The following is a 144179-nucleotide window of genomic DNA, read 5'->3' on the forward strand; positions in this document are numbered from 1 at the left end:
TACACGATACAAGGACACTTGGTCTCAATGGCTTAGGTTCCTCTCCTCTTCCACCTACCGTACTGCAGTGACTTGAGACACAACACCCATCCTTGCCCATGAGACTCCATCTGCGAGAGGACTAAATACAGGTGTGTAGGGGTTTGCTTGCTCCAACCACGTCTCGGCCAGGTGCATAGCTGCTTATTTACCCATGATGATCCGGAACTGGAGTCCAGGTTCACCACAAACTCCCATTATCTCTCCTTTGCCTTGTTTGTATCCCATTCTATCTTTTCCTTCCCTTCTTGTGTCTATTTTGAATGGTCATTTGCTTCCTGTGATTGCGCTTACCTACTATTGCCACTGCATTTTAGGATGTATAGGAAGCTGAAGTATTATAATTTTATTTTATTTTTTAAGCAATGCTCCTTTCCACGATGCTTACTCAGTCTGCTGTCATATTTTGTGCTTTTTATAGGTGGTGATGTTCACCCTTTTGTTGGGGCTGTGCCCTTATTTGTCATGTTCTTTTACTTTGGGGACACATCTTCCCCAACTATTCCTTACGGGGTGTAGCTTGCCAAATGGGGTCACTTTTGGGGAGTTTCCACTGTTTTGGCACCACAAAACCTCTTAAAACCTGCCATGTTGCCTAAAATATATTTAATAAAAAGGAAGCCCCAAAATCCTCTAGGTCCACATTTGCTTCAGAGGCCTGTGCTTCAGTCCATTACCACACTAGGACCACATGTGGGATATTTCTAAAAACTGCAGAATCTGGGCAATAAATATTGAGTTGCGTTTCTCAGGTAAAACAGTCTGTTTTACAGAATTTTTTTTAATAAAAAGGATTTTGACAAAAAAAAGAAACTTGTAAATTTCACCTCTACTTTGCCTTAAATTCCTGTGAAACGCTTAAAGGGTTAAGAAACTTTCTAAATGCTGTTTTTAATACTTCGAGGGGTATAGTTTTCAAAATGGTGTTTATGGGGGTTTCTAATATATAAGGCGCCCAAAGCCCCTTCAGAACTGAACTGGTACCTAAAAAAAAAAAGGCTTTTGAAATTTTAATCAAAATATGAGAAATTGCTGCTTATGTTCTTAACGTAAGTCTTGTAACGTCCTAGAAAAAGAAAAGAATGTTCAAAAAACGATGCAAACATAAAGTAGACATATGGGAAATGTTAACTAGTAACTATGTTGTGTGGTATTACTATCTGTCTTACAAGCAGATACATTTAAATTCCGAAAAATGCAAATTTTTCAAAATTGTCTTTAAATTTTGCTATTTTTCAAATAAACACTGAATATATTGACCAAATTTTACCACTAACATAAAGTCCAATGTGTCACGAGAAAACATTCTCAGAACTGCTTGGATAGGTATGAGAATTCCAGAGTTGTTACCACATAACATGACATGTCAGATTTGAAAAATGGGCTCTGAGCCTTGAAGGGGTATTTCGGTTACAACAAGTTACCCCCTATCCGTAGGGTAAGGGGTAACTTGCTGATCGGTGGGTGTCCGATAGGTCAGACCCCCACCGTTTACGAGAATGGGGACCCCGAAGTTGCCTGAACACCTCGTTTGAACCGAGCGGCAGGTTGCTCATGCGCACTGCCGCTCCATTCATTCTCGCTGGAAAAAAACGAACACTGCACTCGACTATCTCCGGTGCTCCCATAGAGAATGAAAAGAGCGGCAGTGCAAATGAGCGACCTGCTGCTTGGTTCAAACGAGGGGTTTGGGCAAGTTTGGGGTCCCCGTAAACTGTGGGGGTCCGAGCTGTCGGACACCCACCAATCAGCAAGTTACACCTTACCCTAAGGATAGGGGGTAACTTGTAACCAGAATACCCCTCTAAGGCCCAAACTAGGCTGTTTCATTAAGGGGATAACTTTTTTTTTACGGGGGAATTTAAAAAAAACAACACAATTCTGCCTCGGTTTTTTATTTTCGTTTTAAATTTATGCCGGTCACCGTGCGGTGTAAATATTGTTACCTTTGTTCTATGGCTTGGTACGATTACGGCGATACCACATATGTATAGTTTTTTTTTATGTTTAACTACTTTAGCACAATAACATTATTTAATTTTTTTAAATAATTTGTTTTTGCATAGCCTCATTCCAAGCCATAACTTTTGTATTTTTCTGGCCGTGTAGCCACATGTGCGTTTATGGGACAATATGTTGTTTTGATTGGTATTATTTTGGGGTACATGGGACTGTATACCAAAGCAATAATGTTTTAAACTAACAGGCAACTCATCGGGTCACTGATGGATGACAGAGGGAGCCCCCCCTTCCTCTGTCAAAGCACTTAAATGCTGCGGTCGCTATTGACCGCTGCATTTAAGGGGTTTAACGGACAGGTTTTGCGTTTTTTTCCCGATCCCAGCCATTGCAGCGGAAGCCCAACTGTCAGTCACAGCCAGGCTCCCACAATCACTATCACATAAACGCATGTTGGGATGCAGGAAGGGGACCCTTCCTATGAAGTACGTGAAAATGTGGGAAGGAGTTAAAGCTGCGCTCTGCAATGACTTTTTAGAGAGCAACTACAAAGAGCGTCTCTTATGCAAAAAATATGAGCAGTTGCAGTCAGATTAAACCCTTCTTGGATTGGATAATCCCTCCTTTGCCAGAAACATCAACAGTGTGGAATAGCCTGAGACACTCACTTTCAGCAGCTGGAAATGGGCAAACTGCCACCCTGCCCATCTCAGAGTCCAGAACAGAGGGATTGCCTGGCAGCAGCGAAGTGGCAAATGACATGCAGTGGGAAGTCGCAATCCTACATCCACATGGCGTTTAGGGAAGGGCCTACAAGCCACATTTTGTAATGAGCACTTTGTGGTAGCTCAATCCTGTAAGTCCTCGTGCATGATCAACTCTTATGACATAGTGTCGTGTTTATTGTTGTACCAACCAATAAAGATTTTCAGATTATTTTTTTTGGGGATAGGCTCTTCATACTCTTCCCCACATTACTTAATGGGTATTCCAGCCAAAAATAATTATAACCTAACCCCTGTTAGATTGGTGGGGGTCTGCCCATTGGGACCCACATAGATTACTAAAATGGGCTATGCCCTCACCCACGAGAAGTTGTTACAGAAACACCCCCTATCAAGTGGATAGTTGGTAAATGTTTGTGTCTAGAATATCCTATTAATGCAAAACGATGGCAATTACCAATTGGTACCATTCTTATCCTTCAGTGCTGGATATGGGCTTTCTGTCTCTCCTAAATTAGACAGAAACTTTTTTTTTCTCACTGCGCTGACATCATCTTCATGTAGATTTATTTTAAACTTTTTGGGTGCCATAAGGGTTAATTAAGTGTACTGTGTAAACTAACAGGAAAGAAAGTATAGACTACAAGACAAAAGAGTTTCCTTCATCCGTATTCACTGACCTTGGTGCCAGAATACTATTGTCTGCTACAAAGAATATACTTCCCTGCCAGAGGAAACAGAAAGCCCCAGCGAACAATTCACGCACTTGTGTATACCTCATAGGATTAATAGTGGTTTGGTTGCATATTTTTTTTTTTTTATAAATCACACACCTCAAATGTGCCAAGGCAACGGTAGATTAGAGGGAACTGTCCGCACAATGGCCATTGCTCCATCGGCATCAGCTTTACAGGTCTTCAGGAATAGTGCATGCAGTGGTATAAGGGGGCTGGAGCTGCAGGGTGTATACGCACAGAGCACACTGTAGATGGAAATTCATAATTCTTCAGTTTACACACCCCCAGCCCAAATCTTTTAGTTGTCAAACCCCGCACCGCTCACTGCTTACCTTACTAGTCAGAACTTTTTATAGCAAGTAAGATTGTAGGGTCCCCCGAAAATATGCTGATTGCTGGGGGTCTCCAGGGGCTGCATATGGTGGAAGAACCTTTTTAGCAAATGTTCAAATTTATTTCTAGCACCACCACAAGGCAGATAAATAATTAGATGGTCCCCATTGAAATCAATCGGCTGTCCGTTTTTTGGATGGACAAGCCTGTTAGAGCATGAAGAACTCTGTTGCTGCTCTCAGCTCCAGTTTTTCGCTGGAGGTTTTGAGTGAGGGACCTCCGCCATTAATTCAGAATTTTCTATTAGGTTCTGTTCCCTCAGGCAAAGTATGTCACGGAATCTCCGAAACAGAATTCTGAGCTGGAAATTCCACAGCATTTACAGCAGCAGCAAAGTGGATGAGATTTCTGGAAATCTCAGTCACACACTGCGAAGAAGAAAAAAAGTACATAAGTCAAGTGGAAAGTGTTCTGTAGTGAGGCTTTCAAATCCGCAGTATTTATGCTGCGGATTCTGTGCGGAGATGCTGCATATTTGGGCCATGGCCATGAATGGAGAGCATAAATTCAGCACTAAAAACGCACTATTTGCTGCAGATTTCTGTAACTGATTTACCTGCAGATTTATGAGACTCCATTGCGGAAAATCAGCGTACATGACCTGTGGGAACATACCCTTAATGTATTTAGTTTAGAAACCCCTCTTAAAAGGGGTTGTCAAGTCCTAAAAAAAAAATATCTAAATTGATGGCCTATCCTCAGGATAGGCCATTAATATCGGACGAGTGGGGCTCTCCCATTGAAGTAAATGGGAGAAAACTATAATACTGTGAACCGCCGCTACAATTGTATTGGCAATTCAGTGTGAGCACTGCAGCCCCTTCAAAACAGATAATCGGCATGGAGCCAGGAGTCATACCCCACTGACCAGATATCGATGGCCTATTCTGAGGATAGGCCATCAATTTTTTGGGACTGGACAACCCCTTTAAGGTTATATAAAACTTGCAAACTTTTTAATTGTTCCAAAGCACCGGACATAAAAAAGAAAGCAACTTAGGCCTAGTAGAAGAGTTGTAGACAAATAACGATTCCAACGAACCTTACTAAAAATGTCCTGTTTCCATAGTAGCAAACACTCACTTTATGTAGCCTGATCTTGTCTCCTGTTCTTGTTAATCTGCCAAATTTATTTTAGTATGAATTAGGGGAACAATGAAAGGCAACATGACCACAGGATCGGACTACACATGGTTTGTTTGTGGTATGTTACCATATAAATATTTAGGCCTGTACTGTAGACACCAAACAGCTTTTGTAATTGAGGCCCTGTTCACATCTGCATCAGAGTCTCCACTAATGCACAATTTTGTCTGCTAAAACGAGACACCATGACATTAAATGGTTCCCTCGGGTTTAAGTAAATGAAGGAGATATATCAAAACTGGTGCAAAGGAGAAGTGGAATAGTTGCTCATGGCAACCAATCAGATTCCATCTCATTTTTCAGAAGTCTTTTGGAAAATGAAAGCAGCAACCTGATTGGTTGCCATGGGCAACTGCTACTTTCCCTCTGCACCAATTTTGATGGTAGTCCCCTAATAAGTTCCGTCGGGCGCTGTTGTTTTCAGTCACACTACAGATCCAGTGGCTCATTTTTCCACGTTGTTAAGCAGAACAGAAAACCTGAATGCAAATATGAACAAAGCCTAAGACTGCTTGCAAAGCATTGGAAGAAAATTCTGTAAAAAAAAATCCTACAACTATTGGAAAGACATCATTTGCTTCCCACGCCAAAATAAGTTAACAAAAAATAACCCCACAAAAATGTTTGATAAACCTAAAATAATCCAGCGCACAGGCACTGCTGTGTGGTTGATATGTGAACGCTACATGTTGGTACAAGGCTCTGCATTTAGCAGATTAAAAGAGCAATAAGGCTATAATAGAGTATTAGGTACACTTCAATTCCCAAGTGAATACATTTGGATCCAGAGATCAGATAGATTGTCTATAGCAGGAGTCAGCAACCTGTGGAACGGGTTTCATGGCAGGCTCCCCTCTCCCGGTGTCCAGCGCTGTTGTGTTCTTGGTGGCACTTAACACAGGGAGAGAGTGCGGTGCTGCATTATATGCTTGGTGGCGCTGAACCCAATAAGAGAGTATGGCACTACATTGTGTTTGTCAGCACTGAACACTGGCAAGCATACAAAGCAGCACCCCTGCTGGTGTTCTGTGCTGCCAGGGAACCATGCCCCACGTACCAGCTGTGGCCACCCCTTGGTCTAGATGGAGATTGGAGGCAGCTGGACAGGAAGATAGACCAGAATGAGGAATGAAGTTGGAATATAGCCGCTCTCTCTCCTGTGTGTAGCCCTCCATAGCTGGTGTTCAATAGCCGCAGTCACCTGCGTGCAAGAGCCCCTCTCTCATGTTTGCATGGCACACAGATTACTTCAAATTTGATTTATTTTTTCCGCACACCATACAAAAAGCGGTTGCAGGCCCCTGGTCTGTGCACAATTGAAGTTGAGGTTGTATAAGATTAGAGGAAAAAAATATATACGTTCAGCAGAAACAGCGCTACTCTTATCTATAGACCATGTCTGGTATTGCAGTTCATCCACATTTATTTTTCCAGTAAAATAAACAGCAGACCTTTTCCCCCTGATCTCTCACAACTGTTTTAAGAAGTGTGATCACATCGAAGCTTTTATTATTTTAAGCTAAATCAAATATCCATCTGAGACTCTCCAAGTTTCCATTATCTTTACTGGATCCCAAGTTAATAAGTTATTGACACAAAATCCACATCCCCACTTTTAAAATCCACTTTATTTTGCTTTTTCATACAGGACTTAAGGCATCTGCACAAGACACACAATTCTTGCAGAGGTTATAAAATCTTTCAATTTTTTTTTAAATTCATTTTTTTCATCTTTATTTGTTTGTACATGTTGGTCAGGTACCATTCGCTTATTTGTCATTTTTGTTCCCTAAAACTGTGTAGGCGTTTGAGATATGACCGTTAAACCAGTGTTAACTCAATTAAATATTTACATAGCACAACACATTAAGCTTGTAACACTCACAGAGGGGCTTTGGGGAGGGAATAAAATCACATCAAAAATAGGACGAACACCACCAGTATTATGTTCGGAATCAGCTATTTACAGGTCCCCTAATATGAAATGATAATTTATTTATTCTTTTAGGTTTGTAAACTGGCCCCCGCACTGGGGCAGAGAAATGTGTGCACGGACGAGTTTAACCTCTTCATAGCTGGAGGCCTGTAGAACTCTAGCTGCCTCGAAGCACAGAAGAGGTTAAAGCATCATGTTGGAAGCACATTGTCATGCTACCCTGAATCGTGTGCCATTTACATGATCTTCCCAGATGGTTTCAGGTCCTACAAAAGCAGGTATGGCTGATTAAAAAAAATTATAATAATATTAAAAAAACAAAAAAAACAAAACTATGTCTTCAACTGGACACTGTTCAGCTGCCTATTTTAATCTCTAATTTGGACTCTGAAATTCACTCGACCAAGGAACTTATCTCGGTCATCTTCATTCTTCAAGTTGGGGGATCCATGAATCTTGCACTCGAGCACGACTTCTGATGTGCCGGTGGAATTTGAAGGTGTGATTTTCACAGCAACGAGAGGCTGCACATATTTCAACTGTAGAAAGAAGAGACATTTTAATATCCCACATAGAGCTTGATAGACCGCAACAGAGAAACAAGGATACATTTTAGGGATGAGCTCACCCTGTAAGGCTGGATTCACACGAGCATGTTACGTCCGTAATGGACGGAACGTATTTCGTCCGCAAGTCCCGGACCGAACACACTGCAGGGAGCCGGGCTCTTAGCATCATAGTTATGTACGACACTAGGAGTCCCTGCCTCGCTGCGGGACAACTGTCCCGTACTGTAATCATGTTTTCAGTACAGGACAGTAGTTCCACGGAGAGGCAGGGACTCCTAGCGTCGTACATAAGTATGATGCTAGGAGCCCGGCTCCCTGCAGTGTGTTCGGTCCGGGACTTGCGGCCGAAATACATTCCGTCCATTACGGACGTAACATGCTCGTGTGAACCCAGCCTTAGGGTTCATACACACGGCAGGAGCTGTATGGTGGCATAACAAATCCCTGTGGCGGTGTACCCGAAAGCGGATTGAAATTCACGTGCTTAAACACGACGCCGTATTACGGAGATATTCTCCCTCAGAAGCATTGCAAAGTGATACAACTAGGAGATTGTACGGAGCCATAATACATGAGCCAAATTCACACTTGACGGTAGTGATTTGGCACAAAACAGCATTTTTCTGTGTTTTGGTGCAATTTTTTTTTTCTTTTAAGGAAACTATATTTGGAGTTGGACATGTTCAATGGTGACACATTTATGGATGGAATACTATAACCTTTCTTGATGTGTGTTTTCCCCAGCGACAACAAGAAAAAATAAAAACATTTTTGTGGGCATGCTGCAGTCTAAAAAAAAAAAAATACATAAAAAAAATATATTTATAAATATAAAACTGACTGTTAAAACCACTAGAATTATGCCCACATGAGTCAGGGAAGCGGAGATCCATGCGGATTGTGGCGGGAATTTGATATTTTATCTACATAAATCAATATTATATATGAATACATTAACCCATCAGTGACCACCAATACACCTTTTTACAGCAGGCACTAATGGGCCTTAGACTAGCCCACCACCTTCAGATGGCAGCCCAGTATAAGTCCTGCATTGGCGTCTCGTGCAAGCTGGATTGACAGCCAGGCTCCTGCTCTAACGACCATGATTGGAGGAAGCCAGGTCCCCAGGCCTGCCATGGTCGTAGTATTATACAGTAATGCTTTCATTTACTAAAGTATACCAAAGCGTTATATCAGCGATCAGAAGATCGCATTGTGAAGTCCCCTAGTGGAATTAAAACACTTATTTAATAAAGTTTAATATACATATATATATATAGCAACAAAAGAAAACAGCAGCACTCACCAGAGAAGATGCACAGGTGCCAAGCAAGCTATCCAGATCCAAGGACTAGGTAGTATAAAAAATGTGGTGAAAACAAAGTGGTTTATTCAGCCAACAAACAGCGACGTTTCTATTGTTGGACAGAAACGTCGCTGTTTGTTGGCTGAATAAACCACTTTGTTTTCACCACTTTGAGTGCTGCAAGATCTCTATTTTATATATATATATATATATATATATATATATATATATATAAAAAATAAATAAAAGTTTTGTTCTCTCTATGCAACGGTAGGTTTATCAGCAGGATTGATTGTGATTTTCAATGAATGATAAGTGCACTTTAAGTCCGGTCAGACTTGAACTTTCCAGTATGTCTGGAGTTGTCCTTTAAGGTAGCAACATCTTAGTGAACATGGAGAAAACAAATGTTTTTCAGTTTGATCCTAAAAATGACGATGTTTAATACATCTACAGGGTGCAGTCCAGGTAAGTTATTTACAGAAATCTATGGGTGGCTGGTTTTATAAAATAGAATTCTCAAAGTCCGTAGAAGTTGTCATGAAGTAATCCCAAGAGGCATATTTGGCCCTTGAGGCCACAAGTTTAACAGCCATGATCTAAATTCATTTTCTCTACTCCGGTTACATGTTCTTGTATCTGCACTGCAGTGATATTATTTTAATGAGCTGTCATATCCCAAATCTCACTAAGTTTCATGTGAATACAAGTAGTGCAATGGACATTGAATCAAAAGCCAAAGCAAACGTTAAGTACCAAAATATTTCGAACTCGTGTAACAAGTCAAAAGTCATACAAAATACAGTCACTTACGTGGGTTTTCTTGCCGAAATATGGAAAATACATCAAGTCGATCCTCCCATACTCCGGGTAATACTGCAGGCTTACGTTCTCTACCTGAACAAAGAAGTCTGACGTTAGACCTTTTCCAGCAATGACAAGTGTTCCGTAAATTGAGCCACGGTGTAAAAAATTCCTTCCCCTCATGCTCATATCCGATGTACGTAAAAAGCCAACATGCGCGCTCAATCAGAACCTTACCTTTAACAAGAAATGTCAGAATGTCCTCATAAAGGCACTTATAAATTAGTTATGACACAGACCGAAACCAATAAGGTTGTCAGCTGTAGTTGTATTAGAAGGCTAGAACCAAAAGCAGCCTATTTTGGCGAACCCAAGCAACAGCCCCGATTGTGGGTGGACGCCTCAAGACAACCCTCACCAATTGTGAGACTCAAATTACTTTGGTACCTTGATGCCATATCCAAAAGAGTAAGAACCTTAATTCTTCCTATACAGAGTGTATGTATGTATATATATATATATATATATATATATATATATATATATATATATATACATACATACATACATATACACACATATACATACACACTTGGGTTCCGTAGCAGACAGTACAAAGAAGTTAAAAATTATAGGCTAAATCTAACAGCAACTATTCTCTAGACTCTTCTGGATCTCTGCAGCGTTTGACACTGTAGACCATCAACTCCTACTTCGTATGCTCCATTTTATTGGCCTTGAGGACACTGCTCTGTCTTGGGCTTTCTTCCTACCTCTCAGACTGCTAGTTCAGTGTATCATTTGCTAGTTCTCCTCAGGGATCAGTCTTATGTTATCTCCTCTTTTCTATCTACACAGCCCCTATTGTACAAACTAGCAGCAGATTTGGCTTCCAGTACCATCTCTACGCTGATGACACCCAATAGTATACCTCTTCCCGTGACGTCACCCCCTTTCTAATAAAGAACACCAGTGATGGTCTTTCCACGGTCCCTATCGTCATGACTCTCTATCTGAACAGTTCAAAAACTGAGCTCCGAGTGTTTGCACCATCTACTAACCTACCTAAACTGGATGTCTCCAGCTCAGTGTGTGGTACTACCATAACTCTTGGGCAGCACACCCGAGGTCTTGAGGTTATGTTCTACTCTGATTTAATATGAGGAGTCAATGAAAGATCTATCACTTGTATGCTCATGTCACCTGCACCTCAAAAACAATTCCAGAATTCACCCTTTTCTGTGGCGAATTTTGTCTTACTTTTGCTCCGATTCATTCTCATCTTGACTACTGTAACTCGTTACTAATCTGTCTTCCCCACAGCAAACTCTCACCTCTCCAAACTATCCTGAATGAAGCAGCCAGGCTCATCTTTCTGCACAAATGCTACACCAATGCCCCTATCCTGTGCCAGTCACTGCACTGGTTGCCTATTCCCTTTACAAACCAATTAAAACGTATTACTCTCCTCTACAAAGCTCTCCACAGTGCTGCACCGTCTTAAATCTCCTCTTTTATTCCGGTCTACCCTTCCCGTATGCTACGTTCTGCCAACAATCTAATATTAACATCCTCTATAATCGAACCTCACACTCTCTGGAATGCACTACTCCGGGCAATTACATCCAGTTTTAAGCGTTACCTAAAAACACATCTTTTCACAGGCCAATCACATTCCCTAATCCGATTCATTTTTTTGTTTTACCCTCCCCCTACTAAATTATTCCTCAATGCCGAACCCCCTCATTCAACAGTATCCTCCTCATTACTTGCACCCTAATGCACTTCATTCCGGTCATACACAGATACTGTCTGGTGACTGGCTCATGCAGTTTTATGTTTACCACCCCATATGTATAAAAGATGGCTGGACCATTGTACTGTACAAGAACTTTTTACATTTTGTGTTACCCCTTTTTCCTCATAGATTGTAAGCGCTTGCGAGCAGGACCCTCACTTCTCTTTAAGTGTTAATTAATTTTGTCAATATGTAATGTCTGATATTGTCTGTACATGTTCTCTCTGAATTATAAGGTGCTGCCGAATACATTGGCGCTATATAAAGATTATTATTATTAATCTCGTATTAGAACAGATCTATTTTGAAGTCACAAGGACAAGGCATGTATAGCGCATTCTATGGGTAACTACCTAACGGACTTAGTTTGTTCAATGTAAATAATATTTAGAACCACACGGCAAGCCATTCAAAATGCTATCAAAGGGATTAACATTTGCTTTCTTTCATTGTGTGCAACTTTGTAACATGTCTGGTTCCAAGAGGCGTTCTTCACCTTTGGACATTTCCACTCATGTGGCTAAAAGTGAATCTACCTGGTCTCCATTGGATACTTCTAGGTAGGGGAAGTAAAACCATTTGACACTTCCAAATTATCTTTGCATGTGTGGATTTACTTGGACATCCTTACATATGGCAAGTGGAGAGTAAATTTACTTCCAGGTACGTAGGCGAAAGCATATTAAAGTGTAGAGAACAAAACGCATGTTCCCTGATAACAAGGTAAGTACACTATATGGCCAAAAGTATGCAGGCACCTGCCCATCCCACCTATAGGAGCTGGTTGGACATCCCATACCTAAACCATGGGAGTTCATATTAAGTTGGCCCCCTTTTGCGTTTAGAACAGCTAGGACGCCTCTATGAAGGCTTTCCACAAGATTTTGGAGATGGTCTGTGAGCATTTGTGAGGTCAGACACTGATGTTGGACGAGAGGGCCCGGCTCGCAATCGGCATTCCAAATCATCCCAGAGGTGTTCGAAGGGGTTGAGGTCAGGGCTCTGTGCAGGTTCCTCGAGTTCCTCCACAGCAAACCACATCTTTATGAAGCTTGCATTGTGTACAGGACAGTCATGCTTTCCCCAAACTTTTGCCACAAAGTTAGAAGCAAACAATTGTCTAAAATGTCTTTGTATGCTGTAGCATTAACATTTCCTTTTGCTGGAAATAAGGGACTGAGCCCAAACCCTGAAAAACAGCCCCAGACCATTATCCTTTCTCCACCAGATAGTACAGTAGGCACTTGCATTACGGTAGGCAGCGTTCTCCTGGCATCTGCCAAACCCAGATTAATCAATCCCACTGCTCCAGAGTCCAGTGACGACAGGCTTTACACCACTACAGCCGACACTTGGCATTGTGCATAGAGATCTTAGGCTTGTGTGCAGCTGGTCGACCATGGACGCACAGTTCTTGTGTGGCTGTTACTCCCTCAGGTAGTGTGTGTGATGTAACAGTGCATAGGTAAAGTCTACGCGCCACATGCTTTCACACTCCAGGTCACCGCTCTGACGTTTGTGAGGTCTACTGATTTGTGGCTATTATTACTCCTAGTCGCTTCCACTTCACAATAATAGCACTTCAGTTCACCGGAAAAAATCTAGCAGGACAGAAATTTTATAAACTAACTTGTGGGGCAAAGGTGGCACCCCATAACAGTGCCACGTGTACAGTCACTAAGCTCGACCCATACTACCTCCAATATTTGTCTTTGGAGAGATGTGGCTGAAAGATCCGAACTCAATTAGGAGGGGTGTTTATATTCTTTTGGCCACATAATGTATATTAAAAAATATACATATACCAGTTCCATGTATTCAATACCATAAAGATCCTCTTATTTAGGGCCAGCATGAAAGTTTTTATTTCAAAGTTGTATTGTTCATAACAAAGTGCACCCCAAGGCAGCAGAAACTCAATTTGCTTCATGAGCAGATAACCACAAGGCAAAGATGCTACAAGGATTTATGAGCATTTGTTCCGCCGCTTTTGATGAAGACTGTGGCTTTGTGTATTCAGCTGCTTTCACAAACTGAGTGTATGGAGCAAAGTTACAGCTGCCTGAAGAAAAACAAAACACGTGAGGGAAGGAGTATGGGTGTGACTGTATGACAGGGGGTAAAGGGTGCTGGCTTACACCCGCTTACACAGGAACAGGCCCCGCTGTGTCCTGCATTCCCCAGCAGTGTCCTATGGCATCATAGGAAAAGCTCTACATACTCGAAGCAAAAAATGGTGCCACAAGTGATAGCAGTAACATGTATACTTAACATCCGGCATATGGAAAAATCAAAAGCCAATTTATAAATGTTGATGCCTTTTGTTAAGCAGGCGTTTATTATGTGTGTACGGGAGTAAAAAATATTATTTCTCCACGAGGCACATACTAGTTGCGGACCCGGAGCATACAACCAAGCGGATGTAATGTCACAATTACTTTTAATTTATGGGGTAGTCAAAAAATTTATGGAACATGTTCATTAAAAAAAAACAAAAAACGGTACATCTGTGGCGAACTTGCTTGCATTTAATGCAATGCTGTCATTCTTTCACTTTTAGGATGCACATATTAGTGTCTGCAAGGACAGGCCACTTGATATGACAAATCATCAACGCAAGGAAATTAAAGAAGGAGAAAAAATACTCAATAAAAATCATGAGGTTTTCATAGATCGCACTGACCGAGGGGCCTTTTCTCCCTGAACGCTTGCTGTTTAAATCTTCACTAACTTTACAACAAACTTTGCATATATTAATTCAGAGAAAATGCTTCTGTCTCAACTTATCAGGATCCCCCCTAAGGCCCCATACACATGACCGTATCCGTAATCACGCTCTGATTACGGGCACAGCCGGCCCCGGACAGCCACCCGCATTTGCGGGCCGTACTCCCATTTATAGCATGGGAGCACGGTCCGTAAAAAGCAAAAAATAGTACATGTCCTATCTTTTGCGGCTCCTTTCTGGAAATAGCACAGACACCTTCCTGGAAATATACGGGAAGGTGTCCGTGGGCAATAGAAATGAATAGGTCTGTATTTACGGATGAATTCTACGGTCGTGTGCATAGAGCTTAATTGTTCACTCCTACTAAACACCTGTCAAGACAAGAAACTATTAGCTCACTGAGGGATCAGGTTACAACTGCTCATGGAAGTCTATCGAGGAGGAGGGAGCAGGAACAGAGAGAGAGAGGCAGAGAGACACACACAGACGGTGCTGCAGCAGCTTCTATTGAGGGTACGTTCACACGGCTTATTTTCTCCCGTTTTTCGGGCCGTAAACGCCCGAAAAACCGGAAGCAGAAGCCTTCAAACATCTGCCGAATTGATTTCAATCGAAAAAATGGCGTTCTGTTCCGACGAGGTGCTTTCTTTGAAAAAAACGGCTGGGTAATAAAAACACCCGCAAAAAAGAAGTGCATCTCACTTCTAGAGCCGTTTTTCATTAACTATCGAAAAACAGCTCCAAAACGGCCGTAAAAACTACGCGAAAAACTGCTCCGTATTTTCAGAAGTTTTTTGCTAAGCGTGTGAACATATCTTAAGTGTTATATCTCACCCGATTGCTAGATTCTCAACTACACTGGTCTGTACTGCTGTATAATCTCCTCTATGCTGCAGTGATAGAAAGAGATAGGAGAGCACAATTCTCCTCGATGTGTGCAGTATATAGAAGACATTAAAGCAGAGGCTCCAACCACCAGCTCAGCGACCTCTAATTCTCAGTTATCGAGCCTCTAGAGATAGAGGGGAAAACTGCTTAAAAAAAAAAAAAGCAGACTAAAAAGGCATATATTTGCCATAGACAGTTCGCTCATGTTCACACAATACAGCTTATTCTAAAAAGTCACCGGAAAAGTCATACATTTGTATTTTTTTAAAACAAAAAAAGCATTCATCATAAGAACTTGGGAATACATAGAATTCCTATTATAGGACATACTCCTTGCTCTTGATTTATTGAGCCAAAATCACCACTTACCTTAGAAGTACAGTTGATTTTAGGATTTCCAAGGGGTTTGAGTCCAATAATCTAAAAACCAAAAAATAAAGTCATGATTTAGAGAAGTATAGAATTTTATATAAAATGTGAAAGTTAGAATAAAAATAGACAAATCCCACTAGCAAAAATAATTCAAGGAATTGTCTTCTGTAGACAACTTTTATATATATGTGCTGTTATTGCTGTACATAACGTTTCATTAGATGCCCTCTTCGTTTATGCTGGGCTAATAGGCAAGAAGTCCTCTGATTAGGTTCACTTGCTGTCAGTCAACATTGGATTTTGAGAACCTTAGAAGTCCACAATGGAAAAACATTTCTTTACAAGTCATCTGATGAAATCAATGCGATAACGGTTCAGGCTCCCAGCAATAGCATTGACACAGGAGGACCACAATCTGAACTGGGGCTAGCCCTCCACTTTAAAAGGTGTTGTCCAGTATAGAAAACCCATTTTCATATACACCATTAGGGAATTCTGAGTTACTAGAGGGGACTCCCGTGTTAAAGACTCCTCATCTCTTGGCCAGAGTAAAGAGCATTTACATAGAGTGTTTCTCGCTCAAGAGGGCCTGTCCTGTATTATACAGACAACTCATTGATCTGAATGGGCACGGTGTAATGCTTAATTTCCCCTGTGGTGGTGCTGTGGGGAAATTGAACACGGACAACCAGGTTTCCCTATTGATTACAGCTGATCGCTGGGCGTCCCAATAGGGGGACACTTTTATCAGTTAATTGTCAAGGGAACCTTCTAACAAGTAGAGATTGTCCAAAAGTGGATAACTCCTTTAGAAGTGATTGAAAAGGTGGTCATCAGCAATACCTGCCAATTAGCATGTAAAAAAAAACAAAAAACAGGTACACGTTTTTCTGGGGGAAAAAAAAAACTAGCATATCTTCAATATGTGGTGGGACATCCAAAAGGCATAAGCTACAGCGCTCTATTATGTAAAGACCAGGGAACTTCCACTATGGTTTATGAAGTTAAGTTTGCTGCCCCATCTAGAAGATGGTTGGTGATACGCATGTTGTTTTTTTTTGCCATCATATATGTAAGACCAAACAGATAAATACGAAATCATAAAATACACATACCCTGTTCATCTTAACTATTACACATGGACTCCCTTCATTGTACCCAAAGTACTCATTTCCCTCAAGCCCAGCACATGGTCCCAGTGAGGACCTGTTGAACTGGCAAGACTTCTTTTCTTCAACTCCCTCTTGCTCATAGTAGTGGCCTTGCGTGCATGGCACATTAGAGGCTTGTATGGAGTCATTGTATGCTGGAAGACACAAGGACATCTTTACAAATAACTGCTGCAGGTCATCCCGGTACAATCAACATGATTCTTAAATTCATCGCAACACATGTAAACAGAACGCAAGGCTTTAATTTGACCCCAAAGGATTTAAGACCTAGACCAACAATGTTGAAATATCTTGTTATGCGTCCGAGAGTTAAAAATGTTGGAAATCGCCGTCTTTGCAGATATTTTTCTGCCTAAGTTCTAGCAGGACAGAAGGTCACTTTGGCCCTGCTGGGAACTGAACAACTGACCTCCTAATCACAGCATGTCCAAGAACGTCACATGTAACCATTTCACTGCTTGACAGCCGAGCTGTACAGGGCACAGAAAGCAGGAGGAAACATTCAGAAAAAGTTTAACTGCTATAACTTCAAGGGTCTAGGACCACTGGGCTTCCTAAAACAGGATTCCAATAACCTGGAAAAATAATGAGGAAAAAAAAAAAAAAAAAAATGGACAGAATTCCAGAATTCCTCTCACCCGGGACCTCATTGGTAAATTCTGTAGACGTGGAGCTCTTACCTTAACTTTCAGGAATATGCCAGATCAATGAGAGCTCCAGATAATCAAAAGTCTATACGAAAATGTATATATTAATGAGTAGGCAGAAAGGAGAAAAAAGCAGGACAATGGTGGCATGCAAAGTTTGCAATAAGGTCACGCAGGCAGTTTTGAAGCACCAACACCAAGGCTTTGTTCACATCTGCGTCAGGGCACCGTTCTGACGTTCCGTCTGAACGGGCCCCTGATTGACACAAACGGAAACCAGTCGACTACGCTATCGATTCCGTAAAAAAGACGGAACCCCTGCACAACTGAGACAAACAGAAACCAATGGCACCGGATCCATCACCATTGAAATCAATGGTGATGGAAACCTCTGAGATTTCCGTTGGAATGGAGCCCTGACTGACACAAACGGAAACCAGACGGAACGGAGCCCTGACGCAGATGTGAACAAAGCCTTATTTAATACACCCATGCTAACTACACACAATTGTCATGCCCAAGACTATAAATATGCCTATGTTTATTCAAGTCAGATCTCCTATTCAGCATAAAAAAAATATATAAACATTTGCAAATATAAATTATTCATAATTTAGCAATTGTAATATTATCGAACATACTAAAACAAAAAGGACCTTATCAGCAATTCCATAACATACTTCTATCACCAACATAGCATCTATTAAGAGTGGGAGCCATTTAGGGAGTAGTAGAGAGAAGCTGCAAGGCTTAAATCCTCTGCAGCTGTTCTCCTCGTTTACCCAAATCACTTCTGCTAGTAAAAAGAGCACTTTAGGTAATAGCAGTAAAAAAAATAAAAAATAAAATTACTGATAATGCAGACAGAAGGGTAAGCCTGGTCACTCATGTATTAAACAACATATTTACTTACGCCCTAGAAATGAATGAAGAACTTTAGTATAGACCTCATATGATGACTTATCGCTCCTGCTGAACATAATCTCCAACCCAGCAGATTTAGGAGAAATCATAAGACCTATACAAAAGAAAAAAAAAAGAAAAAATAGGGGACAAGTTCATTTTAGGGTTTCACTAATTTGTAATATTACAAAATTATAAATAATCACAAAGTAATCACTTCGAGCCCGCATTCCATTTTATTGAGGTGATGTATTTATCACGATCATGAAACATAACCAAATACCAATGAGTTGAGATCACATAATAAATCAAAACATCTGAATTTTACATTGCAGGGCAATGTTTGGTGTCAAAATCCAGCATGGAAAGAACAAGTTTTCCATGAAATCCATGTAATTATGTATAGATCTGGTGAAAGGTGGAGCGGAGGGTTTATAAATAGGGTGCTTAGAGTGAGCAGTGCCCAGGAGACAGGCGGGTCAGGTCTTACAAAGCAGTATGTGTCCTGCTGGGGGATTGACGATGTCATGTGGAATTTTGGTGTGAAAAGCTTTTGTGCGGCCATAGGGGGAAGGTGCAGGCTGCTGGGGCCTGATGAACATTACATACTGAACTTGTTGTCAGGGGGGCTTTAAAGGACAAAAACCGCATATGCGGTACCTGCGGATTTATAAACCAAATCATGTGACTCAATTCTAACAATACTCATAAGTTTTATCATTTAATAATAACAAAAATAATTGGACCTAGCGTTGGGAGTTAATGCAATTAAGAGATTATGAGCTGCCGTATTTACTGTGGGAAAAATATTCGTGTGCCGAACCTTCAGAAAGCCCATAAAACCGTACGTTATGTGCACACTTGTGTTTAGTATGTGTCAGGACCGATGTGCTTTTTCCGATCAAGGTTAAAACAACCCTGGGACTAAAACCAGTAACGTCAAGGACTTTATTAAACCTCCAGGGGGCAGATGTCTGGTGCACAGCAACATCAGGCATGTGACCCCTGCTACATATTCTCTTTGAGAACGCGAAATTTAGGTGATTTACAATGGCCAGGGAGATCTGTGACAGCAGATGATCACAGGATGTAGATCTGCTGCCGTCACCTAGTTCATTCATGAAACGCTGCTATGCAACAGCCCAGGATAATTCCAGAGAATATCTGATTATACAATAAATCATAAGAAAGAGCCCTGGCTTCAGAAGTCCTGATCATGACAAGTCCTATAGACTGCAATAGAAAGAGGATAGCCAATTCTCTTGATTTCAATGGGAAAAGCTTCTGCTTCAGCCTTTTTAAATGGGCAAATTGGGGGGGGGGGGGGGGGTACCCTTGTTCACCCAATAGGTGGGGCCACCCATCAGGCATTCATGGCACATTATGTGGATAGGAATACCCCTTTCTGGTAAGATTTCCCACTGGAAACTCCCCATAGATTCTCCGTAAGTCAAGCGGAGAAACATCATGGACATCTAGACCATGCTTGTGTATTGTGCCCTGACATCTGGCCAAAAAACAGGCAACAACCCCTAGGTCCTGTTCACACGGCGGAATTTTTACACTGATTCCGACGCATTTTCGGTGTCAAAATCAGCGTGAAAAACATATGTATAGAATCCCTTCCATTGTGTTCAATGAGAAACCGCCCCGTTATTAATATGATGCAGTTTTTTCAACGGGCAAAATTGCAATCCGCCTCGCTGAAAAAATAAAGAGTGACATGTGACTTGTTGAAGTGGCTTCCGCAGCATATTCCGGTGTGAAAACTGCATCGAGTAGCCACACAGATTTGAATGGAACTAATCTGCGTGCGCAAATTGCGGCTGTTCTGCAAAACCGTGGCAGGAATCAGGAGGGTATGCCTCAGGTTTCTTGCCACGGTATCTCAGCAAAATCCACCTCAGATTTTTTTTCCTCAGGACAAAATCCGTGCGCACTGAACACAGGTGTACACGCAGCCTTAAGTTGGTAACTTATAACCTAAAGGATCCTGGGTATCAATGTAAAAAATAAAAATTTGAAAGCCAAGCTATTCATTAAGGCTGTTCCAATTGTCTTCAATAAAATAGAAGTCATATTTCCAGGCTCAAATGTCAGATACACTCAGGTCATCTATAACAGAAGCTGCCTGGGCCCAGGCCATTAGGAAAAAAGAAACGAGACATGTCAGTTCGGTGAATGCACAAGAACGCCTCATGTTTTGCCTAAAGGACGTGCAGAAACGGCAGAAGGAGTTTTTGTTGGCTACACATACAAGAAAGTTTCTTAAATCACGTATTAATGGGATTTAACATATGCCGGAGTATAAAATAATTTGTATTATCCGGCAGGCTAGATGGGGGGGGGGGGGGGGGTTGGAGAAAAAAGAATGATGAAATTGTGATTCTTTTTAAGGCAGAGAGATGTACAGATCACAAAAATTCAGCAGGACATTATGTGGGGGCATAGAAGCGGAGGGAACGCAATTAGACCGTTCTATCAATCCAAGGTGCGATACGTCATGTGGAGTTTTGGCCATTTTGATTAATTCAACCAACCCCTTCATTTATCATCGAGTCATTATCAGACCCCTCAGGTCAGTAGATTACTAATAATCAATTGTGATGACATAACAGACAGGACGGTACATACAAGCCACATGGCTGTAAATATACTGAGTGACTCAAATCCTTGGACTGTGAGCACTGCGGAGAGAAAACAGGTTGCGTAACCTCTATAAGTACATTATAAAGGTCCTTTATTAGGTCTACAAATAGACAAAGCGCTTTACTAAGCTCCTTCAGGAGAACTACAAAATGGATTCCCTGGATTTCTAAAAGCACCGAGATGTTCTTTAAAATGACCGCAAAGCACACAGTGACTTAATAACATTATATAAACCGTACATAAAGCCGTTCATTGCTTCAATTTATCTATACCTAGTATCATTGCAGTTTAATGCAGCCCAATAAATGCCAGACATTAAGGCCAGGAACCATGATCATGGCGGATTTGGTGACCATTTTAAATGGCGGCTGAACCCCAAATCTCATACCGAGAATGTGTGTAGGTGGAGAGACAACTTACCGTTCTCCCCCATATAATATTTTAAAGGCTCCAGAAATCTTCGATTGGTCAAGCTTTGAAATTTGGCTAGAGCGTGGGAATGTGTAAAATGTCACTAAAAACCTTTTTTTATTTTTTATAAACGAAATTTGGCAACAACACGCTTAAATACTCGGTGCCGCACTTTCATGCTTAAATTACCCACACAGATATTGTCAGCGTGTACGTGAGGGAAATTTTAGTCCATTGGTATTGAATCTATTTTCGGTCATTGATTTAATGGCATTGGCATTTCAGGTTCTTAGGCTAGATCAATTTTTCGGCAGTGTTTTTGAAAAAATACGTCTGAAATCGCCTCCCATTCAATGTGAGGCGGAGGTGTTTTTTTCCCCGTGAGCGGGACATGTTCTTTCTTCCTGCGGTTCCATCTCTGACCTCCCATTGAAATCAATGGGAGGAAGAGAAAACATTTTTCGCAGCGTTTTTTTTTGCCCACGGCACAAGGAGCAATGATCGGTTACGTATGGGATCGAGCGATCTTTGGTTTCCATCATGTTGGTAGCACATCTCCCTGTTTACACAGGAAAATGTGCTGCCGACTTGCGACCATTTTATTTATTGGCTGCATAAACAAGCAGGTCAGCCGACGCACGAGCGTTTGCTTGCTCATCAGCTGATCGTTGCCCTGTTTACGCTTGTTTGCCTGATCATTGGCTCGTGTAAAAAAGGCCCTTAGCAGGCAATACATTTATAAATGGGATGTAAATCCATACTAAACACTATACATTTTGAAAGACGCTAATCTGATCAGGACAGTTTGTGCTGATCTAAACATGACTCGGAGGGATAAGCTTCCTGCTGAAGTGTGTGGGAACAAACATACTACGAGACACAGCGAACTTCTCTTCCTTCCCAGATCTAGGACACCAAAATGAGCTCACGTAATACATACCAAAATCCAGAGAATTATATTGATCCACACATCTGCATTGCCCAACTACAATATGGATCCTTTATCAATTTGATGAATATTTCTACAGCGCAATGTTATCGGAGCGAAACCGTGTTTCCCATTGCACTTATTTATTAGGGAGATCCTGAGAAAGCATCAAACCTACTATGCAGCTATACTACAGAATTGCTGGTGGAGAGTATTGCAGACAGGCCTATAAACCCCCCCACCAAAACGATGATGCCTCCAAGTGCTCCTTTATTGGTATATAAATGTTCACATCTTTTACTGCAGATTTGTAACTAGTGCTCCGTGTCTCGCTTAACTAGTAACGGATAAGATCAATAATGGTGTATCCGAATAGGTCTCGTGTGCACCAGGTTAGGTTGAGGCGGGCTAACCCGGGGGTGGGTTCCTCCTAGATCCACCATACAAGTCCAGTATGTAAGAAAGGTCCAAGGCACTGCCAGTTCAAAAAAATAAAAATAAAAAGTTTATGCTTTTGTGCTCCACAATAAAACCTAAAAAACTGTAACTGGCGGTGCCTTGGACCCATCTTCCATATTGGGGGTAAGTCGTGTTGTAACTTAGAAGTTTGTTCTCAAAAGCTGGTTTTACACTTAATGACCCAAGCAATGGACATAAAAAAAAAACTAATATAAATGTGGAAATAAACAGGAAGTCCAACCCCCAATATATTGATGCACCACATACGCTGTCTTGTTCTGGGAAGTTAAACGTTGGTAGTAAGCGTTTCAATCTGGAATTAAAAGTTATATTTTCCTATAAAAGAATGAGGGACAACCCCTTTTCCATAAGCCCCTTCAGGTACATGAAAATAATAGAGGGACCCCCTGCTCAGGACCCCCTCCATGCACCAGAGAACAAGCAGCAAGCAGTGGCCCCAGCCGTCCATTTATTACATTGACAACCATTCATTTGAAGGACTTCATGTACTACTACATTTCCCCAGTAGTGGCCACTGCAGGGAAAACACATTGCGGACGACTCTCATATGACAGGGAACTTGTCACTAGAGTTTCGGCTACTAAACCACCATCATTAAACTACTGGGGAATAGCTTTCTAAACACGACCCCCCTCAGTTTGTTTAACATTGTGTATGAAAAGAACTTCTAATACAGTGTGTGCTTTATGTAAGATACCCCAGAAGATTTACATGGGGGGGGGGGGGGGGGGGGGGAGTTCTGATCCCAAGTACTTACACAAAGAGCGTATAAAAGTGAATTGTGGCCTTGGGGGCAATGACACCCAATAGCCTGACTGAGAAATTAAGCTTTGCTCTTTTTTCTTTAGACTTCTGTTTTTCATCTGGATATTGATGTTGCCCCTTGTTAGATACCCAGACGTTGTGATCCTGAATTGATTATTCCTATACGACATTAGCACAGCGGATGAAGAAAGATCACTCTTCCCGGTTTTTTTGTATAGGCACTTTAATTGAACATATTGTATGCTCTCCGTTATTGCACTAGTCACTATTTTGTTGTCCCTCGGTGTATTGGTCTTTCAACGTTGTGTATAGGGCTGGGCAATTAATCAAATTCATTTAATTAATTCGCCATTTCAAGTTGGCAGGATTCTGGATTTGCCCAGAATCGTGAAATCGTTACAGGCCCCGCCCCATAGCAGAAAAAAAATAAAAATAAAGCTTTAACAACAAGCAGACACGCTGCACAGCACATCTACTTTAATGAATGCCGACAATGAACAGGAGCAGCAGTGAGGGGACTGGGGTTTGCTAACTGTGTAAGGTCCCATGTACATGACCGTAAAAAATCTCCGTAATTGCGGACCGTAACAGGTCAGCAATTACGGACCCGCCCGGTGCTATTGGCCGAGGACACCTTTCCGTATCGCTACGGATAGGTGTCCGTGCCGTAGAACCGTGCTGGGAATTATGGAGCATGTCCTACTTTTTGTTTTTTTATGGGAGCACGGTCCGAAAATGTGATTTTTGCCCTGGTTACAGTTTATTTGCCTTGTGGAAATATTTCTAGTAATCCTGAGGAGTTGTGCAATCCTGGATGATTGACGTTACACAGGCTGGGATACGTCATTACAAGACTGCACCAGCAGCATCCGGCTCATGCGCATTGAAGAGAGGTGTACTGGTTTGGGCTTGATTTGCACCCTGCCCATGACCTGGCTTCTGAAGGCTTGTATCCCGGCCTGTGGAACGGCAATCAAACCAGGACTGCATGATTCCTTAGTAGACTGGGACTGCCCACGTGACGGAGTAATTTACATGCAGCGCACAATGTATTACAAGTTCTTTTTATACATAATGCTAAATCAGACACTTGACAGCGGCATATTTATAAAATTATTCCCCAATAGTATAAGGATATAGTGGTGGTTTAGTAGCCAAAAATCTAGTGACCGGTTCCCTTTATAGGGGTTGTCTGATCAGGTAACTCTTAAATAAGGTTAGAAGCAAATATTGGCAAAGGGGATGAGGACATAACTGCCCTGATGTTCGTGCAGATGTTAAAGCTTTAAATGCTTGTTTGTCTACGATACCAAAAAAAATACATGTAAGTATTACCTGGGGAAGAAACTCTATCCCGATATTTGGGTACAGAGTCATCCAGTGTTTGCAGCATCACCCACATAGTCAGGGTAAAGAGTCCTGCCAGAAAGCCATAGAAGACCAGGTAAAACAGCAGGATCAGAGCTGTGGAAGCAAACAGAGCACAGTTAGTTCACCATTATCCCCATCAAGAAACTATTAAAAGTGATTTATGCAATTTAAAGACAGGCGTAACCCAAACATTTCCATTAATAGACGTCCGGAATGGAAGCTAAAGACACTGTTTAATCTGGTTAACATTACACGGCAGCGCTCAAAATAAAGTTTATTTAAGTATTTCCCCTTTTCTCTATTACATAAACCTCCAACAATAAAAGAAGCACTTCAGGATTTTTTTCCTATATAGTGCATAGGCTAGTATTAAAGAATAACGTAGAGGCTCTTGGATACGCCATGTGCATACCGGTTTTAGTGGATGTGTCATTTATGGGTTGTCTGCCATCTTAGTCCCTTCTTCCCCTTTGATATGGTTCCCCTAGTACAGACTACATTTCCCATGATGCTTCTGGCTTTGCAGAGCCAGAGCGGGTGGAGTCTCATCACTCTGCACTTGCTCTGCATCCTAAGTGCAGCAAGTGATAGATCAGATGAGTGACATAGAGCTGTCCTCTCACTGCAGTGTGTATTCCAACGTGTTGCAGCTTCAGCATGTATCCTCTGCTTTCTGATAGGGATACATTTTTGCAGCTTTTATACAGGAGACAGTGAGAAGCAGCATCTCATAGAAATCCACTGGGGATTTTGCACACAGCACTCACATAGTATGGACAGTTAGTTTAAGACAGGGGAGTTTTATAACTCGGCAGCTAATCATTGTATGGACTTACCTATTACATCACTGCACTACTGCTTCCTTAGAGAAGGGATAGCAGCAATCTTTGCATGGGGGGTGCCTGAGAGCTGCCAGGAGGGATTTGATAGCCGATTATGTAATCCTGTAGTTCACAGGAAGTAAAGGGTCTTTCACACCAGCAGAAACTCGGCCGCTGCAGCGAGTGCCGATCAACGAGACATCGTTGATAGGCGCTCCTTTGCTCCTGTCTCACGGAAATATGGATGGGGACGGGCGGTAGTTACTCCGATCGCTCGTCCCCATACATTATTATATAGAGATGGGCTGCCGACAACGATCATATTTTACTTTAAAACGATACGACCAGCAGATGATCAAGCGGATTGCTGCCCTTTTTACACAGGGCAATTATCGGCAACGAGCGTTATATGAACGCTCGTCTGCACGATAATTGCCCAGTGTAAAACCCCTTAAGTCACACAAGTGAGACTGACCTCCTGTCTACACATGGGGGCATGGTCAACTTTTGTGGTCAGACAGATCACGACACAGCTGCCCATAATGAAAGGGTTCCAAATACACGGGTCGGGTACAACTGAGTTGGGAAGAAACAAAACGATACTGCTAGAATATTGATGGCGAGTTAGCATTTTATATGCAAAAATAAACAACAACAATTGTCGGCATGCTTCTTTGAGCCTAGCCTGCTGTTTTCCCATCTCTAACACAAGGACTTCAGGAACAGCTCGTGTGTAACCGTAAAACTTTATTTGCTGAATAATAGCTCCACTTTTTTTTAACACCGTTTTAGTTTAAATCTATAATAACTATTTCATTATTATATACAATTTTACATTAAATATAATACTGCTAAATCATGTCCTCTTCCCCATTCACACCGATAGTTGCACTTAATATTCGGTCAGCTTTCCATCAGCTGTAAAACTTCAGGGCTAGTCATTGTGGAGAGGATGTTCTGTTATGGTGTACTGTGGAATATGCAGTGCACTCTATAGGAATTAGATTTTTTTTAAAAAAAAAATACTCCTCCCAAGATGCACTGAACCAGACTACAATGTAATGTGGGATCTCAGCTAAGTTGCTAAAACCTATGAACGCCTTTGAAAACGTTGTTTTTTTTTAAATAAAAATGTCTATCAGTGTGATTGGTGCAACTTTCTAAACACTTATTAAAAATAATTTTTACTTTTTGAGATACAGCTGCTTTGTATCATGTATACAGAGCAGCTGCAACTAACACTGAAACCTATATCCATCAGGTCAGCGACACTGACTGGTTTAGTGACAGCGGGTCCTGCGTGCCTCTGAAACGCAGGATCAAGCGGTTACCGATCACATCTAAGTTGCTAACATAGAGGTGATCGATAACAGGTGTATCTGACATACAGGACCTGCTGTCAATGAACCCGTCAGGTCTCAGCACACGATACAGCTGCTCAGTAAACAGGATACAAAGCAGCTGTAGCTCAAAAAGTTAAAATTATTTTTAATAAAAAGCAATTAGAAACTTGCACTAAATAAAAAATAAATATATATATTTATACACATATACATACACACATTTAAAAAAAAAAAAAAGGGGGGGGGGGAATTTAAAAAAAAGCTATACATAGCCTTTAATGGTGCGTCGGAAGGGAACAGGGTTGAAGAAATCAAAATGGCATGCAGCAGAAAGCCCTGAATATTAACGCAGCGTAAGACATGGGGTTTCTGAAGATGAAATCTACGTATAATGTTGATTAACCTTGCAAATACCTAATTTTATTGAATGGTTTATCGTTGAACTTAAGGACCAGACTCCTGAGAAAAAGTTGATCGCTAACTGGTCATAGCAAGGGGTAAACCGAAAATAATAAATTTTCCCTATACCACCACTGAAGAGAAAAATGAAGCATTACACAAACCCATTAAGATCTATGGGTGTCAATGGAAAAAATAAAGTCTTCGCCAACATGTGCCTTTCATGATATTGTAGAACCAGAATATTTACCTACTACATTTACACCAGACTCACGACAGTTTGATCAGATTCCTGACAGGGTAAGACAAGCTCATTAGAAGGAAAAACTCACTTTAGTGGAGTTGATCAGAAACTATAAAACAAATGCGGGTCTACAACGTCTGTCCTTTTGGCATCCGCCGGGCTCATGAATATAGAGGTCAGTATACTTTTTTGGAATAGATGGCTATTAGCAAAGTCAAGAAAACAGCAGATCTCGTTCTTGATTTTTTTTCTTTTTTTTTTTTTGAAACAGCACCACTCAAATCCATGGGATGTGCCTGGTACTGCAATTCAACCCCATAAAATGGAGTATTGTAAATCCACAGCATGGCGTGTATGTTGAAATGCAAAGGGAGGAATGTGGCAAAATCCACATATTAGGCCTTGTTCACACTGAGGTGGTTTTTTTTTTGCAGGCAGAAAAGCAGATTTTGACCTGTCTGCACTCTTTGTAGCGTTTTTCACTTTGTTTTTCGGCTGCGGCCATTGAGCCGAACACTGGCATTTCAAAATCTAACTCAAAAATCATGAACGAATTATGAGGCAGATTTTTTTCTGCCTGACAAAAAACCCTGTGTGAACGAAGTCTTAATTTTTGCAGGGATTTAATTCCTTGGTCTACCATTTAGACAAATGCCTGAGATTCTGTTGATCGACTAGATACATTTACATCAATTGAGAAAGCCATTCCATGCAACTCCGATGTCATTTTTAAAAAAAAATAATAATTTACTATTTACAATAAATAATGCAAATCTAAAAAATAAATTTGAATACACTGCAGCATTCAATGCGCAACTGGAAACCAGTCGTGCCACTTTTTCTGGTCTCTGAGTTCCATCAAGTAATCTCTTGGCTGAAGGACAGCCTCTTGTTACAGCATATCTATCACTTATCCGCTGAAGAGGTTTACAGGGAGCCGTGAAGTGGCAGCAGTCTCACCCTCTATGTCCATTACAAATCCCCATTTTAGGAAACAAATACAAGGGTTACGTCTTACTGGTCACAAAGAAACCCATCCTGCAGAATTAGAGACTGTCACCACATTATAAGTGCCCTATCTCCTACATAATGTGATCGGCGCTATAATGTAGGTGACAGCAGTGCTTTTTATTTAGAAAAACGATCTATTTTTACCACATTGGGAGCGATTTTAGCTTTATGCTGATGACTTTCTTAATGCCCAAGTGGGCGTGTTTTTAATTTAGACCAAGTGGGCGTTGTACAGAGGAGTGTATGACGCTGACCAATCAGCATCATGCACTCCTCTCCATTCATTTAGTCAGCACATAGTGACACTGTGTTGTTCACTATGTGCTGTCATATACTGACACATTAACGTTACTGAAGTGTTTAGACAGTGACTAGACATTCCTTCCAGCCAGGACAGGATGTCTATTCACAATCCCGACACTTCGTTAACCTTTGTTTGGTACTTACAGCAGAGCAAAACTTAATCTCCCTGTAACCTGTCATTTACAGCGTGATCTCACGAGATTACGCTTGCTCTGCTGTAAGTACCACAGAAACGTTACCGAAGTGCTGGGATTGTGAATAGACATCCCGTCCTGGCTGGAAGGAATGTCTATTCACTGTCTAAACACTTCAGTAACGTTAATGTGTCAGTATAAGACAGCACATAGTGAACAACGGAGTGTCACTATGTGCTGACTAAATGAATGGAGAGAAGTGCATGACTGATTGGTCACTGATTGGTCAGCGTCATACACTCCTCTATACAACGCCCATTTGGTCTAAAAGTAAAAACACGCCCGCTTGGGCATTAAGAAACTAATTAGCATAAATCTAAAATCACTCCTAAGGGTATGTGCACACACACTAATTACGTCCGTAATTGACGGACGTATTTCGGCCGCAAGTAGTGGACCGAACACAGTGCAGGGAGCCGGGCTCCTAGCATCATACTTATGTACGATGCTAGGAGTCCCAGCCTCTCCGTGGAACTACTGTCCCGTACTGAAAACATGATTACAGTACGGGACAGTTGTCCCGCAGAGAGGCAGGGACTCCTAGCATCGTATATAACTATGATGCTAGGAGCCCGGCTCCCTGCACTGTGTTCGGTCCGGGACTTGCGGCCGAAATACGTCCGTCAATTACGGACGTAATTAGTGTGTGTGCACATACCCTAACGTGGTAAAAATAGATTGTTTTTCTAAATAAAAAGCACTGCTGTCACCTACATTATAGCGCCGATCTTCTTATGTAGGAGACAGGGCACTTATAATGTGGTGACAGAGCCTCTTTAAGAATCTAAACATGGGACATTGACGTATCAGGCCAACAATCCACTAGATCTAATATAGTAACTAATCATACAAAACGTACTGCACAATAAGAAAAGCATACAACCAGACGAAAACTTAATCATTGTTTCTGCTGCTTATTTTCACAAATGTTTACGGAGTGAGGGAGAGGGGAATAAGCCGCTGCCATTAGATTGTCAGCAGGACAAACAAGTGTCTGCAATTTATAGGCACCCCCAAAATAATTGAGTAGAATAGGTCAAGTTTTATTATGCATTGGACTGTAGATTTAGGGCCTGCTCACTGTACTCCACACACACATCAGGCAGGGGTGGTGGTGTGGATATGGAAACCATCAATACTAAACGAAAATTACCATGCAAATAACCAATCCTCTGTAGGCCTCTTTCACAGGAGCGTATTTGTAAACGTCCGTATAACATGGACGCATTACGGATGATTCTGCATCAGCATTACATATCTGCAATACTGATGGGATGTCTTCTAGGGAGGTAAATTTATTACGTAAGACAGTAGTTTGCAAAACAGATGCAATACGGATCACATACGGACCAAATACAGATGCAACATGGATGTATTCATATTTTATTCAATTTCCATAGACCTCAATTAAATAAGGGTGAAAGTATTGAATGCTGCGTTTTTAAATACGCGCTTATTTTATACACCCATGTGAATAGCCTCATTGATTAACATTACAGAAAAAAACAGATGTAGTACTGATGAAGAATAGGCTTGTGTGTAAGCTCCAGATTACTCGGATGATACACAGGACTAGATCTGCTTTAGTTGGTGTGTGTGAAAGAGAAACCTGCTGTCAAGTTGTTTTTTTTTGTTTAATGGTGCCCAACATATAATGGATTTTTGTCATACCGGAGTGTGGACTGTCTCCAGAGTTTAGTGTCTGTCAGGAATTTATGGTCAACTTCAGGATAATTTAAAGAGGCTCTGTCACCAGATTTTGCAGCCCCTATCTGCTATTGCAGCAGATCGGCGCTGCAATGTAGATTACAGTAAAGTTTTGTTTTTTTAAAAACGAGCATTTTTGGCCAAGTTATGACCATTTTTATATTTATGCAAATGAGCCTTCTTAAGTACAACTGGGCATGTTTAAAGTTATGTCCAAGTGGGCGTGTATTGTGTGTGTACATCTGGGCGTTTTTACTACTTTTACTTGCTGGGCGTTGTGAATGGGAGTGTATGATGCTGACGAATCAGCAACACCCAGCTTCTGGCAGTGCAGACACACAGCGTGTTCTCGAGAGATCCCGCTGTGACGTCACTCACTTCCTGCCCCAGGTCCTGCATCGTGAAGTGGATGATGCTGATTCGTCAGCATCATACACTCCCAAAAAAAAAAAACGTTACTCTTATCTACATTGCAGCGCCGATCTGCTGCAATAGGAGATAGGGGTTGAAAAATCTGGTGACAGAGCCTCTTTAACCCCTTAACGCTCCATGACCTACTATTAGGTCATGCTAACTGTAGCGTTCGCGCTCAGTGACCTAATAGTAGGTCATGGAGTAAACACGGCGCCGTTCGCGCGGGGCGCGTTCATGAGCTGTGATAGCTGCTGTTTCCGACAGCAGACTATCACTGCTCAATGTGCCGGGACCGATCGCGGAGCTCCCCCGCCGATTAACCCCTCAGAAGCCGCGTTCAATAGCGATCGCGGCTTCTTAGGGGTTAATCCGCCATCGCCGGCCTGCTACGCGATAGCGGCCGGCGATGGTGACTATGGCAACCGGACACCAAGCAATGGCGTCCGGCTATGCCATAGACGGAAGCCTAGTGGGTCCTGACAACGTCAGGACCCACTATGCTTGCTGTCAGTGAGTAGCTGACAGCTCTAATACACTGCACTACGCATGTAGTGCAGTGTATTAGATTAGCGATCAGGGCCTCCTGCCCTCAAGTCCCCTAGTGGGACAAAGTAATAAAGTAAAAAAAAAGTTAAAAAAAGTTGTGTAAAAATAAGAAAATAAGAGTTTTAAAAGTAATAAAAGTAAAAGTCCCCATTTTTCCCTGATCAGTCCTTTATTATGAATAAAAATATATAAACAAACAAATAAACTATACATAATTGGTATCGCCGCGTCCGTAACGGCCTGAACTACAAAATTATTTTGTTATGTATCCCGCACGGTGAACGCCGTAAAAAAAATAATTAATAAACCGTACCACAATAACAATTCTTTGGTCACTTCACCTCCCAAAAAATGGAATAAAAAGAGATCAAAAAGTCGCATGTACCGAAAAATGGTCCTGATTGAAACTACAGTTCGTTACGCAAAAAATAAGTCCTCGCACGGCTTTATTGATGGAAAAATAAAAACGTTATGGCTCTTAGAATAAGGTAACACAAAAAGTGAATGATTGTTTACAAAACGTATTTTATTGTGTAAATGCCATAAGACATAAAAAAACTATAAACATCTGGTATCGCTGTAATCGTATCGCCCCGCAGAATAAAGTGAATATGTCATTTATAGCGCACGGTGAACGCTGTAAAAAAAATAGAATAAAAAAACAATAGTAGAATTGCTGTTTTTTAGTCACCACGCCACCTAAAAATAGAATAAAAACTGATCAAAAAGCCGCATGCACCCCATGAAAACTACAATGGATTCCTCAAGGGGTCTAGTTTCCAAATTGGGGTCACTTTTGGGGGGTTTCCAATGTTTTGGCACCACAAGACCTCTTCAAACCGGACATGGTGCCTAATAAAAAGGAGGCCTCAAAATCCACTAGGTGCTCCTTTGCTTCGGAGGCCGTTGCTTCAGTCCATTACCACACTAGGGCCACATGTGGGATATTTCTCTAAACTGCAGAATCTGGGCAATAAGTATTGAGTTGCGTTTCTCTGATAAATCCTTTTGTGTTATAGAAAAAAAATGGTATAAAGAGGATTTTCTGACAAAAAAAAAAAGTTGATTTCACCTCTACTTTGCTCTAAATTTCTGTGAAACACCTAAAGGGTTCATAAACTTTCTAAATGCTGTTGTGAATACTTTGAGGGGTCTAGTTTCTAAAATAGGGTGTTTGATAGGGGTTTCTAATATATGGGCCCCTCAAAGCAACTTCAGAACTGACCTGGAACCTAAAAAAATGAATAAATGAGGCAATACTTCGCTTCTCACATTATACTGATAATGAGCCGTGCCCACCCCGAGATGACCCCAGTTTTGACCGTTTGTATAAACGGAGACCCCTATTAGACCGTTTCAGTGCCCGGTTTTCCCAAGCATACACCCCCGAGAAGTGTATTTCTATTGATGAGTCCCTGGTACATTTTAAAGGGAGGGTTCAATTCCGCCAGTACCTGCCGGGTAAGAGGCCAAGGTATGGCGGGAAGATGTATAAGCTGTGAGAGTGCATCAGGGTATACCTACAGGTTTAGGATATATGAAGGAAAGGCCACCCCCAAACCAGACTGCATCCTGGACTACAATAGGTACATGGGAGGGATGGACTTGTCAAATCAAGTCCTGAAGCCCTACAGCGCCATGCGGTGTGGTATAAGAAGCTGGCCGGGCACATCATACAGATGGCTTTGTACAATGCGTACGTGCTACGTCGATGTGCAGGCCAGACGGGAACTTTCCTGGAATTTCAAGATCTAATCTTTAGGGACCAGGAAGTGGGGGCACCCAGTACTTCTGGAAGCGAGGCCACAAGCATCGTACCAGGGCAACACTTTCCAGGAGAAGTTCCCCAAACCGGTGGAAAGGGAAAGAGTCAAAAGAGGTGCAGAGTCTGCTATAAGAGGGGGATAAGGAAAGTCACAATATACCAATGTGACACGTGTCCCGACAAACCAGGGCTCTGTATAAAAGATTGTTTTAAAATGTATCATACATCCCTTGATTTTTAATTTACCCTGATGCACTCCGCACAGCTTACCCCCCTCATCTTTCCCTTCTGAGCCCTGCCGTATGCCCAGGCAGCTGATAACAGCCACATGTAGGGTATTGCCGTACCCAGGAGAACCCACATTACAATTTAAGGGGTGTATATCTCCGGTGGCGCATGCTGGGCACAATATATTGGACACTGAAATGGCATATATATATATAAAATTGCAAATCTCACACTGCACCATCTGCTGCGCATTATCTTTTACACAGTACCTGTGGTGTCAAATTGCTCACTACACCTCTAGATGAATGTCTTAAGGGGTGTAGTTTTTAAAATGGGGTCACTTCTCGGGGGTTTCACCTGTACTGGTACCTCAGGGGCTTCTGCATACATGACTTAGCACCAGAAAAGCTCCAGTAGGCCAAATGGTGGTCCTTTCCTTCTGAGCCCTCCCATGGGCCCAAACGGCAGTTTATCACCTCAAATGGGGTATTGCCGCACTAAGGACAAATTGGGCAACAAAATGGGGTATGTTGTTCCCTGTGAAAATAAGAAATTTTGATCAAAAATGACATCTTATTGGAAAAAATATCATTTTTTTCATTTCACACCCCAATTCAAATAGGTGCTGTGAAAAAACTGTGCGGTCAAAATCATAACAAAAACCATAAATGAATTCCTTGAGGGGTGTAGTTTCCAAAATGGGGTCACTTCTGGTGGGTTTCCATTGCTTTGATACCTCTGGGGCTCTGCAAATGCGACATGGCACCCGAAAACCAATCCAGCAAAATCTGGACTCCAACAAACACATAGCGCTCCTTTCCTTCTGAGCCCTCCCATGGGCCCAAACGGCAGTTTATCACCACAAATGGGGTATTGCCGCACTAAGGACAAATTGGGCAACAAAATGGGGTATGTTGTTCCCTGTGAAAATAAGAAATTTTGATCAAAAATGACATCTTATTGGAAAAAAATATAATTTTTTTCATTTCACAGCCCAATTCAAATAGGTGCTGTGAAAAAACTGTGCGGTCAAAATCATAACAAAAACCATAAATGAATTCCTTGAGGGGTGTAATTTCCAAAATGGGGTCACTTCTGGTGGGTTTCCATTGTTTTGATACCTCAACGCCTCTTCAAACCTGGCATGCTGCCTAAAATATATTCTAATAAAAAAGAGGCCTCAAAATGCACTAGGTGCTTCTTTGCTGCTGGGGCTTGTGTTTTAGTCCACGAGCGCACTAGAGCCACATGTGGGACATTTCTAAAAACTGCAGAATCTGGACAATACATATTTAGTAGTGTTTCTCTGGTAAAACCTTCAGTGTTACACGAAAAAAATTGAATAAAATTGAAATTCAGCAGAAAAAATGAAATTTGCAAATTTCATTTCCACTTTGCTTTAATTCCTGTGAAATGCCTGAAGGGTTAAAAAACTTTCTATATGCTGTTTTGAATACTTTGAGGGGTCTAGTTTTTAAAATGGGGTGTTTTATGGGGGTTTCTAATACATAGGCGCCTCAAATCCACTTCAGAACTGAACTGGTACCTTCAAAAAAAGGCTTTTGAAATTTTCTTAAGAATATGAGAAATTGCTGTTTATGTTCTAAGCCTTGTAACGTCCAAGAAAAATAAAATAATGTTCAAAAAATGATGCCAATCTAAAGTAGACATATGGGAAATGTGAACTAGTAACTATTTTGGGTGGTATAACCGTCTGTTTTACAAGCAGATGCATTTAAATTCTGAAAAATGCTATTTTTTGTAAATTTTCTCTAAATTTTGCAATTTTTCACAAATAAAGACTGAATATATCGACCAAATTTTACCACGAACATGAAGCCCAAAGTGTCACGAGAAAACAATCTCAGAATCGCTTGGATAGGTTTAAGCATTCCGACGTTATTACCACATAAAGTGAAATATGTCAGATTTGAAAAATGGCCTCTGAGCCTTAAGGCCCAAACTAGGCTGCGTCCTTAAGGGGTTAAGCAGCAATAATGTCATGCCCCAGAAACAATTTGTTACCTGGTCACAGCAGGATTACAACACAAGAAGATTAATAGTGGAACATTGGCGAGAACAAATATGGGAAGGAGGACGGTATGGATGGTCCTAACTAGAGATCAGCAAATAATTTCACCCGATTCACTGTAGGGATGCACGATGCATCGAAACTTCGATACGGTTTCGATACTTTGCGTCCCCAAACGGTTCGATACCGTTATTTCATGTATTTTGATACTTAGCTGTGCGGCCGCACAGCTCAGTATTGTAACACATGAATGTATGAGAGCGGGGCTGCGACTGTGTGATGCAGTCATTGCCGCGCTCCTGAGTCCTGATAACAAGGTGTCAGGATGATGTGATGCGGCCGGCGCTGCACTAATGAGCGGCGGCACTGAAGACAGAACATGGCAGGTATACTGCAAAACACCCCCATGTTCTGTCTTCAGTGCCTGAACCGCCGCTCATTAGGGCAGCGCCGGCCGCATCACCTCATGCTGACCGCGCACGCATTTCCTGTCAGGAGCGGGGCAATGACTTTATTACACAGCTGCAGCCCCGCTGGCGGAGGTCGGTGAAACCTCATCTCCGCCGTTATTCCCGTGAATGCTGCGATCACAGCGGACTGCAGCATTCAGGGGAAAATGAGAAGGGGGGATGCCCCTTGGATCGCGTCACAGGGAATTCCCGTGACGCGATTGAGGGACATACCATATATGGGCAGACAGCCCAGGGTCCATTGAAGGACCCCAGGGCTGTCCTACCATATTTCCTGTTGTTAGGGCATACTTAGGTATGTCCTAACAACTGCCTGTGTACTATCAGTACACAGGCTAATATACTGGCATATAGATATATGCCTGTGTACTATCAGTATATAGATATATGCCAGTACATTAAAGTTTAAAAAAAAGTAAAAACAAAGTAATGTTAAATTTTAAAAAAAATACATACACCTTTTTTACAAACAATAAAATAAAAGTCTCAATACATAAAATATACACACATTCTGTATTGGCGCGGCCGTAATAACCTTCACAACAATTTTTTTGCATCATTTATGATGTGTACGCTGAAAAAAAAATCAAATAAAAACTGCTCTCTTTCACTTCGGACTTATTCAGACGAACGTAAAAATACATCCGTGCAACGCGCGTGATTTTCACGCGCCTCGCACGGACCTATGTTAGTCTATGGGGCCGTGCAGTCAGTGATTTTTGCGCAGCGTGAGTCCGCTGCGTAAAACTCACGACATGTCCTTTCTTTGTGTGTATTTCGCGCATCACGCACCCATCGAAGTCAATGGGTGCGTGAAAACCACGCATGGCACACGGAAGCACTTCCGTGGGACGCGTGTGATTCGCGCAACAGCAGTGAAAAGTATGAATGAAAAACAGAAAAGCACCACGTGCTTTTCTGTTTACAAACATACAGTGTCACAATGATGGCGACTGCGCGAAAAGCACGCAGCTGCGCACCATATGATCATGACACACGGAGCTGAAGTGCTTTTTGCGCACGCAAAACGCCGCGTTTTTTGCGTGCGCAAAACGCACACGCTCGTGTGAATCCGACCTTATTGCGAGGCACGAGGTGTGATGAATTTAACCTCCATGTGCCTCATATTAATAGTAATTAACCCCATCATGAATAGGGGCTATTTAGGTCTAAACTCTATGGTTGAGAGAGCCGGTGTTTTTTTTTTTTGGGGGGGGGGGAGGGCCTTGTCGGATGATTAATTCCGACGTGGCTTGTGGGGTTAGTCGCCCAGTTTATGGGTGGACAAGGTCATGAATTATTGGTATAATATTTATTGGTTTTTAATATTAAAATATTTGGTATTTATTACAAGTTTAATATTTATTCTATTTATTATGTAACCCCTTAATAAATACCGTGGCCATTTTATTCCATCTGCATTGTCTCTTGGTCTTTATTTATTAATTAAGTTTTAGGTATGTGTGTTTCGAAGGTTGGGTGGCGCTTGTGTTACCATGAATAGGGGCTATTAGCCGGTTTACAGCATAGCCCCTCATGGTAACACGGCACCCCCCCTTTTTCCTCCTGTTTTCCTTCAGTTCCTTTTATGGTCATTAATTAAAGGTCATTCGGTTTAACCCTCTTTTTCCCCTATTTTTATTTGGTATGAGGTCAAGTTCAGGTCAGTGGTGCCCCACCCACTTGGTCTTGGCATGCACAGGTTCTGGAAAATTCCTCTGTGGCGGGAAAATCTGGTGTTTTCATTGGTTCCCTTTGGTAAAAAGGCGGGAATTTTGAATATATATTCCCAGGTTTTGGAGTGGTCTGCTGCCCGTCCGAGTTGGATGAAGAAGAGGAACATCATCGCCAGGAGAAACACATCTGCTTCAGAATGGAAGAACTTCTGAGGGAATTAATTCGGAAAGCAGAGGGTTGTGGTGGCGAAGCTTGGCTCCGAAAGTGTCTTGAAGCTGCTCCGGGCGCAATGGAGGAAGTCGGACTTACGTCAGCGGATATGACCACATCAATTGAGCTTCCGCCGGAGCTTGTGACCCTGTTCATGTAAAGGGTGCTGGTGCCAGTGAAGACTCCCCAGGTCCACGGAAGAGGCAGCGCAAGACTAGGCATGTATATTCACCTGCTTGGGAAAGGAGAGGGAGACTTGGGAACACCGGTAAATCATCTCCAGACCGAAGTAACCGAAGACTTGCAGCAGCAGATAAGAAGTCTGAGGAGCAGCTCCAGGCTGGCGTTCCTGTCCAGGAGGGTGAGACTTCATGTAGACTGAGCGCTGCTCAGTCTGCCAACGTTAATGTTGATCCTAATGCGGATATTTTAGTTAATATTTTTAGAACGTTATCAGATTTCACTAGTAAATCTGTGATGAACATTAGTTCCCCAGCAGATGTTTGGACACCTAATGTAGTTCCAATGGTGGATTTGACTAAACCACTATTGGAAAAAGGTGTAGGTGTTTCTGAAGCCTGTGTTAAAGAAGCTATTGCTTGTGAGGTGTCTCCGTTAGGTTATCATTTGCCATGATCTATTAAGGAAAAGATCTGGCGTAATGAATATATTGATTTATTATCTTTGTTACCTTCTTTTAAAGAAGCAGTTTTGAAAGATAAGAAAACTGATGAGGATGAAAGTAGAAAAAGATTTGCTTCTAGGTCTTTTTACAATTACTTGCAGGCTTATTGCATTTATGCTGCTGTATTTGGGGAGAAATTCCCACAAAAGTGTTGCAGTTTATTCCAACACATCGATATTGTTTTGGAAGCGTACCGTAATTTTGGAAGTTTTGCTTGGTTCAATTACGACGACCTCTTTAGACAAACTGTAACACCCCATTTAAGACCTGGATGTACAAAGGCGTAGGCCTCTGGATTAATTTAATGCTTCCTCAGAGAACGGGTGTTAATCCAAGGCAAAATACCCCTAATGCACAGACTACATTGAGAAAAGGAGTTTGCTTTGCTTACAATGAATCTCAATGTAAATGGTTAAACAATTGTAAATATCGTCATAAATGTTCACTTTGTTCCCCAAATTTTCGTTGTTTCAAGAGATCTAACCAAGCAAATCAACATAGTAAGGAATCCGTTCTTAAAGGCACCGATGCCGGTGAACTGGCAAAGAATGGTAATGTGGTTAGAAATGTATCCAGACAGGGAGAAGGCTCTAATGCTCCTGAACGGGTTTAAAGGAGGTTTTTATGCTCCGGAGTACAAGGGTGCAGGTTGCTTATGGGTCGATAACCTTAAAATCAGTAGAGAAGCATAAAGAAATTGTCATTCTAAAATTAAAGAATTAGTTGAAGGAAGAATTGCTGGTCCATTTTCCTCTCCCCCCTTTATTAACTTTAGAATATCTCCTTTGGGGATTGTCCCAAAGAAAGAACCAAATGAATATAGGTTGATTCATCATCTTTCTTTTCCCGATAAGACTTTTCTTAATGATGAAGCCGAGTCAGATTTTGCTTCAGTACAATATTCATCTTTTGATGATGCAGTGGTACTGTTGAGAAAATTCAGCCATAGATCATTATTAGCAAAAGCGGATGTCAAATCCGCTTTTCGGTTATTACCCGTTAATCCCTTAGGTTTTAATTCTTTAGTTATTCAATTTAATAACAAATATTATTTTGACAAATGTTTACCCATGGGCTTTACCTTGTCGTGTTATTATTTTGAGGCTTTTTCCACTTTTATTCATTGGGTTACTTTGAGGGATGGTGATTTGTTGCATTACTTAGATGATTTTTAATTTTTTGGTCCAGCGGATTCACAAGTTTGTTTCAATCTGTTAAATAAGTTTATTGAAGTTTGTGAGTTTTTTTAATATCCCCTTAGCAGGTGAGAAAACAGTTTCTCCATGTTGTGGTCTTGAATTTCTAGGAATCACAATTGATACGTGTTTGATGGAATTCAGACTTCCGGAGGTTAAATTATTAAAATTAATGGATGTATTATCTAAAATGCTAATTAGTAAAACAACTTTGAGGGAGCGTCAATCTTTATTAGGCCTTTTAGTATTTGCCTCAAAAGTTATCCCAATGGGTAGAGTTTTCTCTAGAAGGCTCTACACATCTACAAGAGGTTTGAAATCTCCATTTTCGCACATTCGTCTAACTAAGGTTTTGAAAGATTATCTTAGGGTATGGCAGGAATTCTTACTAAATTTGAATGGTAGAAGTATTTGGCAGGAGGAGTTTGTCGATTCACTTGCTCTGCGCCTTTTTACAGATGCTTCAGGTTCTATGGGATATGGTGAATTTTTGGATGGTCATTGGTCAGCTGAACCTTGGGATGAGTCTTGGGTTCAAGCTGGACTTACAAAAAAATCGGGTTCTATTGGAGTTATTTCCGGTTGCAGTGTCTCTTTATATTTGGGGTGAATCCTTGAAGAACAAACTAATATTTTTACATACGGATAATAAAGGTGTGCTGTTTGCAGTGAATTATTTATCATCTCTTAGTGAATTAGTGATTACGTTATTACGCCATTTGGTTTTATACGGTTTTAAATTAAATATATGGTTGAAGGCTAAATATATTAATACTAAATTGAATAATATAGCCGATTCCCTTTCTCGTGCACAGTGGGAAAGATTTTACCAGCTGGCCCCTCATGCGGAGAGTGGGAAATCGATGTCCGGATCACTTATGGCAATTGATCTGGGATTAATTTCGAAACATATTAAAAATTCTCTTTCCCAGCGTACTTGGTCCAGTTATTGTGTCTCTTGGAGAAAATGGTGCATGTTTTGTGACATTTTGGAGGTAGGGCATTTAAATAATTTTTTAGAGGTAATATTCTCTTTTGTCTGTTCTTTATTTAATTTAGGTTTAAGTTTTTCATTGATTCATAAAACGTTAGCTGGAGTTTCCTTCTTTTTAAAACTAGGTGGTTGTCGTTAGTTTAATGATTATTTTCAGGTGAAACAATTGTTAAAAGGTTATTCTAGATCGTTCTCTTCTGTTGATAAGGAGGCCAATTTCTATTGATATTAAAGAGAAATTATTGGCTATCCTTCCAAAAATTTGTTTTTCAAATTAGGAGTGTATTTTATTTCGGACGTCATTTGTTCTTGCCTTTTTTGCAGCCCTGAGAATTGGTGAATTTACAGCAGTTAATAGGTCATCTAAATCCAGTCTGTTATTCAGTGATGTTCGACTAGAGAATTGTTCGGTATGGATATTGATCCGCAGATCTAAAACTGATCAGCTAGGCAAAGGCAAATTGTTGAAACTTAGAAAGCTGGTGGGTTCTAGTTTATGTTCTGTGTTGGCAATTTAAAATTATTTGGAAGCAAGGCCTACTTTTTTGGGTTCATTTTTACTTCACGCTGGCTCTTCTCCTTTAACAACATTTCAATTTAATGCAGTTCTTAAAAAAATGCTTGAATTTTATTAATTTAGAAGGTTTTGGTTTTTCGTCTCATTCATTCCGCATCGGTGCTGCAACAGAGGCGGACAGGATGGGTCTAGATGATACAATTATGAAAACGTTAGGAAGATGGGATTCCGATTATATGTTAGACCAAATCTTGCTCGTTTTAATTTTTAATTCCTTTTTTCAGGTAAGCCAGTTTCCATTTGGATATGTGGCCATTCTTTCATTTTCTGGGCATGGAAGAGAGCAGCTGAACGAAATATAATTAATTTATTTATGGATCCTAACCTAGTGAGAGTCTTCTGGTTTGGTCATAGGGGTTTAAGCTGGAAATACATGGTACAATATTTAAAGGAGACGAAATTGACTTTTCAGGATCCCGATGCTGTGATTGTTCATGCAGGTGGTAACGACTTGGGCAAAGTTAATACTTTAGATCTTATTTTTGAAATGAAACGAGATTTGTGTTTCATCAAATCCATGTTTCCAAATGCTATCGTTATGGAGCGGTTCGGATTTTTCCTTCATGGAAAAAAAAAAATCAGAAAAAGGATCAATAGAAATATGGAAACATTTTTAACTTCTATTGGAGGTTGGTCATTTAGGCATCAGGATCTTGAGGGTTTTGTTAAAGTCCTGTATAGAAATGACTTGGTTCACTTATCAGATGTTGGTTTGGACATTTTTAATTTAGGTCTAAACTCTATGGTTGAGAGAGCCGCAGTGTTTTTTTTTGGGGGGAGGGGGGGCCTTGTCGGATTAAATCCGACGTGGCTTGTGGGGTTAGTCGCCCAGTTTATGGGTGGACAAGGTCATGAATTATTGGCATCATATTTATTGGTTTTTAATATTTATTAAAATATTTGGTATTTATTACAAGTTCAATATTTATTTATTCTATTTATTATGTAAACCCTTAATAAATACCGCGGCCATTTTATTCCATCTGCATTTTCTCTTGGTCTTTATTTATTAATTACGTTTTTAGTATGTGTGTTTGGAAGGTTGGGTGGCGCTTGTGTTACCATGTAACTCACACATTAACCCATTATGACTGAGAAACATGATGGTTAATTACTATTAATGTGAGGCATATGGAGGTTAAATTCATCATCACACCTCGCGCCTCACATCAGAAAATGGAAGAACTTTTTTTTTTTTTATTACTGTTGGCAAAGTATCGAATTGGTATCGAAATCGCGATACTAAACGAAGTATCGGTTTCGAAGTCCAAATTCTGGTATTGTGACATCCCTAATTCACTGACTCGCATTTTTGATTATTTTGTCGTCACAGGATGACCTACTGCTTATTTTGATCTGCGGAAATCAGCTGTAACCTATAGGGGAACAGGGCCATAAGTTTTCTATTACCTGCAGCGCTGCCACAGGAGAAAAAAAAGCATTAAGTAGTTCCCATTAAAAGCAATGGGCTGTATGTGTATTGCACGGACGTGCTGGGTCCTCCAGAGGGAAAGATGATGGCAAATAGATTCCCCCTATCTTAATGGTCGGCGAATCGCAAACCATTTTGAGTATTGTTAAAACTCCAACAAAACAAGAAATTCACACGTCTTTTTTTAATCAGTCCAATTTTTTATTAACAAGAACAATAAGACATTGACAGTTATAGCATCATCTACAACAGTTCCAGTAGGACAGAAAAAACCCCAACATTGCACCCCCCCCCCTCAACCCCTGCACAGCCCCCATCAGCATCTCTAACAGTTACAAAAAAACAAACAAAAAAAAAAAAAATTTGCAAGACCCATCATTTCCTCCCCCATATGCTCCTAAAGTGACTACAAATGGTCCCTTAGAAGACTTGCGTCTGTATTCTGCTCAGTTCAGAGGACACCACCCCAGGGCAAGCCAACCATCTTCCCCACTGCTTATACTCCATCAGAATGTTATGATTTAGCATTCCCACAATTTCCCTCTGCACTGGGGGTTCCACATCCAGCCAATGTTTAGCGATACACGTCCTAGTCTGATATTGAATTTTTGCAATTGCCAAACATTCCAACCTGTCACCCCCCAGTTCACCTGTCACCCCCCACAAACCCCAACAGCAATACCTTTGGATCTGCCGCCAATTCCATACCATATACCTTTTTGATCAGTTCCAATATCTCCCCCCATAAGGCCCCACATGTCCAGAACATATGATATATGTCCGCCTTCTCCTCCGTACACCTAGGGCATTTAGCATCCGATCTGAGCCCCATCTGTTTTAGCACCCAAGGGGTTCGGTACACTCGATGAATCAAAAAGAGTTGTGATCTCCTCTGCGCCAGACTGAGAGAAAGATGGCACGATAATGCTAAGATCTCCTCCCACTCCTCCGTGGGCAAAGAACCGATATCCCGCTCCCATTTCACTCACCAGCTCCATCGGATCTCCCAAGTGTTTGGATAACAAGCTCTTATAAACCTTCTAGATCAGACCTTTAGACTTGTCCGCCTTAACCACATGTTCTAAGACCCCCATCGCACATACCGTCAGGTCCACCAAAGCCGCATGCGCCTGTAGGGCATGACGTATCTGCAGATATTGATAAAACATACTGTGTTCCAGTCGGAATTGGTCTTTCAACTGCTGAAAGGACCGTAATACGGTATCATCATACAGGTGATGCAGTCGTATAACCCCTGCCATTTCCCATTTTTGCATGCCCTCCAATTGACACATTTCCCACAGAACCAGATTATGCCATATGGGAGTATATTGAGTGCACATTCCTATACCCAAAAGCTGCTTACATTGCTACCAGACTTTATGTATCAAGATAAAGTTGGTTTAGTACTTGCTAATCTCTTGTAGGTATGCGCTTCCAGCCCCTCCAGTGGATTTAGCCCTCCCCCCATATACTACAATAAGCGTGCACTAGACCCCCAGTTCTCTTTGTTCTCCCACCCTTTAAAATGTTGACTGAGCAGCCAAGTAGTATACCCAGGCATTCGGCAAAGCAACACCCCCCTTCATCTTTTGGCAATTGTAATTTCTTTATTTTTATTCTAGGCACCCCCTTTTTCCAGACCAGATCCCGAAAGAGATTATGCAGTCGTCTAAACCAGTGTTTGGGTATCCATACCGGGGAGTTATGTAGCATGTACAGCACCTGGGGCATAAGAATCATCTTTTTTAAAGAGGCTCTGTCACCAGATTCTCAAATCCCTATCTCCTATTGCATGTGATCGGCGCTGCAATGTAGATAACAGTAACGTTTTTTTTGTTTTTTTTAATGTTCATTTTTGGCCAAGTTATGAGCTATTTTATATATATGCAAATGAGGTTTGAAATGGACAACTGGGCGTTTTTTTTCGTTATGTCCAACTGGGCGTGTAAAAACACAATACACGCCCAGTTGGACATAACGAAAAAAAAACGCCCAGTTGTCCATTTCAAACCTCATTTGCATATAAATATATATAAAATAGCTCATAACTTGGCCAAAAATGAACGTTTTTTTAAAAGAAAAAACGTTACTGTTATCTACATTGCAGCGACGATCACATGCAATAGGAATTTGAGAATCTGGTGACAGAGCCTCTTTAGGCTATGTTCACACGGAGTATTTTGCCGAGTTTTTTGACGCGGAAACCGCGTCGCAAAAACGGCCCGAGAACGCCTCCCATTGATTTCAATGGGAGGCGTCGGCGTCTTTTTCCCGCGAGCAGTAAAACTGCCTCGCGGGAAAAAGAAGCGACATGCCCTATCTTCGGGCGCTTCCGCCTCTGACCTCCCATTGACTTCAATGAGAGGCAGAGAAAGCGTATTTCGCGCTGTTTTATTTCGCGAAAATCGCCGCGAAAATCGGCGTGCAGGGAGAGGAAAATCTGCCTCAAAGTTCCAAACGGAATTTTGAGGCAGATATTCCTCCCCCCAAATACTCCGTGTGAACATAGCCTTAAGTTGGTCCCCCCCAGAGCAGAGAGAGGGAGTCTATTCCAGGTCTCCACCTTAGCTTTAACCTTGGGCAGCAGCGGCAAAACATTTAAAGTCATATAGTCTGTAACCTGAGACGTCACCTTGACCCCCAGGTACGTAAACTCTGATACAACCGGAACGCAGGGTCCCACTCCATCGTCCACAATATTGACCGGGTCAAGTGGCATAAGAGCTGACTTGTTCCAGTTAATATTTAAACCTGAGAATATGCCGAATCTAGTGATCGTGTCCAGTACCACCGCCAGTGTGTTCATGTGTTCATTGTCTGTCAGGTATATCGTCCGCATATAGAGATTTTTTCCTCCAATTCCCCATATTTCAAACCCGTATGCGCTCCTCCTGTCGTACGAGACAAACAAATGGTTCCACCGCCAGAGCAAACAGCAATGGTGACAGAGGGCACCCCTGGCGCATTCCCCTTGCCAACGGAAACTTTCCAGACAGTGCTCCATTCACTCGTATTCTGGCCGTAGGAGCCACGTATAGCAACTGCACCCATTTCACAAAGTTCGGACCAAATCCCATCTTGCCCAGAACCTTCCATAAATACCCCCATTCTACACAAACAAACGCTTTTGCAGCATCTAGTGTTAGCATAGCTCTCCCCACAGGGTCATCCGGTACCGCCTGAAGATTGAGGAATAACCACCTAAGATTTACAGCCGTTGATTTGGATGGCATGAACCCCGACTGGTCGTCATGCACAACCTGCTGTACCATCTTATTTAGCTGTAGCGCTAAAACCTTTGCCAGTATTTTAATGTCCGATGTCAGCAAAGATATCGGCCTATAGGATTCTGGTAATTGGCTATCTTTCCCATCCTTAGGTAATACTACTATCGTTGCTTCATATAAAGAATCTGGTAATTTGCCTCTAACAAAACTATCCAGCAGAGTATTTAAGAATTGCGGAGCCAATTCCTTCCCATATTCCTTATAAATTTCCCCAGGCAAACCATCAGGGCCTGGAGCTTTCTCATTTGCCATATCCCCTATCGCCCCTTCCAATTCTTCCAGGTAAATAGTTGCCTCCAAACTGTCTCTGGCCTCAGAACCCAGAGTAGACAATTGAATATGTCCCAGATAATCCTCCAGTTGCTGTGTAGTGTAATGCGCTCTTGAGGTATAAAGGTCAGTATAAAACGGTTTGAACACTTGTAGAACTTGCCACGTGTCAGTCTCCACCCTCCACCCCTCCCCCCTAAGGCCATGAATGAAGTTATTACCCCTTTGTGGCTGTGCCATCCTAGCGAGCAACCTCCCAGCAATCTCCCCTTCATAATATTTCTGCTTAAGAAATAGTCGTTTATTATCCGCCGTCGCCAGTTGGTGATTTTTCAACAGCGTCTGAGCCTCAACCCAATGTCTAAGTGTATCCTCTGAACCCTCTTCCACGGGTCTCCCTTCTGTTTCTGCCACCCGTTCCATCAGACTGTCCCCCAACTGCCGAGACCTGGTTTTGATCCGCTTAATATTCTGAATGAACACTCCTCTAAGCCATGCCTTCATGGCGTCCCATAAAACCCCCTGTGGTACCGAGTCAACATTAAAAGTAAAATATTCCCTTATCAGGTCTCGTATCTCTTTGCCATCCATCAATTTCAACCAGAACGCAATTAGCTGCCAATTTCCAAAACTCCTGACAGGCCATTCACCCACCTCCAACGTCACCGCCACAGGAGAGTGGTCCGATAATGCCCTCTGTAAATATTCTATTTGTGCAACATTATACACAGCCGAAGCTGAACATACGATCAAATCAATACGAGAAAGCGACTGAAACGTGGATGATGCCCACTAGGGATGTCACGATACCAGAATTTGGACTTCGATACCGATACTTCGTTTAGTATTGCGATTTCGATACCAATTTCGATACTTTTGCCAACAGTAATAAAAACATAAATTCTTCCGTTTTCTGATGTGAGGCGCGACGTGTGATGAATTTTGAACGCGCCTCACATTAATAGTAATTAATCCCATCATGTTTCTCAGTCATAATGGGTTAATGTGCGAGGTACATGATGGGGTTAATTACTATTAATGTGAGGAACATGGAGGTTAAATTCATCGCAGCTCGCGCCTCACATTAATAAGTGAATGAAAGCTGTGTTTATTTCATTTTTTTACAGCGTACACATCATAAATGATGCAAAAAAAAAATTGTTGTGCGCGCCATTACTGAATGTGTGAATATTTTATGTATTGAGACTTATTTTAATGTTTATTGTAAAAAAGGTGTATGTGTATTTTTTTTTTAATTTTAACAATACTTTGTTTTTACTTTATTTTTAAACTTTAATGTACTGACATATATCAGATATGTGCCAGTACATTAGCCTGTGGACAGATAGCACACAGGCAGTTGTTAGGACATACTTGGGTATGTCCTAACAACATGAAATATGGTAAGACAGCCCTGGGGTCCGTCAATAGACCCTGGGCTGTCTGCCCATATATGGTATGGCCCTCGATCGCGTCACAGGAATTCCCTGTGACGTGATCCAGGGGCATCCCCCCTGCTCATTTTCTCCTGAATCCTGCAGTCAGCTGTGATGGCAGCATTCAGGGGAATAGCGGCGGAGATGAGAGGTTTCTCTGATCTCCGCCGTTATAGAGCGGGGCTGCGGCTGTGTAATACAGCCATTGCCCCGCTCCTGACAGGAAGTGCGTGCGCGGACAGCATGAGGTGATGCGGCCGGCGCTGCACTAATGAGCGGCAGTTCAGGCACTGAGGACAGAACATGGGGGTGTTTTGTAGTGCGCCCGCCATGTTCGGTCTTCAGTGCCGCCGCTCATTAGTGCAGCGCTGGCCGCATCACATCATCCTGACCCCGCGAACTTATCATGACTCAGGAGCGGGGCTGTGGCTGAAATACACAGCCGCAGCCGCGCTCCCATACATTCATGTATTACTATTCTGAGCTGTGCGGCTGCGCAGCGAAGTATCGAAATACAGGAAATAGTGGTATCGAACCGTTTAGGGATGCACAGTATCGAAGTTTCGATGCACCGTGCATCCCTAATGCCCACGAGTACTGGCGCACCCCTGGGTGTTTATCCCTCCAAATGTCTCGTAATCCCATTTCCACAATTAACCTCCCAAATGCTGTCATATCCACCCCTTGTCCCCCCCCCCCCCACCCCTATGAAATCTATCCAACCCCTCATGCATCACCGCATTAAAGTCCCCCATCAGGAGTAGCGATACCTCCGGCAATGTTGAAAGTTTTTCCATAACTTTTTTAAGGACAGTGCTAGAATAAGGAGGAGGGATGTACAGTACCACTAAAATACATTCCCAATGATATATGGGACAATGCACTCCCACATACCTCCCCTCCCCATCAGAGAAAAAAAGAGTGACACAAACGGAAGACTCCTGTGAATCAGCAGACTCACCCCTCTAGAATAAGTCGTATGGAAGGAGTGAAACCCATGTGCGATCCATACTCTATGCAGTAAAGACACCGAATCCCTAGTCAAATGTGTCTCTTGAAACCCCACAATCAGGGCATTTTGTTGTTTTTATGTCCCAGTATTGCAACCGCTTTTTCTGCACCTCCGCAGAGAAATCCGGGAAAAAGGACACTCTAACACCATTGATGGAGATATCTTGCAGCTCCCTTGCCTTCCGCAGTATCCGATCTCTATCCTTATAATGCAGCAGCTTCACTAATACCGGTCTCGGGGGCCTCCCCGGCGGTCCCGGTCTGGTAGGTACTCTGTGCGCCCTCTCGACAGCAAATAGAGGAGACAATTCTTCTCAGCCAAACTGTTCCAGCAGCCATTTTTCAAAGAACTCGTCTGAGTTAGTGCCCTCCACTTTCTCCGGCACTCCAACCAAGCGCATGTTATTTCTGCGTAGCCAATTCTCGAAATCATCTGCCTTAGCCTGCAGGGCCACCACCGCCAGAGAATGTGATTGTACATCCCGTCGAAGCTCTGGAATAAAATCTTTGACCTCAGACACTCTCCCCTCAATAACTGTTGTACGTTCTGCCATTTTCTGCAAATCATTCCTCAAAAGTAAAATGTCCTCCTTCAGGCCTCCCACCTGACCAGTCAGCATGGAGAGAATCGAGGAGTTCTGCTTCACTGCAGCAAGTATGTCTGTGAGGGACGGCTCTTGCACCTTATCTTTTCTGTGGTGCATTCTGCCACCATCATTATGCCTTTCCCGCCGCTGACCACCCAGCTCTTCCTCTTCACTCACCGTGTCCTCCTCCAGCACAGAGTAGCGTGAGCCATAAGCCGGGCTGCCTGCCTTTCCACTGCTAGCCCCAGGTGTCCTGCCTGCTGCTGAACTGCTCGCACGGGGTGTTCGTGCAAACCTCTCCAGCCGGTCTGCTGCTTCAGAGTGCATGCGTCTGCTCCGGCAGTCTGTCTCGTCAGCGCCACCTTGGATTCCAGGCCCCGGACTCGCCGGCAGCATTTTTTGCTTTTTTGAGCGGGTCATCTCAGCTAAGCTGATCGGTACAGTCACCTCCAGCTTCACAGCACCAAGTTCGGTAAGTATTACACAGGTAGGTAAGGGAGAATCTTGATTTACAGGATGGGCACAGAGGGAGCTCCAGCCACACATGTCCTCTTACATCTGCTGCTAGGCCACGCCTCAAATTCACACATGTCTAGTGCTCACCAGACAATTGGCTATGCAAGAGGATTCTGTTATCGCCCATGGAAAAGGATGGCTAAATTGATAACTAGACATTACTATTACTTTGTCAATGTGGTATGTCCCTACACACAGACACTGTACGTACTATTCCTGGAGGAACAACAGAGGAACAGCACAATGCAGACTTCAAGAAGAGAATCAGAATTGTTATTTTATGGGGATGTAAGTATTTACTAAAACAGACATGTCAGGAAAGATAGGTCCTCTTTAGGAAAATAGTTGATTAGGAGTGGTCAAATTGCAGTACTTCAGCCCATTCATCAAGAAATAAAGTTATACAAGTTAAATTCAGTGAAATTTTGATGCCCTTATTCACAAAACCTGGGGAGATTTATCAAACCAGAAAAATTTGCCTTGTTCCCCATAGCAAAAAAATCAGAGCCCAGTATATAGTAACAGGGACCGCCCAAGTGAAACCTCAGCATTACCGCCCATTTGGCTAGTATAGCCGAATTAGAATAAGAAAATGGCTCATAACATGGAAGGTAAAAACAGTGGGGATACAAATTACAATGATATGAGGTAGGAAATTTGGCTTAATTAAACTGGTGACAGGTCCTCTTTAAACAACAAAGCCCAGCCAAATGCTCGGACAACATACTAAGCATATAAATATATTTACTCAATCAACAACTTTAATTTAACTATAAAACCAATAATCCAGCCATAAGCTTGGACTGACCCAAGAAAATAAAATAAATAACTTCTTCACTCACACAGTCAGCGACTTACCCTTTTTTCTAATAAAGAGGCCACAAGCAGTCCCTGAGTTCAGGAAAAGACTACTTCCATCTATATAAGGAAGGTTCTGGGATTGGAACTCAAGGATCAGTGGATTTTGAATAATCCAACGTTTTTCATGTTAGGCAGAACCCACTGCAAAATTCCACCTCCTTCTCATTTCAATGAAAAAGAATCGCCCTGCCCGATCTTTGCGCGGATTCCGCCCGAACTTCCCATTGAAGTAAATAAGAAAACAAGCAGGAATAATAATGCGGCGGAACTTACCATACAAAATCTGCCGTGTGAACAGACCCTTACTGGGTTAGGAAGGATTTTTACACAGCAGCTCAGTCACATGGGCCAAAAGACCTGACCCAATCAGCTGATGTTGCTACCCTTGGAAAAAACTGCCCACCATTAGGCGGGAAAATACCCTATTCTTGGCAGAAAAACTCCCACCAAAACAACACTTCCATAAGGAAGAATCCACCATGCTGATTACAATCCCATGTAAATCCCTCCTTATGACCCTGGACCCCTTCAGTCTTTAACAAGTGTTTGTAAAGGTAGACTGCATGCCTAAGTGCTTGATTTTATTCATATGTGGCAATGGGACTGAATGAAAACACCTAAATGCAATGTTTAAAGTGGTGTGTCCCATTACTATGAGTGTATGTGTGCGTATGCGTACCTCCCAACCGTCCCAGATTCAGCGAGACAGTCCTGTATTCCAGGCGGTGTCCCGTTATCCCCGGCGGCTGGTGGTATGTCCCTGATTCAACTGTATCTACGTCCTCAGGACGGACACAGATACAGTAGAATCCAATGCTGAAGCAAGGAACAGTCCGCTTCCTGCTTTAGCATTCAATGTGTGAAGTGGCCATGAGCCGTTCGGCATAGACAGGCGCGATACAGTGACGTCTGCACCAAGCCACTTATAGTACAGAGCGGAGGAGCAGAAGGATCTCCTGCCCTCGTCGTGGTAACGGAGCTGGGTAAGTATTTATTTTATTATTTATTTTATTAGGCCCTAGACTGTATGGTGGCAGCTAAGGGGCATTCTACTGGATGGGGGCAGCTTAAGCTTAGGGGGCATTCTACTGGATGGGGCCAGCTGAGGGGCATTATACTGTGTGGGGTGTTCTATGGGGGCATTATACTCAGGGGAGGCACTATGGGAGCATGATACTGTGTGGGCTGAATCGGATGTGTATGGGCAGGGATTGAGCAGGGCTAGAGGCGTGGCTTAACAGGGAAAACAATTGCTATGCACGCCGCATCAGTCGTCCCTCTTTGCGATACTTGAAAGTTGAGAGGTATGATATAGATATAGCAGCACTGGCAATCTGTGGATGCAAGCCCTGGGGAACCGGTCAATGTCCCGTCTATACAGAACAAAAGAATCAGGCAGCACTCCGTAGAATTTCAGTGAACAAAAGTGGGGTACTTTATTACCCTAGTGCAACGTTTCAGCTCCCAAAGTCTTGAGAAAGGCGCACACACACACACACTATATAGCATCAACCTAGTCCTACTCCTTAGAAAAACACCCCCCTTTCTATATAAGTTCTCACAGCTGACAATGAATATCAGAGCAAAAACTAAGCCATGAGGAGGAAAGAACTGCCTGTAGAGCTCAGAGACAGGATTGTGTGGAGGCCCAGATCTGGAGAAGCGTACAAAAAATAAAAAATGTCTGCTACAGTTCCAGAGAGCACAGTGGCCTCCGTAATTCTTAAATGGAAGAAGTTTGGAACAACCAGGACTCTTTAGATCTGGCCACCCCACCAAATTAAGTAAATCAGGGGAGAAGGGCCTTGGTAAGACAGGTGACCAAGAACCCAATGGTTGAGCTCCAAAGGTCCTGTGTGCAGATGGGAGAGAAACTTCCAGAAGGTCAAGCATCACTGAACTCTCCACGATTATGGGCATTATGGCAGAGTGGCCAGAAAGAAGCCTCTCCTCAGTAAAAAATAAAGACATATGAAAGATCGCCTGGAGTTTTTATTTTAAAAAAAACTAAACAAAAAAAAAACACCTAAAGACTCTCAGACTTAAAGAGGCTCTGTCACCAGATTTTGCAGCCCCTATCTGCTAATGCAGCAGATAGGCGCTGCAATGTAGATTACAGTAACGTTTTTATTTTTAAAAAACGAGCATTTTTGGCCAAGTTATGACCATTTTCGTATTTATGCAAATGAGGCTTGCAAGAGTCCAAGTGGGTGTGTTTAAAAGTAAAAGTCCAACTGGGCGTGTTGAAAAGTAAAAGTACAACTGGGCGTGTATTAGGTGCGTACATCGGGCGTGTTTACTACTATTACTAGCTGGGCGTTGTGTATAGAAGTGTCATCCACTTCTCTTCACAACGCCCAGCTTCTGGCAGTGCAGCACTGTGACGTCACTCACAGGTCCTGCATCGTGTCGGCACCAGAGGCTACACTTGATTCTGCAGCAGCATCAGCATTTGCAGGTAAGTAGCTACATCGACTTACCTGCAAACGCCGATGCTGCTGCAGAATCATCTGTAGCCTCTGGTGCCGACACGATGCAGGACCTGTGAGTGACGTCACAGTGCTGCACTGCCAGAAGCTGGGCGTTGTGAAGAGAAGTGGATGACACTTCTATACACAACGCCCAGCTAGTAAAAGTAGTAAACACACCCCGATGTACGCACATAATACACGCCCAGTTGTACTTTTACTTTTCAACACGCCCAGTTGTACTTTTGCAAGCCTCATTTGCATAAATACGAAAATGGTCATAACTTGGCCAAAAATGCTCGTTTTTTAAAAATAAAAACGTTACTGTAATCTACATTGCAGCGCCTATCTGCTGCAATAGCAGATAGGGGTTGCAAAATCTGGTGACAGAGCCTCTTTAAGAAACAAGATTCTGTGGTCTGATAAAACAGAGATTGAACTTCTTGGTCTAGGGGAATCCAGGCATAGCTCATAACCTGCCCAATATCATCCCTACAGTGAAGCATGGTGGTGGCAGCATCATGCTGTGGGGGTGTTTTTCAGAAGCTGGGACAGGGAGACTGGTCAGGGTTGAGGGAAAGACAAATGGAGCAAAGTAGAGAGGTTATTCTTAATGAAAACCTGACCCGGAGTGCTCTGGACCTCAGACTGGGCTGAAGTTTCACCTTCCAACAAGACAATGACCCTAAGCGCACAGCCAAGACCACACAGGAGTGGCTTAGGAACAACTCTGTGAATGTCCTTGAGTGGCCCAGCCAGAGCCCTGACTTGAACTCAATCGAACATCTCTGGAGAGACATGAAAATGGCTGTCCACCGACGGTCTCCATCCAACCTGAGAACATGAGAGGATCTGCAGAGAAGAATGGCAGAAAATCTCCAAATCCAGGTGTGTAAGCCTTATGGCATCATACCCAAGAAGACTGGAGGCTGTTATCACTGCCAAAGGTGCTTCAACTAAGTCCTGAGTAAAGGGTCTGAATACTTATGTCAATGCAATATTCTCTTTTTTCTTTTCCAATAAAATTAGCAAAAATTAACCGTTGCCACCGTTAGGCTATGTTCACACGGAGTATTTTGCCGAGTTTTTTGACGCGGAAATCGCGTCGCAAAACTCGGCAAAAACGGCCCGAGAACGCCTCCCATTGATTTCAATGGGAGGCGTCGGCGTCTTTTTCCCGCAAGCAGTGAAACTGCCTCGCGGGAAAAAGAAGCGACATGCCCTATCTTCGGGCGCTTCCGCCTCTGACCTCCCATTGACTTCAATGGGAGGCAGAGAATGCGTATTTCGCGCTGTTTTATGCCTGCGGCGCTCATTGGCCGCGGGCGAAAAACGGCACGAAAATCGGCGTGCAGGGAGAGGAAAATCTGTCTCAAAGTTCCAAACGGAATTTTGAGGCAGATATTCCTCCCCCAAAATACTCCGTGTGAACATAGCCTTAGGAAGGTTCACAATTCCAGGTTTTGAGATCAATTTTGAGGCAAGCCACCCCAAATTCAATTAAGCTTCAAGACTTATCTTCCAGGGGCAGCGGGAGGGGGGGGGGGGGGGGGGCTCAGGTCACTGTTCCTCTGCCCAGGTGTTTATACCCATTGGATTTAGCTGCAGAATCAACCGCGTTCTTGTAGAAGTGAAGCTTCAGGTTTCTCAGCTCATAAGCTGCACAGATCTGCAAATGCGGTCATCTTGTGATACAGTTACCAGCGCCACGTCTTCCCATCCAGATAGAGATGTTAGGGCGGCTGCACATATCGGCGGGGTAGCATGATGGCATTTGGGACAACACTCCAGGTGTAATAGTCTCAGCCAGTACATAGCGCTACTGAGGGCCCGACTGCTGTACATCACTCACCACATTGCCAACTTGATGTTCTTTTCATTAAGTAATTTAAAAAAATTTATAGTTATTCCTCATCACAGCCTTTTGTTAGAAGGGGGTCAAGTCACAGCAGTTGAGTGGACAGGTTTTAGGCTTGATCCAAACTCACAGTAACACCTTATACACACCAGGATGTCTGATTTGCAACAAGAATAAAATGGATCGTATTTTTATCCATATGAATGTCATCCATCTTTTCTCTTCCATAGGGAACGAATGTCGTCTGTTTTGGGGGTTTTTCCAATCACTCATAAACTTTAATGGGTGAGTTTGGATGGACCAGAATTGGGAAAGCTAAAATTTTCACAACAGAAACACGCTTCGTTGAAGGAAAAAAAAAAAAAAAAAAAGCAGAGGTGTGAAAAGCCCCATTGACTTGTATGGATCAGTGTGCTGTACGCTGTTAAAAATGAACAGCACACGAACAAGAACTAGGTTTGTGTGAATAAGGCTCTGTGCAGATCACGTTATAGCCCTAGGTTTATCGTGTACATCGGGAAAGCAACCCGATGTACGCGCTAAAAGTGTCCATAGGGCTCCATTAACCAGAGAGAAGCCAAAAGTGTCCTTTAGGCTTTCATCAAGCTGGTAAACTTTCTTTTTCTGAGGATTAAATAGCGTAGTAGACTACACTTTTCCATCCCGAGGGATCCTGGAATAGCTATAGACTGCGTGGTATACGTTTTTGGTTTTTCTTAACATGGGAGTCTATGGGTGATGTATGGAATACGTCTAACGTACATCATGGGCTTTTCAATTGCCTTTCATGACGTATATGTTAAAATGGATCCCATTATAGTCTATAGGCAACATATGAATTAAACAGAGGCCTAACCGTGTCATCCGTCACCCATAGACTATAAAGGAATCCGTTTAACATACACTATTAAAGGGAAGGTGTCATTAATAATTTTTTTTTTTATCATATTGCTTTTAATATATTTTCAAACATTTTATTTCATTGTGTTCTCATATTTTACTTTTTAATGTTTTCTGACTTTTACTTCATGGGGGCTGCCATTTTTTTTCGATTAACGACACATACAGAGATGGAATACGGCACATACAACCCCATAGTGAATGCAAATGGGAGCCGTCTGTGTGGGAACGGCGCATGCTCGTTCGTAGAGCGAAAACCGGCGCCATTTTCATGTGGACTGGAAGCTGCTGCCGGACAAGTAAGATGACGACTTCCGGCCGTGGCTTCCGGCCATATTTTCAACTAAGCGAAGGCGCAAGGAAGAGGAGCATAGACCAGCGGAGGCAGGAGCAGGTAAGTTATGTTCGTGTATGTTCATGTGTATTATGTTCGTGTGATACGGTCTGCTGAGCCCTGTATCTAATCCTCCTAGCACTGTGCAGTCGCTCAGAAAATGGCAGCACACCGTGTAGGAGGTTTGAAGACATTCAAACCCCTCCTTCTCCTGACACTAGCCAGAATAAGGGAGGGGGGCTTGTGTGAGGACACTAGAGGAGAGTGTGTCCACCCCAAATTTGCAGCATACATCAATGAGGTTTCTTTACCACAGTGAGCATGCTGCAATTTTGGGAACTGCTCCCTCTAGTGGCCAGCACATGGAAATGTTATAAATTAGAATCTAATTTATAATATTTCCTGACTTGTGAAAAAATTTAAAAAATTAAAACAATGTGTAATCACTTAAATACGAATTGTTTAACTGAAAAAAATAAAAAATAAATTTCTAGCGACACATTCCCTTTAAACTCTATGGTTGACGGATGCCACTGTTAAGGCATCTGTCAACGCTTACATTAAGGCTGGGTTCACACGACCTATTTTCAGACGTAAACGAGGCATATTATGCCTCGATTTACGCCTGAAAATACGGCTCCAATACGTCGGCAAACATCTGCCCATTCATTTGAATGGGTTTGCCGACGTACTGTGCCGACGACCTGTAATTTACGCGTCATCGTTTGACAGCTGTCAAACGACGACGCGTAAAATGACTGCCTCGTCAAAGAAGTGCAGGACACTTCTTTGGACGTTTTTGGAGCCGTTTTCTCATAGACTCCAATGAAAACAGCTCCAAATACGGACGTGAAAAACGTGAGTTGCTCAAAAAACGTCTGAAAATCAGGGGCTGTTTTCCCTTGAAAACAGCTCCGTATTTTCAGACGTAATTGCAGTTATTGTGTGCACATACCCTTAACGTAAAAGTCGGGAGCTTTTCCTGGCATATACGCTTAACATAGGCCAAAAACGTGATATGTACAGAGCCTTAGGCCAAACCAGGAGGAGTACAGGGTATATGGCTTCAGGCCTGTTCCCACAAAGCAATTATTGTTCAGAAATCCATAAAAGGAAATCAATTAAAAGGAGGTTGTCTAGATTAGACTACATCTGTGAAAATTAGAGCACATGTAGGTAAGACTGACTTCAGCCAATCTGAACACTTAGAACTGCAGTGTAAAGCACAGGGGATAAACAGGAGCAGCCTGAGTCCCTAATGAGATAGTTACTTTGTCTGAAGTGCACCTCCTAACATGTAGTCACTGATAATGGTGAATTCTCATTTGAGAAAAACACAGATGGGCATCTAGTTTAATATCTAACAATTTATGTCACGCTTATTCTCATGCCAGCTGACTACTGGGCTCCAGAGCAGAGCTAAACAAAAGACTCAGGAGCAAGTGGCCAATCTTCACAGAAAACTAAGGACATATTTTTACTGGTGATTTTCTATTGCTTCCCAATAGTATATATGGCCTTAAGATTTGGTCTGGTAAGCCGGCCAGCTGTATTGTGGAAGCATGTGAAGACTGGATTGCTGTCCAAGTTTCCCACATATGTAGGAGGCCAGACTATACGATCCAAATGTGAAGTCCTCCAGAAAATGACTGCCCACAAACCAAACAGAACGCCGCATTCATGAATGTACCCATGGGACTGGTGTGCCATAGTAGCTGCCATACTGCTGTGTTTATATCCAACCTCAACACTTCAAAAGAGAATACCACCTAAATTGGGAGTATTTATACCCTGCCTAGCTCCATGTGCAAAATTAGCACTTGGTTCCAAATTCACTCAAGGCTATTATTCCACATCCTATAACTGCCTATGCTAAATAAAGAATACATAAAAATTGCTAAATGGCAATGCCGTGGATTTCTCTCTATACGTGCATTTCAAGTATCTGGCTCTATATACCACAGAGCACCACCTGTTGCCCATGATCAGAGCGGAGCCAAAACGGGAGTAAGTGCACGGCGCTGGGACTTGTGCTTCTCCGAGGGACATACCAATGTTCTTCTTCAAATCCCGAATGTTACAAGAATTCTTATGTCAATTCCTGAGCCTTCATTTACTGTAAACATGTCCATTTTCTACCTTTGACTTCTTGGATTGGAACGCAGGCTAATACAGGAAGCAGATTTAATCCTCAGAACAATCTGTCAGTACAAATCACCAGGACAGCCCTGTGAATAAACTGTAATTTGGCCATCGTTCCTGCACTAGATTAGGTAAACACAGCATGTCCGGTTTAAAAGAACAGCTTCACAAAAACCTGTCCACGGGATGCTTAGTCAGCTGTGCCGCAGCACTGGAGAATGCCCCGAATAGATTTTAAAAGGGGACGCATTTGGGTTTGCAGAACTGTAGGCCGTACTTGCACCTTCTTCTAGCAAACAACAGGTAAGCAAGTCCCACTCTTAGGCCTAATTCACACGAACGTGCGTAAAAAAAACAAAAACCGCAGAGTTTTTCCTGCGTTGCAGTTCCGTGTAACATCAGTGTACGGTGCTTGTCAGCGTTTTTTACGCGCGTATGTCACATGTTTTTTACATCAGCAAAATAAACTGAAGGAGGTGGTATCCTTTTTCGCATCATTTCTTTAGCAACGGTTTCGTGAATCACGCACACCACATGGATGTGTGTCCGTGTGCTGTCCGTGATTTTCATGCACTCATTGACTTCAATGGGTGCGTGTTGCGCAGAAAAAGCACAAGTATAGGACATGCAGTGAGTTTCACGCAGCAGACATGCTGAGTGAAAAACACGGAATGTCTGAATGGCCCCATTGACTTGCACAGGCCCGTGTGACGTACGTTATTTTCATGCACTTAACACGGACGTGAAATACGCTCGTGTGAATTAGGCCTTATAGACATAGTATAGCAGCAAAACATACTGCATGGATAACTCTCTAAAGGCATTTGCAGTAGTTGGCCATAGACATAAAGAGGTTTGCCAATTCCCACACATAGCTCAGCCAAACAAGTCTGTGGAGCAGGGAGAGGATGGGTTACCACACCACTCTGCAGCAGCTTGGGGGAAAAGAAACACATCATGTTCATTCAGGGTATGTTCACACAGGTCAGATACGCTGCGTACAATTACACAGCTTAGTCGACCTAGAACCCACATGGAATTCCAGCCGAAAGACCACACCAAATGATGGTGCAGATCTTCTGTCGGAATCACCGCTACGGAAAACAGAGCTGGGAAAAAAAAAAATATATATTTTTTTTAAAAAAGAACAATACTTACCTTCGAAGACTGGCGTTGCCATAGCGACACATCCATCTGTTCTCCATGCAGCCCAGCCTCCTGTGATCGGATGCAGCAGTCACATGGGATGAAACGTCAAGGAGTGGTCAACGCCGGATAAGTAGCTATAAACTTTTATTCAATTTAAAACAATAAAAAAAATTGCTTTTTTTAAGATTTGCGGCGGAAATCAGTTTTTCCGCTGCAAAAATCGCAACAGTTGCTATTTACTGTGGCTTTCACCTCTCCATTAAACCAAATCAGAGGAAACCGCCACAAAAGTGCAACAATTCCGCAGAATAAATAGACATGCTGCGGACTTTTAAAAAAAAAAAAAGGACAGGGTAGTCAAATTATGCACGTTTCCTCAACTGATTTTTTTTTCCGCAGCGTGCGGATGGGATGAGTTTTGTTCAAATCTCATCCACTTTGCGGCTACTGTAATACACTGCAAATTTTCCGCATTGAAATACGTTGCGTACATATACGTTGCGTACAATCCACAACTAATCCGCGCTGTGCACACTTAGGTCTAATTCACATGACCGTGTTATGTCCGTGATATACAGACCGCATTTCCCTGACCGAACAGTCCAGGGAGCCGGGCTCCTAGCATCAAAGTTATGTATGACGCTGTGAGTCACTGTCCCATATGAAAACATGTCTCAGTACGGGACAGTGTTCCCGCAGGGAGGCAGGGACACCTAGAGTCATACATAACTATCCGTGTGAACTATTATCCTGTTCACACTGAGTTTTTTACCGCGGTTTTTGCCCCGGAAACCGCAGCAAAGAACGGCCGACATTGACTCCCATTGATTTCAATGGGAGGTGGAGGCGTTTTTTTTACCGCGCGAAAAAAAAAACGCTTGCGGTAAAAAGTGACGCGCCCTATCTTGAGGTGTTTTTCCACCTCAAAACCCCATTGAAATCAATGAGATGGCGCTTTTTTCGGCAAAAACGCTCACGGTTATTCCATCTTTCTGTTGAAGAGATAACAAAAAGAAAAAAGAAGCCTAGAAAAAAACGTGGCAAAAAATGCGTGCGGTGCAGAAACTACTTAAAAAAAAAAAAAAAACGGAGCTGATTTTTCCAGGCAGAAATTTCTTCCTGCAAAAAACTGTGTGTGAACATACCCTTATGGTAGGAGCCCGGCTCCCTGAACGGTGATCGGTCCGGGAAAGGTGGCCGACACGCGGTCCGTATATACGCTCATTGAATCCACAGACCTTGTAAGTAGATCTTGCTGGCCATACACATTAAGGAATGTTCAGTGGATTACAACGGAACCAGATGACAATCTATTGTCTATGGGAACAGCTCTACCGTCTCTCCCTTATATCTTCTGTTGGGTGAAACAAGCATCAGTTGCCGCTGGTCTCCCCCCCCCCCCCACTGACATAGCATGCCAACAATACACGTTTATGGGGGGGGGGGGGTGTCAGAGGAACTCTGCTATTGGCAGCACCACAGGTTGGCAGGCTTACTGAAAAGGAACTTTTATCTATTGTTTCCTATTTTAGAATCTTTTTTTACAGTTGTGAGAAACGCCTTCAGAAACCACCAATTAAAGTGACTGCCCCAAAATGCTAATTTGACTACTGGAAAAGCAGAAAAACTGCGGAATTGACGCGTTTTTTCCGGCCGGAAAAAACGCAGCAGAGTACAGTAGCAGTATAGTGGATGAGACTTTACAAATCTCATCCACATGATGCGTAAAAATTGTGAGCAGAAATTGACCTGCGGTGCGTATTTTTCGGACCGCAACATGTCAATTCCTGCTGCGGAAAGTGGACAGAATTGCTGCGTTTTTCAGAGATGTCACCATCTCCTAACTTTGGGAAAAAGGCAGCACTTTACGTACCATTTTCTGCCGTAAAAACCGCAGGAAAATGGTGTGTTTTTGCCGCAGCGGAAAGCCTTTGACTTTCAATTGAATTGTTGCAGAAATTTTCTGCAACAATTCCGTGGTGTGTGGACAAGCCCTGACACAAACCCCAACAGAGAAAAACAGAACATAAAAACACAAGACAACTTTAAATTTGGAAAATATAGGCCGCGATGTTTATTTATTTTTTTTCTTGGGTTTTCAAGATTATACAAAAATAAACAGAATTCTTGAATTGAAATTATTATTTTTTTTTTTTTTGCAAAGTCAATATACATTTGTGTACATTCCAGACGCCCTGGATACAAAAGAGAACAAAGTTATAATACCGGTAATTAATAATGTAACCAGGGTATTGAGATCATTTTACAGCATAAGACAATCTCCAGCATTATAATTTCACCGGATTACAAATATCAAATATTCAAGGCCGCGATGTTTATTAAGGGTTACCAAAGAATAATTAATTAAATACCACATAACCATAAAATCTTTTAAAATTCATGAATCAGTCATCATAAAAATATTGTACCAAGTCCCCCGTAGCATTAGCTGAGAGACTAAACCCCACTAGTAAACATCACGACAAAGAATTTAATGTATTAAAAGGGGGAGGGCGGGGGCTTTTCTTCAAGATCTTCCTCAAATGGCCCAGAGCGCCGGCGAACACCAGAATATAAAGGGGAATTCTTCCCGCCATTGCCACTCAACAGCCAATTAGAAGAAAGCGCGGGCTTCACGAGCACAAGGTGGAAGATTCCAGAACCTGCTCATATATTCCAGACAGTTAACCCCAGCAGGTAAGTACCAACTGCAAATAATAAGAAGGGGAGGAAGGGAGAAACCAAAAGACAAACAAAAAACAGAGCAATTAAATTCTATGTGGGGCTGTGATACCATGTGTCCCCCAAGCTAATTGCTATGGAGCGCCCAGACATTGGTTTTGGGAGTGAGAAATAAGTAATCTCCACATGCAGAATGGAAACCATGTAAAATACGAACATTCTTTCATGTGGAGGACTCCGACTAGTCGCACGCCATAGGTAAGAACAGCTAGAGACACCACTGCAATAGAGAAATAACAGCAAATCGCATTTGTAATACATGCTGATGAACAGCAACGTTACACATAGATATCGCCACTGGAATCTATTCCAATACAGATTCACCAGGAAAAATATAATAATATAATTAAACTGCAAGAAAAACCCTCCTTAGAATTATGAGAATTGTTCTGCAGAGTAATGTCGCAGCCCCCTGAGAACCAGTGAAATCTTCTAATTCCACTTCACCTAATTAATACTGCATGAATAGAGGCCATTTTCTGTGAGGGGAGGGGGTGTAAGTCAAGAGAGGTCCCAGAGCCAAGAAGCATCCACAGAACAGCGCAGTGCAGTACAAGGATCTATACCTTCACTCCGACTCTGCAGTACATTATAAGAGGTGGCGGAGCTGCCTGGGATCTGCACTGCAACACTGCAACGCAAGCAGAACAGCAAGTCAGCAATGAAGAAGCAAAACCTTTACATTTTCAGCAGCACATGCGGAGGTTGACAACTGTCCCGTACTGAAAACATGATTACAGTACGGGACAGTTGTCCTGCAGCGAGGCAGGGACTCCTAGCGTCGTACATCACTATGATGTTAGGAGCCCGGCTCCCTGCACTGTGTTCGGTCCGGGATTAGCGGCCAAAATAAGTTTCGTCCATTACGGACGTAACATTGTTGTGTGAATCCAGCCTAAACCACATGTAGCACGGTGTGACATCACAATATGTTTTGTCAAATTACAAACTAAGCTCTGCTGCATTCGGCAAAGTCAGCCCTGCTACTTAGTGGTGGAAATTTATTTAGGGCGACCATATAAGTTGGATAGCGGTCCTTCTGACTGAACCATTGACATGCATGATTGGCTTGGTGGAGCGTGCATGTTTATTTTAATAGGGAGAGGGGAATAAGCCGCTGCCAAGCCCCTCAGGCAGCAGCTTATTCTCCGTGGGAGCAAAGGATCAGGCATGTTGAAATCCAACATGTCAAATCGATCTTTTCGTGGACATCTGCAAGTCAGGGGAGAGTCGGGAGACTGTGATATGTTAGAAAATAGGTTGATCCTGTCGAAATTGGCGGTTTTGGTCAACTTTCATCTGATGTGTATGGACGCCTTAAGGGTACAAACACACAAGGCGTATTCACGGCGGACACATTGTGTCAAGCTGCGCAGCATATCCGCCCTGAACACTGCAGGGAATGCGGTCCGAAAATCCTTCACCATGCTGTGGCGCGTTTTCTTGGGTGTAAATTCTTCTGCGTTAGTTATCGCACATATTTACCCCCTCCTCTGACGTCCGCTCCCGCCTCCCTGGATGACATTGCAGGCCATGTGACTGCTGCAGCCTGTGATTGGCTGCAACGGTCACATGGCCTGCTACATCATCGAGAGAGGCTGGACTGGAGAAGAAGCAGGGAACTCTGGGTAAGTAAAACTTTTTTTTTTTCTCTTACTTATGATTTTTGCGGCGGAATCGCTGTGATTGTGCCGCAAATTCCGCAAAACACACCACTTGGTTTTGGCTTTAAGCACCCCATTGAATACAAGGGGAAAACCCACAGCAGAAGAGCTGCGAATCTGCAGCTTTAATTGACATGCTGCAGTTAAAGAAACCGCACCGCAGGTCAATATATGTGCGTTTTTTTCGGCTGCATTTGTCCGCAGCGTGGGGACGAGATTTGTTGAAATCTCACCCACACTGCTGCTAACGTAATACACTGCGAATTTTCTGCAATTAATCAGTCGCGGAAAATCTGCAGTGTTTACGCTGTGTGTGTTCGTACCCTAAAACTGGAGTACTGCTCCAGGTGGCGCCAGTTGAAGTTTGCCCTGTGGTGTGCCCCATAATGCACACACCTGTTGGGGAATATGGAGCAGACCACTGGACAACACCAGGCCGTGCCGGCCATTGTTCACCACTACTAAACTTTATTTTAAAAAAATAAACTTAGATTGTAAGCTCCTACGGGCAGCGACGGCTTTCCTTTCTTCTGATTTTTATTGATGTTCATTTTTACGGATTCCGGAGATTGAACAGCGCTGAAAAATATTCTGAAACTATTTAAATAATGGTTATTATTGCAAAATAATTATAGCGCAAGATTAAATCCTCAAAATCTGAGCAGTAAAAAAAAAAAACAGCCGAGTCCGCACAGGACACAGCAGCGACACACCAAGCTCTTGGCAAACAGCAGGTTAACCCAGAAAGGCTGCAGAAGAACCAAGAAAAGAGCCAGCGAATTCATGCGGGTTCTGTAACGGTTACTGTGACACTCACCTATTCATTCGACCTACGCACTGAATGAATAAAAAGAGGGAGGAAGAGAAAAGACAAGAAAAAAAAATGCTGATTGGGTTCTGAAATCACAAGACAGCAGCGGGAGTGGAAATTTCCCTTCCTCTCCCAGTCAGCAGCATTACCAGGGTCTTATTTCCATTTCAATTGTGGGGAGGCGGCACTTCACAAGAGCGGCCTGGAACAGTTATAAAAGGAAGACAGCTACCCCCACCCTCCCCAGCTCTTAAAGCAGCCATGTTCTCCAGTGATTGCGCGCCCATGAGCCCCTCTTTCTTAGCTGGGCATCTCCATTCACTATGTACAAGTGCCACAGAGATACTTGGAAACAGCATAGTTCCAGCATTGTTGGCAGCGGTGAGATTTGCAGGGGGTATCACACTGCGGGGGACATTTGTATCGTCTTGCACAGAGGCACCAAAATAAATCATCAAGTATCTTCAGATGTGAGGTTTTACCTTAGAAGATGGCGGGTTATAACTCACCTGGAGGAAACATCTCAGGGTCACAGCTGTTCAAGTGTGAACACGTTTAACCCTTTGCTGACCAGTCCCGATCTCCAGTTGGGGGGAAAAAAACAAAAAAACATACAAGATGCAATCGTGTGTCACTTACAATGCACCTGTCCGGGGCCTAGTGATGGAAGCCATTTTGTAGGCTGTGCTAGCAATGACATGTCACCATCCATTCATAAGCCAGAAGGCCCATAGTCACAACCATTACATTACTGAAACCAGTCTGTGTTATGGATGAGTAAATCACCGAGGAATCTATTTTGTGGGCAACCAAAGACAACTTCAGACCGAATTGTGCCATATGTTCCTGCTTACAGGACAGCGTACATTCGCTTTTGCTTTTCCTTTTAGGCCACAAAATGTCTGACTACAAAAACAGGCCTTTCTTTTGGGATAAAAAAATTCTCAACATGAAGTATTACTTGGTTTACAAAGCAATTGGTGTCTGATATAAGCAGACAAGCTCTTAAATTGAATGAGCAATGAATACGATGCTTGGCACTGCCATCTATTTGAGCAATCCCCAAATTTGATCTTTAAAAGTGACTTCAGGAGGTGGCGTGCTAGTGAGCATGCTCAAAAATCATTGGCGGACATTTCTCAATAATGCAAAGGAAAAGTGGAGCATGCGTCCATAGCAACCAGATTCCATCTTTTATCTTCCACAAGCCCTTTGGGAAAAGAAAGCGGAAATCTGATTGGTAACTATGGGCAACGGTTACTCCACTTTTCCATAACACTACTTTTGAGAAATGCTCCCCTTGTGTGTGACTATCTTTTCACTAGCGTTCCCCCTTCTTAAAGTTCGACAAACTTCTGACATGTCAGAAGTTTGTATTGGTGGGGGTCCGAGCACTGAGACCCCCACCAATCGCTGGAACGAAGCAGCTGAAGTGCTCGTGTGTGCGCTCAGCTGCTTCGAGTCTGTTCGACTTTTTCCGGAAATAAATGTATCGTGTACGGCCTCAATAGAAAGTCTATGAGCCCGTACTCCGATACATCGGCTTTCTGGAAAAAGCCGAACAGACACGAAGCGGCTGAGCGCTAACACGGGAACTTCAGCTGCTTCATTCTAGCGATTGGTGGGGGTCTCAGTGCTCGGACCCCCACCAATACAAACTTCTGATATGTCTCTATGACATGTCAGAAGTTTGTCGAACGTTTAGCTACACTTTAACATCATTACAATTCTAATACTCTGGCACCTGGAAGTAGAGGAGTGGAAGGTTAATGGTTCTTTATGGATTATGGTAATGATATTCATCAGCATGTTCATTTATGACCAATAAAAATACTTTCTTCTATTATTCTTTTCCGCTGCACATTTGAGGGCATGCTGCAGATTATCAAATCCACAGCACGCCCATTCTGTTGTGGAAATGCCACGGATTTTCACACAGATTTTCACTGCACAAAGTATTGGGGTATGTTCGCATGTAGCGTAAACAATGCAGATTTTATGCAACGGATTTAATTGCGGAAAATCCGCAGCCTATCACCGTAGCAGCAAAGTAGATGAGATTTGAACAAATTTCAGCCACACACACAGCGTAAAAAACCCACCGAAAGACAGTTTATAAATTGACCCAGTGGTTTTTTTTTTTAATCCGCAGCATGTAAATTTATGCTGCAGAATTGATGGTTCTGTTGCGGGTTTTCCCCATTGAATTCGATGGGAGGTCAAACCCGCAACATATAGCAGATGTTGCAATCTTTGCAGTCGAACAGTTGCGATTTCACGGCAAAAATCGCAACTGAGAAAAAAAAAATCCTATACTTACCCAGATATCTATACTCCTGGGATGACGTTTCATCCCATGTGACTGCTGCAGCCAATCACAGGCCGTTCACAGGCTGTAGCAGTCACTTGGGATGAAACGTTATCCCTGGAGGCCGGGCTGCAGGACTTCAGAGGGAAGCGTCGCCATGGCTACAGATAAGTATCCCCGAGGGTACACATAGCAGAGGAAATCTGATGCGGGCGTCCACAGCAAAATCTGCATGTGTTACATGCAGATTTTGATGCAAATTTACAGCAGATTTCACCCCAAATATTGAAGGGTGAAATCCCAGACATAATTGTGGTGTGGGATCCGCAAATGTCTAAACTTGGCCTTAAATTCTCCAGTGACGTTTAAGATTTGTCGGCGTCTTTAGTGTCTAGATTTTATTCTCTAGACCCTGAAAAAAATCCTAGCAATTCCAGAATGAAATGGACTTTAGTATGAATTTTCCCAGTACGGAGCCAAAAGAACCCTTCTAGAAGTCCCTATAAGAATATTACAAGGCCTCTAATAGAGGATAAAACCAGTAATCAATGGGCTAAAAATTACAAAATGTCAGCATTTCTTAAAGGGACTCCTACAATTATGGTCGGTCATAGTCCCATGTGAACGTAACACTGCAAACATCCCATGATCAGATAGCAGTGCTGCCTGCAAGTGATACCAGAGTGGCCCCCTCTACAATGCCTGTAGGCTGCATATAACCAGGCTAATGATTTAAAGGGCCTGGAGTCAGAAAGAAACTCAACCAGTCCTCCTGAGTGGGGGTAGTCCTGGATATAGAGATCTCAATCACTTAGGGTATGTGCACACACACTAATTACGTCCGTAATTGACGGACGTATTTCGGCCGCAAGTACCGGACCGAACACAGTGCAAGGAGCCGGGCTCCTAGCATCATACTTATGAACGATGCTAGGAGTCCCTGCCTCGCTGCAGGACAACTATCCCGTACTGTAATCATGTTTTCAGTACGGGACAGTTGTCCTGCAGCGAGGCAGGGACTCCTAGCATCGTTCATAAGTATGATGCTAGGAGTCCGGCTCCCTGCACTGTGTTCGGTCCGATACTTGCGGCCGAAATACGTCCGTCAATTACGGACGTAATTAGTGTGTGTGCACATACCCTGACAAGGGCTCATCTATCAGTATCTTGCACTACATTGAAAAAAAAAAAGCAAAATAATACATTAAGGGCTTATTCAGACAAGCATGTATCACGTCCGTATGACGCCATTAAAACAACGGCCGTCACATGGACTCATGTATTTCAATGGGGATGTTCACACGACCGTTGTTTCAACAGAGCGTGTGAATGGTCTGTGAAGAAAATAGGACACGTCCTATTTTTACTGTGTCACGCATCCCCCCCCCCCCCCATAAACTGTACTCTATGGGAGATCCGTGACAAACGGGGGCTCCTCGGACGTGAAAGACGGCAGTTTTTCACGTCCGAGGTTGCCGACGCTCGTCTGAACGTAGCCTTGCAGTGACATTCCTTTAATCCAGCAGCAGGCATATTTTATATGCGCCGTATTATCAAGTTTATTGGACTATCAGACAGTCATAGAAACGTAGAGCACTTGGAAGGATAGAAAACCTTCAGAAAGAAATTCCCGAAATTAAAGGTGGACACAAAATTTGCTTCTACAACTTTGTTTTACAATTAAAGGAATGTCCCAGTTGGTTATTTCTGAGTCTTCTGCTTCTGGTCTTGTAAAATTCTACAATACATCGCAGTTCTGCGCTGGAAACAAGTGATGGATCATTAGACGTTCTGGAATATTGGATGCCGGATTAAAGGAATTTTACCATACCCTGCATAAAAAAACAACGGCCTTGTTTTTCCCAATTTTCATCCATTAGTTGGTCGCATCCTTTCATCCAACAAATCGACTCCTCACAATCTTTTGGAAAACTGATCTGCCATGTTTGTTTGTTTTGTTTTCACCCCAGAAAGTTGGTTGTAATTTGAGGTTTATGTTGAAATGTCTGATTTGGGGTGGATTAGACATTTAAAAGAGCACATACATGGATCGGGACTCATTTTTGAATCTGATAAAAAATTTTACGGATGCTTTTATACGTTTGTAGTAACAAAAGTAGGGAACCCATTGAGTTTAATGGGTTCCTTTGGCTTTATCGGTCAGGGCGTCCATTGTTTTACCGGAAACAACGGCACAATATGCTGCGCTATTGTTTCCGGTAATCTCTGCCGGATCTGCGACGGAGCCGCCAACTAAAATGTGAACAGAGCCTTAAACTAGGCCGTAAGGACCAAAAACTATCGCGTGTCTCAATAATATTGTGTCCCCTGATGACAAACTGATCACGTTAGAGAAGCGGTCACACGATTTGTTAGCCGTGCCTAAAACTTGATCTCTGTCCATCATTTCTACTTTCGTAGCGTCTAATATTTTGGCTACGATTAGAAGAATTGTTCATGAGGAAATCTTCTGCTAATGACGGGGTATACATCATTGTGCCAGTCACCAACCCCATACATATCAATTTGTCCCTAATCCAACCAACGCACTGAATTTTTTTACGGTTCGGTCGCTGGTCGGGAAAACACTACCAGATATCTGGAAACTGGTTTAGGTCATGAAATATCATTTATGTGATGTATTCGCTTGTATGATATTTGGTAAATGCCACAATGTTAACGGCCAAGAAAAAAAAGTAGAACAAGATCTGAACCAATTCCAACCGATAAAAGCAGCTTTAGGGGTTCACTCTTGCAGCATACAGTTTCATGAATTCAATAGAAGTCGTACACGATAGGGTTAAACAAGTATCTAGCACTAAACATATCAAAGAAATACAACATATATATATATATATATATATATATATATATATATATATAGATAGATTTTTTTTTTTTATTATTTTTCTTTTTTTTTCCTATTTATTTTTTTCCCAAACCAGCTACATTTGTGTACAGCACCGGCAATGTCTATAGGATTGTACCCTTGCTACTCTATCAGGACGACAAGGAGTTAACGGATTGTGGTCTTCGCAGCAGATCTGCAGTTGTGACTATGACAGACCATCCCCCATCCCCTTCTATCTCCTCCAGAGGCTTGGAGCTTCATTCAAACAAGGAGATGGGGAGAAAACCAAGACAGTCAAAACCGATCACATCAAGGAGCTGCAAGGATCCTCACCCGATGTCTTAATTCTGCAGACCGCTGACCCACCTCTTATAAAAAGTGGATGAGGGCTGAAAATTAAAGAGCAAAGACATGGGGGGGGGGGGTGTAAGATTTCGCTGCCAATGTAGAATAAGATGGCAGCTCCCCTTGCTGTCTCCCACCGACAGCCACACAGAGCGCTATTTTTAGCATCCAATGCGGCTGACTTCAGAAGCGCCCCTCACCTCCTCCCATCCACCATCATGAAATGTGTCACCACCGATGCAGAGACTTCCCCACCACTGCCATTATTATTTAACCTCAACCAACAAACCGTTAATGCCAGGTGTTCTGCAATGTCAGGATTAGACAAATAATGAGGAGGAGGAGGAGGAGGATGATACTGAAGACGATGATCTAAAAGGTGAAGAATACCTATAGGCAAACTACGTCATTAGGAAAGCACCAACCATAGAGCTACATACTGGATATAGGAAATACAATGAATGGATGACATTGGATCAGCGGAGGATCACATAAGAGGAGCCGTCAATACACAACCCAAAAATATATCACGTACCAAAATCATAATAATATCAGGGAAATCCCAACACTAAATAAAAGACGATGTTACCAAACCATCATCACTGCAATATGTCAACTGATCAGGATGCCCTTTATAGAGAGGTCCTTGCGTCGGCTGACAGCCACACCTTGAAGACCGCACTTCCAAGACACAAGCGGTCCCCCAACCAAGAGACCCTGGAGCCATTTTATCGCCTTATTTTACATTAGTAGAAACACTCCGCAGAATACAGTCACCCCATATCTGGCGTCTCCCATCACTGGTAACAGCCACCAATAGATAAGACTCCATTAGTGATCTCATGCTCTCCCTTATCCACCAGGGGTCACCAGTTTATAGAGACGTTATCATTGCACTCATCACCCCCAACATTTTCCCATCCTATCGGATACCAGCACACCTATATATTAACTAGATCTATATACATTTAACTGTAGTGTTGTGGTTTTTTTGTTACTAACAAGAATTTTGCGCCTCGAGTTATATATATTGAAAATCTCTCTAAATGTAACAAAATTATCAGTAGCCATCAAAGCCAGTATACTCCCAATGGACTCACCCCCCCCCCCCCCCTACATACTGCATGACTACCCCCAACATGGCACAGAGCATCCTCTCTATTGGGTGCTATACTCCTTGATAAGACGGCCGAACATCATTTCATTGTGCCGATGGGACCAGGACTGATGATATAATGTGTTATAGGCCGATTACACAAGACATTTCTTATTAACGCTCATAGTGACAGGTGACCAATAATTCACTGTGACGTACGTCAGTCATTCCAGTCGTGAATTTTTCGTATAAGGTCGAATATATGGGATTTTTTTTTTTTTTATCACCAGCTCAGCGACAGCCACATCTGCACCATCACAACACTGCCCGCAGTCAGGACGTACAGCCGCAATACAATAATACATCAGACGCTGCACTTCTATATAATACACATATAAATGAATCACTGGCAGCAGCTGCGAATCAATGAGCATCAATCAGGCGCAGACACACAGTCAGGCTATGTAAGAGGATCTGAAGGATGAGTTATCTCATTACATCTCCCCCACCCCAGATGAATGACGGCTGCTGCGCTCACCCCAGCTGCTGGCTGTACGGCCCAGGATCTCCCCATTTCTCGGATTGTAGATAAATTGCTTCCATTCAGACGGAGCCGGTTCCGCACTTTTGTTCTCCTCCTTGGCCATGATGATGCTGGAGATGGCGGGGTGTTATGCAAAGACTCCCGGAGCTGTGATGCACTCGATAACCTGGACTTCCAGCCTGGACCACTACGTCCCCGCCGGCCGTTCTCCAATCTGAGGCCGCTGCGGCATCAGCGCTCAATTCCCCGGCATAGGAGACTCGGGGCGTTCCGATGCTTAGCCAATTAGAGAACCGTTAGGCGACATAGGGGAGGATACGAATGTTTTGGGCAACCAATCGTAAACAGCTATAGGCGTGACTTTAAAGACTAGTGGAGGGAAGCCCTGCGCAGGAGGGCGGGGTCATAGGGCTGCTGTCCAATTAGAACTATTGCTGCAGAACGGGAATCGCGCCTATCCTGCTAGCGGGGGGGCTTGTGTTGCGGGACGCGGGGACGAGCCTGGTAGAATGAAGCAGTGCGCGTCCCTGTGTGCGCGCGCCCCTGAGACGCGGGAACTTGTGCCCCCCCAGCATCTGCAGCCTGGTCGCATGTGTGCCCCTCATGTCAGGCCACCAGTGTTTGCTATTACGTGTGCTTTCTGATATACATCACTATGATGATGAGGAGGAGATATTGCAGGTGGATGATGCTGTACCTGTGTATATAACGGTTCTGGCCTTTACTAGTTTATGCTATGATCATACTTACCTACTTTTCAGAAATTGCTTCAGGAAGATATTTTCAGAGATATGCCACGCTCCTTATAATATGTAATACCCCTACCCCAACCTAATGCCCTTGAACACAATAGTGCCAGCCACAATTCCCTCAAACTAGTGACAGCCTGTCAGTGGTTCAGTGATGGCAGCAGGGACCAGTGTTTGTCTGTCTGGGCAGTGGTGGAAGCAGTGGCGTAATTAGATGGTGCGGGGCCCCATGCCAGACTTTTGAATAGGGCCCCCCAGTATGGACCCTTTCAAATCAGGCATAATATATATTAAAAGGTCCTGACGTTGTGCCCTTCTATGCCCCGTGGCACTGACATTCTGTGCTGGGACCTGATGTGGCAGCCTGGTAGGTTCCAGGGAGTCGGTCCCCTACCCTTCTGGTCTTAGTCGCACCCCCTGTGACTGCGATCGTTAGACCACTGGGTGGAAGTACACACACACTAATGTGACAGCAGGGACAAATAATTAGCACTGGTAATTAGCACTGGTACCAATCATCAATGTCTCTACGGTGACAAAAAGATGGTTTCTGACCAATTTAAAGCGGTTCTCCAGAAAAACTTGCCTTGTTGCCCATAACAACCAATCACAGTGCAGCTTTCATTTTTCCAGAACAATTTAAGAAATGAAAGCTGAGCTCCGATTGGTTGCTATGAGCAACAAGGCCAGTTTCTCTGTTAGACCGTTTTGGAAAATTAGGGTTTATTCCTTATCATTTTTAAGATCTCTGCTTTCTGTCAGTGATGCACACATTCTTGTTTACAATTCTAGGCATTAAACCCGAAAACGAGGCAACACAAATCTCTTCTGTTTGCTACAGTGTATCAGTGCGGGTAAAGGCCTTATTCACATGCAGAGCCATATGTGCGGAGCCGGTGTAGCAGCACACAGTGCCGGCCGTTACGTACTACAGATGCCCATTAATCCTATTGACTCTGGACCTTGGTAACCTCCAAAATGGAGAAAGGAATATATATAGTATATTGGACTCTTTCATGTGGTGAACTCTGCTCATTGAAGAGGTGAATGGAGAGGGTCAGGGAAACAACAGGTATTGTACACAGCAAATGTGCTGTCTGAAACTGCAAAGAGGGTTAAAGGGGTTGCCTGTTTAGACATCTCGAAGGGCATGTTGGGAGAAGGGGATGCCATGATTGGTCATGCCCAGCTCTCTACTCTCAAAGACCACAAATGTCCATTGTAAACAGTGGGTGCCATTAAGTGCATCACCCTACCATTGGCTTCAACCCAATTGGCCCATGATTTGAAAAGCAGATGTCAACCAAATCCCAAAGGGCTGTCTGAGATATTCACATTTCCCCAAAATGGTAGAAACTTGCAAGAAATAGGAACACTTAATAAAAACGAATATACTTAACATTAATTCCAGGTCCCTGTTGGTCCTCAGTATACACTAGGCCTCGATGACAATGTCTCCATAGTGACATGTTGTCCCACACCAGCAGATTACATGGCCATGTGATATCCCATCACTATGGAGGCAGCGTCCCTGAGGCCTAGTGTATATGCAGGATAAGAAAATTTTAATGGTAATATTTTTGAAATGTGACATTTTCTCCATATCCCTATTTCTTACAGATTTCTTCCATTTTGGGGAAATAGGAAAACCCCCTTAGTGTGCCTTCACACACAGCGCTGTACGAAAAACATCTTGTTGAGAGTTAACTGCACAAAAACGCCAAATAGAAGCTGCAGAATCCTATTCACTGCTGAATGCGTCAAAGAGCTGGCGGGAGAACGAGCCGACAGACCAGAAGCCTGACAAGCTCGACTGTGATCGGGATTCTGCAGCTTCTATGTACTGTAATACATAAAAGCTGCAAAAGCAAAATGTAAAAAAAAAACATTTCTTTTGCAATTGACTATGTTAAAATGCATACAGTTCATTAAAAAAAAAAGCCCCTAAGATGGTGTCCATCTTGTTTGTACTGTTAATATATATGTATATATATATATATATATATATATATATATATATATAATATTTTTTTAATTTACTTTTTTATTTTATAATAAAGTTTATTTTAAATGGATGTATAATAATGGGTCAGCTGGCAGATTTCACTGCAGTTTTTGAAAAATATTTGTTTTGTCATCCGTTCATAATTATTTTTTGTTTCTGTTCTTTTGAACAGCTATTTGTACAAACCAGAGATGCGTAACATAAGACTGACCCCATTTCATCATTTCATACTAAAGCATGATTGGAGCCTCAAAACTTACCAACCACTAACCAAATAATAGAAAAATAATAACGTTATGTATATGGAAGCTGAAACCCCTTCCCCAGAAACAGAGTGGGGGAATCTTGGACTCGCTTACTGTGTTTCAGCTGGCTCCATTATTTGGCTCCCTGCAAGGGAACAGGACACCACTTCATTAATTTCTTGCATTCTGCAGCAGCATCAGCGTTTGCAGGTAAGTAGCTACATCGACTTACCTGCTAACGCTGATGCTGCTGCAGAATCAACTGAAGCCTCTGGTGCCGGTGTCCTCGCTCGTCTGACACGATGCAGGACCTGTGAGTGACGTCACAGCGTGATCTCTCGAGAACACGCTGTGTCTGCACTGCCAGAAGCTGGGCGTTCTGAAGAGAAGTGGATGATACTTCTCATCAGAGCGCCCAGCTAGTAAAAGTATTAAAAACGCCCCGATGTACGCACCTAATACACGCCCACTTGGACTTTTACTTTTAAACACACCCACTTGGACTTTTGCAAGCCTCATTTGCATAACTACAAAAATGGTCATAACTTAGCCAAAAATGCTCGTTTTTTAAAAATAAAAACGTTACTGTAATCTACATTGCAGCGCCTATCTGCTGCAATAGCAGATAGGGGTTGCAAAATCTGGTGACAGAGCCTCTTTAAGGACACAGCCTGTTTTGGCCTTAAGGACAAATCTGACTTGTCACTTTATGTGGTAATAACTTTGGAATGATTTTATGTATCCAAGCGATTCTGAGATTGTTTTCTCGTGACACATTGTACTTTATGTTAGAGGTAACATTTTGTCGATATATTCAGTGTTTATTTGTAAAAAAATCACCAAAATAGCATTTTTCTAAATTTAAATGTATTTGCTTGTAAGACAGATAGTAATACCACACAAAATAGTTACTACTTAACATTTACCACGTGTATACTTTATGTTGGCATAGTTTTTTAAAAGTTCTCAGATTTCTCAAATTTTCAAGAAAATTTCAAAAGGCTATTTTTTCAGAGACCAGTTGTCACAAAGCGGGTTAGTGGACCCACTAAGCCGTACCGCCGCAGCGGGGAGGCAGCTGGCCAAACAACAGGACACCCCAGAAATACAATGTCCCGCACAAGGGTACCTGAATAGTCCAGATGGTGGCCGCAGCTCTGGCACAGATGAGATGGGTGCAGCAGATGGCGCCAAACGTGGCGGATGACACAGGAGCCGCAAGTTGCGCCAGACGTTGCGGATTCCTCCGGATGTGGCAGATAACACAGGACGTGGTGGATTCCTCCGGACGTGGCAGATGACACAGGACGTGGCGGATTCCTCCGGACGTGGCAGATGACACAGGATGTGGCGGATTCCTCCGGGCGTGGCAGATGACACAGAAAGTAGCGGATTCCTCCGGACGTGGCAGATGACACGGGACGTGGCAGATTCCTCTGGACGTGGCAGATGACACAGGACGTGGCACGACTAGATACTAGGGCAAAGCACGGGAAACAGGAAGGGGAACAAGGTACGGGTAACAACAGGAACGGGAAACACTAAGGGACCATTTGCAAGACAGACTGGGAAAACTAACAACGCTCAGGCATCGAACCAGGGGGCTGGACCCCTCTTATAGCCCAGGGTACTCACGGGTCAAAGGTCGTTCAAGATGTCTGGTGCGCGCGCTGCCCCTTTAAGAGTGGGGACGAGCGTGCGTGCGCACCCTGCGGGCTCCGGCGGAGGTGAGTGGATGCAAGCGCTGGCGTCTCCTGAGGAGGAGGCTGGGGCCAGCGCTTGCCGACTTGTGGCTGCGGCTGTCAGCGGGAGGCTGGAGCTGACAGCCCGCAGCCACCCACATTACAGTATCCCCCCTCTTACGCCCCCTTTTCTTGGGACCGGAGCGAGAGAGAAACTTCTTTACAAGAGTAGGGGCATTGAGGTTCTCCTCTGGCTCCCAGGACCTCTCTTCGGGACCAAACCCCCTCCAATCCACCAAATACAAGGTCTTTCCTCTCACTCTCTTGGTGTCCAAGATCTCCTTTACCTCAAAGATGTCCGAGGAGCCGCAGGGAGCAACCGCAGGGCTGGGAGTCTTGGAATAGCGGTTTAGGATCACAGGCTTCAGGAGGGAGACGTGGAAGGAGTTGGGAATCCTGAGGGTAGGAGGCAGTCGAAGCTTGTAGGCGACAGGGTTGATCTGCAGGACCTCGAATGGTCCAAGGAACCTGGGAGCGAACTTGTATGAGGGCATCTTCAAGCGAATGTTCCGAGAGGACAGCCAAACTTTAGTCCCCGGACGATACTGGGGCGGCTCTCTTCTCTTAGTATCTGCCTTTCGCTTCATGCGATCTACTGCCAGCAAAATAGAGGACCGTGTAATGGCAGGAAGGAGGTGAAGGGAAAGTGAGCCCTAATCTACCCACCGCCCTGTCCCTGCCTACTTGCAACGACCCGCCCTAGGCGACGGGGTACAACTGGGCGGCGGTCCCTACGCTGTCTAAGTGCACGGGAGAACAAACAGGGAACACGCAAGGGAAGGGGCAGTAGCCACGGAACGCCGCGAGGAAACGGAGCGGTGAATGAGTCAGTCAGGATCAGGATGTAGTGGAGTATACAAACGTGAGCACGGAGAAAGAAGCAAGCCAGGGGCAAAGCAGGTTAAGCGGAACTGCAGCAAGGCAGAAGCACGGCAGAAGCAGGCTGGAGCACACAGCAGTGAGGCCAGGAATCCAGAAGAATTACAAGCACTGAGGAAGAGAACACGGCAGGTAATAAAGGACAGGGGGCGGAGCTAACTCCGACTGACCAGGCCGCGATAGGCTCTCCCACTCCTGAGCCTGCCACCCTGGTTGGTGGGAGATGGTGTTAGTCAAACAGGTCTGGCCTCAGGTGTGGATTGATTAATCCCAGGAGTATACCTAGACGTAGTACCTGGCAGATCCCTAACAGACCGGGTCTGTTGCCAGATTTGCAGGAAGTCCCCATATGCAGAGTCAGCAGCGGGAACCTGGGATGAAGTCGACACAGGAAGAGGGACTCTGGGATGTTGACTGTAGACGATGTGAAACGGAGAGGAAGTGGTGGACTCACTTGTGTGGTTGTTGTAAGAAAATTCGGCCCATGGTAGAAGCTGTACCCAGTTATCGTGCTGTGAAGAGATGAAATGGCGGAGATAATTTTCCATGATTTGGTTGATCCTCTCAACTTGCCCATTGGACTGGGGGTGATAGGCAGAGGAAAAGTCCAATCTCACATCCAGGAGTTTACAGAGGGCTCTCTAGAACTTAGAGGTAAACTGAACCCCCCGGTCGGACACAATGTGAAGAGGCAAGCCATGCAAGCGGAAGATGTGCTGGATGAAGAGACTTGCCAGACGAGGAGCAGAAGGTAGGCCGGTCAGCGAGATAAAATGAGCCATCTTAGAGAACCGGTCCACCACCACCCAGACAGTGTTACATCCTGCTGAGGGGGGAAGGTCAGTGACGAAGTACATCGCAATGTGCTGCCAGGGGGCATTGGGTACAGGCAGAGGTTGAAGCAGGCCGGCAGGCTTGCTGTGAGTCACTTTGTTAGAGGCACACACTGTGCAAGAAGAGACAAAGTCCAGAACATCCTTATGTAGCGTGGACCACCAAAAGTGACGAGCGATCAGGTCTCGGGTTTTACGGACACCGGCGTGCCCAGCAAGTTTAGAACTATGTCCCCAGCGGAGAATTCTTCTCCTGTCCGCCAACCGAACAAAAGTCCTCCCAGGAGGGATGTCTCTAACCTGCAGAGGATTAGCAGTGACGATGCAGGACGGGTCTATGATGGTCTGGAGGGACTCCACCGTGTCTTCCGTCTCAAACGATCTGGACAGGGCATCTGCCCTCACATTCTTGTCCGCGGGACGGTAGTGGAGCGCAAACAGAAAACGGGTGAAGAACAGCGACCACCTGGCTTGACGAGGATTAAGTCTTTGAGCGGACTGAAAGTAAGTGAGGTTCTTGTGGTCGGTGAAGATCAGGATGGGGTGAGCAGCGCCCTCCAGAAGATGTCTCCACTCCTCCAGAGCCAATTTGATGGCCAGCAGCTCCCGATCTCCAATGGAGTAATTGCGCTCAGCAGAGGAAAACAGTCTAGAGTAGTAGCCACATACTACAGCCTTTCCTTTGGAGCTCCTCTGGAACAGAAGTGCACCTGCACCGACAGAGGAAGCGTCCACTTCCAGTGAGAACTGCCGAGATACGTCAGGGTGATGGAGGATCGAGGCTGAAGTGAAGGCACTCTTCAGGCTATTAAATGCAGACTCTGCCTCTGGAGTCCACACTTTGGCGTTCACACCCTTCTTGGTAAGGGTCGAGATGGGAGACGTCAGAGAAGAGAAGTTAGGAATAAACTGCCGGTAGAAATTGGCGAATCCCAGGAACCGCTGTATGGCCCTTAAGCCTTGGGGACGTGGCCACTCCAGGACAGCCTTCACTTTCTCAGGATCCATCTTGAGGCCTTGATCCGAGATGATGTAGCCCAGGAAGGGCAGAGAACTCTTCTCAAAGACGCACTTCTCCAGCTTGGCGTATAAATGATTTTCCCTCAATCGTAGTAGAACCTGACGAACATGCCTCCGATGAGTCGTCTGATCTGGGGAGAAAATCAAAATATCATCGAGATAAACAAGAACACAGACATAGAGTAGATCTCGGAAGATGTCTTTAACGAACTCCTGAAACACTACTGGAGCGTTACACAGTCCGAAGGGCATCACCAGGTATTCGTAGTGCCCGTCCTGGGTGTTAAATGCCGTCTTCCATTCGTCACCCCGGCGAATCCAGACTAGATTGTAAGCCCCACGCAGGTCTAGCTTAGAAAAAATTTTGGCCCCACGTATGCGATCAAATAGCTCAGAGATGAGTGGCAACGGGTATTTGTTCTTGACTGTGATCAGGTTGAGGCCTCTGTAGTCAATGCAGGGACGAAGGGATCCATCCTTCTTTTTAACGAAGAAGAATCCAGCCCCGGCCGGGGAGGAAGATTTTCGTATAAAACCCCTCTCCAGATTCTCCTTTATATAGGCCGACATGGATAGAGACTCAGGCAAGGAGAGAGGATATACCCGTCCACGGGGAAGAGAGGCATTAGGAACCAGTTCAATGGGGCAGTCATAGGTGCGATGTGGAGGCAGCGTCTCAGCCTCCTTTTTGCTGAAAACATCTGCATACTGAGCAAAATGGGGAGGCAGTCCCGACAGCGACTGAGGCAGAGAAGGCTTGACAGGATGGATCTGCAACAGACAATGACCATGGCACTTGGAGCCCCATTGGAGAACCTCTCCAGAATTCCAGGACTGGGGCATGAAGTCGAAGCCAAGGCAGGCCCAGCAGAACAGGATTGATGGCCTTGGGCAAAACAAGGAACAAAATAAATTCAGAGTGGAGTACTCCAACCTGGAGCTTCAACGGCTTGGTTTTAGAGATAATGGGATCAGGCAGAGGCAGTCCATTAACTGAGGCCACAGCCAAAGATGTCTCCAGGGGAACTGTGGGCAGCTGAAGATGATCCACAAGCTCTTTCTGGATGAAATTTGCAGCAGAGCCAGAGTCAAGATAGGCAGAGACTTGATGCATCCTGTCGCCGGATACCAGGGTCACAGGAATAGTCAGTTTGGAAGCGAATCCTCTGTTAGATTCTGTTCCACCTAGTGTTGTCTCTCCAACCAATCCTAGGCAATGGGGTCTCTCCGGCCTCTGGGGGCACAGACGCACAATATGGCCTCCATGGCCGCAATACAAACAAAGTCCAGAAGTGCGTCTGTGTTGTTTCTCCTGGGTAGACAATTTAACATAATTACTCTGCATCGGGTACTCTCGTGGGACGACTGAGGAGGATTGCGGTACAGCAGAATCCAGCCTAGGAAGTTCTCTCTCCCGGAGAACCTCTTGGGAACGTTCCCGGATCCTCATGTCGACGCGGGAGGCGAGTAGGATAAGATCGTCCAGGGTAGATGGCAGATCGCGAGCAGCCAGCTCGTCCTTGATCCCTGAAGACAGTCCCTGCAAGAATGTAGCCACCAAAGCCTCGTTGTTCCAGGTCAATTCAGCAGCCAGGATACGGAACTGAATGGCATACTCGCCCACGGAGAGGTCTCCCTGGTGTAGGGTTAGCAGGGATGCAGCAGCCGAAGAAACTCTTCCGGGTTCCTCAAAGATCGAGCGGAAGGTCCGTAAGAAGCACTGCAAGTCCCGGGTCTCAGGTCCCTGATGTTCCCACAGAGGATTGGCCCATGCCAGGGCTTTGCCGGTAAGGAGAGAGATGATAAAGGCGATCCGGACGTCATCCGAGCAGAAGGACCTGGCATGTAGTCTGAAATGGATCAGGCACTGATTCAAAAATCCCCTGCAGAACCTCGGATCTCCGTCATAGCGTGGAGGTAGCGGCAAGAAACACAGGGGGTTGGTACCGGTACAGACAGGAGGTGTAGCAGGCGGAACCGCAGGAACGGGTACGGTGATGACTGTGGACGGAGCAAGCAGCTGATGGGCTATGGCGTTCACCGACAGGAGGAGCAGGTCTTGTCGTGACTGGAGATCATCCATCTCAGCCAGCATGGCTTGTGTAGTCAACGTCTCAGGTTGACCAGCGGGGTCCATGGCCTGAGCGTACTGTCACGAAGCGGGTTAGTGGACCCACTAGGCCGTACCGCCGCAGCGGGGAGAGTTTATGCAGGAGAAAAGAGGATCATTCCAAGGGCGCTGCTGTGTGGTGATAATGATATGATCAAAGTACGGAGATAATCGTAATAAAGGGTTTATTCGAATGAGTGGCTACGCGTTTCGACGATGAACAATCGTCTTCATCAGGCCATATGCATAATACATTAAACACGTCTTATATACCATCATGGTTCATAAATGACACGAGTGAAAAAACCGCCAAATCTGCAAAGGTCAAGGTGCGTTCGTGACGTCACACCCGGCTTTTTACCTCTACAACCAATCACAACATGGATCAGTGAAAAGTTATACGTGTTAGGTATATCACTCATACACAGTAAGTTTATTACAAAGGAAGAAATTAAAGATATTCATAAAATAGTGTCGACATATGAGTAATCAGAAACTAAATAAAAACAGGCAAAAAAATAATAAAAGGTTAAAAAAGGCAAAATACGTGGAAGTTAAAAATACTGAGCTACAGACCAGTAGGTTGTTAGGTAGCAACGAAGGACGCCGGGACGCGAATTTGGTAACCAGGGCAACCTGGCCGCGAACAGTGCTACAGAGCATACAAGAATATGTATCTGCTGTGGAAACTTTGCAAAAGTTAGATCTTTATTAAGAATATGTGTACGATATAATGTACTTCGTTGCCAAGATGGATTGTTCGGGATTTTGTGTGACTCTAAACCGAAGTGTTGTCAGGCAACTGAAAAAACAAAGAGGACGGGAACAGAGGACGAACGGACTTATCGGCGCTCACTGTGAATAGACCACAGGAGACCGCTTCGGGACAGGTTTGTTAAATATATGTATAATACTATTAAATATTACGTATATAATTTTCTTAGGACAAAACTAGTTTACAGTATTCGGTACTGTTGTGATTAGAAAGGGAAAACACTGTTATGTATTGCCATAGGATGCACAGCGTGTTTGTCGGCAAAGCGTAATATTGTATCAGCGGAATAGACACTTTACATAAGATGATTTATAAGAGATGTTGGTTATGAGATGTATGAAATTCTGTTACTAGACGAACAGTACGTGGTAAGCGGCATAGAAGGATCAAAAGGATCGGGCACTATATATACTACGTTAGGATTAACGGAAAATAGTTGTATATACAATGATTGGACTAACGGGGGAGGTCACAACTTGATGGACCCAATAAATACAAGAAAAATTGCAAAAAGGGAAGTAAATAGTTATGAACAAGTTCATACACATTTATTTATTATTTCTTATTGTGTAATAATGAGAATTATATGATTTTGGGTAGTTCTTTACATTTGGGAAAAAATAATAAATTAGTCAAGTGTTGATTCAGAGATATTATTTCTTATTGTGTAATGATAAGAATTACATGATTTTGGGTAGTTCTTTACATTTGGGAAAAAATTAATAATAATAATAATAATAAATTAGTCGAGTGTTGATTCAGAGATATCATTCAAGCCCCCTGGGTATAAAGTCTGCAGTTTGAAGATCCAATAGTTTTCCCTCTGTTTAAGTTTAGTGTATCTATTGGGGACATCGTGTTGTATGTCTTCGATGGGTGTAACTATGATTTGTTTAAATTGACATTTGTGTACATAAGTGAAGTGTCGAGACACACTGTGCTTCAGAAAACCTGTCTTCACATTGAATCTATGTTTATTAATTCTAGATCTCAGATGTTGTGTGGTTCGACCAATGTATTGGAGTTGACATGTACACTCCATTAGGTAGATAACGTAGGAACTACTGCAATTTAGGGATGACTTAATTGGGAAGGTTTCTTTTGTAACAGTTGATGTATATGTATATTTTTTGTTGCTGATGTTATTGCAGCATAAGCAGCGTGGGTGGCCACATTTGTATGAACCATTGGGTCTGGATAAAAACGTAGTAGTTGGTGATATTTTAGGTTTTCGAATTCTGCTAGGGGCCAGAATATTTCTCAGAGTTAGGGAACGACGAAAGGTGATGTTCGGATAGGAGGGTATCACATCCTTAAGGTAAGGGTCGTTTTTTAAAATGTGCCAATGTTTTTTCAAAATTGCTCTAACGGTCTTATTCCCTTGGTTGTAAGTGGTTATAAAGTTGGTGTGGTATTTATTTTGTTCTAGTTTTTTCTTCTGTACCTGGTTTAGACAAGAGTTTTGGGTTAATTCCGAGGCTTTAGATCTAGCATCTTGGATTAGTTTTAAAGGAAAATTCTTCTCTCTGAATCTTTTTTCTAAAATGTTGCACTCAAATTTAAAATTTGCGTTAGTACTGCAATTTTTACGGACTCTTCTAAATTGGCCGAAAGGCACATTTGTTAGCCAAGGGCGATAATGGGCACTTCTAAAATCAATATAGCTATTTACATCGACAGATTTAAAGTGGGTTTTTGTGACAAAATGTTTACTCTTGGTGTCATAGCTAATGGTTAGGTCAAGAAAGTCAATAGAGATTTCGGAAAAAGTGTGTGTGAAGGAGATGTCATAGGTGTTGGTATTTAAATGTCTGATAAAATTTGAAGCTTCGTTTGCTGTTCCTGTCCATACGAAAAACAGGTCATCAATATACCTCCTATATAAGAGAATGTTGTTTTTAAATGGGTGGTCCCCAAAAATGTGTTCCTCTTCGAATGCCCCCATGTACAGGTTTGCATAGGCTGGGGCGAATCTCGAGCCCATCGCGCAGCCTCTTGTCTGATTATAAAAGGTATGATTGAAGGTGAATGAATTGTGATGAAGAATAAAATCGATGCAATTAGTCAGAAAGGAAACTTGGTTGTCAGGGATTAAGGTGTTAGATGATAAAAATGATCTTGTTACCTGCATGCCTTTTATATGTGGGATATTACTATACAGAGCGGTCACGTCAGCTGTTAGAAAAAATATGTGTGATGTAGTCTTATCAATTTTGAGATTAAATAAATCCTTTATTAAATGGGTGGAATCTTTGAGATAGGAGGGTAACTTGAGTACAAAAGGTTGCAGGTGTAAATCTACAAAGTGGGAAAGATTGCTGGTTAATGAGCCAATGCCTGATATGATGGGGCGTCCTGGGGGGTCTATGAGTGTTTTGTGTATTTTTGGAAGGTGATAAATAAAGGGTATATTTGGGAAAGGTACATGTAGGAAACGTTTTTCTTTTTTGGTGAGAAGACCTTCATGGAAAGCCTTCTCCATCATAGATGTGTATTCATGTATATGGGTAGGAAGGGGATTAGATGCTAGTTTGCAATAGAAAGTCTTATCATTTAAAATCCTCGACGTTTCTTCCAGATATTTGTCCGTATTCTGGATAACTATGCCACCCCCTTTGTCGGCAGGACGAATGACAATGTCGCCGTTATTTTGAAGAGATTTTATGGCCCTTCTTTCATGCTGGGTCAAATTATCCTGGTAGGGATAAGGGTTCTCTAAAGTCCTAAATTCATTATTCACGAGTGTTGAGAAGGTTTCAATGAGGGGGCCTTGATGATGGACAGGATAGAAATCCGATTTCACAAAAACTTCAACTGGGATGGCCTTAGTATTTATATCAGGTGTATGCGGGTCCTCTATTACAACTGATAATGTGTTAGGTTTCTGTAATGCAAAATGTCTAATTAAAGTAAGTTTTCTGATGAAACGGTTGAGGTCCATAAATAAATCAAAATCATTAGAAGGGGAGGTAGGGCAGAATGACAATCCTTTATTAAGTAAATTCGTCTCATGAATGTTTAATAGGTAAGATGACAAATTAAATATTTTTACTGTTTTACTCGATTCTTCTTTGGGTTCAATCTCTGGCTGTTGCTTAGTGTGTTTTTTGCCTCCTCTCCGTCCTCTGTGTCTGTATTTAATTTTCTTTTTATTGAAATTTTCTGGATTTTCGGAAAAAAATTCGTAATGGTTTGGGCTTTGGGGCTCATTAGGAATGGTAATAAAATGTCGTTGCTGCTGACTGTGGGGGTTAAAGGGGGTCTGGTCAGTTGTGAGGGAAGTCCTAAAAAAGAGGTTGCTGCGTAGGTGGTATCTAGTGAGGATGTGACTAAATCTATTTTGGAATGATTATCATTGAGTTGTAATGATGTGGAGGGGCCCATGGGTGGACTCTCCTGGGTGCCAAGAATGGAAGACTGGGGAGTGCTGTGTACTGATAATTGGAGTAAAGATATCAGGCTATCTTCTATGGAGTCATTGAGTAAGGAAGAAGGAGAATTGATTATAATTGGGACTTCCATTGGTTCGGATATAGAAAAGAACTTGGAGAGATGCAGATCTAAGTCAGAAGCTCTGAAGGCATTCACAGGTACTTCAGTAATTATTTTACTGGGTACAGAAATTGTTTGGGAAGCATTGATAGCTTGATTAGGGTGGTGGATACAAGGTTGCCTTGCTGCTGTGGGGTTGCGTGCAAGGTGTTTCTCAGCCAGATTAATTTCGGGTGTTCTGGTTAGGGAGCTATCAATGATAGATCCATGATGGAATCTTGAACTATTTTTAAAAGACCTACTAAAAGTGTTAACTTCAGCATGAGGGGCACGGGAGTTAGAGGGGGCCCTAAACTTTGAGTGGACATCCAATGGTGCTGCATACGTTTTATATGGAGTATTGTATACGGTTGCAACTTTATCTAATTTGGGAATGTGTGGTAGGGATGGTTTCCAGGCGCCTAAATCATTAAGGGTATAATCATTACGATCCCTTTTCAATTTACTGATCTTTTTTAGAATGATGTCTTTTTCATACACATTCAGTCTATTACTAGTAGAAGTTTCTAATTTCTGGAAATCGTGATGATCAACGAATTTAAGGAGTTTCTCTTTGATTGAAGAGATTTCAAATTTAAGGGTCTCACTGAGTGTGTTACGTTTTTTCAGTAACCTTTCCAGGAGGCCTATATGGCACTGATCCAAAAAGGACTTCAAATCAGCGCTGAAAAGCATGTCTGTAGGGTATGGGTTAGTGAAGGAAAACCTAAGACCCCTCGGGGAGATATTTTCGTTGATATACAATTGTAGGAAAAGGCAGTCTATGCTCTGTAAAGCTTCCTTTTTGAGGGTGTCCTCCAATGTCAGATACAGATCCGTCATTAGTTTGGTTTGTTCAGGGGTAACAACGTTACTCACTGTGGGGTGTAAACCCGTTGTAGAGTCAAATCCAATAAGTTGCATAATCAGGCTTTCTCGCAGGACATTCCGTTCATCAGTAAAATCCAGCATTCCAAACGTTGATTGTAGGGATGTAGGTGAGTCAGAAGAGAAGAGATCCACAGGGTTGGTTCAACAAAGTTAATTCACGGAGATGGTTCAACAAGGTAATTCACGGGGATGGTTCAGCAAAGATGAGGGGTGGATCTGTACACGCGGCTGCCAGTGCAGGAGAACCTAAGGAAGGAGGAGCAGGTCTTGTCGTGACTGGAGATCCTCCATCTCAGCCAGCATGGCTTGTGTAGTCAACGTCTCAGGTTGACCAGCGGGGTCCATGGCCTGAGCGTACTGTCACGAAGCGGGTTAGTGGACCCACTAGGCCGTACCGCCGCAGCGGGGAGGCAGCTGGCCAAACAACAGGACACCCCAGAAATACAATGTCCCGCACAAGGGTACCTGAATAGTCCAGATGGTGGCCGCAGCTCTGGCACAGATGAGATGGGTGCAGCAGATGGCGCCAAACGTGGCGGAAGACACAGGAGCAGCAAGTTGCGCCAGACGTGGCGGATTCCTCCGGATGTGGCAGATAACACAGGACGTGGTGGATTCCTCCGGACGTGGCAGATTCCTCTGGACGTGGCAGATGACACAGGACGTGGCACGACTAGATACTAGGGCAAAGCACGGGAAACAGGAACTGGGAACAAGGTACGGGTAACAACAGGAACGGGAAACACTAAGGGACCATTTGCAAGACAGACTGGGAAAACTAACAACGCTCAGGCATCGAACCAGTGGGCTGGACCCCTCTTATAGCCCAGGGTACTCACGGGTCAAAGGTCGTTCAAGATGTCCGGTGCGCACGCTGCCCCTTTAAGAGCGGGGACGAGCGTGCGCGCGCACCCTGCGGGTTCCGGCGGAAGTGAGTGGATGCAAGCGCTGGCGTCTCCTGAGGAGGAGGCTGGGGCCAGCGCTTGCCGACTCGTGGCTGCGGCTGTGAGCGGGAGGCTGGAGCTGACAGCCCGCAGCCACGGACATTACACCAGTTCAGTTCTGAAGTGGCTTTGAGGGCCTTATATATTAGAAAGTCCCCATTGTTACGTCTATGGCCGGGGGTCTGTCTTGCAAATGGTCTCCCAGTGTTTTCCCGTTCCCAGTGTTACCCGTTCCTGCTGCCTGTATCCTGTATCCTGTGCTATCGTATCTACAAGTGAAAGTCAAGTCGTGCCTTCCGCTGCATCCACGGTGTCACCTGCTGTGAACGTCAAGTCGTGTCTTCCTGCTGCATCCACGGTGTCACCTGCTGTGAAAGTCAACATTGTTTTGTACCTTGTTGGCCAGATGCTACCCCTCTAAGCGGGACGGCCCAGTGGGTCCACACCCCGCGCCATGACAGTACGCTCAGGCCATGGACCCCGCTGGCCAAGTCAAGAGCCTGCCATCCTCCCAAGCCATGCAGGCGGACCTGCAGGATCTGCAAGCACGACAGGATCAACTCTTTGTGACAGTAGACTCCATGGCACAGCATCTAGGTGCGCTAGTTACTTCCGTCACCACTCCTATCCATGCTCCTCCGATCGACCCTCCTGCTACACCTCCTGGCAGCACCAGTTTGGACTCTCGGTTCTTGCTGCCATTGCTACCTCGGTTCCATGGAGACGCAAGTTCGTGCAGGGGGTTTCTGAATCAATGCCAAATCCACTTCACTCTGCACGCCCGAGCTTTTCCGTCGGACGGAGCCAGGATCGCCTTCATTACATCCCTACCTGCCAGCAAGGCCCTGGCGTGGGCGAATCCAATCTGGGAACGACAGGGACCCGAGACTTCAAGGGGTTTGTGCGGTTGTTCCGTTCCGTATTTGAGGAGCCTGGACGAGCCTCATCGGCAGCCACTGCTATCTTTAACCTGCGTCAGGAGGACGCCTCCGTGGGCGAATACACCATCCAGTTCCGGACTCTGGCAGAAGAATTGTCCTGGAACAATGAGGCCTTGGTAGCATCCTTCTGGCATGGCCTATCGCCTGAGATTAAGGACGAACTGGCTGCTCGAGATCTCCCAGCTGCCCTGGATGACCTGATTCTACTGGCTATCCGTGTGGACATAAGGCTCAGAGAGAGATCCCAAGAGATTCTACAGGAGAAACGGCTTCCTAGACTGGCGCCCAACTTCCAACAACCCCTCTTGTCTTGTTCTTCTGCTGCGCCCGAGGTTCGGATGCAGGTGGATTGGCTTAAACTGTCCGATCAAGAAAAACCTCACAGGCGCACCTCTGGACTCTGTCTGTGTTGCGGCCTCGCTGGCCATGTCGTGCATTTGTGTTCCCAGAGGACAAAGAAACCCCAATGCCTGGGATTGGTTGGAGAGACAACCCTGGGCGCTACTGCACTTAATAGAGAACTCTCGTCCAAGCTGTTTATTCCTGTGACCATCGTCGCTGACGAGAGACCTTATCCAGTCTCTGCCTACCTGGACTCTAGCTCTGCATCCAATTTCATCTGTCAAGACCTTGTGGATCTTCTTCAATTGCCTACTGTTTTGCTGGAGAGACCATTGATCGTTGCCTCGGTAGATGGACTGCCTTTGCTTGACCCAGTATTGTCTGTGACCAAGCCATTGAGACTCCAAGTGGGAGCTCTTCATTCTGAGCTCATCTCCCTGTATGTCCTGTCCAAGGCCGTCAACCCCGTGCTGCTAGGTTTGCCTTGGCTCCGTCTTCACGCCCCAGTCCTGGATTGGAACTCTGGAGAGGTACTCCAGTGGGGCCCCAAGTGTCTCGATCGCTGTCTGGTGCATGTCCATCCATCCCAGCCTTCTCCGCATCAGTCATTGACAGGGTTGCCTCCTTGTTACACTCAGTTCGCTGATGTCTTCGACAAAAAGGAGGCAGAGATATTGCCACCACATCGAGAATACGATTGTCCTATCGACTTGGTTCCTGATTCGTCCCCTCCTCGTGGTAGAGTATACCCTCTCTCCTTGCCAGAGACCCAGTCTATGTCGGCCTACATTAAAGAGAATCTGGAGAGGGGCTTCATACGAAAGTCTTCATCCCCGGCCGGAGCCAGGTTTTTCTTTGTCAAAAAGAAGGATGGATCCCTTCGACCCTGCATTGACTACCGAGGCCTCAATCAGATCACGATGAAGAACAGGTACCCTTTGCAGTTCATTTCGGAGCTCTTTGATCGTATACGGGGGGGCGAAATTTTTTTCCAAGCTTGACCTGCGGGGGGCTTAAAATCTAATCTGGATCCGTCAGGGAGACGAGTGGAAGACTGCATTTAATACTCGTGATGGGCACTACGAATACTTAGTTATGCCCTTCGGCCTGTGTAACGCTCCCGCAGTATTTCAAGAATTTGTGAATTACATTTTTCGTGATCTCCTCTATGTCTGTGTTGTGGTGTATCTCGATGATATCTTGATTTTTTCCCCAGATCTTGTGACTCATCAGGGCCATGTCCGCCAGGTGTTGCTTAAATTAAGGGAGAACCATCTTTACGCCAAGTTGGAGAAGTGCGTGTTCCAAGAGAAGTCTCTACCCTTCCTGGGCTATATCATCTCTGATCAGGGTCTCAAGGTGGACCCTGAAAAGGTCAAGGCTGTCCTGGAGTGGCCACGTCCCCAAGGCTTAAGAGCCATACAACGCTTCCTGGGATTCGCCAACTTCTACAGACTGTTTGTAATGACAGGGTAGGGAGACAGACAGGTGAGCCCTAATCTACCCGCCACTCAGTCCCTGCCTACTTGCAACGACCCGTCCTAAGCGACGGGGTACAACTGGGCGATGGTCCCTACGCTCAGTAAGTGCAAGACAGACAAAACAGACAGGGGTACACAGAAGCAGGGAAACTGGGCAGCTGCCCACGGAGACACCGTGAGCAACAAGAGTGGTGAACGAGCCGAGTCAAACCAGGAGAGAGCGAGGTACAAAACGCTGAGCAGGAGAGTGGTCAGAAAGCCAAGATCAATAACAAGCAGAGGATCAGTAGTACAAGCAGCAGCAGCAGCAAGCCAGGAAACAAGCATAGAAGAATCACAGGCAAAGGAGGAACAGGAAAGGCAGGTATAAATAGACAGTGGGCGGGAACTAGCTCCGTCTGGCCAGGCTGTGATAGGCTCTCCCACTCCTAAGCCTGCCATCCTGAATGGTGGAAGATGGAGTCAGTCTCACAGACATAGGAGCAGGTGCAGACTGATTGCCCACGGGCGTCCTTTACAGTACCCCCCCCCTTTTATGAGGGGCCACCGGACCCTTTGTAGGTGGACCTGGTTTATTGGGGAAACGAAGGTGGAACCTCCTGAGCAATACCCCAGCGTGAACATCCCGGGCGGGTACCCAAGTCCTCTCCTCAGGCCCGTATCCTCTCCAATGGACCAGGTACTGGAGGGAGCCTTGGACCATCATGCTGTCAACAATCTTGGCCACCTCGAATTCTACCCACTCAGGGGTGAGAACAGGGACCGGAGGTTTCCTCTAGGGAGCCAAGGACGGGGAGCAGCGTTTAAGGAGGGAGGCATGAAAGACGTCGTGCACTCGAAAAGACGGGGGCAACTCCAGTCGGAAGGAGACAGGGTCAAGGACTTCAATGACCATGTATGGCCCTATAAACCGGGGAGCAAATTTCTTAGACGGGACTTTAAGGCGCAAATTTTTAGAAGATAGCCACACCAGATCCCCGACCACAAACAAGGGGTTAGCAGAACTTCTTCTATCTGCCTGAGTCTTTTGTATGCTCTGGGACGCCTCTAGGTTCTTCTGAACCTGGGCCCAGACTGTGCACACTTCCTGATGAACGACATCTACCTTGGGATTGTTGGAACTACCAGGTGAAACGGAGGAGAACCGTGGATTAAACCCAAAATTACAGAAAAATGGGGAGACCCCTGACGAGTTACTGACCCGGTTATTAAGGGAAAATTCGGCGAGGGGAATGAATGAGACCCAATCATGTTGACAGTCAGAGATAAAACACCTTAAATATTGTTCTAGAGACTGATTAGTCCTCTCCATTTGCCCATTCCCCAGAGACCTTGGACCCATATCTCCATGGATTTTATCACCGATTTGCCTCCATCTCAAGGCAAGTCGGTGGTGTAGGTTGTAGTAGACCGCTTCAGTAAGATGTACTACTTTGTGCCCCTCAAGAAACTACCCAATGCTAAGACGTTAGTTACCTTGTTTATCAAACACATCCTGTGTCTCCATGGGGTTCCTGTCAATATTGTTTCTGACAGAGGGGTACAATTTGTTTCATTGTTTTGGAGAGCCTTCTGTAGAAAGTTGGAGATTGATCTGTCCTTCTCCTCGGCTTTCCATCCTGAAACTAATGGCCAAACGGAGAGGACTAATCAGTCTCTAGAACAATATTTAAGGTGTTTTATCTCTGACTGTCAACATGATTGGGTCTCATTCATTCCCCTCGCCGAATTTTCCCTTAATAACCGGGTCAGTAACTCGTCAGGGGTCTCCCCCTTTTTCTGTAATGACAGGGTAGGGAGACAGACAGGTGAGCCCTAATCTACCCGCCACTCAGTCCCTGCCTACTTGCAACGACCCGTCCTAAGCGACGGGGTACAACTGGGCGACGGTCCCTACGCTCAGTAAGTGCAAGACAGACAAAACAGACAGGGGTACACAGAAGCAGGGAAACGGGGCAGCTGCCCACGGAGACACCGTGAGCAACAAGAGTGGTGAACGAGCCGAGTCAAACCAGGAGAGAGCGAGGTACATAACGCTGAGGAGGAGAGTGGTCAGAAAGCCAAGGTCAATAACAAGCAGAGGATCAGTAGTACAAGCAGCAGCAAGCCAGGAAACAAGCATAGAAGAATCACAGGCAAAGGAGGAACAGGAAAGGCAGGTATAAATAGACAGTGGGCGGGAACTAGCTCCGTCTGGCCAGGCTGTGATAGGCTCTCCCACTCCTAAGCCTGCCATCCTGAGTGGTGGAAGATGGAGTCAGTCTCACAGACATAGGAGCAGGTGCAGACTGATTGCCCACGGGCATCGACACAGAACCTGTGTCTGGCAAATCCTTTACACTGTTCATCCCCAACTTCTCTGCTTTGACAGCCCCCATCTCCACCCTCACTAAGAAGGGTATGAATGTCAAGGTATGGACTCCAAATGCGGAAGTCGCGTTTGAAACCTTATAAAAAGCCTTCACGTCTGCCTCCATTCTGCACCATCCTGATGTATCCCTACAGTTTTCATTAGAGGTGGACGCCTCCTCTGTTGGTGCCGGTACATTATTGTTCCAGAGAGGTTCGAAAGGTAAGACGGTGGTATGTGGTTACTACTCCAAGCTGTTTTCTTCTGCAGAGCGCAACTACTCGATTGGAGATCGGGAGTTACTGGCCATCAAGCTGGCCCTGCAGGAGTGGAGACACCTACTGGAGGGCGCAGTTCATCCTATCCTGGTCTTCACGGACCACAAGAACTTGACCTACCTACAGACGGCTCAACGGCTGAATCCTCGTCAAGCCAGGTGGTCATTGTTTTTTGCATGCTTCCGGTTCGGACTCCACTACCGACCTGCCGACAAGAATGTGAGGGCCAATGCCTTGTCTAGGTCATTTGAGACAGAGGACACTGGGAAGTCCCCACAGAATATTATCAATCCTTCCTGCATCTACTCTGTTAACCCTCTGCAGGTTAGAGCCATTCCTCCGGGAAAAACTTTTGTACGGCTGGCAGACAGAAGAATAATCCTTTGCTGGGGTCACAGTTCCAAGTTGGCAGGACATGCGGGTGCCCGTAAGACCCGAGACCTAATTGCTCGTCAGTACTGGTGGCCCACGCTGCCCAAAGACGTCATGGACTTTATCTCCTCCTGTACGGTGTGTGCAGCAAACAAAGTTGCCAAATCCAGACCAGCCGGTCTGCTCCAACCACTGCCTGTGCCCGATGCCCCTTGGCGGCATATTGCTATGGACTTTGTCACAGATCTGCCTCTCTCTGCGGGATGCAGTGTGATCTGGGTGGATCGTTTTTCTAAAATGGCTCATTTTGTTCCTCTGACTGGCCTGCCTTCTGCCGCTCGACTGGCTGATCTCTTCATGCAACACATCTTCCGCCTGCACGGATTACCCCTGCATATTGTCTCGGATCGAGGGGTCCAGTTCACCTCAAAGTTCTGGAGAGCACTCTGCAGCCTACTCAGTGTAAAGTTGGACCTCTCCTCAGGTTACCACCCTCAGTCCAATGGACAAGTTGAGAGGATTAACCAAATTATGGAGAACTATCTGCGGCACTTTGCAGCTGCTCCCGTGGGCGGAGTTCTCTTATAATAACCATACCAGTGAGTCCACCACCTCCAGTCCGTTCTTCATAGTCTACGGCCAACATCCCCGAATACCCCTGCCTGGCTCTACTATGTCTCAGGTGCCTGCAGCCGACTCTACCTTCATGAACTCTGCAGATATGGCAGCAGACAAGATCTTCTATTCTGCTGGTGGTAGACCGCATGAAGAGAAAGGCAGACACTAGAAGGCGAGAACCTCCCTAGTTTCTTCCAGGTACAAAGGTCTGGCTGTCTTCCAGGAATATCCGGCTGAGGGTGCCATCTTGCTAGTTTGCTCCCAGGTTCCTTGGACCCTTCAAGATTCTACTACAGATCAATCCTGTGTCGTACAAGCTTTGACTGCCTCCTACCCTCAAGATCCTGAACTCCTTCCACGTCTCCTTGCTGAAACCCGTAGTCCTGAACCGCTACTCCAGGACTCCTAGTTCTGCAGTGGCTCCTGGCGGTTCATCCAGAACTTTTGAAGTGAGGGAGATCCTGGCCACCAAGAAAGTAGGAGGCAGGACGTTTTACTTTGGTGGATTGGAGGGGATTTGGCCCAGAGGAGAGGTCTTGGGAGCCAGAGGAGAACATCGATGCTCCTGTCCTCGTGAAGAAATTTCTTTCCCGCTCTGGTCCCAAGAGGAGGGGGCGTAAGAGGGGGGATACTGTTACGTCTATGGCCGGGGGTCGTCGTTCAGACTTATCTCTTGACGATCCCGGCCATGGACATCTCTCTTCACGGCGTCAGCTCCATCCAGGGAGACGCTGGCACTCTCTTCCGGGTCCTCAGACTGATTCCCGCAGGGCACGTGCGCCCGCGCGCGCACGGCCTTAAAGGGCCAGTACGCGTCCAGCTGTCAACCATCAATTATCAGCCCAAATGGCTGCTGGACTATAATAAGGGGCTCTGCCCACTGGTTCCTTGCCTGAGCGTTGTTGTATACCCTAGTCTGTCTTGCAAATGGTCTCCCAGTGTTTTCCAGTTCCCAGTGTTACCTGTTCCTGCTGCCTGTACCCTGTATCCTGTGCTATCGTATCTACAAGTGAAAGTCAAGTCATGCCTTCCGCTGCATCCACGGTGACACCTGCTGTGAAAGTCAAGTCGTGTCTTCCCGCTGCATCCACGGTGTCACCTGCTGTGAAAGTCAAGCCCTGCTTCCACTACTGTCTACATTGCTTCAGGTACCCGTTCTGAACTATAGACATTGTTTTGTACCTTGTTGTCAGGCTGCTACCCCACTACGCGGTACGGCCCAGTGGGTCCACACTCCGCGCCGTGACACCCATAAATCACCATATTTTAAAAACTACACCCCTCAAAGTATTCAAAACAGCATTCAGAAAGTTTCTTAACCCCTTAGGCGTTTCACATGAATTAAAGCAATGTAGAGGTGAAATTTACAATTTTTTTTGCCAAAATTAATTTGTAGTCCATTTTTTTTTGTAACACAGAAGGTTTTACCAGAGAAACGCAACTCGATATTTATTGCCCAGATTCTGCAGTTTTTAGAAATATCCCACATGTGGCCCTATTGTCCTAATGGACTGAAGCACAGGCCTCAGAAGCAAAGGAGCTCGTAGTAGATTTTGGGGCCTCCTTTTTTTAGAATATAATTTGGGCACCATGTCGGGTTTGAAGAGGACTTGTGGTGCCAAACCAGAGGAAACACCCCTCAAGAAATGTATCTAGGAGTGACCCCCCAGTCCTTTTGCTAAACTTATTGGAATTAGTCGGTAAAAATAAAATTTTTTAATTTTGACAATGAATAAAGGAAAAATGGCACCCCAACAATTGTAAAGCAATTTCTCCCGATACGGCAATACCCCATATGTGGCAATAAACTGCTGTATGGACCGACGGCAGGGTTAAGAATGGCAGGAGCACCATTTGGATTTTGGAGTGCAGATTTTGCAGGAATGGTTTTTAGTGCCATGTCGTGTTTGCAACACCCTGGAGGGACCAAAACAGTGGGAACCCCAAAAGAGTGACCCCATTTTGGAAACTACACCCCTCAAGAAATGTATCTTGGGGTATAGTTAGCATTTTGACCCCACAAGTTTTTGCAGAATTTATTGGAATTAAGCCGTGAAATTGAAAATTAAATTTTTTTCTAATAAAATGTAGTTTTAGCTCAGATTTTTTAATATTCACAATAAATAAAGGAGAAAAAGCACCCCAACGTTTATAAAGCAAACTCTTCTGAACACAACAATACCCCATGTGGTAATAAACTGCTGTTTGGAGACAGGGCAGGGCTCAGAAGGGAAGGAGCACCATTTGACTTTTGGAGCTCAAGTTTTGCTGGAATGGTTTGTGGCACCATGTCACATTTGCAAAGCCCAAATCAGTGGAAACCACCCAAAAGTGACCCCATTTTGGAAACTACACCCCCTTAAGGAATTTATCTAGCGGTATAGTGAGCATTTTGACCCACAGTTTGTTTGTTTTTTTGCTGAATTTATTGGAATTAGACAGTGAAAATTAAAATCTACATTTTTTTTAACTAAAATTTTTAATTTTATTCATTTTCACAAGGAATAAAGGAGAAAAAGCACCCCAGCACTTGTAAAGCAATCTCTCCTGAATACGGCAATACCCCATATGTGGTCATAAACTGCTGTTTGAACACACCACAGGGCTCAGAATGGCAGGAGCGCTACTTGACATGCAGATTTTGCTTGATTGGTTTTTGGGCGCCATGTCGCATTTACAGAGCCCCTGTGGTACTAGTACAATAGAAACCCCTGAGAAGTTACTCCATTTTGGAAACTATACCCCTCAGGGCATTCATCTAGGGGTGTAGTGAGCATTTTGATCCCACAGGTGTTTTATAGATTTTATTAGAATTAGGCAGTGAAAATAAAAAATTTAATATTTTCTCAAAATACGTAGTTTTTGCTCCCAATTTTTTATTTTCACAAGGGGTAAAAGGAGAAAAAAACACAAGACAATTTGTTACCCAGTTTCTCCCGAGTCGGCAATACCCCATGTGTGGCCCTAAACTGCTGGTTGGGCACATGGCAGAGCTAAAAATAGAAGGAGCGCCATTTGGCTTTAAAGGTAATGTGTCGCTAGAATTATTTTTTTTTTTTAGTTAAACAGTTAGTGTATAAGTGATTAAACATTGTTCTAATTTTTTTAATTTTTTCACGAGTCAGGAAATATTATAAATTAGATTCTAATTTATAACATTTCCAAGTGCTGGTCACTAGATGGAGCAATTCCCAAAATTGCAGCATTGGCATGTGGTAAAGCAACCACATTGCTTTATGCTGCAAAATTTGAGAATACACACTTGCTCTAGTGAGCTCACAGAATCCCCCCTCCTTTATCCTGGCTAGTGCCAGGAGAAAGGAGGGGATTGAACGGTCAAACCTCCTACACTGTGTGTCGCCATTCTTTGAGCTAACACACAGTCTAGTAGGTTTACATACAGTAGTAAACACACAGTAAAACACGTACATACACAGACCTAACTTACCTGCTCCTGCCGCCGCCGGTCCGTCCGCTCCGTCTGCTACCTCCGCTCCAAGTGCACAAGTCCGGAAGCCGCGACCGGAAGTAGTAATCTTACTGTCCGGCCGCGGCTTCCGGTCCACAAGAAAATGGCGCCGGACGTCGCTCGGCCGAAGACCTTCAATTTGGACTGTGTGGGAGCGGCGCATGCGCCGTTCCCACACAGACGGCGTACAGCATAGTGGATGGAACGGGCCCCGTTCGCATTCACTATGGTGCTGTATGTGCCGTATTCCATGTCTGTATGTGTTGTTAATCGACACATAGAGATGGCAAAAAAAATGGCAGCCCCCATAGACAAGAAAAAGTTAAAAAATAAAAAAAAGTAAAACACAAACACACAATTAAATAAAAAATGTTTTAATAAAACACTAAAAGCAAATTGATCTAAAAAAAATTTTTGGGGCGACACTCGTCCTTTAAGAGCGCAGGTTTTGCTGGACTGGTGTATGGGCGCCATGTCGCATTTGCACAGCTCCCTTAGGCATCAGAGTAGAGTGGAAAACCGTGAGGAGTGACCCCATTTTGTAAATTACACCCCTCAAGGCATTTATCATTTACCTGGACATATGACAGGGCTTAGAAGTGAAAGAGCAAATGCGCATTTGAGGCCTATTTAGGTGATTTTCGCAGCATTGGCCCACAATGGCAGTGCTCTGGGGTCAAATGGTAAAACAAAACCGCCAAGTAGTGACGCCCATTTTGGAAACTGTACCCCTCAAGGCATTTTTTAAGGGGTGTAGTAAGCATTTTCACCCCACAGCTTTTTTTTTAAATTAGAAATGAACACTCAGTGGATGATGCAAAGTGAAAATTGCAATTTTCCACAGGTATAAGGCATTTTAGTGGACAATATATTGTGCCCAGTTCGTGCCACTGAAGACAAATAACTCAAACTGTTGAGCGGGTTCTCCTGTGTATGGCGATGTCATATATGTGGAAGTAAACGGCTTTTTGGGCATTCTACAGGGCTCAGAAGGGAGGGAGTGGCATTTGGCTTTTGGAGCGTAGATTTTGCTTAGCGGTAGTTCTGTTTGGGGTTTTGCTGGTATTTCAGTTTATAATGTGGGGGTATATGTAAGCTGTGCGGAGTACATCAGGGTATATGTAAGCTGTGCAGAGTACATCAGGGTATATGTAATCTGTGCGGAGTACATCAGGGTATATGTAAGCTGTGCAGAGTACATCAGGGTATATGTAATCTGTGCGGAGTACATCAGGGCATAATAAGAGGGTATAATAATGCATTAAATAAGAAATAATTTATAGATATGTGGCCAGTGTCGCACTGATAAATGGTGCCCAATCTTATCCGCTTTTGGAACGCTCTGCACATTTTGCATCACTATATTCTGAGAGCCAGAATTTTTTTTATTTTTTCTCCACCGTAGCTGTGTGAGGGCTTATTTGTTGCGGGACAATCTGTAGTTTTCATTGATACCATTTTGGGGTACATGCGATTTTTTAAATCACTTTTTATTTAATTTTTTGGCAAGCAAGGTGACCAAAAACCAGCAATTCTGAAAATGTTTTTTATTATTTTTTTTACAGCGTTCACCGTGCGCTGTAAATGACAATTTTACTTTATTCTGCGGGTCGATACGATTACGGCGATACCAGATGTATATAGTTTTTTTTATATTTTGCAGCCTCTGCACAATAAAATCACTTTTGTTTCAAATAATTTATTTTTTGTGTCGCCATATTCTGATAGTAATAACTTTTTTATTTTTCCGGCAAAAAAGCTGTGGGAGAGCTTGTTTTTTGCAGGACGGGCTGTAGTATAATTTTGGGGTACATACAACTTTTAGATCACTTTTTTATTCTGTTTTGGGAGGGATAGTGACAAAAAAACAGCGATTCTGGAATTGCGTGTATTTACTTGTATAACATGGCTGCCTTTCGCTATGTGATGTATAACATGGCTGCCTGCCTGCCTCTACGTGATGTTGTCATGTTTTAACTCCTTAATGACCACCCACCGTCTTTTGACAGCAGGTAGTGCATGTCCTAAGTCTACAGCGACGTCTTTTGGCATCGCTGTAGATGAGGCTGATGAGGGCTTGTGTGAGCGTGCATCCTCTAAGCAGGAGCTGTAACTAACAGCTCCTGAACTGAGAGGAGCCTGCTGAATACAGCATGATCAAAGGCAACTTCCCTCTTTGATCGCGTCACTGGAAACCCGGTGACGTGGTCAAACACCGGGGAATCCCTCTGCAGTCAGCCCTGGGGACCTAGAAAGGACCCCAGGGCTGTCTGTTCAGTTATGCTATGTGCTGCCCTAACAGCAGCCTGTGTCATAGTGACACAGTATAATGTATTAGCATACAGGAGTATGCTAATACATTATAAGTAAAAAATAAAGTTATAAATAAAGTTCCCCCTTAATGGGATTTTAAAAAAAAGTAACAAAAATAAATAAATAAAAAACAAAAATCATTATTTTGCATAAAAGATATTTTATTGCCCCTATACTAATTAAAAACAAAAAACCTACACATCTTAGGTATCTAAACGACCGTAATAACCTGAAGAATTAATCTAACAGCTTATTTAGCGTGATACGTGAACGGGATAAAAAATAAACTAGAAAAACTATGCAGATAATAGCTTTTTCTTATATTCACGGCGTAAAAATAAATTTTTTCTACCTCCAAACTATGAAAAAAAAATAAAAAATTTCTCCTGCATAAAACAAGGCCTCATAGAGCAACGTCAATGAAAATATAAAAAAGTTATGGCTGCTGAAATGCAGAGAGGTAAAAATTGAAAAATTTATCTGGTCATTAAAGAGGCTCTGTCACCAGATTTTGCAACCCCTATCTGCTATTGCAGCAGATCGGCACTGCAATGTAGATTACAGTAACGTTTTTATTTTTAAAAAACGAGCATTTTTGGCCAAGTTATGACCATTTTTGTATTTATGCAAATGAGGCTTGCAAAAGTACAACTGGGCGTGTATTATGTGCGTACATCGGGGCGTGTTTACTACTTTTACTAGCTGGGCGTTCTGATGAGAACCGTGTTTTCGAGAGATCACGCTGTGACGTCACTCACAGGTCCTGCATCGTGTCAGACGAGCGAGGACACATCGGCACCAGAGGCTACAGATGATTCTGCAGCAGCATCGGCGTTTGCAGGTAAATCGATGTAGCTACTTACCTGCAAACGCTGATGCTGCTGCAGAATCAACTGTAGCCTCTGGTGCCGATGTGGCCGACACGATGCAGGACCTGTGAGTGACGTCACAGATCTGCACTGCCAGAAGCTGGGCGTTCTGAAGAGAAGTGGATGATACTTCTCATCAGAACGCCCAGCTAGTAAAAGTAGTAAACACGCCCCGATGTACGCACATAATACACGCCCAGTTGTACTTTTACTTTTCAACACGCCCAGTTGTACTTTTGCAAGCCTCATTTGCATAAATACAAAAATGGCCATAACTTGGCCAAAAATGCTCGTTTTTTAAAAATAAAAACGTTACTGTAATCTACATTGCAGCGCCTATCTGCGGGTTAAGCAGAGGTCCCCCTCCTGGTCTTGATCTCCTATTTATCCTCTTATACGCAGGTGTAGGTATACTACTTTACATGTCGTTTTTACTTAGATTGTATCTTATATATATTCTCTATACTTATTTGTGTGTTCATCTGTGCAAAGCGTACCATGCCTAGTACCTGCTTATCAATATGTATGTATGCACTTTAGCTATATATAGGTTTTGTCAGACCATTTTTTCTTCTGGGGGGCTACTCTGCTTTCACGTTCGGATTCCGTTTGTGTTCGAGGGTCCATGGCATTTTATTATGTCTAAGTGTTATATGTTGTCTCCATGTGTCTAATTGACTTTAATAAAGATTATTTGTATTTTTTCAAACACCTGGTCGTGACTTGTTTCTTATTCTGGTTTAATAGCAGATAGGGGTTGCAAAATCTGGTGACAGAGCCTCTTTAAGGCCTTTTCAGGCCCAGGTCATTATGGGGTTAACTTAAAAAAAAATCTATTTTAAATATATGTATATTGAAAACTGTATAATTTCCTATTCTATGAAAAAATAAATTAAACAAACAAAAAATGGAAAACCCCTGAAATATAAGGTGAAAGTGCTTCAGTAGGACAGCTCTTGGAAGGTTCTGGTTCTACCTACAAAGAGCCAGCCGGTGTAGGGAGTCTTAGGCTGGGTTCACACAGTGTTTTTTGCAGGCCGAAAAATAGAACGCCTCCAAACACCTGCCCATTGATTTCAATGGGAAAAACTGAGTTCTGTTCCAATGGGCTGTTTTTTTACGCGGCCGTTTTGAAAAGTCAAGTCATTTCTTGGGGCGTTTTTGGAGCCGTTTTTCATGGACTCTATTGAAAAAAGCTCCAAAAAAACGCTGCGAAAATCGCGAGTGGCTTAAAAAACGTCTAAAAATCAGGAGCTGTTTTCCCTTGAAAACAGCTCCGTATTTTCAGACGTTTTTGAACATACCCTTAGGCTTCGTTCGCATCTGCGTCGGGGTTCCGTTCATGGGTTCCGTTAGGGGAACCCATGAACGGAAACCATTCCTTTTTTTTAGCTTATTCAATAACGTAGTCGATTTCCGTTCATGGGTTCTCCTGATGGAAAGGACTAACGGAACCCCTGAACTGAACCCCGACACAGATGTGAATGAAGCATTAGGCATTCGTTACAGCCTGAGTTTAACGTATACGTCGGGAGCTTTTCCCAATGTAAGCATCAAACTTAGGCAAAATACCATGATGTAAAAATAGCTGTACTGGTATGTTACTTTTTTATTGCATTTAATCTAAGGTGCATTCATATTTGCAACCCTGAATTAAAGCAAAGTTGCCTCATTCCATTATTTTACAGATATTTATGATGCGTCTTTCTGGGTTGTTATTAGGTATATGTATATGCATTAAGTATATTAATAAATTACAATTTAGTTATTTTTCAATACATTGTAATGATGATCATTTAGAAATAGAAATATATCTTTATGTTTAGAGGGGGTGTACTCATTTATGCAGAGTTCTGTAGTATGTCATTGCCATATATGGCAGTGCAGGATTTTTGCAATAGCAGTTATGTCATTGACCCACATACAGAGCTTTTGCAATAGAGAGCCCAGGAGCTTCAAGCTATGTCTCTGGATTCTTTGTGGAACACAAATGAAAGAGCTACTAATACGGCTTTATATGAAGACATATATTACCATGTAAATACACTGTGTCCTTTCCCAATTATATATATTATTGTATTTCCCTATCCATGCATACTGAGTTTCCTGGTTCATGAATATAAATGCTTGGACTACAGGGATGAAAATCTAAATTTATTTTGACATCTGGTCTGGGTTCTGAAATGGCTTTGGGGTCTGGTCTGGAGTCTGAAGTAATTTGGCGGTTTGCTCTGGGGTCAGGAGTAATTTTGGGGTTTGGTGCCTACATTTAGGGGCCCTGAAGTAGTTTGGGGTTCTGGTCTAGGGTCTGAAGTAGTTTAGGAGTTTGGTCAGGGGCCTGAAGTAATTTAGGGGTCTGAAATAATTGAGAGGTCTGGTCGGTGGTCTGAATTTATTTAGGGGTCTGGCCTGAGGTTTGAATTAATGTAGGGGTATGGTCTTGGTTTTGAACTAATTTAGAGGTCTGGTCTGGGGTCTGAATTAATATAGGGGTCTGGTATGAGCTCTGAATTTATTTAGGGGCTGGCGTTAAGTCTGAATTTATTTAGGTGCTTGGTCTGGCATCTGAAGTCATTTAGAGATCTGGTCTGAGGTCTGAAGTAATTTAGGGGTCTGGGGTCAGAATTTATTTAGAGGTCCAGTCTGGGGTCTAAATTAATGTAGCAGTCTGAATTTATTTGAGCATCTGCTCTGGGATCTGAATTTATTTAGGGGTCCAGTCTTAGGTCTGAATTTATATATGGGAGTCCAGTCTAAAATAATTTAGGGGTTATGTGTCTGAATTTATTTATGGGTCTAGTCTGAAGTCTGAATTAATTTAGGGGTCTGAATTTATTTATTGATCTGGTCTGAGGTCTGAATCAATTTAAGGGTCTATTCTAAAGTCTTAATTATTTTATTGGTTTGGGGTTTGAATTTATTTACGGGTCTGGTCTGGGGTTTGAATTTGTGTTGCTATAGAGGGTGGAAATGGACTGCAGAAGTAATGGTCCAAAGATATCTGGGCAGTAAGCTCTGCAGTCATCAGGAAAAGTCATCACATCGGTCTGTGCCAGATGAAGAAGAAAAGAAAAGTGAACAACTACAATCATAGAAGATGTCACCTGTGTGTTCCTGGATTTAAGTGTTTCTGCGTTTCTTTGGACTTGGTCCATATTGATGAGTGGGGCCTACAGTTGGATTCCCATGTCATGGTCCCCAGAGCAGTCTGATTGGTGGCGGGTGCTCTGTTAGGAATGTCTGCAGTGGATGTACAGTAGAAGCCAGTGGTCAATATCAAGAGGGCGGTCAATGGTGCCACAAACCAGAGAAGAAGATGGAGACATAATCAAAGGAGGAGACAGTGATCAATAAGCAGTAGGACGGACAACACGTCCTAGGCGATAGAACCAGAGGGAGCAAGATGATAGCATGAATCCAGAAGCAAAGCGAAGGTCAAGATCAGGGTCTAAATGCAGAATAGACACTACCTAGTAGTAAAGAAATGTACATTAACACACAGGCAGATGGTCCAAAGCAGTATTATCTGCCGCCAAGCATGACATCATCAGAGTGGGCCATTTGTCGTGGAAACCTGATGCACCTGTGAGCATTGAGTGAGCGGTGCTGTATCAAGCAGCGGTGAGTAAGGCTAGGTTCATACCTGCGTTGAAGGCTCCGTCTGAGATCTAGTGAAAAATGCCTGACAAAATAGCGCAGAATGCTGTGCTATTTTGTCCAGCATAACGACAGACGCCAAGACGGAAACCCAAAGAAACCCATTAAAGTCAATGTGTTCATTCGTGCGCCGTTAGTATCCATCATGCGTCTGATCCGGTTCTGTCTTTTTTTTGTTGTTTTGTTCATAAGATGTGAATCTTGCCTAAGGCTGGGTTCACACAGAGTTTTTTGCAGGCAGAAAATCTGCCTCAAAATTCCGTTTGGAATTTTGAGGCAGATTTTGCTCTGCCTGCTCGCCGATTTTCGTAGCGTTTTTCGCCCGTGGCCATTGAGCGCCGCGGGAAAAAAACATTGCAAAATACGCTTTCTCTGCTCGTGGGAAAAAAATGCCTCCGCCTCCCATTGAAATCAATGGGAGGCATTTTCGGACGTTTTCTTGGCGCATTTTCTGACGCGGTTTCTGCGTAAAAAAACGTGTAAAAAAACTCTGTTTGAACTTACCCTAACCCTTTCTATTTCAAATTTAGTTTTTTATTTATTTTTATTTATTTTTTATTCAGAAGAAATGTGCTTTAACGAAATATAAACACAAATTCTTGTACATAGCAGTATTTTAATGGGCTTGAGCCTCTGAACACGTCATTTATCCTACATTTTTTTGCAACTGCTTGAATTGTCTTAATAAAAAGGATACTTGGAAGTGTATGAAAGAGAGGTCAAGCCACTAGACACTGAATGATGTCATATGTCAACAGATAAGACATACTTGACTGTCCCCAGTTGATGGCTTCCTGGTCGCTGTGATATACTTAATCTCTGGCTCCTTATTTACTAGCTGTTAAGCTTCACAAGTATAAACCGCAGGTAAGGCTTCGTTCACATCTGCGCTAGGGCTCCGTTCCGTCTGAGCTTTCCGTCGGAACGGAGCCCTGACAGACACAAACGGACACCATAGGTTTCCGTTTCCATCACCTTTGATTTCAATGGTGACGGATCCGGTGCCAATGGTTTTGGAATAGAGCCCTAGCACAGATGTGAACGAAGCCTTAGGCAGATTTCCACTTTACCTATAGAGTTAACCATGCATCAGTCTCTATTATGATCAATCTATTATGATCAATTCTTCATTCTGTCTAATAAAATAGTTTCCAGATATGTGAGGAAGATGACCATAAACAGAGACCATCTACTGAAAACAGTGAGATCAGTTGTGATGGGATTGTTTTCATGTTTGATGGTATTTTAACTTGTGTGTGCCAATAGTTATTATTTATTTACAGGGGTATTTGCATAGCTTTGTATACACGGATGCAATTTTCAATGTCCTTTGACTTCTATGGGGAAAATCAGCACCCATATGGCTTCAGTGGTGCATGGCACTATATTTCTATACGACAGCACGCAAAGTGCATCCAAAAAACCTTTCATACGAAACCTCCGTAGGATCACATTATTGCCATATTATGGTAACTGCCTTATAGGGGTTTTTGTCTTCCCCTGGATCAACACAGTAGGCTTTTAGGCTGGACTTGATGGACCTGTGTCCTCTTAACCTTATAAACTTTGTAACTCTGGGCATTAAAACTTTCAAAGTCTAGAGCTCCCTGCACAATGTCCCATCACTGTCCCAGCATTTTATCAGTGCATGCAGGTCAGACAGCTACAGTAGATCTGAAAAAGGTTCATTTATTTAGTGTACCATATCTTATGGGGATTGTTTGCACATAATATCAACATTAGAAAACCAAGATAGACTAATCAATGGTAATATCTACAATGTTTGCTATGCACTGTTTTTACAATAGAGCAATAAATAGGTCCAAGCCCTGCCAACTGACTGAATAAATGCTTTTTATATATCTATTATCTTCAGTAGAGCCCCAGTACTATGTACTAACACCTTCTTATTATCGGCTCTTATCTCACCTGTTAAACATACAGTTATATTTACTCACTAAACCTCCCTTTCGTCTAATCCTTCACAATGAAATGATTTGTGTCTTCTTTCCTGACCAACATTTACTTTGCTTCTCCCTTTGTATCATCAAACATCAACAAACCTCTGCATGGTCTCCAAAAATTGTGCATCACATCTTTTCATTGCCTGCAGACAATTAGGATCAGCCTTAATGTGGCCGATCAATCGTACGTCTGATTGAACGATCTGACCATCAACATGCCGGACTACACTGGCAGATCAGGGACATAGTTAAAGAGGCTCTGTCACCAGATTTTCAAACCCCTATCTCCTATTGCAGCTTATCGGCGCTGCAATGTAGATAAGAGTAACGTTTTTTTTTTCAAAAACGAGCATTTTTGGCCAAGTTATGACCATTTTTATATTTATGCAAATGAGGCTTTCTTAAGTACAACTGGGCGTGTTTAAAGTTAAGTCCAAGTGGGCGTGTATTGTGTATGTACATCTGGGCGTTTTTACTTCTTTTACTAGCTGGGCGTTGTGAATGGAAGTGTATGATGCTGACGAATCAGCATCATCCACTTCTCTTTGTTAACCCCCAGCTTCTGGCAGTGCACAGACACACAGCGTGTTCTCGAGAGATCACGCTGTGACGTCACTTCCTGCCCCAGGTCCTGCATCGTGTCGGACGAGCGAGGACACATCGGCACCAGGCGACAGAGGCTACATCGACTTACCTGCAAACGCCGATGCTGCTGCAGAATCAACTGTAGCCTCTGTTGCCTGGTGCCGATGTGTCCTCGCTCGTCCGACACGATGCAGGACCTGGGGCAGGAAGTGACGTCACAGCGTGATCTCTCGAGAACACACTGTGTGTCTGCACTGCCAGAAGCTGGGTGTTAACGAAGAGAAGTGTATGATGCTGATTCGTCAGCATCATACACTTCTATTCACAACGCCCATCTAGTAAAAGAAGTAAAAACGCCCCGATGTACATACACAATACACGCCCACTTGTACATAACTTTAAACACGCCCAATTGTACTTAAGAAAGCCTCATTTGCATAAATATAAAAATGGTCATAACTTGGCCAAAAATGCTAGTTTTTGAAAAAAAAAAACACGTTACTCTTATCTACATTGCAGCGCCGATCTGCTGCAATAGGAGATAGGGGTTGCAAAATCTGGTGACAGAGCCTCTTTAAAAAAAGTGTAAAGGTACTTTTACACTAGCCAGTTTTGGCCGCTGCAATGAGCTCCGATCAACGAGACAGCTCGTTTATAAGCATTCGTTTGCTCTTTTCCCAAGGAGCTAGTATGGGGAAAAGCGCTCGTTACTCCGATCGCTCATCCCCATACATTTCTACCGAGTCGCCAGCACGTCTCCATGGAGATGTGCTGCCGACAACGATAATATTTTGAGCATTTAAAACGATCCGATCAGCTGATGAACCAGCGTTTGCTCATATACTGATCGTTGCCCTTAAGACAACAGAATGTGCTTGCAATGATCGTCTGTAATTGTTCGGTCCTGCCATACACGCCTAGTTTCAGCCCATGATAGCAAAAAAAAACATCACAAATAATTTTTGGGGCAGTCAGTAGTTTGCCATCACCCATCGCAACATTCCATTCCCAAATCATTTTAAAACAATGATCAGCCGAAATGTTGAGAATCAGCCATTTCAGACAACTTTAATTTTATGTGTATGACCAGCTTTATGCCGGCGTTTCTAGTCATAAGCTAAAAGTCGTTCAAACCCACTGATTTTAGCGGGATCGGCAAGGGATCTTATGTGTATGTGGACCTCATGACTCTCCCCTGACGGCAAATATCGGTGAAAAGAAAGATCAGGCATGTTGAATTCCAACATTCCTGACCCTTTGTTCTTGCGGGAGATGGTCTGATTATTTTCCCTATCTTAATCTAAATAAATGGGAATACTCGGGTGAGTGTGCATGTTTATAGTGGAGTTGGGTGAAATAGCTATTCTACTATGTCAACTATAGGTCTACTATGTTCTGTTTTTAGTAAAGTTGGTAAAGTAAAAAGGGCAGGGGGATGCAAATGAACTTTCCTGTGGTACCCGCACGATCAGAGGAGTAGCTAAAGTATATGGACAAACTGTGCATCCATTATAGGAAAATTTTGTGACCAAAACATGCTACCACCTGCCTGTCCATATAGAGAAACTGTAGCAGTAAGCAGCCATTATAATGTATGTATTGTGTATTGTGCTTCTAATCTACATCCACTGTGTATTCAGACAGTAATGACTGTTAAATTAATTACAGTAGTCATATCTGCAACAGCCACATTTTTCATATGGCTTCAAGTTGCCAACCCATAATAAGCATGTTTAGGGTTAGATTTGTAATTTTGGCCGATGCAGCGAGCGTCGATCAACGAGACAGCTTTTTGATTGGCGCTCGTTTGCTCCTGTCACAAGGAGCAATGTATGGGGGCGAGCAGTCGTTACTCAGATCGCTCGTCCCCATATGTTATTATAATGTCAGCGAAGGGGACAGGGAGATGTGCTGCTGACAACGATAATATTTAACTTTTTTTTTAAACGATATGATCGTAGGATCGTTTGCTTGTTTATCTGTTGATCGCTGCCCTGTTTAAGCTGAACCTTGTCCCAGGGCAATATCCATTAAGCTTCAGACACTTGATGACCGGCCCATCAGTGAGGGGAGAAATTAATTTATGTGACCATCAGTCAGTGAGGACCTGTTGGTGCGTGGAGTGGTGTTGGGGGACCCAAGCTAAATTTTTGAGCCAGTCTCCATGTCTTGTATAGGTAGATGGATAGATAGATAGATAGATAGATAGATAGATAGATAGATAGATAGATAGATAGATAGATAGATAGATAGATAGATAGATAGATAGATAGGAGCAAGCACCTTTAGATATCCATCCATCAATCTAGGGAAATCATTATGATTACAATACATTTGTCTACAAATATCCTTGTATTGTATAGATTCTAGTTATTCATTATAACTATCTTATAGATCAATTAAATGTGTATATATGCAAAATTAATTAACCAAAGATAATCAACTTCTTTGCTTCATTTACATAAGAGCATTATCAAACACTTGCCATCATTCACATTAGAACAATAAGCCTTCCATGTAAATGGCCTTATGTGAGCTCCCCAGGTAATGTTCTGATTTAGCAGTCTGGAACAAGTGGAGGCATCTGAATTCATGGATTAATTATTTGTACAGAGTAGTTTAGAATTTATTAAAGGTCATGTGCAATGGCGCAGCACAAAGCTCCTTTTGGTAAGTCAGTTATGGGTAAATGCACTGGTTGGCAGATTAAAAACAAAATCAATCAGTCAATGAATCAATAAAACAAGATAGCAAAAAATATGCACGAGAGGAGACGTTAAAGTGAACCTGTCGTCAAGTTGGTACCGACTATATTTTATCTAGTTTTACTATACAGTGTAATAACGCGACAACTGATCATATACATGAGATATTTGTCTGCGGATCCCACCAGTCTTAATTCTTTATTGTTTGCCTGATGGTCTGCCAATCTCTGCAGTAAGGGAAAAGGAGGATAGAACAGGTTAGCTGTTGACATGCCTGATCCTTTGATTGCTTTAGAGTGGGGTCGGCGATATCGGGCAGTGGCATATGCCCTATTGAAATAAACATGCATGCTTGGCCAATCCAAATGCAGTAAACCTTTATGTTAGGTTGCCTGGTTTGATAAACCAATTTTTTAAAAACCTATTAAGCAATTCTGTGTTAATAAAAAGGGGTCCCCTGTTCAGGATCCTCATCTCTTGGTGAGTGTGGAGAGCAGTTATAAAGAGCGTCTCTCGATCTGGAAGACCTTTCCTGTCCTGCATTACACAGACAACCCATTGATTTGTATAGGCACTATGTAATGCTTAATGTTCCCTGTGGTGACGCTGCAGGGAAATTGAACACTTATTGCCAGGTTTCCCCACAGATAACAACTGCTTGCTGGTGGCCCCTGAAGGGGAACACTTTGTGATGAACTTATTGTCAAGGAAGCCTTCTAACAAGAAGAGATTGTTCAAAGCGGACAACCCCTTTAAAGTTATATTCCTACGCAGCCTCCTGTTCCTCCTTACCAGCATGTCTGCTTAATGCTACGCTATGGGTGATACGGAAACAGCCAAACGCTCTCACTCAGCTGTTTCTGTTTCTCCCATTGAGTAGCATGCAGCAACAGTACATATGCTTGTCCATTTAACTCCTCACCACAACCATGCTAGTGAGGAGGCATGGGGGACTGTAGTCTTCCGTATTTATGATGGATGGGTGTCCCAACAGTGGGCCCCCAGGAATCTAAAAGGGGTTTTACACAGGATGATTATCGGGTAGACGAGCATTAATAAAACGCTCGTTGCCAATAATTGCCCTGTGTAAACAGGGGAACGATCAGCAGATGAACGAGCAAATGCTCGATAATCTGCTGGTCGTATAGTTTAAAAAAAGTAAAAGATTGTCGTTGTCTGCAGCACATCTCCCTGTGTAAACAGACGCGCTGCCGACGTGATAATAATGTATGGGGACGAGCCATCGGAGTAACGGCCGCTTGTCCCCATCCATAGCTCCGTGTGATCGGAGCAAACGAGCGTGGATCAACGATGTCTCGTTGATCGGTGCTCGCTGCAGCGGCCGAGTGTCCGCCGGTGTAAAAGGGCCTTTACATTTAGCACCTGATGAATGTTAATAGTGGGAAAACCCCTTAAGCGCCTCTTAGACTTTGCTGTTTGTTTTTTTTGCTGATAGTACAAACCAAAATTTCTATGCCATGCATTATTTTTTAATCTGACCCTTTATTCCTTATCTCCTCCAGCACTTGCCTTCCAAGCTTAAGCAGTGAATAGGCACAATCTCGCTATCTTGCTCTATATCACGGACCGTACACTGTGTTGCACTGAACTACTACCAGTGACCACAGGTATGGTATCCATTACATGTATAGGCAGTCTAATCACTAATACAGGAAGTAAATCATTGATCGGCGCTCATTTGCTCCTTTCACAAGGAGTTAGTATGGGGACGAGCGCTTGTTACTACGATCGCTCGTCCCCATACATTTCTATGACTTCGGCAGCATGTCTCCCTGTTTACACAGGGAGATGTGCTGCTGACAATGATAATACTTTTGGCATTTAAAATGATGCAATCAGCGTTTGGTCGTTCATCGGCTGATCGTTTCCCTGTTTACATTACACAGGGCAATCATCGGGAACGAGCGTTCTGTGAACGCTTGTTTGCTGGATAATTGGCCAGTGTAAAGGGGCCTTTAGTGACAGGGAACAAAGGATCAAAGATGAAAGATGTTGATCAAGCAGACACCAAAGACACAAGGTCAGGATCTGCCAGCCAAAGTCAGGCAGCCACTTTCTACTGCTAAAACATAAAGGCATGGCGTCTTCCCAGGATTGAGCAAACCTATGATTGCTTGTGAATGAACACCCTTTTTTGCTTTCTGTCTGGTATGGTACGTAGCTTTCAGTAGCTAAGCATGAGCTGTCTAATTCCACCTTTTAACTGAGACCTTGTTCACATAGGGCAGTATTAATGAATTTCAAAGAATTTTTTTTATAGCCAAAACCGGGATTGAATCTAAAAACTAAGAAATGTATGAATATTTCCTATATTCTTTTTCCTTTTTTCTGGCTCCATGTCTGGTTTTGGCTTAACACGACACATCAAACTGCAGAGAAGAGCCTTTGACCTCACGTATCTGTGGAAGAACAATAGAATCAGAATCGCATGACAAAAAATGTTTGGGGAGGATCTGGCAGCCTCTGATGTATAATGTGTATGGACAACTCAACTCATTGATGGAAAAACATTTTGGCCAGTGGGTATTCTATTTATATGGCTAGATTTATCCTCCTGACCATTCATGTATTCTGCTCAATATGTCTACTGGTTTATGACCAATCATCCTTTGGTATGAAAGGGACCAGGCAGTTGTCCTGGGGTTACACAAGAAAACAGCAGCACTTCATAAATGTAGTTGAGGTGCAGTCACGTATTATGTTAATTGAACAGTATAGAACTAGATCACTGTACAATTGATTACTAATTGATTTTAACCTTGAGTGACCACTGCAGTCCACAAGATTGCATGCAACTCCCTGTATTCACTTGGACTGCAGCTGTAGCTCAATATTAAAAAAAAAATCAGTAGCAATACAAAAAGTCTAGGTGTAGCCCTGGCCTACGGTAGTGGGCCCAGGTATAGCTATTGCAATGGGTGCTTAGATTTTCCAGCTGTACTGTTGGGGCCGGAGTATTTTTTATAATAAAACATGTATACACATTACAATGTACCTTATAGGGTATATATATTGTGATTAGAGAGTGGTATTGGTTTGTATCACATTCTCTACTTGGTTCAGGTTTCTGTGTCATAACTAAGCAGGGACGCATATCACAATCACCAGCAATCCTCCCTGCCAAATGTAATATCCTGCAGTCGCAGTTTGTAGCAATTTAAGGCCATCTGCTTCACTGCAAACAGATTCCACTGAACCTTCACAAGATAAATCCCTTGTCTGCATGTGACTTACTTTGCGAGAAAGCTTTTATTTAATTTATAATGCAGGTCCAAGCTCTCAGAAGCCTGCTTACCAGTGCATTGGTGTTATGAGCTGCGAATGGGACGTTATAGCTGCATCTCCCTGCACTACAATCACTGCAGATTTCATTCCTGCCATTTAGCTTTAAAATCTTCCATATTCCATAGGGTATAAAAATCTACGCATCTTTTAACATGGCTACCAACATGTGATCACATTGTCCCTGCAGCTCATCCGTCAATGTATCTGATGTATCATGTGTTCAGTTGTGGTTATATGAAGACATTAGAAGCGTGTTTTTTTTTTTTTTAACCAATATTGCGACTTATAGGATTGAATGGCATTGTTTAATGAAACATCCAATGTGTCTATGTCCAGTTGCATCTTGACTACCATCTCATGGCTGACATCGTTTCCTACTGGGAATAGGTTGAATTCAATGGACAGTCTTTTTTTTCAACCCGCTACTTATTTATGGAAAGAAACAAACTGGTTCCATTACATTGACAATTCTTTATAAGATCCAAGAACAGCATAAACGACTGTCGTAAATAAAAAATAAAAAAATACATTTTCATCGGTGGAGTTTGGTTGTAAGTGTTCTTTTTTGGCCCGGGCCAATATATCCAAAAACAATGTTGTGTTAGAAATATTTTTTGGGGGAAATTTAATAAAGGATTTGATGTGCTTCAAGGTCGTAGCTATATGACGTGCAGAGGTAGCAGTTGCACCCAGACCCTGGTTCCTGATGGGACCCAAAGCCCCCTCCGCCACTTAAAAATACTCCAGTATTATAACTTGCACATGGTCGGTGAGGGTCCCTGTTAGGGCACGGTCAGATGTGGTGGAATTGCTGTGGAATTCCGCTGCGGACAGTTTTTTACAGTTGTTTCAATACATTTTTAGGCAAGTTAGTTCAGACATTGCGGAAAACTTCGCTGCGGACCATAGGCTGCGGTGCAGAATTTTCCCTCTGCAGCATGCACTGACTGTTGCGGAGAAGAAGCGGAATTTCACTGCGGATTTCAGCCTTTGCAATGCAAAAACTGAAATCTGTGGCAAGAAGTCCGCTGTCTTTTCTGCAACGTCTGAATTACCTGTCAAATATGCAAATGTTGGTGCAGATTCGTTGCGTAAATGCCCCAAATCTGCGCCAATATTTGCACCGGAAAAACTCTGCCACGTCTGGCCGTGCCCTTACAGATTATGCACTTGGGCCTCAAGTTACGTCTTTGATGTGCTTGTATATTATTACTCTGCACTAGATATTGTTCTCCTCTGCTGTGACTCTGTTTGGCGAGCGTTGATGCATAACATTATTTTGGTTGACTTTAGTATATATATATATATATTTATATATATATATATATATATATATATATATATATATATATATATATATATAAAAATAAAAATCTTCCAAGCTTAGGGCATAATCATCATTAGTAATAGTGGGCTTGTGTAATCCTATGGTGAGAAAGGCGTCTGGAAGAGGGATGAGGCGTAAATAAACAGATGTCCAGTATTGTGAGAGATGACTCACTGACAACTTATTAACAGATGACAGCACACCTCTGTGTACACAGCACTCAGACATACTAAGCCCACATCAGTGTCTTCCACCACACACACACACACACACACACACACACACACACACACACACACACACGTGTCCCTGCACACTATCATCTACTACAATGACCAGGCTCCTTCATCAATAAACCGACTGCAAGACGGGGGAAAAAACCCTCTCTGTACTGGCAGCCGCATGCAACTTACGAGATTCCATAATTCATTGTATGTAGCATCATCTAATGCAAATTCACTCAAGCGGTTACTGAGAGGAAAGGAAGGCTGTAATGTTCTGTGTGATACTGAGCTCTTAATGAAATGTGCATGTAGGAGTGTGAGGCGAGAATCCCCACAGATTTAGCACTTGTACCGTTGTATATATGACAGAATTTGGTTTATGTAATTGGTTTATTGTGCCTTTCAGTGCTGTGTTTTTGTGCTGTTTTTTTCCCCCTAGGTGGCGTTGGACAAGTAGAGTGGCCTGGCTGGTCTGATACATGTTTATGTGGCCAGCGATCGCGCTTATTTACACTTCTGCTCATTCAATGCACCACCCAAATCATCAATTTTTGGACAATGAACAAAAGAAACTAGTTTATAATGAATTTGAATTTACTATATTTAGATAAATAAAAATGTTGTGTACTCATGAATTTTACAAATGAACTGAGCCTTGACTTCCTTAAATCTTTCTCTCATCAAAGTATCCACCCTTAGCAGCGATTACGGCAGATCAACGCGGGGCATTCTGTTGGTCATCTTGTCTAAAGCTTCAGCTACGATTACAGCCCACTTCTCTTGTAGCAACTCCCAAAAGGGATTTTGGCTCCTAATGTAATGATGGGGGTAGGGAAACAGACAAGTGAGCCCTAATCTACCCGCTACTCAGTCCCTGCCTACTTGCAACGACCCGCCCTAGGCGACGGGGTACAACTGGGCGACGGTCCCTACACTCAATAAGTGCACGACAGACAAACAGACAAGGGAACACAGAACCTAAGGGAAGCGGGGCAGTTGCCCACGGCAACACCGTGAGCAACAAGAGTAGTAAACGAGCCGAGTCAAACCAGGAGAGCACGAGGTACCAAACGCAGAGCAGGAGAGTAGTCAGCAAGCCAGGGTCAATACGAAGCAGGGACAAGTAGTTCAAGAAGCTGCAGCAGGGCCAGGAAACCAACAGAGAAGATTCACAAGCAAGGAGGAACAGGAAAGGCAGGTATAAATAGACAGAGGGTGGGAGCTAGCTCCGTCTGGCCAGGCTGCGATAGGCTCTCCCACTCCTAAGCCTGCCATCCTGAGTGGTGGAAGATGGAGTCAGTCTCACAGACCTAGAAGCAGGTGCAGACTGATTACCTATGGGCGTTGATAAAGAAGATGTGCCTGGCAGATCCTTTACAGTACCCCCCCTTTTATGAGGGGCCACCGGAACCTTTCTAAGTGGACCTGGTTTATTGGGGAAATGAAGGTGGAACCTCCTGACCAATATCCCAGCGTGAACATCCCGGGCGGGTACCCACGTCCTCTCCTCAGGCCCGTATCCTCTCCAATGGACCAGGTACTGGAGGGAGCCTTGGACCATCCTGCTGTCCACAATCTTGGCCACCTCGAATTCTACCCCCTCAGGGGTGAGAACAGGGACCGGAGGTTTCCTCGAGGGAGCCAAGGACGGGGAGCAGCATTTAAGGAGGGAGGCATGAAACACGTTGTGTACTCGAAAAGATGGGGGCAACTCCAGTCGGAAGGAGACAGGATTGAGGACTTCAATGACCTTGTACGGCCCTATAAACCGGGGAGCAAACTTCTTGGACGGGACTTTCAGGCGCAAATTTTTTGACGATAGCCACACCAGATCCCCGACCATAAACAAGGGGTTAGCAGAACGTCTTCTATCTACCTGAGTTTTTTGTATGCTCTGGGACGCCTCTAGGTTCTTCTGAACCTGGGCCCAGACTGTGCACAGTTCCCGATGAACGACTTCTACCTCGGGATTGTTGGAACTACCAGGTGAAACGGAGGAAAACCACGGATTAAACCCAAAATTACAGAAAAAGGGGGAGACCCCTGACGAGTTACTGACCCAGTTATTAAGGGAAAATTCGGCGAGGGGAATGAATGAGACCCAATCATATTGACAGTCAGAGATAAAACACCTTAAATATTGTTCTAGAGACTGATTAGTCCTCTCAGTTTGGCCATTAGTTTCAGGATGGAAGGCAGAGGAGAAGGACAAATCAATCTCCAACTTTTTACAGAAGGCTCTCCAAAACAATGAAACAAATTGTACCCCTCTGTCAGAAACAATATTGACAGGGACCCCATGGAGATGCAGGATGTGTTTGACAAACAAGGTAGCTAACGTCTTAGCATTGGGTCGTTTCTTGAGGGGCACAAAGTGGCACATCTTACTGAAGCGGTCTACTACAACCCACACCACTGACTTGCCTTGAGATGGAGGCAAATCGGTGCTAAAATCCATGGAGATATGGGTCCAAGGTCTCTGGGGAATGGGCAAAGAACGTAGTAAGCCCGCTGGTCGGGACCTGGGAGTCTTGGACCTAGCACAAACTTCACAAGCGGCGACGTAGGCCTTAACGTCTTTAGGCAACCCAGGCCACCAATAGTTTCTGGCAATGAGGTGCTTGGTACCCAGGATGCCTGGATGACCAGATAGTGCGGAGTCATGATTTTCCCTAAGTACCCTTAGCCGGAATTGCAGGGGAACAAACAGCTTGTTCTCAGGAAGGTTCCCGGGAGCTGAACCTTGATCAGCCGCAATCTCAGAGACTAAATCAGAATCAATAGAGGAAATGATTATACTTGGAGGCAAAATACAAGCAGGATCTTCCTCCGAAGGAGGGCTGGCCATGAAGCTACGCGACAGTGCATCAGCCAAAATATTTTTAGACCCAGCCCTATAGGTAACCAAAAAGTTGAATCTGGTAAAAAATAACGCCCATCGAGCTTGTCTCGGGTTTAGCCTCTGGGCAGATTCTAGGAAAACCAGATTCTTGTGGTCGCTAAGGACCGTTACCTGGTGCCTAGCCCCCTCCAGGAAGTGGCGCCACTCTTCAAATGCCCATTTAATGGCTAAGAGTTCGCAGTTGCCAATATCATAGTTACTCTCAGTGGGCGAAAACTTCCTGGAGAAGTAGGCGCAGGGACGGAGATGGGTGAGGGACCTGGTACCCTGGGACAAGACAGCCCCCACTCCCACCTCGGACGCGTCAACCTCCACGATAAACGGCTCCATTTGGTTGGGCTGAACCAGCAACGGGGCCGAGATAAAGCACTTCTTAAGGACCTCAAAAGCCTGGACAGTCTCAGGAGGCCAGTGGAGGAGATCAGCACCTTTGCGAGTGAGATCCGTAAGAGGCTTAGCCATAACCGAGAAGTTAGCAATAAATCTCCTGTAATAATTAGTGAACCCCAGGAAGCACTGTAACGCCTTCAGGGAGGCAGGTTGGACCCATTCCGCCACAGCCTGCACCTTGGCAGGGTACATGCGGAATTCATGAGGAGTGAGGATTTGACCCAAAAATGGTATCTCCTGCACCCCAAACACACATTTTTCGGTCTTCGCAAACAGTTTGTTTTCCCGAAGGACCTGGAGCACCTTCCTGACATGCTCAATGTGGGAGGACCAGTCCTTGGAAAACACAAGTATGTCATCAAGGTACACTACAAGAAATACCCCCAGGTAGTCTCTTAAAATCTCATTTATGAAATTGTGGAAGACCGCGGGAGCATTACACAACCCAAAGGGCATGACGAGGTATTCGAAATGACCTTCGGGCGTGTTAAACACAGTCTTCCACTCATCCCCCTCTTTGATGCGGATAAGGTTATAAGCCCCCCGTAGATCAAACTTAGAGAACCATTGGGCCCCCTGAACCTGATTAAAGAGATCAGGAATCAAAGGAAGGGGATACTGGTTCCTCACAGTGACCTTATTCAAGTTTCGGTAGTCAATGCATGGCCTAAGACCACCATCCTTCTTCCCTACGAAGAAGAAGCCAGCACCTACCGGAGAAGTAGAAGTGCGAATGTAACCCTTGGCCAGGCATTCCTGGATATACTCTCTCATGGCTTCACGTTCGGGACAAGAGAGATTAAATATCCTACCCTTAGGGAGCTTAGCTCCTGGTACCAAATCGATAGCGCAATCGTATTCTCTATGAGGGGGTAACACTTCGGAGGCCTCCTTAGAGAAAACATCAGCGAAGTCCTGAACAAACTCAGGTAGCGTGTTCACCTCCTCAGGGGGAGAAATAGAATTAACAGAAAAATATGACGTCAAGCATTCATTACCCCATTTGGTAATATCCCCAGTATTCCAGTCAAACGTGGGATTATGCAACTGCAACCAGGGAAGGCCTAAAACCAAATCGGACGATAATCCCTGCATTAACAGTACAGAGCACTGCTCCAAATGCATGGAGCCAACAAGGAGTTCAAAAACAGGGGTATGCTGTGTAAAATAACCATTAGCAAGAGGAGTGGAGTCGATACCCACTACCGGGACAGGTTTAGGCAAATCAATCAAAGGCATAGCTAGAGACATAGCAAATTCCACAGACATGATATTAGCAGAAGACCCTGAATCCACGAAGGCACTGCCGGTAGCAGACCTACCACCAAAAGAGACCTGAAAGGGAAGCAAGATTTTATTACGTTTCATATTTACGGGAAATACCTGTGCGCCCAAGTGACCTCCCCGATAATCACTTAGGCGCGGAAGTTCCTCCGGCTGCTTATTCTTACGCCCAGGACAGTTGTTCACTTGATGCTTGTCATCCACACAGTAGAAGCAGAGACCATTCTTCCTGCGGAACTCTCTACGTTGTTGGGGGGACACGGAGGCCCCGAGTTGCATAGGTACCTCCGAGTCTTCCGTGGAAGAACGAAGCAACGGAACCTCGGGAGGCATCATGGGGGAGTCAGAGGAGAAAACACCAAGACGTTCAAGTCGTCGTTCCCTGAGACGTAGGTCAAGTCGTACTGCTAAAGCCATAACCTGGTCTAGGGAGTCAGAAGAGGGGTAGCTAACTAGCAGGTCTTTCAGGGCGTTCGACAGGCCCAACCTAAACTGGCACCTTAAGGCAGGGTCATTCCACCGAGAAGCTACGCACCACTTCCTAAAGTCAGAACAATACTCCTCAACAGGTCTCTTACCCTGACGTAAGGTCACCAGCTGACTCTCGGCAAAGGCAGTCTTGTCAGTCTCGTCATAAATGAGTCCGAGAGCAGAAAAGAAAAGATCAACGGAGGAAAGTTCAGGGGCGTCAGGAGCCAATGAGAAGGCCCATTCTTGGGGCCCCTCCAGGAGCCGGGATATAATTATACCCACCCGCTGGCTCTCAGAACCTGAGGAGTGGGGCTTTAAGCGAAAATAGAGCCTATAACTCTCCCGAAAGGAGAGAAAAGTCTTCCGGTCCCCTGAGAACCGGTCAGGCAACTTGAGGTGGGGTTCAAGAGGTGAGGTGAGGGGCACTACCATGGTAGCATCAGGCTGGTTGACCCTCTGAGCCGGGGCCTGGACCTGTAGGGAGAGACCTTGCATTTGCTGAGCCAGGGTCTCAAGGGGGTCCATAGTAGTGTCAGGGACCAGGGTAGACGAGGTATATGCGCTTGTGAATATGTAATGATGGGGGTAGGGAAACAGACAAGTGAGCCCTAATCTACCCGCTACTCAGTCCCTGCCTACTTGCAACGACCCGCCCTAGGCGACGGGGTACAACTGGGCGACGGTCCCTACACTCAATAAGTGCACGACAGACAAACAGACAAGGGAACACAGAACCTAAGGGAAACGGGTCAGTTGCCCACGGCAACACCGTGAGCAACAAGAGTAGTAAACGAGCCGAGTCAAACCAGGAGAGTACGAGGTGCCAAACGCAGAGCAGGAGAGTAGTGAACAAGCCAAGTCAAACCAGGAGAGCACGAGGTACCAAACGCAGAGCAGGAGAGTAGTCAGCAAGCCAGGGTCAATACGAAGCAGGGACAAGTAGTTCAAGAAGCTGCAGCAGGGCCAGGAAACCAACAGAGAAGATTCACAAGCAAAGAGGAACAGGAAAGGCAGGTATAAATAGACAGAGGGCGGGAGCTAGCTCCGTCTTGCCAGGCTGCGATAGGCTCTCCCACTCCTAAGCCTGCCATCCTGAGTGGTGGAAGATGGAGTCAGTCTCACAGACCTAGAAGCAGGTGCAGACTGATTACCTATGGGCGTTGATAAAGAAGCTGTGCCTGGCAGATCCTTTACACCTAACTTGCACATCTCGAGCCTACCCGTCCAGATGATCCAAAAGCAGTTCAATTGGATTGCAATTGGGACTCTGGGTTGCCCAAACGATGTTCTTTAGCACCTGTTGTCGTTCTTTTGACTGAACATACTTTTTGTAATGACAGAAGGCATGTTTTAGGTCGTTATCTTGCTGTAGTGTAAAACCACAACCAATTAGACGGGTGCCTCCCTCCGAAATATCCCCAGACCATAACGGAATCTCTTCCATGTTGACTGTAGGCTAAATGTCGCACGATGAACAAACTTTCACCTCTTGGACCCAAACACCGGAAACTTCGATTAGTCTGTGAAGAGAACCTTCTTCCACTGACTAGTGGTTTTTAGCCTACAATGGCCTTTTTTTTTATTAATGGGCCTAAGCAAAAGTTTTCGTGCTGCAGCCCATCCTTCAAGCTAATGGCAACAAGGCGGTATTTGACAGTCACGATTGGCACCCGTTTTTTCCCTGTATTCATCAGAGTAGCACGGATCTGACAAGCAGTTTTGAATCTGTCCCATTTGGAACACACTTTGATAAATTTGTCCTCCTGTTTTGTAGTCATTCGAGGTTGTCCAGGTCAAGGTCGATCATGTACACTCTACTTTTCATCTTATCTCTTTAGGCCGGATTCACACGAGCGTGTTCAGTCCGTGATATACGGTCCGCAGGTCGGCCGCATTTCCCGGACTGAGCACACTGCAGGGAGCTGGGCTCCTAGCGTCATCGTTATCTTTGACGCTAGGAGTCCCTGCTTCTCCACGGAGCTACTGTCCCGTACTGAAAACATGATTACAGTACGGGATAGTTTTCCCGCAGCTTGGCAGTGACACCTAGCGTCATAGATAACGATGATGCTAGTAGCCTAGCTCCCTGCACTGTGCACTGAGCCCATTCATCAGGTGTAGGTTTCGTTACCCCGATCTGCATGGGTTCTCCAGCAGATAATTGAGACACCTTGACCGCAGGAGTCATAATAAAACACCATGGGAACATAGGCGACAACCACATAAAAACATATAATAAATAAGACAAACACATTGGATGAAATAAATAAATAATTAAAAACATTGACATTTTAATAAAACATTTCATGTTAAAAGCAACCTGAATAACTCAGAATGAAAGTGTCCCCCATAGCATTTTAGCTGGGGGGAGGGGGGGGGGTGACATGGTATCACAGCTCCATAAGGTATTTCCAAATGTTTTGTTTCTTTGGTATTTATGGTGGTCTCTTGTGGTTTCTCTCTCCCCCTTTTAATTTTTACAGAAAATACGAGCAGGTTCTAGAATCTTCTCCTCTTTGAGCAGGAAGACCGGCTGTATACTGATTGGCTGATCAAGGCTAACGGTGGGAAGATTTGTCCATTATAAACCGGGTTTATAAACCTGTGTGGCATTACCTACCAGGGGGGCTGTGGCATTATCTACAGAGGGCTGTGTGTGGCAACAAATTTAAATGAAATTCATCTGATTTTAAAACGGACAGGGAAAAAAACGGGTCAAAATCGGCTGTTAAAAACGGCAACACGGCCTGGAACAGAATGGGAACGGATGCAAAACGGCCGGGAAAAACGGCCCAAAACGGCCGTTTTTATCGGCAGACACTCGGACCCTGCCGTGTGAATAAAGCCTACCTTTACCGCTCTCTGCTCTGGCGGCAATGTGGCACCTACAGGGGGACTGTGTGTGGCACTATCTACAGGGGGCTGTGTATGGCGCCATCTACAGGAGGCTGTGTGTGGAGCTATCTACAGGGGTGCTGTGTGTGGCGCTATGTACAGGGGGCTGTGTGTGGCCCTATCTACAGGGGGCTGTGTGTGGCACTATCTACAGGGGGCTGTATCTGGCGCTATGTACAGGGGGGCTGTATCTGGCGCTATGTACAAGGGGGCTGTGTCTGGCGCTATCTACAGGGGGCTGTGTGTGGCGCTATCTACAGGGGGCTGTGTGTGGCGCTATCTACAGGAGGCTGTGTGTGGAGCTATCTACAGGGGTGCTGTGTGTGGCGCTATCTACAGGGGGCTGTGTGTGGCACTATCTACAGGGGCTGTATCTGGCGCTATGTACAGGGGGGCTGTATCTGGCGCTATGTACAGGGGGCTGTGTGTGGCATTATCTATAGGGGGCTGTATCTGACGCTATGTGCAGGGGGGGCTGTGTGTGCAGCTATGTACAGGGGGGCTGTGTGTGGCACTATCTACAGGGGGCTGTGTGGCGCTATCTACAGGGGGCTGTATCTGACGCTATCTACAGGAGGCAATGTGTGGAGCTATCTACATGGGGCTGTGTCTGGTGCTATGTACAGGGGGGCTGTGTGTGGAGCAATCTAGAGGGGGGCTCTGGTGGATGATTTTTCCATTGACCGGTAGCAGAGTTACACAACTGGAAAAAAAAAATCCCCATCATGTAACTCTGCTACCGGTCAATTGAAAAGTCATCAACCACAGGGTCTCCCTTTTGACTTTCATTGTTCTCAGCCTTTTGGTTTGTCCTGCAGCTGCTGCCGTGATGAGCAAATGTTATACCCAAGATAGGAAAAGTAACATAAAGACAACATAACCGGATCCATAATATCTGTGATATCCAGACAGTCTAGAGATCCGTAGTTAGAATGTGCGCGTGTTATTTGCAGAAGGATCTGGCCGTGATTTGATGTGTTGATGTGGGATATTGGGCGTGGTTAGGGGGCTATCTACAGGGGGCTGTCTGTGGCACTATCTACAGGGGGCTGTATCTGGCGCTATGTATAGGGGGGCTGTATCTGGCGCTATGTACAGGGGGGCTGTGTCTGGTGCTATCTACAGGGGGCTGTGTGTGGTGCTATCTACCGGCGGCTGTGTGTGGCGCTATCTACAGGAGGCTGTGTGTGGAGCTATCTACAGTGGTGCTGTGTGTGGCACTATGTACAGGGGGCTGTGTGTGGCGCTATCTACAGGGGGCTGTGTGTTGCACTATCTACAGGGGGCTGTATCTGGCGCTATGTACAGAGGGGCTGTATCTGGCGCTATGTACAGGGGGCTGTGTCTGACGCTATCTACAAGGGGGCTTGTGTGGCACTATCTACAGGGGGCTGTATCTGACACTATGTACAGGGGGGTCTGTGTGTGCAGCTATGTACAGGGGGGCTGTGTGTGGCACTGTCTACAGGGGGCTGTGTGTGGCGCTATCTACAGGGGGCTGTATCTGACTCTATCTACAGGAGGCTGTGTGTGGAGCTATCTACAGGGGGGGCTGTGTCTGGCGCTATGTACAGGGGGGCTGTGTGTGGAGCAATCTACAGGGGGGCTCTGGTGGATGATTTTTCCATTGACCAGTAGCAGAGTTACACAACGGGGAAAAAAAAATCCCCATCATGTAACTCTGCTACCAGTCAATTGAAAAGTCATCAACCACAGGGTCTCCCTTTTGACTTTCATTGTTCTCAGCCTTTTGGTTTGTCCTACAGCTGTTGCCGCCGTGATGAGCAAATGTTATACCCAAGATAGGAAAAGTAACATAAAGACGATATAACCAGATCCATAATATCTGTGATATCTAGACAGTCCAGAGATCCGCAGTGAGAATGTGCGCGTGTTATTTGCAGAAGGATCTGGCCGTGATTTGATGTGTTGATGCGGGATATTGGGCGCTGTCAGGGGGCGTGGCTTTAAATGTCCCTCTTTTCCGAATTCAAAAGTTGGGAGGTATGACACAAACATTGGATGAAAAGGCAGAAGACCTTTATTAACCCCTTCGGGACGAAGCCATTTTTTGATTTTTCATTTTAGTTTTTCACTCCCCGCATTCCAAGAGCCATAACTATAGTTATATAACTATAATTATTTTTCCGTCAATAGAGTGGTGTGAGGGCTTATTTTTTGCGGGAGGAGTTGTAGATTCGTTTGGTATCATTTATAGTTCCATATAATGTACTGGGAAACTGCAAAAAAATTATTTGCGGGCTGAAGTTGGAAAAAACGGATTCCTCAATTGTTTTTTGGGTTTCGTTTTTACGGCTTTCACTGTGCGGTAAAAATGACAAATTCTGTGGCTCAATATCGATCATGGTGATACCAAATTTATATAGTTTTTTTTATATTTTACAACTTTTATTGCTAATTAACTTTTTGTTAAAAAAAAATGTTTTGTGTCGCCACATTCTGAGAGCCACAACTTTTTTATTTTTTCACCGATTGAGCGGTGTGAGGGCTTATTTTTGCGGGACGAGCTGTAGTTTTTATTGGTACCATTGTTTGATACATATGACTTTTTGATCACTTTTTAGAGCTAAGTTGACCAAATAACAGAGATTTTGGCGTTTTAGATTTTTTATTTTGTACGGCGTTCACCGTGCGTATTAAATAACGTTATATTGTATAGTTCAGACTTTTACAGACGCAGCGATACCAATTTTGTACACTTTTTTTTATCTTTTACATTACTTTAGTGGGCAAATGGGAAAAGGTTTTTTTTTTTTTATCTTTTAATATATATTTTTTTTCTTTTTCACTACTAAAAACTTTTTTTCACACACTTTATTAGCCCCCCTAGGGGACTTGAACCAGAAATCGTCAGATCGCAGGTACAAAATACTTCAATACTAACGTATTGCAGTATATCGTCATTTTTACAGGCATTTGTTAAGCCCTGGCAGAGTGAAGGCAGTCCTGGGGGCCTTTATTTGTGGGGCAGTCCTGGGGGCCCTCTTTTCAACGCCTCAGATGTTGCGGTCACGACCACAGCATTTGAGGGGTTAAACAGCCAGGAACAGCGCGATCGCTGCTCCCAGCTGTTAGTCCCTTGTGTCCGCTGTAAAATACTGCCGACACCCGCAGCACATGAAGCGTGCTCAGCGCGTTCCAAACAACACCCCCCGCTCCCGGACGTAATGGCACGTCCGAGTGCGCGAAGGGGTTAAGGGTTACATAAATAAATAAATAATTAAAAAACATTAAAAATGGTATAAAACATTCTATGCTAAAAACAACCTGAGTAACTCAGAATGAACCAAATCTTCCACCTAGTTTTGACTGGGTGAAAACTTCCGACCAGACATATCAAACTAAGGTGACATGAGCCCCCCCCCCCCCCCACACCAAAACCCACAACCCTTTCAACCATAGACTGTAAATCCAAATTGAAAACATCAAGACCACTGTCAGAGTGGTAAATCTAATCCTTTCTGTATAGACCTGGAACAAAATCCTCCAAATTCACATGCCGAAATGAAAATCCACCAACTAATCGCATAAAAGACATCAGGTGTCTATTAATTCTTCTCCTAATTTTTTCCAGAAAACCACATTCTGGAACGCTCCATACCAGTGTAAAGGATTTGCCAGACACAGGTTCTGTGTCGACGCCCGTGGGCAATCAGTCTGCACCTGCTCCTATGTCTGTGAGACTGACTCCATCTTCCACCACTCAGGATGGCAGGCTTAGGAGTGGGAGAGCCTATCACAGCCTGGCCAGACGGAGCTAGTTCCCGCCCACTGTCTATTTATACCTGCCTTTCCTGTTCCTCCTTTGCCTGTGATTCTTCTATGCTTGTTTCCTGGCTTGCTGCTGCTGCTTGTACTACTGATCCTCTGCTTGTTATTGACCTTGGCTTTCTGACCACTCTCCTGCTCAGCGTTTTGTACCTCGCTCTCTCCTGGTTTGACTCGGCTTGTTCACCACTCTTGTTGCTCACGGTGTCCCTGCTCCTGTGTATCCCTGTCTGTTTTGTCTGTCTTGCACTTACTGAGCGTAGGGACCATCGCCCAGTTGTACCCCGTCGCTTAGGACGGGTCGTTGCAAGTAAGCAGGGACTGAGTGGCGGATAGATTAGGGCTCACCTGTCTGTCTCCCTACCCTGTCATTACACCAGTTTACAGTAGGGACAATTTCAGAAAAAACTAGAACACAGCTTGGAAAGGAACATTTTAAAAATAAAAAACCCTTTACATATCTGACATTAACTCCCAGGTATTAACCCTCCCAATGTCATTACCACCAGCATGTAAAATAATAAGGTCAGGTAATAGAAAACTATATGTCCTGATCCCTAATTCATTAACAATTTCACGCAATTTAAGTCCTCCCATACAAATTCAAACAATCTGAACTTATAATAATAATAATAATAACAACAATTAATAATTGATAAATTAACAGAGTAACCTCTTTCAGCAGCTCTTCTCTGGGTCCAGAATACAAAAGACTGCTCCACAATCTACAGTATACTTAGATCTCCATAAAACCTGTAAAAAATTATAATTAAATTACAGTTAAATCAGATCTGATAAACAACCCAAATCTGTCCGATTCCCCTCTACCAAGCTGTTGAATAATGGAATCATCCAGACCTAACATAGCAGGCTCCGTGGCTGCACCAATCCTAAAGTAGTGTGCAGAAAATTTGAAGTTGCTCAGACAAAACGTATCCAAACATTTAAGCAGAACTCTTTTAAACTGGAATTTAGACAAAGGTTTTAAATTGTCATGGATCAAAAAGGAACCTCTAAACTTCTGTCTAAAATCGAAGAATCTTCTCACCGCGTCAACAGGGCAAAGATCAGAACCGATTAATTTATTCAACCTAATCTAAGCACCAAGACTAGCCACGTCAGTTTTGGATTGACGAATAAATAAAACCAAATGATCTGCCTCGATCCGTACATCTCCACTAGCCAAACCTGCCGGAACAAATTTATGATCAGCTACCAGCTCTGAAATTCTAAAGAACCTTTTACACGGGCCAATTATCGTGCAAACGATCGTTCATACAACGCTCGTTCATCTGCCGATCTTATTGTTTTAAAAAACTAAAATGTTATCGTTGTCGGCAACACATGTCCCTGGGGAGACGTGCTGCCGACATGATAATAATGTATGGGGACGAGCGAACATTGATCGTTGCTCGCTGCACCTGCCAAAATTGGCCGGTGTAAGAGGACCTTAACCCCTTAATGACCGGGCATGTTTGTACCTTAATGACCAAGCCAGATTTGTCAAATCTGGTATGTCTGACTTTATCAGAGAATAACTCTGTGAAAGTTTTGAATATCCATGTAATTCTGACATTGTTTTTTCGTCACATGTTGTACTTTATTTTAGTGGTAAAAGTAGACTGATACGATTTGCGGAAATTAATTAAAAAATAGAAAAATTGAAGAAATTTTGTAAAAATTACCATTTTCCCCTATTTTTAACTGCAATATGTCACATATGTACAGACATACTGTACAATTTTTTAAATTAAATATATATTTCTATCTCTTTACTCTATTTTGGCAGCACTTTTGAAAAAATAAAATACATTTTCAGCAATTTAGAGGACTTACAAATTGAATAATAATTTTATAAATTTTGAAGTACATTTTGTTTTCCTGCACCAAACCAGGTTTTCAGAGGCTCATAGGTCTCAGAGTGATGGAAACCCCCACAAATGACCCCATTTAGAAAACTAGACCCCTTAAGGTATTTACCTAAGGGTATAGTAAGTATTTTGACCCCACAGTTTTTTGCTAAATTTAATACATAGCAGGTGAAAAAAAAAATAATTTAATTTTTTTCATAAAAGTATCAGTTTGAAGACCAATTTCTTTGTAAAGCGACCATGAGAATGAAGAAACACACCACAAAATCTATCACCCTGTTTCTCCTGTTTTCAAAAATACCAACATTGTGGCCCTAATGCGTTGCCTGGACACACGGCAGGACCCAAAAGGAAGAGAGCACCCGGAGGCTTTCAGGACTCATATTTTGCTTGAAAATGTTTTAGGCCCCACTGTACATTTGGAGAGGTTTTGAGCTGCCAGAACGATAGAAACTCCCCATAAACGACCCCATTTAGAAAACTAGACCCCTTAAGGTATTTATCTAGGGGTATAGTTAGCATTTTGACCACACAGGTTTTTCGCTAAATATATTGGAATTAGTCTGTAAAAATTAAAATGTACTTTTTTTCTGAAACAACATAGAAATTTTTATTATTTACAAGGAATAACGAAGAAAATGCACCCCAACATTTGTAAAGCAATGTCTCCCGATTACGACAATACCCCATATGTGGTAATAAACTGCTGTTTGGACCAACAGCAAGGCTCAGAAGGGAAGGAGCGCCATTTGGATTTATGATTTTGCTGGAATGGTTTTCGGTGCCATGTCGCATTTGCAATGCACTGGAGGGACCAAAACAGTGGAAACCCACCAAAAGTGACCCCATTTTGGAAAAACCTTCAAGGAATTTTTCTAGGGGTATAGTGAGCATTTACACCCCACGGGTCTTTTGCAGAGTTTACTGGAATTAGGGCGCGAAAATTAATATCAAAATTTTTTTCCACTAAAATGTTGCATTTTCTCATTTTCACAAGGGATAAAGGAGGAAAAAAACAACCATTTTTTATAAAGCAATTTCTCCCGAGTACGGAAATACCCCACATGGGGTCATACGTTTTTTCATTAGAAATGAATTAACCCTTTCAGGACTGATCCATTTTTTGCCTTCTTATTTTAGATTTTCACTCCCCGCTTTCCAAGAGCCATAACTTCTTTATTTTTCCATCAATAGAGCTGCGTGAGGGCTTATTTGTTGCGGGACAATCTGTCGTTTTCATTGGTACCATTTTGGGGTACATGCGATTTTTTTTGATCACTTTTTATTCAATTTTTTTGCAATCCTGAGCAAAAAACAGGAATTCTGACACCGTTTTTTTAGGTTTTATTTTTGCGGCGCTCACCGTACGCTATAAATGACATTTTTACTTTATTCTGCGGGTTGGTACGGTTACGGTGATACCATATGTATATAGGTTTGGTCCTTTTTTTTAGCGTTCGCACAAATAAAATGACTTATTTATAAAAAAAAAAATTTCTGTGTCGCCATATTCTGAGAGCCGTAATTTTTTAATTTTTTAGTCAAAAAAGCTGTGTAAGGGCTTTTTTTTTGCGGGACGGATAGAAGTTTTTATTGGTACTATTTTCGGGTACATGCGACTTTTTGATCACTTTTTATTCTTTATTTAGGGAGCGGTGGTGACCAAAAAAATTGCGATTCTGTCGTAGTTTTTTATTGATTTTTTTTGGGGTGTTCATCGTGCAGGAAAAATAACATTATAGTTTTATAGTTGGGTTCGTTACGAACGCAGTGATACCAAATATGTGTACTTTTTTAACGTGTTCATTTTTTTTCTATAATAAAAGTCTTATTATAGGGAAAAAAAGCATTTTGTGTTTATAGAACTTTTTTTTTTACACTTTTTTTAAAACATTTTTATTACTTTTTTTTACCTTTTTAACTTGTCCCACTAGGGGACACTTAGTCTTGCAGCTTTGATCGCTGCTAGAGTACATTACACTACACACGTAGTGTAATGTACTCTAACTGTCATTGTGACGTGACTGTCACACTGACAGGAAGCAGAGGAGGAACGGCCGGAGGCTGTTCCTCCGAGGCTTCCGTACATGGCAACCCGGAGGTCATTATCTGACCTCCGATTGCCGTGACAAGTATCGGTAGCCCCCACGATCACTTCGTGGGGGCTGCCGATGTGCTTCAAATCACTTAAATGCGGCGACGGCAATCCGTCGCCGCACTTAAGGGGTTAACTGCCGAAAGCAGCGGCGATGGTCCACTGTCCGGCGAGACTGATGTCTCAGCTGTCTAGGACAGCTGTCAGCGCGGGTCTGTCACTCTGTGTTTACACAGAGTGACAGTTTGAAATGCGGACGAAAATGAACGTCATGGTGCGGGAACTAGCAGCCGACCATGACGTTCATTTTCGTCCTTGGTCGTTAAGGGGTTAAGTGCTGCAAAAAAAATCCAATATTAAGCCAGATTCAGACGAACCTGTGCATTTTGCGCATGCAAAATACGCTGCGTTTTGCGCGCGCAAAAGGCACTTGACATCTTCGTGTGCCCTGTTCATATGGATGCGCGGCTGCTTCCTTTTCGCGCAGCCGCCATCATTATGACACTCCGTTTGGATGTTTGTAAACAGAAAAGCACGTGGTGCTTTTCTGTTTACATTCATTCTTTTACTGCTGTTGCGCGAATAACGCTTGTCCCACGGAAGTGCTTCCATGGGGCGTGATGAGCGAAAAACGCAGAAATATAGATCATGTCGCGAGTTTTACGCAGTGGACTCACGCTGCGCAAAACTCACGGACAGTCTGCACTGCCCCATAGACTTGCATAGGTCCGTGCGACCCGCGTGAAAACCATGCGGGCTGCACGCACGCAAATCACGTTCGCGTGAATCCGCCCTAAAACTGATTTAAACAACACAATCTCATAATTAGAAAAACACACAGCGAGGACAATTCCCACCAACTTTGACAATAACTGAAAAGAAATTGGACACCTCCTAATAACATGAGCACAACACCTTTTGATGTCCATTAACATTTGTTTGACTGACACAGGACTATTCAATGACACACGACCGGTAATTATTAAAAAAAAAGGAACCCAGGCCAAAATTCTGTGAATAGAAGATATTGCTAAACCTTAATTCAATAGTAAACAGATAAAAGACTGCTGACACAGCTTAATTTGAAAAACAATCTAAATTATTAAAATAACAAAAAAAAGCCACTTACGCGATGACTCGGTGTAACCCACCCAAATCCGTGGGGCAACAGAGTTTTTTTTATGTTCTCCACAACTAATCCCAAATCAGGCCCCACAAATGCTCTGGGCACTGAACACCTTCTTAGTCTGAGTTAGGAACTAGCTGGTAAATATTGTCCATCTGGCAATGGAAAAGAGAATCAGCAATTTGATTCTTGTTTTGCTTTGAGCCAAATATTAAACTTGAGACAAACCAAAATCAAATGGCGCAGAAGTTTAACAACTGTGTCGCATTTAGACGTAAGCCAATTTATAGTAAACATCATCATATCTTTATTTATTAAAATTATTTTATTCCTGAAATATTGTCCCCAAATAACCAGTGCTACCACCACTGGAAAAAGCTCAAGCACCACAATATTTTTTGTGATACCATTAAGAACCCACGCTCCCGTGCTCTAATGGCCATCAAAAAATGCACCGAAACCTAAACTACCAGCTGCATCTGTAAACAGACCTAACAAATCACCTTCAATAAACTTCTCCTGCCAAACTGAATGACCATTGAAAGACGTCAAATATTTCTCCCACATTCGTAAATCATCCTTTAAGGACCTATTCAATTTAATGTGAAACGAAGAGGACTTCAATCCCCTTGTCACCATATGTAATATTCTAGAGAAGATTCTACTGGCTGGAATAAGCTTACAAGTAAAAGCTAACAGGCCCTATAACGACTGAAATCCCACATGAGTTGTTTTCTTGCTCCCAAGCAATTTGCTCAATAATGTCCTGGTCTTATACAATTTATCAGAGAGAAATCTAAATTCCATATTTACTGTATCAATGGTAATGTAATGGCAGGAAGGAGGTGAAGGGAAAGTGAGCCCTAATCTACCCACCGCCCTGTCCCTGCCTACTTGCAATGACCCGCCCTAGGCGATGGGGTACAACTGGGCGGCGGTCCCTACGCTGTCTAAGTGCATGGGAGAACAAACAGGGAACACGCAAGGGAAGGGGCAGTAGCCCACGGAATGCCGCGAGGAAACGGAGCGGTGAATGAGTAGTCAGGACCAGGATGAAGTGGAGAATACCAACGTGAGCACGGAGAAGGAAGCAAGCCAGGGGCAAAGCGAAGCAGGTTAAGCGGAACTGCAGCAAGGCAGAAGCACGGCAGAAGCAGGCTGGAGCAAGCAGCAGTGGGGCCAGGAATCCAGAAGAATTACAAGCACTGAGGAAGAGAACACGGCAGGTAATAATGGACAGGGGGCGGAGCTAACTCCGACTGACCAGGCCGCAATAGGCTCTCCCACTCCTGAGCCTGCCACCCTGGTTGGTGGGAGCCGGTGTCAGTCTAAGAGGTCTGGCCTCAGGTGTGGATTGATTAATCCCAGGAGTATACCTAGACGTAGTACCTGGCAGATCCCTAACAGTACTCCCCCTTTTATGAGGGGCCACCGGACCCTTACTAAGAGGACCCGGTTTAGTAGGGAAGAGAAGGTGGAACCTCCTGATCAATACCCCAGCGTGAACATCACGAGCAGGTACCCAAGTCCTCTCCTCCGGCCTGTTTCCTCTCCAATGGACCAGGTACTGGAGGGAGCCCTGGACCATCCTACTGTCCATAATCTTGGCCACCTCGAATTCCACCCCCTAAGGGGTGAGAACGGGAACAGGAGGTTTCCTCGAGGGGGACCATGACGGTGAGCAGCGTTTAAGGAGGGAGGCATGGAAGACGTCATGTATGCGAAAGGATGGGGGCAGCTCCAGACGGAAGGATACAGGGTTGAGAACTTCAATGATCTTATAAGGTCCAATAAATCGGGGAGCAAACTTCCTGCACGGGACCTTAAGGCGCAAGTTCCTGGACGACAACCAGACCAAATTCCCGACGACAAACCGGGGGTTAGCAGAACGTCTACTATCAGCCTGAATCTTTTGTGCGCTCTGGGACGCCTCTAGGTTCTTCTGAACCTGGGCCCAGACAGTGCACAGTTCCCGATGAACATCCTCTACCTCAGGATTATTGGAACAACCAGGGGAAATGGAGGAGAACCTTGGGTTAAACCCGAAATTACAGAAAAACGGGGAGACCCCTGACGAGTTACTGACCCGGTTATTCAGGGAAAATTCAGCAAGGGGAAGGAATGAGACCCAATCGAATTGACAGTCAGAGATGAAACACCTTAAATATTGTTCCAGGGATTGGTTAGTCCTTTCCGTTTGGCCATTAGTTTCGGGATGGAAGGAGGCGGAGGAGAAGGACAGATCAATCTCCAACTTTTTACAAAAAGCTCTCCAAAATAAGGAAACAAATTGTACCCCTCTGATATTCGATATACGATATTGACTGGGGCCCCATGGAGACGCAGGATGTGTTTCACAAACAAAGAAGCTAACGTCTTGGCGTTAGGTAGCTTCTTAAGGGGCACAAAGTGGCACATCTTGCTGAAGCGGTCTACTACCACCCACACCACCGACTTGCCCTGAGATGGGGGCAAATCGGTGATAAAATCCATGGAGATATGGGTCCAAGGTCTCTGGGGAATGGGGAAGGAACGTAGTAGGCCCGCAGGTCGGGACCTAGGGGTTTTGGACCTAGCGCAAACCTCACAAGCGGCGACGTAAGCCCTAACGTCTTTAGGCAACCCAGGCCACCAATAGTTTCTGGTAATGAGGTGTTTGGTGCCCAAGATGCCAGGATGACCAGATAGAGCGGAGTCATGGTTTTCCCTGAGTACCCTTAGCCGGTATTGCAGGGGAACAAACAGTTTGTCCCCAGGGACGTTCCCGGGAGCTGAACCCTCATCAGCCGCGATATCAGAAGCTAAATCAGAATCCGTGGCAGAAACGATTATACCAGGGGGTAAAATACAAGCAGGATCCTTCTCGGAAGGAGGATTGGCCATGAAACTACGTGAAAGAGCATCAGCCTTAATATTCTTGGACCCAGCCCTATAGGTAACCAAGAAATTAAATCTGGTAAAGAATAGTGCCCACCGAGCTTGTCTAGGATTAAGCCTCCGGGCCGATTCTAGGAAAACCAGATTCTTGTGATCAGTAAGGACCGTTACCTGGTGTCTGGCCCCCTCCAGGAAGTGCCGCCACTCTTCAAAAGCCCATTTAATGGCTAGAAGTTCGCGGTTGCCAATATCATAGTTACTCTCCGTGGGCGAAAACTTCCTAGAGAAGTAAGCACAGGGGCGGAGATGGGTGAGGGAGCTGGTACCCTGGGACAAGACGGCCCCCACTCCCACCTCGGATGCGTCAACCTCCACAATAAATGGCTCCTCTTGGTTGGGCTGAATCAGCACGGGGGCCGAGATAAAGCACTTCTTGAGGGTCTCAAAGGCCTGGACGGCCTCAGGGGGCCAATGGAGGACATCAGCACCCTTGCGAGTAAGGTCCGTAAGAGGCTTAGCGACGACCGAGAAGTTGGCAATAAATCTCCTGTAATAGTTGGCGAACTCTAAAAAACACTGTAACGCCTTAAGGGAGGCAGGTTGGACCCATTCCGCCACAGCCTGAACCTTGGCAGGGTCCATGCGGAATTCATGAGGAGTGAGGATTTGACCCAAAAATGGTATCTCCTGTACCCCAAAGACACATTTTTCAGTCTTAGCAAACAGATTATTCTCCCGAAGGACCTGGAGCACCTTCCTGACATGCTCCACGTGGGAGGACCAGTCCTTGGAAAACACCAGTATGTCATCAAGGTACACAACAAGAAAATTACCCAGGTAATCTCTCAGGATTTCATTAATAAAATTCTGGAAGACAGCAGGGGCATTACGCAACCCAAAGGGCATGACCAGGTATTCGAAATGACCCTCGGGTGTGTTGAACGCAGTTTTCCACTCATCCCCCTCTTTGATGCGGATAAGGTTATATGCCCCCCGTAGATCGAACTTAGAAAACCATTGGGCTCCCTGAACCTGATTAAAAATATCCGGAATCAAAGGAAGTGGGTACTGGTTCCTTACGGTGACCTTATTCAGGTTACGATAATCAATGCACGGCCTAAGACCACCATCCTTCTTCCCCACGAAGAAGAAGCCAGCACCTACAGGAGAAGTCGAGGGGCGAATGAAACCCTTGGCCAGGCATTCTTGGATATACACCCTCATAGCTTCATGTTCAGGACATGAAAGATTAAATATCCTACCCTTAGGAAGCTTGGCACCAGGCACCAAATCGATGGCGCAATCGTAATCTCTATGGGGGGGCAACACCTCGGAGGCCTCCTTAGAAAACACATCAGCGAAGTCCTGAACAAACTCAGGAAGCGTGTTTACCTCCTCCCGTGGAGAAATAGAGTTAACAGAAAGACATGACATCAGACATTCACTACCCCATTTGGTGAGATCCCCAGTATTCCAATCAAACGTGGGATTATGAAACTGCAACCAGGGAAGACCTAATACCAGATCAGACGATAATCCCTGCATCACCAGTACAGAGCACTGCTCCAAATGCATGGAGCCAACCAGGAGTTCAAAAACAGGAGTATGCTGAGTAAAATAACCATTAGCAAGGGGAGTGGAGTCGATACCTACTACAGGGATAGGATAAGGTAAATCAATAAAAGGCATCTTTAGAGACATAGCAAATTCCACAGACATGATATTAGCAGATGAGCCAGAATCCACGAAAGCACTGCCCATGGCAGACCGGCCAGCAAACGAGACCTGAAAGGGAAGCAAAATTTTATTGCGTTTCACATTAACGGGAAATACCTGTGCGCCCAAGTGACCTCCCCGATGATCACTTAGGCGCGGAAGTTTTCCGGCTTTTTATTCTTGCGCCTGGGACAGGTGTTCAATAGATGCTTGTCGTCCCCACAGTAGAAGCAGAGACCATTCATTCTGCGGAACTCCCTACGTTGTCGAGGGGACATGGAGGCCCCGAGTTGCATAGGTACCTCCGAGTCCTCCGTGGAGGGGCGAGGAGACGGGACCTCGGAGGGGATCGCAGAAAAGTCAGAGGGGAGCACATTGAAACGTTCAAGCTGGCGTTCCCTGAGACGTCGGTCAAGTCGTACTGCTAGGGCCATAACCTGGTCAAGCGAGTCAGAAGAGGGGTAGCTAACCAGCAGATCCTTCAGGGCGTCAGATAATCCTAACCTAAACTGGCACCTTAAGGCCGGGTCGTTCCACCGAGAAGCTACGCACCACTTTCTAAAATCAGAACAGTATTCCTCAACAGGTCTCCTACCCTGACGTAAGGTCACCAGCTGACTCTCGGCTAAGGCAGTCCTGTCAGTCTCGTCGTAAATGAGTCCGAGGGCAGAGAAAAAACGATCAACAGAGGAAAGTTCAGGGGCGTCAGGAGCCAAGGAGAAGGCCCACTCTTGGGGCCCTTCCTGGAGTCGGGATATGATGATACCCACCCGCTGGTTCTCAGAACCTGAGGAGTGGGGTTTTAGGCGGAAATACAGTCTGCAACTCTCCTGGAAGGAGAGAAACGTCTTACGGTCCCCTGAGAACCGGTCAGGTAACTTGAGGTCGGGTTCTAGAGGTGAGGTGAGGGGTACTACTAAGGCAGCGTCACCCTGGTTGACCCTCTGGGCCAGGGCCTGGACCTGTAGGGAGAGGCCCTGCATCTGCTGGGTCAGGGTCTCAAGGGGGTCCATGATAGCGTCAGCGTAGGAGAAATGGTAGACTAGGTATGGGCTTGTAATTATGTAATGGCAGGAAGGAGGTGAAGGGAAAGTGAGCCCTAATCTACCCACCGCCCTGTCCCTGCCTACTTGCAACGACCCGCCCTAGGCGACGGGGTACAACTGGGCGGCGGTCCCTACGCTGTCTAAGTGCACGGGAGAACAAACAGGGAACACGCAAGGGAAGGGGCAGTAGTCCACGGAACGCCGCGAGGAAACGGAGAGGTGAATGAGTAGTCAGGACCAGGATGAAGTGGAGAATACCAACGTGAGCACGGAGAAGGAAGCAAGCCAGGGGCAAAGCGAAGCAGGTTAAGCGGAACTGCAGCAAGGCAGAAGCACGGCAGAAGCAGGCTGGAGCAAGCAGCAGTGGGGCCAGGAATCCAGAAGAATTACAAGCACTGAGGAAGAGAACACGGCAGGTAATAATGGACAGGGGGCGGAGCTAACTCCGACTGACCAGGCCGCGATAGGCTCTCCCACTCCTGAGCCTGCCACCCTGGTTGGTGGGAGCCGGTGTCAGTCTAAGAGGTCTGGCCTCAGGTGTGGATTGATTAATCCCAGGAGTATACCTAGACGTAGTACCTGGCAGATCCATAACAGGTAACACCCAGGAAATCTAAAACATGACATGGAAGAACAGTTTTATCCACTGAAAGCCCAAAAATTCAGTAACTAACTGAAACTTCTCCAAACCAGTCATGCAAATAGTAGTATCAGCTGGTCCAACAAATAGAAAATTATCCAAGTATTGTGTTAACCCCCCCCCCCCCCCACAACTTCCCCCTGAACTACCCATTGAGTGAAACTGCCAAAGGCCTCAAAATAATTACAAGACAACGTGAAACCCATGGGGAGACATCTATCAAAATAAAATTAATGTTCAAAAAGGATACCCAAAGAATTGAAACCCTCTAGATTCACTGATAACAAATGAAAGGCTGATTTCATGTCAGCAGGCTCTTCATCCAAATTTTCTGATTAAAACCATGGCATCTTCCAAGGACGCATAACTAACAGAAGCCATGGATTTATCAGTATTATCGTTTAACGATAACTTGACAGGGGATGATGGATGATCAATGAGTCTGTACGTATTAGGCTTCTTTTTTAGGACTAAACCTAACGGAGAAATTCTAAAATGTATAAATGGTGGGATTGAAAAAGGACCTGTCATTCTACCTTCATAAACTTCCTTCAAGAATTTTTCTCTAACAACCTAAATATTCAACTGAAAAATTTTAAATTGTCAAAAACCACACACACTACACCTTAAAGGGGGGGGGGGGGGACAACAAAACCATCCTCGAAACCTTAATTAATGAGACCATAGATACAATCCTAGCCATGGTCAAATTCTTTGCAATTTCACTGGCGTCCAAGATTTTGCTAAGAAATTCCTTAGTCAATGATTGGCCCTGCGTTGTTTAATTTGATTTCCCGAAACATCTTTACATAAGATGGTTAAGTCCACAAAATGCACATTCGTGTTTAGATCTGCAGTTATTAGCACACTTGTATTGGGACTCCTTAAAAGCAAAACAACGCTTTCCCTCATGCTGGTTTGGTTAGCAGAAACGTGCTTAACAGTTATAAGGCTTAACCATAGCCCAACATCCTTAAAGAGGCTCCGTCACCACATTATAAGTGCCCTATCTCTTACATGATGTGATTGGCGCTGTAATGTAGATCACAGCAGTGGTTTTTATTTTGAAACAACGATAAATTTTGACGGAGTTATGACCTATTTGAGATTTATGCTAATGACTTTCTTAATAGACAACTGGGCGTGTTTTTACTTTTTGACCAAGTGGGCGTTGTAAAGAGAAGTGTGTGACACTGATCAATCAGCGTCATACACTTCTCCCCATTCATGTACTCACACACAGCGTGATCTTGCGAGTTTTCACTTACTCACACATTAACGTTACTGAAGTGTCTTGAAAGTGAATAGACATCGCTTCCAGCCAGGATGCGATGTCTATTCACAATCCTGACACTTCGGTAACGTTTGTGTGGGACTTAATGACAGCAAGCGTGATCTCGCAAGATCACGCTGTGCGTGAGTAAATGAATGGAGAGTAGTGTATGATACTAATTGGTCAGCCTCATACACTTCTCTTTACAACGTCCACTTGGTCAAAAAGTAAAAACATGCCCAGTTGTCTATTAAGAAAGTCATTATCATAAATCTCAAATAGGTCATAACTCCATCAAAATTGAACGTTTTTCAAAATAAAAACCACTGCTGTTATCTACATTACAGCGTCGATCACAATATGTAGGAGATAGGGCACTTATAATGTTGTGACCGAGTCTTTAACACCCCACTAACTTTTGCCTAAAATGTTTGTCATAGTTAAACCATGACATGCCGCCAAAGTTTCTAAAGGCTTTAAGTATTATTGTTAAGGATCTGCCAGGCACAGCTTCTGTATCCACGCCCATAGGTAATCAGTCTGAACCTGCTTCTATGTCTGTGAGACTGACTCCATCTTACACCACTCAGGATGGCAGGCTTAGGAGTGGGAGAGCCTATCACAGCCTGGCCAGACGGAGCTAGCTCCCGCCCTCTGTCTATTTATACCTGCCTTTGCTGTTCCTCCTTGTTTGTGATTCTTCTCTGTTGGTTTCCTGGCCCTGCTGCAGCTTCTTGAACTACTTGTCCCTGCTTCGTATTGACCCTGGCTTACTGACTACTCTTCTGCTCTGCGTTTGGTACCTCGTACACTCCTGGTTTGACTCGGCTTGTTCACTACTCTTCTGCTCTACGTTTGGCACCTCGTACTCTCCTGGTTTGACTCGGCTCGTTTACTACTCTTGTTGCTCACGGTGTTGCCGTGGGCAACTGCCCCGCTTCCCTTTGTTCTGTGTTTCCTTGTCTGTTGTCTGTCGTGCACTTATTGAGTGTAGGGACCGTCGCCCAGTTGTACCCCGTCGCCTAGGGCGGGTCGTTGCAAGTAGGCAGGGACTGAGTGGCGGGTAGATTAGGGCTCACTTGTCTGTTTCCCTATCCCTGTCATTACATAATCACAAGCCAATATACCTACTCTACCCTGGTCCCTCACACCACTATGGACCCCCTTGAGACCCTGGCTCAGCAAATGCAGGGTCTCTCCCTACAGGTCCAGGCCCTGGCTCAGAGGGTCAACCAGCCTGATGCTACCATGGTAGTACCCCTCACCTCACCTCTTGAACCCCACCTCAAGTTGCCTGACCGGTTCTCAGGGGACTGGAAGACTTTTCTCTCCTTTCGGGAGAGTTTTAGGCTCTATTTTCGTTTAAAGCCCCACTCCTCAGGTTCTGAGAGCCAGCGGGTGGGTATAATTATGTCCCGGCTCCAGGAAGGGCCCCATGAATGGGCCTTCTCCTTGGCTCCTGACGCCCCTGAACTTTCCTCCGTTGATCTTTTCTTTTCTGCTCTCTGACTCATTTATGACGAGACTGACAGGACTGCCTTTGCTGAGAGTCAGCTGGTGACCTTACGTCAGGGTACGAGACCTGTTGAGGAGTATTGCTCTGACTTTAGGAAGTGGTGCGTAGCTTCTCGGTGGAATGACCCTGCCTTAAGGTGCCAGTTTAGGTTGGGTCTGTCGAGCGCCCTGAAAGACCTGCTAGTTAGCTACCCCTCTTCTGACACCCTAGACCAGGTTATGGCTTTAGCGGTACGACTTGACCGACGTCTCAGGGAACGACAACGTGAACGTTTATGTGTTTTCTCCTCTGACTCCCCCATGATGCCTCCCGAGGTTCCGTTGCTTTGTTCTTCCACGGAAGACTCGGAGGTACCTATGCAACTCGGGGCCTCCGTGTCCCCCCAACAACGTAGAGAGTTCCGCAGGAAGAATGGTCTCTGCTTCTATTGTGGTGATGACAAGCATCAAGTGAACACCTGTCCTAGGCGTAAGAATAAGCAGCCGGAAAACTTCCGCGCCTAAGTGATCATAGGGGAGGTCACTTGGGCGCACAGGTATTTCCCATAAATATGAAACTTAATAAAATCTTGCTTCCCTTTCAGGTCTCTTTTGGTGGTAGGTCTGCTACCGGCAGTGCCTTCGTGGATTCAGGGTCGTCTGCTAATATCATGTCTGTGGAATTTGCTATGTCTCTAGCTATGCCTTTGATTGATTTGCCTAAACCTGTCCCGGTAGTGGGTATCGACTCCACTCCTCTTGCTAATGGTTATTTTACACAGCATACCCCTGTTTTTGAACTCCTTGTTGGCTCCATGCATTTGGAGCAGTGTTCTGTACTGTTGATGCAGGGATTATCGTCCGATTTGGTTTTAGGCCTTCCCTGGTTGCAGTTGCATAATCCCACGTTTGACTGGAATACTGGGGATCTTACCAAATGGGGTAATGAATGCTTGACGTCATGTTTTTCTGTTAATTCTATTTCTCCCCCTGAGGAGGTGAACACGCTACCTGAGTTTGTTCAGGACTTCGCTGATGTTTTCTCTAAGGAGGCCTCCGAAGTGTTACCTCCTCATAGAGAATACGATTGCGCTATCAATTTGGTACCAGGAGCTAAGCTCCCTAAGGGTAGGATATTTAATCTCTCTTGTCCCGAACGTGAAGCCATGAGAGAGTATATCCAGGAATGCCTGGCCAAGGGTTACATTCGCCCCTCTACTTCTCCGGTAGGTGCTGGCTTCTTCTTCGTAGGGAAGAAGGATGGTGGTCTTAGGCCATGCATTGACTACCGTAACTTGAATTAGGTCACTGTAAGGAACCAGTATCCCCTTCCTTTGAATCCTGATCTCTTTAATCAGGTTCAGGGGGCCCAATGGTTCTCTAAGTTTGATCTACGGGGGGCGTATAACCTTATCCGCATCAAAGAGTGGGATGAGTGGAAGACTGCGTTTAACACGCCCGAAGGTCATTTCGAATACCTCGTCATGCCCTTTGGGTTGTGTAATGCTCCCGCGGTCTTCCAGAATTTCATTAATGAGATTTAAAGAGATTACCTGGGGGTATTTCTTGTAGTGTACCTTGATGACATTCTTGTGTTTTCCATGGACTGGTACTCCCACATTGAGCATGTCAGGAAGGTGCTCCAGGTCCTTCGGGAAAACAAACTGTTTGCGAAGACCGAAAAATGTGTGTTTGGGGTGCAGGAGATACCATTTTTGGGTCAAATCCTCACTCCTCATGAATTTCGCATGGACCCCGCCAAGGTCCAGGCTGTGGCGGAATGGGTCCAACCTGCCTCCCTGAAGGCGTTACAGTGTTTCTTGGGATTCGCTAATTATTACAGGAGATTTATTGCTAACTTCTCGGTCATCGCTAAGCCTCTTACGGACCTCACTCGCAAGGGTGCTGATCTCCTCCGCTGGCCTCCTGAGGCTGTCCAGGCTTTTGAGGTCCTTAAGAAGTGCTTTATCTCGGCCCCGGTGTTGGTTCAGCCCAACCAAATGGAGCCATTTATCGTGGAGGTTGACGCGTCCGAGGTGGGAGTGGGGGCTGTCTTGTCCCAGGGTACCAGGTCCCTCACCCATCTCCGCCCCTGTGCCTACTTCTCCAGGAAGTTTTCGCCCACTGAGAGTAACTATGAAATTGCCAACCCCGAACTCTGGGCATTTGAAGAGTGGCGCCACTTCCTGGAGGGGGCTAGGCACCAGGTAACGGTCCTTACCGACCACAAAAATCTGGTTTTCCTAGAATCGGCCCGGAGGCTAAACCCGAGACAAGCTCGATGGGCGTTATTTTTTACCAGATTCAACTTTTTGGTTACCTATAGGGCTGGGTCTAAAAATATTTTGGCTAATGCACTGTCGCGTAGCTTCATGGCCAGCCCTCCTTTGGAGGAAGATCCTGCTTGTATTTTGCCTCCAGGTATAATCATTTCCTCTATTGAGTCTGATTTAGTCTCTGAAATTTCTGCTGATCAAGGTTCAGCTCCTGGGAACCTTCCTGAGAACAAGCTGTTTGTTCCCCTGCAATTCCGGCTAAGGGTACTTAGGGAAAATCATGACTCCGCACTATCTGGTCATCCAGGCATCCTGGGTACCAAGCACCTCATTGCCAGAAACTATTGGTGGCCTGGGTTGCCTAAAGACGTTAAGGCCTACGTCGCCGCTTGTGAGGTTTGTGCTAGGTCCAAGACTCCCAGGTCCCGACCAGCGGGCTTACTACGTTCTTTGCCCATTCCCCAGAGACCTTGGACCCATATCTCCATGTATTTTATCACCGATTTTCCTCCATCTCAAGGCAAGTCGGTGGTGTGGGTTGTAGTAGACCGCTTCAGTAAGATGTGCCACTTTGTGCCCCTCAAAAAACTACCCAATGCTAAGACGTTAGCTACCTTGTTTGTCAAACACATCCTGCGTCTCCATGGGCTCCCTGTCAATATTGTTTCTGACAGAGGGGTACAATTTGTTTCTTTGTTTTGGAGAGCCTTCTGTAAAATGTTGGAGATTGATCTGTCCTTCTCCTCTGCCTTCCATCCTGAAACTAATGGCCAAACTGAGAGGACTAGTCAGTCTCTAGAACAATATTTAAGGTGTTTTATCTCTGACTGTCAATATGATTGGGTCTCATTCATTCCCCTCGCCGAATTTTCCCTTAATAACCGGGTCAGTAACTCGTCAGGGGTCTCCCCCTTTTTCTGTAATTTTGGGTTTAATCCAGGTTCTCCTCCGTTTCACCTGGTAGTTCTAACAATCCCGAGGTAGAGGTCGTTCATCGGGAACTGTCCACAGTCTGGGCCCAGGTTCAGAAGAACCTAGAGGCGTCCCAGAGCATACAAAAAACTCAGGCAGATAGAAGACGTTCTGCTAACCCCTTGTTTATGGTCGGGGATCTGGTGTGGCTATCGTCAAAGAACTTGCGCCTTAAAGTCCCGTCCAAGAAGTTTGCTCCCCGGTTTATAGGGCCGTACAAGGTCATTGAAGTCCTCAATCCTGTCTCCTTCCGACTGGAGTTGCCCCCATCTTTTCGAGTACACAACGTGTTTCATGCCTCCCTCCTTAAACGCTGCTCCCCGTCCTTGGCTCCCTCGAGGAAACCTCCTGTCCCCGTTCTCACCCCTGAGGGGGTA

General features: G+C 44.1%; 1 protein-coding gene across 1 annotated transcript; it reads right to left on the minus strand.

Moving 5' to 3' along the window:
* Positions 1-6607: 6607 nt before the first annotated feature.
* Positions 6608-72410, minus strand: ATP1B3 (ATPase Na+/K+ transporting subunit beta 3). Its single transcript, XM_075861236.1, has 7 exons — positions 72155-72410; positions 24694-24822; positions 18136-18240; positions 16519-16709; positions 15401-15451; positions 9627-9710; positions 6608-7474 (listed from the first exon to the last, which is right to left on the minus strand). Exons 1-7 carry the CDS (start codon positions 72261-72263, stop codon positions 7304-7306), a joined length of 840 nt encoding a protein of 279 aa, XP_075717351.1. The 5' UTR covers positions 72264-72410; the 3' UTR covers positions 6608-7303.
* Positions 72411-144179: the final 71769 nt, after the last annotated feature.

Source organism: Rhinoderma darwinii, chromosome 4 (assembly GCF_050947455.1).
Source record: "Rhinoderma darwinii isolate aRhiDar2 chromosome 4, aRhiDar2.hap1, whole genome shotgun sequence".
Lineage (NCBI taxonomy): Eukaryota > Metazoa > Chordata > Amphibia > Anura > Rhinodermatidae > Rhinoderma > Rhinoderma darwinii.

Bases quoted from the DNA above. Each gene is read 5' to 3' on its own strand.
- ATP1B3 (XM_075861236.1), bottom strand. From the start codon at position 72,263: ATGGCCAAGGAGGAGAACAAAAGTGCGGAACCGGCTCCGTCTGAATGG. The intron at 15,452-16,518 runs GTATGTGTATTT...TTTGGTTTTTAG, and splicing joins TAATAGTTAAGATGAACAGG to ATTATTGGACTCAAACCCCT. The intron at 9,711-15,400 runs GTAAGTGGTGAT...TTCTTTGTTCAG, and splicing joins AAATCAACTGTACTTCTAAG to GTAGAGAACGTAAGCCTGCA.